Raw genomic sequence first — 129,378 nt, 5'->3', positions numbered from 1 at the left:
CCAGTCCTGGGCGCAGGGGGCGCTGCGGAGCTGTCAGCTGAAGTCAGCTTCTTATTCAGGTTGGATCTTTATTCACATAAGTGAATATTTATTAAACAATCATCTGCAAAGTTTATAATACAATCGTGAACTTTAACAACAGTTCTGTCTCCATAACCTCCATGTATTTAAAGGGGTAATTCTGAATAAATAACGTTTTCTATATGAAAACCACGTTGGCTCACCCAAATCCCACTTCTTTTATACTCATTGGGCCATCCTACTATATAGGAAAGTTCAATTTGGTCTGAGCCAAGTGATATAAATCATAAAATATGTCACCCTGACAGCCTTACCATTCAATGGGACATTCCAAATAAGAAGCCAAGCTATTCCCAGGGCCGTCTTTACCGCGGGGCAAAAGGGGCAGCTGCCCAGGGCCCAGTCATTGTTGGGAGGCCAAAGCAGCTGTAATTTAATCCCGCGGTGCCCGCCAGGGTTTTGTTTCAGCCACCAGCTTCCATCATTTGTAAATACAGAAGCACCGCCTCTATTTACAAGTGACAGCGCTCCTCTCCCCGTGGCCGATCAAACCCCTCCCTCCTCTATACATCGATCTCCTATAGAAGAGCAGAGGAGGGAGGGGCGGGGAATCTACACAGTGAGAAGCTCCTCCAGACTGGCAGCCTGCACAGACACACTGCGAGCACTCTGCAGATCCACTCTCTGAAATTTTCTAGGTGGTGGGAGAGGAACTGGGGGGAGCACACCGCTGCGTGCCGCCTCTTTTATCCTGATCACATCACATGACGTCCGATCAGGATAACACAACCGCTTTGCCGCCGTCATTTTCCTATACAGCGGGCGGGAAGTGGTTAAAGAGGAGCTGCAAGTCTGCTCACATAATTTGTAATGAAAACGTCTTTGCCATTCTGAAGCTTCCCTCCAACCACTTTGCATATTATTTTATATATACTGTGATTCTGTACTTGCCAAATATGCTGCAGAAATCTCCCTCCACTGAGTCTGGCTGCAGCCATTTTAACTGTGGGCAGCTGAAGCTACTGCCTGTTCACTTCCTGGATTTACACAGACACACAGAGACACACCTGCAGGTCTCTTATGACTCATCCCCCCTCCCTTCCTGGCAAACTCTCATAAGAGAGAGAGAGAGCTGTGCATGATGTCATGAGCCTAGGCTTATTACCAGACAAGAAACAGGAAGTGGGCTGTATAAGGTGTTTACTGGCAGAAAAAAAAATGTTTTACTATCCAAAAGTTAAAACAACAACAAGGGCAGAAGATTTAATAGATGGAAAGATGAAAAAAATGATTGAAGGTCCACTTTAACCTTTGACTGACAATTGTGCGGTCATGCAAAACTGTACACAAATTAAATTTATATCATTTTTTTCACACAAATAGAGCTTTATTTTGGTGGTATTTGATCACCTCTGGGGCTTTTATAAATGAAAAGAGGCTGAACAATTTGAAAAAAAAAACTATGTTTTTAACTTTCTGCTATAAAACATATCCAATAAAAAAAAAAAATCATAAATTTAGGCCAAAATGTATTCTGCTGCATGCTTTTGGTAGAAAAAAAAATATCCCAATAAGTGTATATTGATTATTTTGAGCAAAAGCGTCTACAAACTATGGGATATATACTGGAACTTTTATTTATTTTGATACTAGTAATGGCGGCGATCAGCAACTTTTAGCGGGACCGTGATATTTCGGCGGACAATCTGACACTAAGTGACACTTTGTTGGAACCAGTGACACTAATACAGTGATCAGTGCTAATAAGATACACTGACACTGTACTAATGACACTGGCTGGGAAGGGGTTAACATCCGGGGCGATCAAAGGGTTAAGTGTGTGCCTGACAATGCTTGGTGCAATCACTGTGTGCTGTTTTTTTGTTTTTTTTTTACTAAGGGATGTGCCGGTTTTTATTCCTGGCTTTGCATGTAAACCAAAAAACAGGCACATCCCCGTTGTCAGGACAGAGCTCTGTGTTGTTAACATTCACAGAGCTCTGTCCTGTCATCCTCTTCGCCAGACAGCAGGTCCTGGCCGGCAAACATTGGCCACGACCCACTGTTCAGCTTGTGCTGTGAACCAATCACAGCGCAGCCAGGACGACGCGTGCCCCCTACCCGGAAGAGCTGGAACGCGTATAGATACGTGATCCAGCGCAGGAAAGCCGCTCTGCTGCCATACTCCTACGTGAGGCAGTCGGCAAATGGTTAATTGAGTCAGATACACACTATAGAGGGATATGCTTTGTTCATATTTCATGTCTGAGGTTTACAACCACTTTAACCTCTTCTAGGGTTGCACCGATCCCACTTTTTTAAGACCGAGTACAAGTACCGATACTTTTTTCAAGTACTCACCAATAACGATTACCGATACTTTTTTTTATTGTCATATGACAGTAGCACTGATGGGCACTCATAGGTGGCACTGATATGCAGCACTGATAGGTGGCACTAATATGCTGGCACTGACTGATGGGCACTGATATGCTGGCTCTGATAGGTGGCACTGATATGCTGGCTCTGATCGGTGGCATTTACGGGCACTGATAGGTGGCATTTATGGGCACTGATCGTGATATTTATGGGCTCTGATAGGTGGCATTTATGGGCACTGATAGGTGGCACTTATGGGCAATGATAGGTGCAACTGATGGGCAGGCAGTGGCAATGAAATGATGAGAGAGACAATCAATAGCAGTCAAAGTTCAAACTTTCTCGAGTATACAAGTGCTGCGACGCCCATCTTGGTACACCCAAGGCAGCAGCGGACATCTTATTACACCCAGCCCATATAGTTAGTGAACTATATGGGCTGGGTGTAACAAGATGTCCGCTGCCGCCTTGTGACTGCTGGCTTACTGAGGCCGAGTGCAGGGTGTACCAAGATGGACGCCGCGCTGTTCAATCTCCGGGGCTCTCACTTTCGTTAACGAATGTGACAGCCCGGGTCACCGATTCTGGCAGCTGCGAGTGAGACCCACACACCCTGCCCCCCAGCCAGCTTACCCTCCGCTGCTGCCAGCCCAGGACTCAATCTCAACTGCCAGGACTCGCTCTCCACTCCGCCCACTGACTTCCGGGAGCTGCCTCTTCATAGAAAAAGTATCGGGTCAGGTATCGGGAGCATTTGCCCGAGTACAAGTCCTCGGGCAAATACTTGGTATCGGCACCGATACTAGTATCGTTGCAACCCTACTCTTGACGCCAGCCACACGTAAATATGCGGCCTCTCGGCGGGTGGGCCTTGGCAGGGAGCGGCCGCATATTTTGCGTGCATTAGTGCAAATACAGCTGCGCCGAGAGCGCACACCCTGCACGCTACCGTTATAGTTACCAGTGGCTAATGGAAAGCTTTCCAAATCATGTGACCACTGTGACAGCCAATCATCGCGGTCACATGATCAAAAACTCCGCCCCGCCTCCTAAACCCCTTAAAGGGCCAGGAGACGTCAGCTCCAAGGGGTTAACATTGACACCTGCTGTAGATCACAACTACAGTACGTTTTGAACGCGGTGTGGGAAATGTGCATGGAACATGGGTTTCCCGCACTGCCTTCTGGTGTGAACTGGGGCCTTAGGGCTCGTCCACACCAGTTGCAGTCCTGTGTGTTTTTAACGTACATCATAAACGCATGCACTGTGTTTTCCATGTATTCCAAGGGCCCTATGTATTTCACACCAGTGCAGTCTACAAAAGTAGAACATGCCTCATTTTTTTTCTGTATGGAACGCATCTGAAAAGTGGCAAAAGGCATCAAAACCGCACATGCAGAAATGCATCCAGAACCCAGAAATTGTGATGTGAACTGCCACTTAAAGGATAAGCACACTTCAATGGTAAAAATTGAATTTCTCTCCCTCACAGTCCTCCATAACATGGAGATGATTGCACTGTGTGCCACTGCCATTGGGAATCTCCCAGGCAACAGCCAGGAAACGAACATTTGTAAAAGGAAAGTTTAGCAATGGTGGTCCTCAATGTAATCTATCATGACAGATTCCCATAATAGCCCAACCCCGGGCTTACCTCCCCTATTAAGCCTGTCTACCCGCAGTTTTCTTTATTTAGTTTACCATTCATGTTTAGAAATCTTTAGACTGTTTTTTTGCTGTTCAGGGTCCTTTTCGAATCTTATTTTGGTAGTGGGCAGTCCTCAATGTTGATGTGAGCAATGATGCCAGAAAAGGTCTGCGATAATGCCCCCTCCCCCCCTTCCTTAGGAAGAAGGTCCATGACACCCTGCACTCACAGTAAAGCTCTCAGTTCTTTTGAGTTGAATTCAGGTGGGAGTCAATTGACCAGACTGAGGACATCTAGTGGTAGAATGACATTATTGCAGGGGACAATGCTCGGTTGGTGACAAGTACTGCAGCCTGAGCTGCATTTTTATTTCAAACACCTGCTGGGGGCCATTAAAAAAAAAAAAAAACACCCGGATTTGAGCTTTAAAGCTGAATTTCAGGATTTTGTAAGAAAAAAAAAATAAAAAAATAAAAAAATATCCTTGCAGTGAGGGCATTCTGAACATCTGCTTAAAGCGGAGTTCCGCCAGAAAAAAAAATAAATTAAACGTCAGCTGCTACAAATACTGCAGCTGCTGACTTTTAAAATAAGGACATATTATTTATAAATAAGGACACACACGAAGCCGACCCATCCCTCGACTCCAGGTGGAGGCGCCAGCATCTTCAGTAAGGGAATCAGGAAGTGAGGCCCTGCAGCTTCACAGCCTGGTTCCCTACTGCGCATGCGCATTCTGAAAGATCCCTGCTGTCTTCTGGGACCTGTGTGTCCCCCAGAACACAGCGGGGGGGACGGAGGAGGGGCCGGACGTGGTGCAGTTCACCGCGGATTCTGCGGCGCTCTTTCGCCAGGAGTGGGAACAAACACCTGGATTGGACAGGTATCTGCTTCGATTTTTGGGTGGAACTCCACTTTAAGTCTGGGGGGGGGGGGGGGGTAGAGGAATAATCTGTAATACTCACTTTGATCCTCACCCTGGCGCTCTCCTCCTCTGGTCGTGGATGGCACTCGCTGTCCACCTGTCCAGTGCAGGGCTATTGGCCCTTCATTGTACTTGATGACATCAGAGTGCATCCATTGGCCAGAACATGGTAGAGAAGAGGCACAGGGAGTCAGTTACAGAGTGGTGGAAGTCTGCTGAAGTAAGCAGTAAAACAGAAAATTGTACCAAATACTTACTGTAGTTTTCCTTTCCTGGCACCAATCCATGGCAGCGTACTGAACCACATGTATGCTGCCATGCTGGCGCCAGGAAATTAAGTGTTACAGCTTATTCCTCTATCCCTAAACCCAACAAGCATTCAATCCTTGCAGTCCCAGAGCTCAGCTTCAAAGGCAAAGTTCACCTTTGCCAAAACAACTGCCTATGCAGGTTAGGGGTGAATGTAGATAAAAACAAACTGTGCAGCTCCAAACAAAGATAAGTAATGCCCTTGCTATAGGTGTAGGCCATTTATGTACCTTCTCAAGCTTGACTATAAATCTCCCAGAGATGGCATCACCCTGTCCTGCCTCGTTACTAGGATGTTGCTAAGAGACTCCTAGCTCTTACTGCTCATCTCCACCATCACAGGAGGGCGCTCTTTCTCAAATCAAACTCCCTCACATGCGCTGTTTCTCCTCTGATGCAGTAGCTCTGAGCTCAGCGTTTGTGAGCCCCTTCCTGCGATGGTGGAGCAGAACCGTAAGAGCTGGGCATGTCTTAGCAATATTCTAGCCACAATGCAGAGCAGGATGGTGGGATGTTTGGCCTACACCTATAACAAAGCTGCAGTTTGTTCTGCATAGGCAGATTTCTGGTAAAGGTGAACTAACCCTTTAAAAATGGTACAAATTGGAACATTGAGATGCCAAAGATCAAGATCAGAGTATACAACCCACTATAAATGAAGATGATGCTGATATAAAGGGATTTCAATGAACAATGAGTGAAAGTGTAATACAAAGAGAAGAGGGAACTTTCTTTTTAATGCTTTTCATTTACAGCCGTGAAAAGCCGTAATAAAATATGCATAAAGTCAACCTGGAGAAAAGCAATAACGGGAAAGAATCTTCAATATCAATATTCCACTTTGATGGAAACAAATACAGAAAACCCAGAAGTTTTGAGAAATTAAATTGAAGTCCGACTGCAGATTTCTCAGTGTGGGTTTTCAGAGGGTGACAACAGTGGACCATGTTTGGGTAATGTGCATACGTGGTCACTCACAGACTCCAATGGAAGCCCATGCAGGAGCATCACTAGGAGACATGGGGGAGATTTACTAATACTGGAGAGGGCAAAATCTGGTGCAGCTGTGCATGGTAGCCGATCACTTCCTAACTTCAGCTTGTTCAGTTGAGCTTTGACAATAAAACCTCAAAGCTGATTGGTTTGTATGCAGAGCTGCGCCAGATTTTGCACGCTCGTTTTAGTAAACCTCCCCATGGACACAGCATCACCGGGTGTCTGAACTTGGTCCTTCATGGAAGGATCACCAGGTGTCTGAACGAGGCCCACCATAGAAGGATCACCAGGTGTCTGAACGAGGCCCTCCATGGAAGGATCACCAGGTGTCTGAACGAGGCCCTCCATGGAAGGATCACCAGGTGTCTGAACTAGGTCCTCCATGGAAGGATCACCAGGTGTCTGAACTAGGTCCTCCATGGAAGGATCACCAGGTGTCTGAACTAGGTCCTCCATGGAAGGATCACCAGATGTCTGAACTAGGTCCTCCATGGAAGGATCACCAGGTGTCTGAACTAGGTCCTCCATGGAAGGATCACCAGGTGTCTGAACTAGGTCCACCATGGAAGGATCACCAGGTGTCTGAACTAGGTCCTCCATGGAAGGATCACCAGGTGTCTGAACTAGGTCCTCCATGGAAGGATCACCAGGTGTCTGAACTAGGTCCTCCATGGAAGGATCACCAGGTGTCTGAACTAGGTCCTCCATGGAAGGATCACCAGGTGTCTGAACTAGGTCCTCCATGGAAGGATCACCAGGTGTCTGAACTAGGTCCTCCATAGAAGGATCACCAGGTGTCTGAACGAGGCCCACCATAGAAGGATCACCAGGTGTCTGAACGAGGCCCTCCATGGAAGGATCACCAGGTGTCTGAACGAGGCCCTCCATGGAAGGATCACCAGGTGTCTGAACGAGGTCCCCCATGGAAGGATCACCAGGGATTATTATAGGGAAAGCTGCAGACTTGAAAATAACGAAAATACCATGTTGAAGCTAATACCAAATTTTATGGTCAGGGTTACATATACTTTGAGCAAAAACAAGTCAAGCATTGACACAGCTCCTCCCCTTCCCTGCTATTGGCCGATAGATGTGACAGGTATGCTAACTGACCATAGTGAGGGTGGAATGGGGAGTGCCAGTGTGCAAAGTTGAGGTTTTAGGATGCTCACAAAGATTTGCAAAGACTTTCACATCAGCGGCCATCGTATACTGGGACCTCTAAACAGAGCAGTGCTGATGAGTCATAAAGGACACATCACATGGTTTACTTTATTTCAACTTTATTGAAAAGTCACAAAAGTAACATTTCATTTATTAATATTCCCCCCAGCAGGTTGTGATGTGTTGTAACGTGTGAACTGAACGAATAGCACACGGAGGCAAATCGCCTTCTCCAAGCCAAGGCTGCTCAACTCATATGGGGGGAGATTTACTAAAACTGGAGAGTACAAAATCTGTTGCAGCTCTGCATAGTAACCAATCAGCTTCCAGATTTTATTATCAAAGCTTAATTGAACAAGCTAAAGTTGGAAGCCGATTGGTTACTAGGCACAGCTGCACAACGCAGAGTGTTCCGGGTTTTAGTAGATCTCCCCCCATGATGTGAATGGTCCCTAAATGTACAGTTCTAGATGGGTGGGTTTGAAAATAAAAATAAGGAAAATCCCTGAAACAGAGAAGATATCATTTCATCTCTTCAGCAGCCTGTGTCTCTTATCTTCCCCTGATCCAGAGCTGAAGCCCCCATAAGGCCCTTTGGCATTTGACATTTCCGGGAGTGTCGGATGTCTGTGGTTCCATCCTCTGACCCCTACATGATGGCTGTGTCCTGTAGTGATGTAGAGGTCGGAGGATGAATGGTGGCATGTGAAGGAGGACATCTGCGACTGCTCATAAATGTTGAATGCTGAGAAAATTGGCAAAGCCACATTGCTGGAATGGAGGGAAGGTAGGAGACACGGGCTGCCAGAGGGGGGAATAGAATACCTCTTTATTGTAGGGATTTTCCATCTGGAATATTTTAAACCCAACAGGCCACCAAAGCACACAGGTCCTCCTATTTTCAACGTCCATCCAGCGTTTTGTCCCGAGCAATGACGGACTCATCGAATTTGATCATGAGAGTGGTCCCCTTGTGCCAGTGGGCGGTCACCTTAGCGGGAAAGCCGCTGCAGGTCAGCAGAGCCTCCACGATGCCAGCGGTGAAGGAAGCGCAGTTCAGAGTGCTGTTCTCCTTCGGGACGGAGATATAAGAGTTGATCAGAGGGTCCTTCTCTATAATGTAGTAGGTTTTGTCATCGTCGTTGGCTTGCTCCAGCTTGTCCGCTTCCTTCCCGAACAACGCCTTCCATGCCACCACCTTGATGAAGAGCAGAGCGCTGATCACCTTGGTCTCGCGTTTGCCGTTCTTCTCCCTCATCACCAGTGGGTCCAAGATCCGGCACCCCACTTGCTGGCCCAGCTCGGACAGCTTGGCTTGCAGCTCGGAAACCGAATAGACTCGGTTCTGGCAGTACTGCACCATCTCCGAAAACAGCAGAGCGAAGGCGCTGAGGCTGACTTCGGTCTTCGGCCGAGCCAGAGAGCGTTCCAGGATGGAAGATTTACCGCGGCTGAATCGGGAATCCATGATCTGAGGGGAGAAAACAGAATTAATCAACTGCAACTACTGACAAAACTTTTTTTTTTTCTTGAAACAGATGCTCCCCCCTCCCTTCGCCAACCTCGTTTAAATTTATTTTAATTAATCACATTTTAATTGTTTTCTTCAAACAGGCGCTCCCCCCCCCCACCTTCTTATACGAAACCAGCATCTTCATTCAATTTATATAGTCAGATAAATACATTTCATTTTTATGTTCATTTCCTTTCGGTCTTCCCATATGATACATTCCTCCTAGTACTGGGAAACAGGACCACTAATAAAACGTACCTGGTTTATAACAATCCCAAAAACAGCGATAAAATATAAGGCTCCTTTTTTTTTTTTTTTTTTTTTTCCTCTTCCCTTTTCTTATATATCATTTAATAATCTCAGATATTTAATTAACTTATTTGATATATTATCTGTTTGTATATATATATATATATATATATATATATATATATATATATATATATATATATATATATATATATATATATATATATATATATATATACACTGTTTCCCCGAAAATAAGACCTAGTGTGATTGTCGGTGATGGCTGCAATATAAGCTCTACCCCCCAAATAAGCCCTAGTTAAAGTCCTTGTAGGTCTTATTTTCAGGGTAGGGCTTATTTTCGGGGGAAACAGGGTAAATATCTAAATTCACACTGCTGCGACCCTCAAAGTTGTGCAATTTCCAGTGCGACTTTCATGCAACTTTGATGTTTTGTGACTTTGGCAGATCAGAACAATAGAGGGGGTTGATTTACTAAAACTGGAGAGTGAAAATCTGGCGCATCTCAGCATAGTAACCAATCGGCTTCTAACTTCAGTTTGTTTAACCCCTTGCTGACCGCATAAAGTGCCTTGAAAAAGTATCCATACCCCTTGAAATTTTCCACATCTTGTCATGTTACAACCAAAAACGTAAATGTATTTTATTGGGATTTTATGCGATAGACCAACACAAAGTGGCACATAATTGTGAAGTGGAAGAAAAATGATAAATGGTTTTCAAAAATTTTGACAGATAAATATGTAAAAAGTGTGGGGTACATTTGTATTCAGCCCCCCGGAGTCAATACTTTGTAGAACCTCCTTTCTCTGCAATTACAGCTGCAAGTCTTTTTGGGGATGTCTCTACCAGCTTTGCACATCTACAGAGTGACATTTTTGCCCATTCTTCTTTGTAAAATAGCTCAAGCTCTGTCAGATTGGATGAAGAGCGTCTGTGAGCAGCAATTTTCAAGTCTTGCCACAGATTCTCAATTGGATTTAGGTCTGGACTTTGACTGGGCCATTCTAACACATGAATATGCTTTGATCTAAACCATTCCATTGTAGCTCTGGCTGTATATTTAGGGTTTTTGTCCTGCTGGAAGGTAAACCTCCGCCCCAGTCTCAAGTCTTTTGCAGACTCTAATGCCCTATACACATGACCGGTTTTGTCGTCAGAATAAACTCCGAAGGTTTCCCAGACGGAACGGAATTCCGCTCAAGCGGTCTTGCATACACACGGTCAAACCAAAGTCCGACCGTCCAGAAGGAGGTGACGTACAACACGTACGACGGGACTAGATAAAGGAATAAAATGTTTACTCTAGCAAATGTCTACTGCCCAAATAAAAATCCGACTGCATTTTTAAAGCAGGTTCTGGTCAAGTTGATGGAATTCAAGGCTGGGGAAGTGGTTCTGGCGGTGCAATTTCAATTTCCACCTTCTTCTCCCCTGTGCATGGGACGTACTCAAGACTGGACTATATTATGACGGATCATAGATTACTGGATTTTGTGGAGGAAACCAGAATAGAAATTATCTCGCTATCTGATCATTCCCCAGTCTCAATGAGAATTAGGATTCCGGAGTTCCAAAGACAACCATTCTCCTGGAAGCTAAGTGAAAACTTATTAAAAGACAACAAAGTGTCAGAAATGGTACAGGAAGAAATTGATTTCTTCTTTAAGGTTAACGATACAGGGGAAATTCCTTCTCCAACTATTTGGGAGGCACACAAAGCGTATATTAGGGGGGTTCTCATCTCTATTGGGGCTGGGTAAAAAAAAAAAAAAGAGTAAAGAAAAAAGGGGAAAACTTATTGAAGAAATATATTTACTAGAACAAAATCATAAAAAATACAAGGGACAGCATCAGGAAAGCTTCCATCAGCTAGCCATTAAAAGGGAGGAGCTAAGGGATAGCATGGAGCAGGACTCGAGAAGGGCCTTAAATAAAATAACAAGAGATAGATACTTCTGGGGAAACAAATCAAGTAAGCACCTCGCGAGGTTACTGAAAAAGAAAAGAGACTTGAATTTCATCGAGAAAATACAAAATAAAAAAGGCGAGGTGGTATCTACAACCAAAGGGATAGCAGAAGAATTTAGGAAGTACTATGAAGCCCTGTATACTGTAGGACAAAATGGAACGTCGGTTCAGATAGAGGACAGGAAAGTGGAAGAGTTCTTGAATGAGGCAGGGGTGGCTGGGCTGTCTGAGGAGGATAGAGCTGTCTTGGACAGACCTATAACTGAAGATGAAATTCATGCCGCTCTAAAGGATTCACCAAAGGGAAAAAGTCCGGGCCCAGACGGGTTTACCACCCTCTACTTGAAACAATATAAAAATACATTGTACCGAGGCTCTGCCACTACTGGAATGAACTGGGTGCCAATGGTTTAATGGGGGGAGACGCCCTGTCTGCGACCATTACCCTGATACTAAAGGAAAGAAAGAAAGAATAACATGCTGTGCTCTAGTTATAGACCCATTGCGCTATTAAATGCTGACACCAAACTATAAGCCAAGGTTTTGGCGGGTAGGTTGAAGGATAAAATGACTACCCTGGTGCACCCAGACCAGGTAGGGTTTATTTCGGGAAGAGAGGGCAGGGACAACGGAGTGCGATCATTGCTCCTTCTGGAGGGCCCCCAGCTCTATTCCTGTCGATGGAAGCCGAAAAAGCGTTCGATAGGGTAGACTGGGGGCTCATGATAAAAACATTGGAAATAATGGGAGTTGGTCCAAGATTCATTGCATGGGTGAAAATTCTACATAATTATCCTTCGGCATCCGTGAAAGTAAATGGGGTTCTTTCTAGACCTTTTAAGATAGAGAAGAATGGTACCAGACAGGGGTGCCCATTGTCCCCCCTTCTATTTATATTGACTCTGGAACCCTTGTTGGCATATATTCGAAATAATCCAGATTGTAGAGGGGTGAAGATAGGATCAGAAGAACATAAGCTTGCGGCGTTTGCTGACGATGTTCTGTTCTATACTACTAACCCTAGGATTACAATCCCGAATTTGCTGCAGATTTTAAAAAAGGTATGGAGATATCTCAAACTTTAAGATAAACCTCAGCAAATCCGAAGTCCTAAATATTAATGTGGACAAATCGGAAGAAGAAAAACTCTCAAGGGAATTTCATTTTCCTTGGAGAAAGATTATAAAATACTTGGGAATTAAACTACCCTGTTTCCCCGAAAATAAGACCTACCCCCCAAATAAGCCCTACCCTGTTTCCCCGAACATAAGCCCTACCCTGAAAATAAGACCTACAAGGACTTTAACTAGGAATTATTTGGGGGGTAGGGCTTATATTGCAGCCATCACCGACAATCACGCTAGGTCTTATTTTCGGGGAAACAGGGTATCTAATTCGCTGAAGAAAATGTACCTAATCAACTACATCCCCCTGCTGGACGAAATTAGGCAAGAAACAAAAAACATGCCAATGCGTCCCCTCTCTTGGAAAATACTCTATAAATTCCAGATGCTTCTGATCCCACTCCCACCTTCATATATGAGAGCCCTTCGAGGCCTAATTGCGAGGTTTGTCTGGTGTGGCAAAAAGACACGAATCGCATACTCAGTCTTGACTAGGGGGAAAAAAACAAGGAGGACTAGCTCTTCCAGATTTTAATAAATATTACATCTCAGTAACACTATCACGGGTGATGGAATGGTCAAGGGAGGTCTCGGACAAGAGATGGGTTAATATTGAACATAGTATGAGTAGCACACGTTTAGGACACATTATATGGAACCCTCCAAAATATAGAACACTCAGCACAAAAACAGAGGTTTTAACGCTAAACACTCTCAAATTTTGGGATCACATTCACGTACAGAATAAATGGAGTTATAACTCTCCTTTGATTTACTTGAAGAATAATACATTTTTTGAACCGGGGATGAGGGAGGTGGGAGGGAATTGGATGAAGAATGGAAGCACTCAAATAAAAGATGTAATTAGAGAAGGTAAAATCCGCACGTATCTCGACTTGAAAGTCGAGACAGATCTTATGGTGATTGATTCATGGCGGTACATCCAGTTGTCGCTCTTTGTCGAGAAGCTTCCGAAACCGATTAGAGGTGAGGAAGAGTATAGGCCGCTTGAGCTGCTCTGTTATGCCCCATACACACGGTCGGATTTTCCGATGGAAAATGTCCGATCGGAGCGTGTTGTCAGAAATTCGGACCGTGTGTGGGCTCCATCGGACATTTTCCATCGGATTTTCCGACAAAGTTTGAGAGCAGGATATAAATTTTTCCGACAACAAAATCCGTTGTCGGAAATTCCGATCGTGTGTACACAAATCTGACGCACAAAGTGCCACGCATGCTCAGAATAAATAAAGAGATGAAAGCTATTGGCCACTGCCCCGTTTATAGTCCCGACGTACGTGTTTTACGTCACCGCGTTCAGAACGATCGGATTTTCCGACAACTTTGTGTGACCGTGTGTATGCAAGACAAGTTTGAGCCAACATCCGTCAGAAAAAATCCATGGATTTTGTTGTCAGAATGTCCAAACAAAGTCCGACCGTGTGTACGGGGCATAAGAGAGAAAAGGCGGAAAATACGATTTCCAAAATTTTGATCTCTACGGAGGAACTGGATGTACCTCCCTATATCAAGAAATGGGAAAGGGAATTAGGGACACAGTGTAGTAAACACAGACTAGGAAAAATTTTGAAAATGATACACGGTTCTTCAGCTGATATTAAGGAGGACAGAAATAAATTTCAAATGTTTGGCAAGGTGGTATGTGACACCAGACAAAATGAGCAAATTCCAAATGGATAAATCTGAGAAATGCTGGAGGGGGTGCACAAATATAGGAACGATGGCTCATATATGGTTGGAGTGTTCCATCATTAAGGCATACTGGAAGAAAATTATACAACTAATAAAAGAAATTACTAATAAAACCATATTGGACGATCCATGGATATGTTTATTTCATGGGACAGAGGAGCCAATTAAAGTGGAGTTCCACCCACTTTTACAACTCTTCAGCATCCCTCACTAAACTGTGCACTGTAAACAAATTGGATATTTTTTAAATTTTTTTTCTCAGCACCTACTCTATATCTGCTCCATTCATTTTTCACTTCCTCCTCCCTGGCCGCGGCCCATCGCATCATTTCCTGTTTGCAATGCCTTCTGGGAAGGGGCGGCAACTTCCTCTGACACTGCCGTTGCTATGGAAACCTGACCTGAAACCTATTACACTGCTTGTGCTGCACTGAGCATGTGCGAGATCTGCAAGGATGAGATCCAGGAAGAAATACAGTCTGGCTTCAGATGCCCACACTTAAGATGGCCACAGCCTGCTGTAAGTTTATAAAATAACTACTGCTATAAACTAACAAAACAGACCTTAGTTTACAGACTAACTTTACTAGAATACATTAAGCTTGTGTATTATAGGGGTATTTTTATTTAAAAAAGTATAATTTCGGCCGGAACACCACTTTAAGCAATATCAAACATCCATCGTCCCTATATTACTGGATGCTGCTAAGAGTCAGATTGCAAAGAAATGGTTAGATCCAGAGAGCCCTAAAACCCGGGATTGGCTTTTTTATGTAAATGAAATATATAATATAGAGTGTCTGGATGGCTCTGGACTCGAACCAGATGAGGGGGCTGTATGGCAAGATAAATGGGCAGGGTGGCGGAGCTTCAAGTGTTCGTGGAGCTACCTAGAGGAGATCACGGGTTGAGCCTAATGGCTTTTCGTTTGTACTACTGAATCACCTGCAGGATGGGGTTGGGAGGTGGGGAGGCTATTTAGTTTCAAGAGGGAATTTTGAGAAGTTCTTTTGTAAACCTTATTTTTTTGTATGGTTTCAGCTTTGTATTTGTACTATAAATAAAGAATTAAAAAAGAAAAAGGAAGTTCAATAGCCAGTAGCCAATAGCTTCCGTCTCGTACTTGCTTCAGAGCATGCGTCATTTTTGGTCCGTCGGACCAGCGTACAGACAGGCGGTTTTCCCGATAGGAATTGGTTCCGACAGAAATATTTAGAACATGTTCCATTTCTAGGTCCGTCAGAATTTTCGAAAAAAAAAAAAAAGTCAGATGAGGCATACACACAATCGGAATAGATGATGAAAAGATTCCGTCGGACTTTTTCTGTCGGACATTCCGCTCGTGTGTACGCGGCTTTACAGGTTTTCTTCTAAGATTGCCCTGTATTTGGCTCCATCCATCTTCCCATCAACTCTGACCAGCTTCCCTGTCCCTGCTGAAGAAAAGCATCCCCACAACATGATGCTGCCACCACCATGTTTCACAGTGGGGATGGTGTGTTCAGTGTGATGTGCAGTGTTTGTTTTCTGCCACACATAGCGTTTTGCTTTTAGGCCAAAAAGTTCAATTTTGGTCTCATCTGACCAGAGCACCTTCTTCCACATGTTTGCTGTGTCTCCCACATGGCTTCTCGCAAACTGCAAACTGGATTTCTTATGTCTTTCTTTCAACAATGGCTTTCTTCTTGTCACTCTTCCATAAAGGACAGATTTGTGGAGAACACGACTAATAGTTGTCCTGTGGACAGATTCTCCCACCTGAGCTGTGGATCTCTGTAGCTCCTCCAGAGTTACCATGGGCCTCTTGGCTCTTCTCTGATTAATGCTCTCCTTGCCCAGCCTGTCAGTTTAGGTGGACGGCCATATCTTGGTAGGTTTGGAGTTGTGCCATACTCTTTCCATTTTCGGATGATGGATTGAACAGTGATCTGTGAGATGTTCAAAGCTTGGGATATTTTTTATTTTTATAACCTAACCCTGCTGTTAATTGGTTGTAAACCATCGTTTTGTTTTTTTTTTTTTTGTTTTTTTTAAATAACAAACATATTATACTTCCCTCCACTGTGTAGCTTGTTTTGCACAGAGTGGCCCCGAACATCCTCTTCTGGGGTCCCCCAGCGGCTCCTCCCCGCATCAGAAAATTCCCTGGGAGAAGAGCTTTCCCTAGTCCAGAATGCCCGTCCATAGACACAGAATGCTGGACTCGGCCCTGCCCCCGCGTCATTGGATTTGATTGACAGCAGCGGGAACCAATGGCTGCACTGCTATCAATCTATCCAATCAAGAGCCGAGAACCCCGGGCAGAGAGGTAGAGCGCATCTCCGCCGTGGGAATTACGGGGCTCAGGTGTGTAAAACGGGGGGAGGGGGGTTTCTCAGCGACAGAAGTTTTTTCACCTTTATACATAGGATGCATGAAAGGTTTACAACCCCTTTAAACTTCTCCACAACTTTATCCCTGACCTGTCTGGTGTGTTCCTTGGCCTTCATGATGCTGTTTGTTCACTAAGGTTCTCTAACAAACCTCTGAGGGCTTCACAGAACAGCTGTATTTATACTGAGATTAAATTACACACAGGAGGGGCAGAGCGGGGGGAGCCGGACTCAGACCCCCTTTCACACAGAGGCATTTTTCAGGTGTTTTAGCACTAGAACTAGAGCCTGAAAACTGCCTCCCATGCCGCCCGAGTGCTATCAGAGCGGGGCGGGGCTCTTGCGGGACGTTAGAAATAATCCTGCAAGCAGCAATCTTTGGGGCGGTGCGGGATCGGTGTACACATCAATACTAAACCACCCCACACATTGCAATCAACGGGCAGCGCTGCCGAAGCATATGAAAAGCGCTTCAGAAGCTCCGCAATACGGGGGGTTTTGATCCCCTTCTTGGGCGTTAAAAGAGCAGCTAAAAACAAGCAGCACCACACACACCATACAATCTGATTGTACAATCTCCCACTGCATGAATGATGATAGGTGGAAAGGAGATTGTATTGTATGGTGTGTGTGTGGTAGATCTATAGGAGATTGTACAATCAGATTGTATGGTGTGTGTGATGGTAGATCTATAGGAGATTGCACAGTGTACAGTCAGCTGACATCCGATCAATACATGTGATTGGTTCTCGGAGTGATGAGAGGACAATAAACACAACTCCTCACTAGGAGATGAGGGGGGACGGGGCCCGGTCACCGCACACCGGACGATCTCCTCTCACTCACCACATCGCCTGCTGACCAGTCGGAAGCCGCCGTGTCTGTGTACACTGCTCCAGCCAATCAGCTGCAGGAGAGGTCACAGGCGATTAGACGCTGACGTCTGTTGCAGCGAGGAGACAGCTGTGATTGGTTGGTTAGCGACAGTCAGGTGGCAAGAGACAGCCTAATGGGAACTGCCATAACAAAGGAAGGGGAGTGAGACAAGAAGGGTATGATGAGAAGGGCGGAAGTAAAACATAGGAAGTGACGCTTAAGAAGGGCGGAAGTGGAGGGAGGGGGTCTGATAGTAAGGGCGAAAGTGGAAGCAGTGCTCTGATAGGAAGAGCGGAAGTGGAGGGAGGGGGGGGGGTCTGATAAGAAGGGCGGAAGTGAAAGGACGGCTCTGATAGGAAGGGCGGAAGTGGAAGGAGGGCTCTGACAGAAAGGGCGGAAGTGGAAGAAGGGGTTTGATAAAGAAGGGCAGAAGTAAAAGAATAGAAGTGTGCTGTAGAGACAGGGAGGGGCGCTGTACTGGTGTGTTTAGTTGATTTGCTTTATACTAAGAAGTAGGGAAACAGTTTTCTTTATATCTGTCCTTTTTGAGAGTTACATCCCGCCAAAAGAAATCTCTGAGAAAAAATAAAATAAAAACCGCTGGCAGTGCAAAATGAGCCCTTTCAGTGCTGGAAGCGACCGATTTACCCTTTCAGTGCTATAAAATCTGTGTTGGAAGTGTATGATAAACCCTTTAAAGTGGTTGTATAACTGCACAAAATAATTTAAAAAAACTTGTAAAGCAAAGGCATACTAACTGAGCTAGTATGCACCGCATAGCTCATTATGAAATACTTACCTTATAACGAGGCGTCGGCATCTGATCCTGGTCACCGCCGAGGGAGCTGATATTTTCCCTCTCGGTGTGTCTTCCGGGTTCGCGGCTCCGGCGCTGTGAGTGGCCGGAGCTGCGATAACATCACTCCTGCGCATGCACGCGGGAGTCTTCTTTCCGCAAAGATTCCGGAAGCATCCGCCGGGCATTCAGCACGCATGACGTCAGCAGCTCCATGCGAGGTGAATATATCCTAAACCGTGCAGGTTTAGGAGATAATCATTTTACCTACAGGTAGTCCTTATTATAGGCTTACCTGTAGGTAAAAATCACTAACAGGGGTATACGACCACTTTAATGGCTGGATAAAAGGGTTAATCAAGCATTTCAAACACGGATCTTCCAGCAATGAAACGGTACTTATGTAAGCCATCCCCTCTCCAGTTCCTTCAGGGTCCTTTCACACATTCGGTCCGATCGGCGGACTCCGCTTTGCTCAGCGGGGGGATCGCTCCACTGAGCAGGAGGATGAAAGGTCTGTCTCCGCTCACTGTGCTGACACGGACCTGTCAGAGCCCCGCTGTTCTCTATGGGGAGATCGCATATAAACGGACCGCCTGTCTGTTTTCATCCGATCTCACCCGCCAGACGGATGGAAAATAGGGTCACCATCCATCTGGATTTAGCAGACAGGATCGGATCGGATAGCAGCGGGTGTCAGCAGACATGTCACCACTGACATCCGCTGCTCCATAGGAGTGCATGGAGCGCCCCCCTGAAAAACTGACAGGCAGACCTAATCGGAAAGCCCATGTGAAAGGAGCCTTAAGCAGTGTGTGATGTTAGTAACTTGCTCTCGTCCAGGGCAGCCACCAGACATTTCGGGGCCCCTTTCACAGCCTTAATGAATGATCCATGATTCTTCTGTTTTACTTCATTGCAATTCCAATACGATGCATTTTAAAAGGTGAAGACCCTCATCCCCATAGTAGGACTAAATGTGGATTTTGACTTGAGCTATTTTATTGAGGGTTTTTAGTTTGCTAAAATGGTTTATTGAGGATTGTTAAAGTGGTTGTAAACCCTTTGCAATCACTTTTTACTACAAGCAAGCCTATAATTAGGCTTACCTGTAGCTATACTGGATATCTCCTAAACCTACACGGTTTAGGAGATATCCCCTGTATTTGCATGTGCCGACGTCATCGGCACACGCGCACTTAAGCAAAATGAAGCAATGCCGTTGCTTCAGTTAGACTGTGCCGTTACCGGCGGCTCCCGCACGCATGCGCTGGAGTGACGTCATTGCAGCTCCGGCCAATCACAGCGCCAGAGCCGCGATACCCGGAAGTAACCCCCGGGAGAGATGTCGGCCGCCGGAGCGGGGAACGAGGACCATTGTGGGGGCTTCGATCTCAGGTAAGTAATTCATAATGAGCTAGTATGCTATGCATACTAGCTCATTATGTCTTTGTCTTTTTGTCTTGCAGGTTTTTTTTTTTTTGAATTTTTTTTAGGGTTTACAACCACTTTAACAATATACTGTGGTGATTTTTGTAATGATTTTATTTGGCCACTAGATGGGGCAAATTTAATTCAGCATGGTAATTTTTGGGGATTTTTATATATATATATATATATATATATATATATATATATATATATATATACACACACACACAGTATACACCGATCAGCTATAACATTATGACCACTGACAGGTAAAAGGATTATCTCGTTACAATGGCATCTGAAAATTATTATTATTATACAGGATTTATATAGCGCCGACAGTTTACGCAGCGCTTTACAACATTAGGGCAGACAGTACAAGTACAATACAATTCAATACAGGAGGAATCAGAGGGCCCTGCTTGTTAGAGCTTACAATCTAGGAATTTGGTGGGATATATTAGGCAGCAAGTGAACATGTTGTCCATGAAGTTGATGTGGTGAAAGCAGAATAAGAATGGGCATCGCAGTTTGTTGTGTATGGGGCTGTGAAGCCCATGGTGATCCGTGTCCACAGCCAAAAGCTTCTACAATGGTCACATGAACATCAGAACTGGACTACAGAGCAATGGAAGAAGGTGGCCTGGTCTGATGAATCATGTTTTCTTTTATATCATGTGGAGGGCCGGGTGCGTGTGCATCACTTACCTGGGGAATCAAGAGATGGCACCAGGATGCAGTAAAATAATTCAAGTTGGCAGAGGCAGTGTGATGCTTTGGGTAATCTTCTGCTGGGAAACCATAGGTCCTGCCAGTCATGTGGATCAGTGGCGGCTGGTGCTCAAAATTTTTGGGGGGGCACAAACAAATGAAAAATGAAACTGTTAGCAATGCAGGACTGTAAATAGCCATTTATCAGGTGATTATGTGTCATTACTGCTAGATAAAACTGTGCCCATCAATTGCAGCCTCACCGTGCCAATCAATTGCAGCCTCACTGTGCCCATCAATTGCAGCCTCACCGTGCCCACCATATTTAGCCTCACTGTGCCAATCAATTGCAGCCTCACTGTGCCCGTCACAGCAGGCCAATCACATCCACATTTCAAGTAAAAGAAAATAAAACCACTAACATAAGGTGTCCTCATCAGAGCCCCCTTTTGCATTAGATGTCCCAATCAGATGTCCCCCTTTAGAGAAGGTGCCCTCCTTTACAGAAAGTGTCCTGATCAGAGTCCCCCTTTACATCAGGTGTCCCAGTCAGAGTCACCCTTTACAGCAGGTGCCCTCTTTACATCAGGTGTCCCAATCAGAGTCCCCCTTAACAACAGGTGTCCCCATCAGCATCCCCCTTTACATCAGGTGTCTCCATCAGCGTCCCCCTTTACAGCAGGTGTCCATGAGAGTCCCCCTTTACAGCAGGTGTCACCATCAGAGTCCCCCTTTACAGCAGATGTTCCCATCACAGTCCCCCTTCACATCAGATGTCCCCATCAGAGCCCCCATTTTAGCAGATGTCCTCCCTCATACTCACAGCTCTCACAGCAAGTCGCCTGTCATCCACCTTCGGACGGCTGGGATGAGTCAGAGAAACTGTAAGTGAAGGCACAGGACCCGCCAATCACTTACCACAGCAGGGAACAATGCTATAGAGGGAGTGTTCAGGCCGCAGAGCTCAGCACCCCGAGGACTTTCTAAAGGAAGCCAATAGAGCTTCCTGTTTGCAATCACGTGATTGCAAACACGTCATGCTTCCCATAGCAGCTGTGTGTCCGGCGCCCTGCCATTATTTTATTTTATTTTTTTCAGTAATTGCTGCACATCATGCTTCCTTGAAGGGCTATTCATTTTTATTTTATTTTTTTTTATTTTTATGATGAGTAGCATTGAGAGGGGCGGCGACCCGGTGCCCCCTATGGGCGGGCCGCCACTGATGTGGATGTTACTTTGGTGTCCATGCTGCAATGGGTCAAGACTGTTTTAGCAAAAGGGGGCCATACTCAATATTAGGTGGGTGGTCATAATGTTATGGCTGATTGGTGTATAAACAGTTTTAATGATTTTTCCAGTTAATGTATTTTTATATTTTTTTCAGTAAGGGGTCGTGAAAGTATATTTGAAGCTCTATTTTAATGTAGTTGTAAAGTCTCCACTATAAACTCTTATGGCAGGTTCTCTTATAGGGCAATAGTAATGGCAGTGTGTTTGTTTTTCAGCAATGTAATCTCTAAATGCCTTTTCCCAGCAGTGCTTCTGTGCAGTCACCTGGTTTTCTCAGGTCTTTCTCCCAAGCAGAGAGACTCAGGTGAGAGGGGCTCACATTCCTCTGCTGGTTTCGTTTCAGGAGGTTGCGCTCAAAAAACAAAACAGGTTGCACTTACTTGTTTGCAAAGTTATACAAGCATGGATCAGTATGTCTCCTGGACACGAAGTCGGTGTGGACTAAGATCCATGCTTGTATGCATTTCGCCCCTCCCTCTGGACGTCTTCAGAAGCTTCTGAAGACGCCCAGAGGGAGGGGCAAAACGCTTTGCAACTACTGTATAACAGCTTCAACTCTTCTGAGAAGGCTATCCACAAGGTTTAGGAGTGTGTCTATAGGAATGTTTGACCATTCTTCCAGAAGCCCATTTGTGAGGTCTGGCACTGATGTTGGACGAGAAGGCCTGGCTCGCAGTCTCCACTCGAATTCATCCCAAAGGTGTTCTATGGGGTTGAGGTCAGGACTCTGTGCAGGACAGTCAAGTTCCTCCACCCCAAACTCGCTCATCCATGTCTTTATGGACCTTGCTTTGCGTACTCGTCCAAATCATTTGGTGGAGGGGGGATTATGGTGTGGGGTTGTTTTTCAGGGGTTGGGCTTGGCCCCTTAGTTCCAGTGAAGGGAGCTCTTAAGGCGTCAGCATACAAGACATTTTGGACCATTTCATGCTCCCAACTTTGTGGGAACAGTTTGTGGATGGCCCCTTCCAACATGACTGAGCACCAGTGCACAAAGCAAGGTCCATAAAGACACGGATGAGCGAGTTTGGGGTGGAGGAACTTGACAGAGTCCTGACCTCAACCCAGCAGATTACCTTGGGGATGAATTAGAGCAACTGCGAGCCAGGCCTTCTCGTCCAACATTAGTGCCTGACCTCACAAATGAGCTTCTGGAAGAATGGTCAAACATTCCCATAGACACACTCCTAAACCTTGTGGACAGCCTTCCCAGAAGAGTTGAAGCTGTTATAGCTGCAAAGGGTGGGTCAATATTGAACCCTACGGACTAATGCCCCATACACACGGTCGGATTTTCCGATGGACAATGTCCAATCGGAGCGTGTTGTCGGAAATTCCGACCGTGTGTGGGCGCCATCGGACATTTTCCATCGGATTTTCCGACACACAAAGTTGGACAGCAGGAGATAAAATTTTCCGACAACAAAATCCGATCGCGTCAATTCCGACCGTGTGTGGCCTGTTCCGACGCACAAAGTGCCACGCATGCTCAGAAGAAATTCCGACACGGGACAGCTCGTTCTGGTAAACTTAGCGTTCGCAATGGATACAGCACTTTCGTCACGCTGCAATGTAAAAAATGGTTTAATACAGCGCACTCTCTTCTTCTTTATAATGTGACAAGAATTAAGTAGTTTTGCTGCTCATATTCACACACACTTCTCACAAAGTTTTATTTGTGTTTTTTTAGTGGGATTCCCTGAATATATTGTTATTAGTTGTCACATCTGACAGTTTTATATTTTTTATGTTTTTTTTTTTTTTTTTGATTTTAAGCCTTTTTTTTTCTTTAATGTTTGGATTTTTTCCAAGGCTGATCTTTGTTCAATGTTATTTTTATTTTTACTCCCGAATATTTTTGTGTGTGTTTTGTGTGTCAAGTTACCCCAACACCATTGATATCTTTTATTATTTAATCTCAAGGAGATTGTTTGTTGTTGGTGACCCTTGTTCATTTCACATTGTATATTTGAAATGTACCTGAATCCTCACAAACCAACTGTCCTTTTTGAAGTAAAACACATAGGAGAGTATAATTCAAAACAAAAATCCTTTATTAAGGGATCAGAACCAAACAAAGAGGAAGGCAACACTGGATCAACAGCAGAAATTAGTGAAGCCTGGGACCCCCACGGCAGACATCAATTCTTAAACATCAAAATTGGTGGCCTGAGGAGTCCATATGTAAGGGAGGGCAGTCTGGTCCGGGATTCACAGAGACTCAGGAAGCAGCAGATGACATGTGTGTCCGCAGGCTGTGGTACCACAAGAGGCTGCATCTTTTGGCCGACCAGACTGGATCCAGGGCAATCACTCTCTGGTCTTCCTTTCACACTTCCTTCCGGGCTGTGGCTGTGCAGTTGGAGATGTGGCAGGAGGAGGAGTAGGACCTGCAGGAGGAGGAGGAGGACCATCCCAAAGCTGTGTGTGAGGTGTAATTTGGCCCCTCACACCTTTCGCCAGAGCCTCAGATATGAGGGCCTCACACATGGCTTTTTGGCCCTCCTCCATCCTCTGCATTTTATATGCTATGAATGCAGCAATGTTCTCCTGCCTGGTGTGTGGTGCTCCCAGGACCTCTGTAGCCCTACAAAAAAATCTGATAGCCGCCTCCTCTAGGGCACTCCTCCTACTGCCACTTTCTCTTTCCAGGGGGGGTGGAGGGACCTGCAGATCAGCCAGCCGGCTCGGCCCGGCCACCTCCTGGCTGAGACTTCCCTGTGTATGAAAAAGGGACATAGTTGTAATGTTTTGCATCATCAATCACAATCCTTAATTAGTACTCCCAACTAACATATAGTTCACATCATTGATTGGACAAGCAGAAATATTTAGAGGAATGCTATACCTGGCTCAATCTGGGCTCCTCTACATGTGGCCTGGAAGGCCCAGGTTGGGCGTCAGAAGCCTCAGCCGGGGGGGAAGGAAGCGTGGAAGGAAGACTGGAGAGGGATGGCCTGGGTTCAGTCTGGCCTGCCAGAAAGTGCAGCCTGTCGTACTACAAAATCCTGGGGACATAGATGTCATCTGCTGCTCCGGATCTCTGTGAATCCAGGACTTTATTGCGCTCCCTTAGATATGTGCTCCTCAGGCCACCAATGAAAATCTTTAAAAAAGTGATGTCTGCCGTGGGGATCACCTGCTTCACAATTTCACACAATTGCTCCAGTGCTGCCTTCCTCTTTGTTTGGTTCTTGTAATGGGGGTGTTTAATCTCCCACAGACAGGGCAGCTCCCTTAGCATCTCTATGAAGACTGAAATGAAGTCCTTATCTTTCAGGACCATATCCATGTTCACTGCAAGACACAACACAAGACAAAGCCTAATGTCACACCAAACTCTCCTAATCTTGTTACAATATAGGCCTCAATCTATAGAAGCAGTATAGGCCCAAGTTTGTCTCTTACCTTCGTTCTTACGATCGCCGCGTCCAATGCTCCTTCCTCCGCTCACAGATCAAACGTAATACGCACGCGTGTTACGCTTTATATACACTGCGCATGCGTGTAACTCCGCCCGCCCCTGACTTTCTTTCTAGTGTATTCCCCGCCCCTTTTCGTTCGGCGCAGTGGGGGAAGAGCATGATGGCGGACATACAGCAGGTGCGGGCTAATTGTAGCAACGAGGAGGAGGAGGAGGAAAGGGCGGATCCAGGCACGTCCCGATCCAGAAGGAGACGTTTTAAGGCCACAAATATGTCGTTTGGGGAGATGTTGGAGATGGTCGACATCATGAGGAAGTCCGACTATGACGGAAAATATGGGCCTTACCCCAACCCGAACATCCGAAAGGCCAAGATCATGGCGAAAGTGGTCAGGAGTCTTGAGCGGAATTTCGGGGTACGAAGGTCTAAAGATCAGCTCAGGAAGCGGTGGTCGGACCTGAAGTTGAGAGAGCCAGAGCAGTACCGAAAGATCCGGAGAGTGCTGCAAAAAAGTAAGTAGTTGTGCTGTGTTCCTATTCTTTCTGTCTGTGATCGGGGAGATCATGGGGTGTAATCTCCAAATGCAAAACATCCAGCAACAAATCCGTGATGTTATTAAAAAAAAATAATAACATCATTGATGTTTTGGGGCGAATTTAAACCCCACAAAATCACCTGTTTTATCGTACCAAACTTTTTAAAATGTTTAGAAAAGCCAAATTTGGAGGATGCACACAGTGTGCCAACATGTGCTATCTGCCATCACGGGAGATCAATGGACGCGTTTTGGGGGTGCAACCCCTTCCTCAATTATAAAGTAGCGTTGAGGAAGGGCTTGCTCCCCCCAAACACGTCCCTTGATCCCCCCTGATGGCAGATAGCACATGTTGACATTCGTAAATTGGTGTGCATCTTCCAAATTTGGCTTTTCCAGGGGTGATTTCCCCCCATCTGAACGCTATATCAAACCCAGTTCCTAAATACTGATGTCTGATATAGCCTTCAGGTTTTACCTAATGTGAACTTTGTAAGTTCAAGTTTTTTGGCTTTCTTGTTGGTTTTACACAGGCCTGTTTTATCTGAAATGGATATTTTGATTTTTCATAATGCTACTGCAAACATTGTTATACAACAAACATGTTGGTTTGTTTTAAAAACCTTTGGGAAATGCACATGTGATTGTGCAGGTATAAAAAAGTGCCTTACTCAAGAATGTGTGGATTATTGTCTCAACACTACAACACTTTTGGGGTGATGTAATTGTTGTTTTATGCAAAAATGGGGGTTATTTCCTAAGGGCAAATCCTCTTTGCACTACAAGTGCAGGTTCAGTGCAGTTGCAAGTGCACTTGTAGTGAAATGTGTTTTTGCATTTAGGAAGTACCAGCCAACACTGTTTTTTATAAGGTTACCCAATCACGACATTTTCTGCACTCAACACATTTCTGTCAGGGTCAGCTAAAACAAACACAAGCAGTAAATGTCCACCAAGAATTTCTTTTGGTTGTTTTTTATTTGAAAAAGGTGTCACAGATTGTCTGGCATATTGATAGCCCCCCTACCCGCAAAGAACTCCAGGTAGCGTAACCGGACATCACGGGCATTCAGGGAGGGCAAGCCAGGACGGCCACTTTCAAGCGCCGTCAGTGTTGATGGATTAGGGATTCCGGCCTCAGGCCCAACTGAGCCAGCATAGTTGGCTGAATGTTTTCTTAAAAAATTATGGAGAACACAGCAGGCAAGTATTATATGGTTCAGTTTATACTCCGCCATATGGATGGGTGTCATAAATAATCGGAACCGGCTGGCCAGGATTCCAAATGTGTTCTCCACCACTCTTCGGGCTCTGGCCAGCCGGTAATTAAAAACCTTCTGTTCCGGGGTGAGGGTCCTCATCGGGAATGGCCGCATCAGGTGGTCCCCCAGCGCAAATGCTTCATCAGCAACGAACACAAATGGGAGACCTTCAACATTGTCCTCTGGAGGTGGCAAGTCCAAGCTGCCATTCTGGAGACGCCTGTAGAACTCCGTCTGGGCGATCACTCCACCATCGGACATCCGGCCATTCTTCCCCACGTCCACATACAAGAACTCGTAATTAGCCGACACCACCGCCAACATCACTATACTATTAAACCCCTTGTAATTATAATAGTACGACTCCGAGTTGGGTGGTGGGACGATGTGGACGTGTTTCCCATCAATTGCCCCTCCGCAGTTAGGAAAGTCCCACCGCTGGGCAAAGTGGGAGGCCACAGTCTGCCATTCCTGTGGCGTTGAAGGAAACAGTTGAGGAAAAAAAAATAAACCTTACTATTTTTTCACAGAAACATGGCAAGCAGATTAGACACAAACATTATGGGGCAACCTCCAGATAGCATTTACTAAGGGGAATTTAACAAGGCCAAAGTATAAGGTACACCTATCATATTCCCCCTCCCCCCCTCTCATGGGCCATTTCTAACATTATAGGGGGGGGGAACTCTTGGACAGGTAACCCTCTTCACTCCATTGAGAGATGAATGCCTAAATACAGGGTATTACTTGGAACAGCCCCTCCTTAGTTACACTATTGGCAGACCACTGGACAGGTAAGAAGTGTCATAATACAAAGATATAAATACACATTGTACACATTTGAGGACATTTGAACATTCTGCTATTACCTATCAAGATAATAATAGGATACAAAAACTTTAAACAGTACCATTGGAAAGTATACAGGCAGGCCCTTGCACTACATGCTTTGGGGAATTCATCCATAAATATGACCAGTAAAGAGATGGGTATAGTGTGTCTGGGTTTGGCAAAGTCAGCAGATAGATGATTGAGGATAGATAGAGAATTGGGATCAGCTGACTTAGCAGTTGGGGGGGGGGGGGGGGGGGGGTTAAAAAAATTTGGGGACACCACAAAAAAAAGCCTCTGGCACTTTGCCTGAATTTAAATCAAAAATAACATTTCCAAACATTTTAGGGGGTGTTTGGGGTAAAGCACTACTATGGAGCTGATAAAATACATTGTTAAGTGACTACATGAGGTGAATATAGGGCAGGAGACACCATGCTGGGGAGGTTATTGAAGGGCAAATATGTATGAAGGACATAAAATAATAATTACATAAAAATCCAGCATGCATGAGGACAAAGGGGACATTCACAGCATATTACAATCATGGTAATTAGAGAATGAGGGAAGAAATACAATATATTATCAAACATTAAATACAATAAAATGGGATATAAAAGGATAAAAATCTTACCTTCATATACTCCTTCTGCAGGACCAGGATGATGGCAGAACAGGTCTCTGGGATAATGATACCCAGAGCCTGGGGGGAGATGCCTGTCGAGAACTTCAAGTCCTGCAGACTTCTCCCTGTGGCCAAATACCGCAAGGTAGCGACCAACCTCTGCTCCGGAGTGATGGCTTGCCTCATGCAGGTATCCTGCCTGCTGATATAGGGGGTCAGCGAAGCCAACAAACGGTGAAATACGGGGTCCGTCATCCTGAGAAAGTTCCTGAAATCATCAGGATTATTCTCACGGATCTCACGGAGCAAAGGCATATGAGAGAACTGGTCACGCTGAAGCAACCAATTCTTGGTCCATGAACTACTCCCCACCCTGTTTATGGACTGGACTTGTGTCAAGGTCAGGACCCCAACACCAAGCCCCCGCACAGCACGAACTCTACGAGGAGTACGCATACGAAACATGGCTAGAAAACGGTCGGCTGCTCAGAACAAAGTAACAGAACGCACTGAAGAACAGCAAGGCCTGTGAAGAGCGACCTGAAAAACAGCAACGAGCAGGCAAGATCACACAGAAAACTCCGATACGAACTGACTGCACGCACTGAAGAGCAGATACAAACCCACAAGCACAAACTGAACGTCAGAAAACGATCTGAAAGCCACGAGTCTGAAAAAGCGCGAATCGTCTCTCACCAAACTTTTACTAACACGAGATTAGCAAAAGGAGCCCAAAGGGTGCCGCGCTTGGTTCTGAACCGGCCTTTTCTAGTCTCGTCGTACGTGGTGTACATCACCGCGTTGTTGGCGATCGGAAATTCCGACAACTTTGTGCGACCGTGTGTAGGCAAAACAAGTTTGAGCCAACATCCGTCTGAAAAAATCCTAGGATTTTGTTGTCGGAATGTCCGAACAAAGTCCGACCGTGTGTACGGGGCATAAGACTGGGTGTGTAAAGGCGGGCGGCCCAATACTTTTGGTAAAATAGTGTATTTGATGAGTGGGGGCACAAGAGAGGAGCACAGAGTGTGTTCACATACAGTACATGCTTTCACTTACTTGTTTCCATGTGAGTGCAATGTTTGAAGCTTTTTTTAAGCTAATAAATTCACCACAACGTTATTACACTATTGGAGCACTTTATTTCATTTTATGTGGAGAGTCTATGGACGTCTGGTTGATGATTGAAGATCGGTGGATGATTAACCCTGTGAGGATTGATGCTGTTTTTGCCGAGCATCAGAGTGCAAGGCACCTTCATCTGGTGAGTGCATATCCAGAGGGGAGTGGAATCACCGAGTCCACGTGGTGTGGTGGAAGAACCCAAGATTTAATTGTGGATAAGACTGTTTATAGACATCATGTCTCAGTTATGGACAATTTAATCACGAAATATGATTATATTCACGTTCACGCATTTTTATTTTTTAACACTGGGTGTTTTATGTTATGAGCTATTAGTGCCACTATTTACTTTTATATATATATATATATATATATATATATATATATATATATATATATATATATATATATATATGTATATGTATATATATATATATATATATATATATATATATATGGTGAATCTTTTTCATCAATTAGGAATCTGTGGCAAGACTTGAAAATTGCTGTTCACAGACGCTCTCCATTCAATCTGACAGAACTTGAGCTATTGTGCAAAGAAGAATGGGCAGAAATGTCCCTCTCTAGATGTGCAAAGCTGGTAGAGACATCCCCAAAAAGACTTGCAGCTGTAATTACAGTGAAAGGGGGTTCTACAAAGTATTGACTCAGGGGGGGCTGAATACAAATGTACCCCACACTTTTCACATACAGTAGAACCTTGGATTACGAGCATAATTCGTTCCAGGAGAATGCTTGTAATCCAAAGCACTCGCATATCAAAGCTAGTTTCCCCATAGAAGTCAATGGAAACGAAGATAATTCGTTCCGCATTGATTTCTATTGCATGCAATACCATATGTGGCCAGGGGTGGGGGGGGGGGCGTCGGAGAGCCTTGGAAATACTCGGGGACAGCTCGGCTGAACTTGGAAAGGCTCTGAAACACTCGGGGATGGAGTATTTCTGAGTGTTTCCGAGTATTTCCGAACGGCTCCGAACCATTACGAGTGTCACCGGCGCCCCCGCACCTCTGATCAAATGCGGTACTACACACCCCATTAGCTTGAATTCTGCTCATTTTGCGAGACAACACTCGCAAACTGAGTCAGAATTTAAAAAATAAAGTTGCTCGTCTTTCAAAACGCTCGTTAACCATGTTACTCGTTAACCAAGGTTCCACTGTATTTATTTGTAAAAAAATATTGAAAACCATTTACCATTTTCCTTCCACTTCACAATTATGTGCCACTTTGTGTTGGTCTATCATATTAAATCCCAATAAAATAAATTTACGTTTTCGGTTGTAACATGACAAAATGTGAAAAATTTCAAGGGGTGTGAATACTTTTTCAAGGCACTGTATATATGTTGTATGTAAATATATAAAAAAACATTGCACTTCCTCTTTAACTTGCAGGCAGGCACTCATGCTTGAAGAAATCTCAGATCATTTTTCTTTGTTCCTATTTTTTTTTTCTTAGAAGACTTTTATATGACACTGATTGCTTTCAGAGTCTCCTGCAGCCGGGCATGGTTTATAATTGCCATGACAGGAGAAATTGAGTTCTTAGGCGACTCTCCAAAGTAGAGCATCTTGTCCTTAGATGACCACGCTCCAGCTTTACAGCACGCAGTATAAAAGGAGAAGAGCAAATCATGCCAACATCTATAGAAAATAATGCCATGTCACACCTCTTTTCTAATGGTGGCCATACAGGCTTTGATGATTGGTTTCTTATCCGATCAATGTCTTCTGATAGGAATAACTGACCTATAGTCGACAACCCATTCTATCAGTTTGCCACATGCGGAGAAGTGGATTTCGATCAATATTTATTTATTTCAGGTACTTACAGTATATAGCGAAGTCAATTTACGCATCGCCTCACATACAGTATATACAGTATCTCACAAAAGTGAGTACACCCCTCACATTTTTGTAAATATTTTCTTCTATCTTTTCATGTGACAACACTGAAGAAATGACACTTTGCTACAATGTAAAGTAGTGAGTGTACAGCTTGTATAACAGTGTAAATTTGCTGCCCCCTCAAAATAACTCAACACACAGCTATTAATGTCTAAACCGCTGGTAACAAAAGTGAGTACACCCCTAAGTGAAAAGGTCCAAATTGGGCCCAATTAGCCTTTTTCCCTCCCCGGTGTCATGTGACTCATTAGTGTTACAAGGTCTCAGGTGTGAATGGGGAGCAGGTGTGTTAAATTTGGTGTTATCGCTCTCACTCTCTCATACTGGTCACTGGAAGTTCAACATGGCACCTCATGGCAAAGAACTCTCTGAGGATCTGAAAAAAAAGAATTGTTGCTCTACATAAAGATGGCCTAGGCTATAAGAAGATTGCCAAGACCCTGAAACTGAGCTGCAGCCAAGACCATACAGAGGTTTAAAAGGACAGGTTCCACTCAGAACAGGCCTCGCCATAGTCGACCAAAGAAGTTGAGTGCACAAGCTCAGCGTCATATCCAGGTTGTCTTTGGGAAATAGACGTATGAGTGCTGCCAGCATTGCTGCAGAGGTTGAAGGGGTGGGGGATCAGCCTGTCAGTGCTCAGACCACACGCCGCACACTGCATCAAATTGGTCTGCATGGCTGTCATCCCAGAAGGAAGCCTCTTCTAAAGATGATGCACAAGAAAGCCCGCAAACAGTTTGCTGAAAACAAGCAGACTAAGGACATGGATTACTGGAACCATATCCTGTGGTCTAAAAAGACTAAGATAAACTTATTTGGTTCAGATGGTGACAAGCGTGTGTGGGGGCAACCAGGTGAGGAGTACAAAGACAAGTGTGTCTTGCCTACAGTCAAGCATGGTGGTGGGAGTGTCATGGTCTGGACTGCATGAGTGCTGCCGGCACTGGGGAGCTACAGTTCATTGAGGGAACCATGAATGCCAACATGTACTGTGACATACTGAAGCAGACCCTGATCCCCTCCCTTTGGAGACTGGGCCGCAGGGCAGTATTCCAACATGATAATGACCCCAAACACACCTCCAAGACGACCACTGCCATGATAAAGAAGCTGAGGGTAAAGGTGATGGACTGGCCAAGCATGTCTCCCTACCTAAACCCTATTGAGCATCTGTGGGGCATCCTCAAACGGAAGGTGGAGGAGCACAAGGTCTCTAACATCCACCAGCTCTGTGATATCATCATGGAGGAGGGGAAGAGGACTCCAGTGACAACCTGTGAAGCTCTGGTGAACTCCATGCCCAAGAGGGTTAAGGCAGTGCTGGAAAATAATGGTGGCCACACAAAATATTGACACTTTGGGCCCAATTTGGACATTTTCACTTAGGGGTGTACTCACTTTTGTTGCCAGCGTTTAGACAATAATGGCTGTGTGTTGAGTTATTTTGAGGGGACAGCAAATTTACACTGTTATACAAGCTGTACACTCACTACTTTACATTGTAGCAAAGTGTCATTTCTTCAGTGTTGTCACATGAAAAGATAGAATAAAATATTTACAAAATGTGAGGGGTGTACTCACTTTTGTGAGATACTGTATATTGTACATTCATATCAGTCCCTGTCCTCAAGGAGCTTACAATCAAAAGTCCCTAACTCACATTCATACACACACTTAATAGAGCCAATTTAGACAAGAGCTAATTAACCTCCCAGCTCCATGTTTTTGGAGTGTGGGAGGAAACCCACGCAGGCACAGGCAGAACATGCCAACTCTAGGCAGGTAGTACCGTAGTCGAGATTTGAACCGGCGACTCTAAAGCCTCTGACACGCGATCGGATTTTCCGCAGACAAAACCTCAGACTTTTGTCCGAAGGCGTGTGCCTGGATTTTGTCTTGCATACAAACGGCAAGGAATTGACGGCCAACAAACACAAACGTAGTGACGTACTACGTGGTTTTTCAGCTCTTTAGCGTCACCCTTTGGGCTCCTTCTGCTAATTTCGTGTTAGTAGAAGTTTGGTGAGTGTTGATTCGCGCTTTTCATTTCGCGCTTTTCAGTTCGCGCTTTTCAGTTCGCGCTTTTCAGTTAGTTTCTGAACGGCCGTTCGTCAACCAGACATGTTGCGGAGTCAAAGGAGATAACGTGTTATTTATTACTGACCTTGGAGTTATTGCTTTGACCCAAGTACAGTCCAGGAACAGGAGGAGGAGGATTTCTTGGACCAAAAATTGGTTGCTTTATTAATCGTGACCAATTATGTCATATGCCTTTGCTGCGGGAGCTCCAGGAGAATAATCCGGATGATTTTCAGAATTATCTCCGGATGACGGACCCCTGCTTTCACCAACTCTTGGCATTGTTGACCCCCTATATTAAGAATATGCATGCGTTTGCAAATGCGTGCGGACTAAACCCCTGTTTTTAACGTATACTGTTAGACAGGTTCATTTGGTTGTCTGCGAGCTGGTTGGTAAGTAGGTTTGGGTTTTACCTGGGCATTCCCCAGGCTTTGTTGTTACCCCTATATTAAGAAGCAGGACACATGTATGAGGCTTTTGTCCGCTCTGCAGATAAGCCCGTTGTTTTCTATGGGGCGTTTGAATGGAAATGGACTGTCTGTTTCTGTCTGACTGTCATCCGATCCGATACACTGGACAGATGGGAATGAATCCCCATCCATCTGTTTTTAGCAGACCAGATAAGATGCCGGCGGGTGTCAGCAGACACATTTCCGCTGGCATCCGCCGCTCCACAGAGAACAATGGGTGGTCCCTTTCACACCAGTGGACCGATCGTCTGCACCTGTCCATTTTTCCAGTGGACCAAATCATTCCACTGGTGTGAAAGGGCTGCTAGGTGGAAGTGCTAACCACTTGCCATACAATAGTTAAGTTACTATTGATATTATTCCACCTTGGCTGATTGACTCAGCTTCATTGAATCTGATCTTAGACCCTTTCACACTGAGGCGCTTTTCAGGCGATTTCACGCTAAAAAAAGTGCCTGAAAAGCTCACGAAAACCTATTTTCACCTATTTTCACCACCCTGCCAGCATTGTGCTGGCAGGGTGGTGAAAAAACGCCCCTCTCCATTAAAATGAATGGAAAGCGCTTCAAAAGCGACTGAAAAGCTCTTCAAAAGCGCCTAAAAAGCTCTTCAAAAGTGCTCAGTGTTTTACTGGCAGTTTACAAGCGCCTCGGTGTGAAAGGGGCCTAACTTGAGTCTAAATTAATCTGAACAGGAAGTTATAGCTACTCGATTGTTTGCCAGTTTGATTGCTTTGGTAGATTTGTTCTTTGATTCAATAATAACATTGAAGTGTATGTGGACACCATTTGGTTGACTCACCCATATAGTGCATGGAGCACTGCTTTTTAAGCATATATACTGTACATACCTCCCAACATTTTAAGATGGGAATGAGGGACACCTACTAGCAAATGCATGTAGGCATAGGACACACCCCCTGCCACACCCCCTTAAAGGAGAATTAACCAAAAAAAGAAAAGGTTAAGTAAATCCACAAGGGCCACATTTTATATACAGCTTTATAGATCAGACCAAAATGAGGGACAAATGAGGAGGAAAGAGGGACAGAGGGACTTTGCTCCAAATCAGGATCAGTCCCTCCAAATCAGGCACAGTTAGAAGCTATGTAGTGTAAATAGCGCTATCCCCGAAGGAGTCGCTGGGTTTCGGGCCTATTCCCCGCACAGCCAGGCACAAGGAATTTTCCACACTTTCCCCGATGGCTCAATAAGTCTAGGCGTTTGGGTTTTTTGGTGTTTATTGTAGAAACCCTGAACTTGGATTTGGATTGGGGGTACATGGGATACCCAAACTGAAGAAAACTGTAAACTCCAAACAAGCAGTTGAGGACCTGCTAAGTCTCTGGCTGCTCTAATCCAAACTGTGAACTATGCTGCACAACATTGGGAGTAATAGTGAAGAAGCAACAAGGAATAAGAGTTTCCAAATGGTTCTGTTCAAGACACAGCACCTGACTGCACTTGAGCTACTGTCAGGGCTGGCTCAGCCCTTCCTTCTCTGAGCTGGCCGCTCAGCTGTCGGCTAATTGCCAGCTCTCATCTTTCTCCACAGTTAACCAGCTGTTGTGGATCTGCTCGTCAGTCCCGCCTACTTAAAGATCTCCAGTTCACTTCATTCCTGCCTTCGCCTTGGTCACATCACAAGAAACCATCTCCTGTGTTCCTGTTTAAAGACTGGCTTTGCTGACATCCCTTCTGGCTTCTTATCCTGCTTGCTGTTCCTCTACTTGGATCCCTGACTTCTGGCCTGGCTGATTACCCGATGTGGTTACTGAACTCTGGCTTGGCTGATTACCCGATCAGGTTACTGGATCGGGTAACTCCTATTTACCTTTTTATTTTTATTAATAAACAAGTGTGATTTTACTGTACTTCTGTCTCGGTCTGGTTCATGGTTTCTGACAGCTACACATGGTCCCAGACAAGTCAAGTATTGCACTTCGCTGTCCTCTCCTTCTCTTAGGTTGTGATGACCACTCTGTACTCACTCAGTCCCTTTTTTAAAGAGGAGCTTCAGGCTTGTTCAGAAAAAAATTAAAAGTCTTTTAATATTAGGGTACTTACCTGTCCAGGCATCCAGCGGTGTCCTCACCTGAGCAAATTCTTCAATCGGCTATTGAGTGCTGGCGCCTACATCTTGACTAAGGGAAACTGTCAGTGAGGGCTTTGGGGCTTCACAGCTGGATTCCTACTGCACATGCGTAAAGTGCTCTGCACTTTGTGAATAGGCCGCAGTCTTCTGGGACCTTTGATATGTCCCAGAAGGCAGAGGGGGAAGGAGGGGGCCGAACTTCTGGCTCAGTTTGCCGCGGCGAACTGACCAGGAAGTGGGAACAGGTACCTGTCAGAACCAGGTATCTGCCCCCCCCCCAACAGGTGCCAAATGTGGCAGCAGAGGAGGGGGAGGAGGCAAACAAGCAAAGCTTCCCCTTTTTGGTGGAGCTCCGCTTTAAGAACTCCCAAGATCCAGAGTGGTTGTTGTCTTGCCTTTCTGCTGGACTGGCTGCTTCTGGCTTGGCTAGGGGTCTATAGCTAAGCCTAGCTGGGTGAGTTCTTAGAGCTCTCCTTTTCCTCCTCTTCTCTCCATCTTCCCCTCTCTGCCCCCAGTGGCAAAGCCCCCAGCACAAGGGTCACCTCCAGATGGCTAGACCCTAGACTCTGCTCCCAGACTGCAGAATATTTATGGGCCACTTCCCCACCTTCTAGGTACACCTTCCCAGGGAATGGTGAAAGCTCCATAAATATTCAGACTTGAGCCTCTGTCCCCCCCACCCACTATGTTCTGGAAATTTTCAGTGAATTCCAGAAGACAGGGGGAGGTAACAGAGCCACAGCCTGTGAAGCAGTGTACAGCCTCCTAAACACAATCAAACCCTGCTATTCTGCCTACAGAGGAGCCAAATACATTTGCTCAACAATTAACAAACTATGAGGGTGCTACACATGTTATTGCATGCAATTTATGTGAGTTGTGACACCAGAGTGTACTTAAAGCCCCAGTCACATAAGGCGATTTGAAATTGCTGGCACTATCACTGCGATTCTGCCCACTAATCCAAATCGCTGTAAAACCTGCAACACACATTTGGGTGCCATTATCCTTGAAGTGGTTGTAAGCCCTTACATACACCCTGTGAATTTTTAAAGCTTGCTGAGGGTTCAGAGAAATATGGGTGGACAGCTGAAGTTATGTTCTGCAGAGCTTACCGAGGAGAGCTCTGAGAGCTGATTGGAGGAAGGAGACACACCCCCCTCCACACAGCACACGGGAACAGAGCTGAGGCTGTCAATCAGCTGGAGGTCCCTCCCCTGTCACCATTTTTCTCTTGGTGTCAGGAAAACTTGTCAGAAGTCACACATGCTGATAGCAAGGGAGGGAAGCAACAGACAGAAATGACCCTTAGAGCTCTGAATTGAGACACTGAATTGAAGTACACACTATAGAAGGATATGCTTTGTTTATATTTCATGTCTGAGGTTTACAACCATTTTCATTTTAAAGGGTCCCTAATTCTGCTTTGTGTTCTTCCAATGCACCCAAAGGTAACAGAGCGTGTATTCTGCCTTTACGGTGCACTGTGAGTCAGGTGCGCTTTTTTTGGCCATATATGTGCATTTGTGTGACATTGAAAATGGATTGCATGTTGTTAACATGGACTGTATGTTGTGTTAGGCAGCCCCATGGCACAAAAACGTTAATTTGAATATATTTTAAAATAGCCGCAAAGGATATAAATCCACCTTGTGTGCCCCAAATGCTTTTACAAACCCAGATATAGTTACATAGTTACATAGTTAGTAAGGTTGAATAAAGACACCAGTCCATCCAGAGTGAGTGTGGGTGCATGTCTACAATTGCCCTTATCCCTGTACATTGTGTCTCATTAAGATGCTCATCTATTATAGTATTATTTGTTTAAGGTAATACATCACACACTCACATCGGTCCCTACCTTCAAGGAGCCCACAATCCAAGGTCCTCAACTCACATTCATATACTAGGGCCAATTTTGGACAGAAGCCAATTAATCTACCAGTATGTCTTTAGAATGTGGGAGGAAACCCACGCAGGCACAGGGAGAATATGCAAGCTCAAGGCAGGTAGTGTCGTGGTTGGGATTCGAACCAGCGACGCTTTTTACTGCTAGGCGAGAGTGCTACCCATTACACCACTGTGCCAACCTTGCAAAATGGAATTGACATCATTACTGTGCCGTAGATAGCCTGTCCAGAGAGCAGAGCTGTGGGAGGGGCCCAGCAGGCTCCACCAACTATAGGCTGCCTGCAGAAAACTACAGGAGGGGCGGAAACAAGACCAGTCACTCTGCACAGGGAGAGAGAGCAGAGCTGTGGGAGGGACCCAGCAGGCTCCACCCACTACAGGCTGCCTGCAGAAAACTACAGGAGGGGGCGGAGACAAGACCAGTCACCCTGCACAAGGAAAGAGAGCAGCAGTCATTGGTCTTTATTACAGGAAGCTCCTGCACAGAGGTAAGGTTTCAGCACAGATCTGGGGGAAATACAGAAAGCACACCAAGATTCAAGGAAGAATACACATGATGAATGTATTTAGACAATATTTTCTCATCCTGGAGACCAGCTTTAAAATAAATGGGCTATCAACACAGGACAAACAGGTCTTAAATCATTTGTTTTAGCTCAGTGCGATGCATGGATCATTTGTATCTGTGCAACTTGGTGCGATTTATAGACGAGCGTTGAGGTTCATTGAAACACACCAAAAGTGGTGTTATTTTTGGGAAACAAGTTTAGGCTGATGTTATGTAACCGGTTTTAGTGGTAAAGCGATGTTCTTTAAATGCGAACTGTATACTGTATAAAATGATAATGAGGTGGGTGTACAGAGATGTGATTCCAGTCTGTCTTACCTCCCCCATCTCTGGCAATGCTGAGTTTATATAACAGTCAGATGGGGATAGCAGAGCTTCCTCTCACCTCCTCCTCCTACTGCTAACACAGAGACCAAGCCTTGTCTATGGTGACGAGAGGCGTGAAGAGCAGCGCAGACAGGTGACCTGTGTATGGAGCTGGTGGAGTCCACTATTCTACCAGACACACCGGAGAGAGAAGAGTACAATGGAGGAATTATCCGAAGGAAGGCAATGTTCCACCTACAACCAGGATCTCCAACACAAGGTATAATCTGTACATAGAGATCATAGACAGAGGAATATAAAGGTGTGACCATGCCAAGGTGTGTGCTGAAAACATGTGATGTCGGTCCTATCTATCTATCTATCTATCTATCTATCTATCTATCTATCTATCTATCTATCTATCTATCTATCTATCTATCTATCTATCATCTAACAATAAATCTAAATATAGACATCTATTGTTGATTAATCATCTATATATCCTCTATCCATTATCTATCATAATATTTATATAAATAGACATATATCATTGATTTATCATCTATTTAGCCTCTATTATCTATCTAGCTATTTTTCTATCCTTATATTTATCACTGATTGATCCATCTATCTAGATATCCCCATATCCAGCACTGATTTATTATCTATGTCTTTATTTCTTTCTTTGACATACAGTATATCATTTATGTATCATAGGTAGATACAGTTTATAGACAGACAGCTTATGGAAGGAAGAAAAAGAGAGAGAGAGAGAAAAGAGAGAGAAAAAGAAAGAAAGGAGAGAAAGAAAAAAGAAAGAGAGAAAAAGAGAGAGAGAAAGAAAGAAAGAAAGAAAGAAAGAAAGAAAGAAAGAAAGAAAGAAAGAAAGAAAGAAAGAAAGAAAGAAAAGACAGAAAGAGAGAGAGAGAGAAAAAGGAGAAAGAGAGAGAAAGAGAGAAATAAAAGAGAGAGAGGGAGAGAGAGAGAAAAAGCGAGAAAGAATGAAAGAGAGAGAGAGAAAGAAATAGAGAGAGACAAAGACAAAAGAAAGAGAGAGAGAAAGAGAGAAAGAAAAAGAGAGAGAAAAAAGAAAGTAAAAAAGGAGAGAAAGAAAGAAAGAAAGAAAGAAAGAAAGAAAGAGAGAGGGGGAGAGAACAAAAGAGTGAAAGAAAAGGAGAGAGAGGAAGAAAAAAAGAGTAAGAGAAGGAAAGAAAAAGAGAAAGAAAGAGAGAGAGAGAGAGAGAGAGAGAGAGAGAGAAATGAAGAAAGGAGAGAAAGAAAGAGAGTGTGAGAAAAAGAAAAAAAAAAGAAACAGAGAAAGAAAGAGAGAGAGAGAAAAATATATATCATTTATGTACCATAGATAGATAGATATATAGACGGACGGAGAAAGAAAGACATAGATAGATAGATAGATAGATAGATAGATAGATAGATAGATAGATAGAAAATAAAAAAACATTCCCATGATCTGTCTATCTAAAGAGACTTTACTTGGCAAAACTAACATTCACTTAGCTTAGTATATAGGGTGAACCAACATTCATTGTAATCATCCAATCAAGCACAAATAAAAATCCTGCCTTTCATGTTCCCTTGCACGTGTTTGGGTGAACACAGCGTCACCTTATGTACTTACCTATGCTGAGTGTACCTAGCAAATGAACCCCGCTGTGTGAATGAATATATATCTTGCCCAGCTTGTCATTAGACAAATATAAGAGATGCCATTTTCCTTATGAAAAATTCAGTGATGAAAAGTAAGAGGATCAGCTTGAAAGCCAGGCATGTAGCATTTTCATAAGGAGGTCAACCTATGTAGCCTTTGTATTTCTCTTGTGATAAGTTTATGTCACTATGTACCTGTGATCTTGCAGAAAATGATATAGGAGGCAGGCATCTCCTGCTATAGCCAAGTTAGGGGAGTGAATCTTCGACAGCATGGGCAGAGTAGAGAAGGGTTAGAATCTCTGTCTGGTCTTTATTGCTGCCTGTGAACCCCCCCCCCCCCCCCCCCCCCCGTTCCCATGATGAGACTTCCATGTAATTAGGACAGGAAGTGAGCAGAAACATCTCCAACTATGACACAGACAGCAAAGAAAACTACAACACTTCATGCAAAACTAAAAACATGATTGTGTTTCCGCCATAAAAGAATCCTAATGCATAGAAAACATGTTAAATGTACTTTAAAGCTGAACTCCGGGGCAGCTATAAAAGATGCAGATTAATACAGCTCTGTAGCTCTGTAATCATCACTACATTTTATATGTAATTTCTAAATACAAGCAGTATAAGTACCTAAATCTGGACTGGTATCAGCATTATAGCATTTTGCAGTCCCTTACAGCAGGAATGGGGTGTGAGAGAAAGAAGCAGCACAAAGAGCCAATCATAATATGTGCTAACAAAAAGTAAGCTGATAGGAAGAGAGAACTAAGTAATGAAGAGATGGGCTCATCAGTCTGCTGCTTCTCCTTTCACTGTCCTGTCACATGTTGGGGGCTCGTCCGGGATGACCTTGGCTGAATGATGTGACCAACAAACTGAGCACACATTGTAGCAGCAGAAAAAAGTACTGCAGGGAAAATCACTGAATTGATAGTGACTTTGGCAACAAAAGCTGTTTTGTTTTTCTAATTTTATCTTTTATTGGGGTTTTCATTTTTTTTCTTGTTACTTTAGGTTGGAGTTCTGCTTTAATGTAAGCAGTCCTTTACAATAATGTATTCCTATATGAATATCTTGGACAGCAGTGCTCTATTTCTCATTCTTGTTTCTTGGGTATTGGCTGTAAATTTTGCATTGCTGTTTGTTTTCTGCATCTCCCACCCACACCTACATCTGCTCTTAAGTGATCACTTTGCTGCCAATTAATCTAAGAATGTTTAGGAGGCTTTCATAGCACAATACGCAGTACTGCTCTAACACAACGCACAGTAGGCACAGCATATGAAGAAAATGAAGGGCCCATTTACATTTTTATGGTGTGTTATATGGCGTATCAATGTGCGTTTCATGAAGGCAGCCCATTGAAATGAATGTCCTGCTTACTTACCAGAATGTCCCAAAATCTGGAAGTGCCACAAAATTTTTAAAATGAACCATGGTGCATCACCATGCGTTGGAGCACGCTTCAGCACGTTCATTAGGGTGCTATTCAAAATGAAAGCCACTAAAAGGCAAAAATCTTTGCCGTCATCTTGGAAGATCTTTTGTCGGCACCCTCGTTTAACCACTTCAATACCGGGCATTTATACACCTTCCTGACCAGACCAATTTTCAGCTTTCAGCGCTGTCGCACTTTGAATGACAATTGCGCGGTCATGCTACACTGTACCCAAATAAAAATGTTTTCATTTTGTTCCCACAAATAGAGCTTTCTTTTGGTGGTATTTGATCACCTCTGGGATTTTTATTTTCTGCTAAACAAATAAAAAAAGACCGAAAATGTTGAAAAAAAAAATGTTTTTTCTTGTTTCAGTTACAAAACTTTGTAAATAAGTAAGTTTTCTCCTTCACTGATGGGCACTGATGGGGCTGCACTGACGGGCACTGTTAAGGCGGCACTGATGGGCACCGATGAGGTGGCACCAATGAGGTGGCACTGATGAGGTGGCATTAATGGGCACTGATGATGGCCACTAATATGCGGCACTGATGGGGCACTGATAGGCGGCACTGATGGGCACTGATAGGTGGCACTGATATGCTGCAAGGATGGGCTGATAGGCAGCATGAATGGGCACTGATAGGCGGCACGGATGGGCACGGATATGTGGCACGGATGGGCACTGATAGGCGGCACGGATGGGCAATGATAGGCGGCACGGATGGGCACTGATAGGTGGCACTGATGTACTATAATGTATTGTACTGATGGATGCCAATCAGTGCCAAACAATAATGCCTGCCAATCAGTGATGCCCATTGTGGGCACTGATTAGCATCCATTGTGGGCACTGATTGGCATCCATTGTGGGCACTGATTGGCATCCCTGGTGGTCTAGGGTGGCATACCTGGTAGTGAGCATCCCTGGTGGTCCCTGGTGGGCATCCTGGGGGGGGGACCCCACGCTGATAATCGATCAGCACAGACCCCCCCTGTCAGAGGAGCAGCCGATCCGCTCTCCTCTACTCGCATCTAACAGATGCGAGTGAGGAAAAACCGATCACTGTCTCTGCCTGTTTACATCGTGATCAGCCGTGATTGGACACGGCTGATCACGTGGTAAAGAGACTCCGTCAGAGACTCTTTACCTAGAATGGATTTGCAGACTGACACACCGCTACAACGATCGCCACGATGCGGGCGGCACGGATGGGCACGGATATGCGGCACGGATGGGCACTGATAGGCGGCACGGATGGGCAATGATAGGCGGCACGGATGGGCACTGATAGGTGGCACTGATGTACTATAATGTATTGTACTGATGGATGCCAATCAGTGCCAAACAATAATGCCTGCCAATCAGTGATGCCCATTGTGGGCACTGATTAGCATCCATTGTGGGCACTGATTGGCATCCATTGTGGGCACTGATTGGCATCCCTGGTGGTCTAGGGTGGCATACCTGGTAGTGGGCATCCCTGGTGGTCCCTGGTGGGCATCCTCGGGGGGGGACCCCACGCTGATAATCGATCAGCACAGACCCCCCCTGTCAGAGGAGCAGCCGATCCGCTCTCCTCTACTCGCATCTAACAGATGCGAGTGAGGAAAAACCGATCACCGTCTCTGCCTGTTTACATCGTGATCAGCCGTGATTGGACACGGCTGATCACGTGGTAAAGAGACTCCGTCAGAGACTCTTTACCTAGAATGGATTTGCAGACTGACACACCGCTACAACGATCGCCACGATGCGCGCCCCCCGGGGGCACGCGTCGGCTTAATAACCTGAAGACATCATATGACGTCCAGTCAGGATATTGAAACCACTTTGCCGCTGTCATTTTGCTATATGGCGGGCGACAAGTGGTTAAACACCAAAGTGTCAGCAGTAAAGTGTAAGGGTCCCTTTACAACTAAAGCCCCTTGCACATTTTAGTACGCCCGGGAGGGGTAGGTGCAGTGTCCAGCCCTCTGAAGGCAGCCTGGAAAAGTCTATGGCAGGCTGCAGCTGGATGGGGCTGAACACTATTCCGAGTTGTGCCCACATTTAGAGCCTTGTGGATTCAGGGACGAAGGTTCAGAATGTAGGTCTTCTGCATTCCAGACCTTCATAGTTACATATAGTTACATAGTCGGTAAGGTTGAAAAAAGACACCAGTCCATCCAGTTCAATCTGTTGTGCGTGCGTTTATGTCAATAGTAAATCCTATATCCCTGTATGTTGTGATCGTTAAGATACTCATCTTATTTTTTTTTTTAAACTATCGATGCTCTCTGCTGATACCACTGCTTGTGGAAGAGAATTCCACATTCTTACTGCTCTGAGAGTAAAGAACCCTCTATGTAGATTGCGGTTAAACCGCTTCTCTTCCAGTTTCAGTGGCCATGTGTTTTTTTAAACTCCCTTTCACTGAAATGTTTTTTTCCCTATGCTAGGGTCACCAGTACGGTATTTATACATCACTATCATATCCTCTCTCAAGTGTCTCTTCTCCAGAGAGAATAAGTTTAATGCTTGTAGCCTTTCAACATTGGTGAGATCCTCCAGTCCCTTTATTAGCTTTGTTGCCCTTCTCTGAACTCTTTCCAGTTCCTTCACATCCTTCTTGAGGACTGGTGTCCAGAACTGGACAGCATACTCAAGATGCGGATGGACCAGAGTCTTGTAGAGCGGGAGAATTATCGTTTTATTTCTGGAGTAAATCCCCCTTTTTTTTTCATCCAAAAAAAAAAACTTTTATGAAATGACTACTTCAGAAAACTAACAACTCAAACTGGATACAGCATACACAGTAAAAGTACATAACCATGTCAACATTACATCCATAATAAGTTCCAGTTGGTTTATCAACCAGCATTAATTCCAAGGAGCCTGTCCATGATCAGATCCACCAGGGCAATCAAGTCCTGGTACATCTAACCATGGGTCATACTTGCGCGGACACCCCCTATGCTGGTAAATAAGCCTTTCTATCTAAATTGTATTACCCACAGCAGCAACCCACTCTATAACCATGGGAGGGTTCTCCGATTTCCGATTTGAGGGGGGAGGAAGCGAGAGAGAGAGAGAGGGGGGAAGGGGAAGAGAGAGATAGGGGGTTAGAGAGAGAGGGGAGTGAGAGAGTAGAGGAAGAGATAGAGATTGGGAGGAAGAGATAGATGGGGAGAGATAGGGGGGTAAGAGAGAGAGAGGGGAGGAAAAGAGGGGGGAGAGTGGTGGGTGGAGAGAGGTGAGGGGAGAGAGAAGGGGAAGAGAGAAGGGGAAGAGAGAGAGGGCAGGAAGAGAGGGGGGAGAGTGGGGGGGGGGGGGAGAGAGGGGAGGAAGAGATAGAGGGAGAGAGATCAAATGGTTAATATCACATGTGATATTGTTTGTGATTTATATGATTAATATGTGTTAATGAGTATTGTCTTGTTTGTTGTTAGCGGTTGGAATATCTATCTATATTTAGACTGGGAGGAAGCGGTATATGACGAAAGCACTCAAGCAGAGTTTGGGACGTTTCCTTACACTACCAGCCGGCATATGAGAGGGGGTGGGGGGAGAAAGAGAGAGAGAGGGGTGGGGGAGGGAGAGAGAGGGGTGAGGGGGGAAGAGAGAGAGGGGGGGGGGGAGAGAGAGAGAAGGGGAAGAAAGAGAGAGAGGTGAAGAGAGAGAGAGATACATTTTAGGTTTAACTCTAGGCTGGTTGTTTGAGTCTCAGCCAGGTTTTTATTATTTTTGGTTAGTTTAATGTGTCTATGACTTGTGTTAACATGTATTGCATTATGGCAGCACATTCATTATGAGTAGAGGTGGGGGTGGGGGGAGAAAGAGAGAGAGAGAGAGGGGTGGGGTGAGAAAGAGTGAGTGGTGGGGGGGAGAAAGAGAAAGAGGGGGAAGAGAGAGAGGGGGGTGGGGGGAGAGAAGGAGGAGGACGAGAGAGAGAGGGGAGGAAGAGAGAGAGAGAGGGGAGGAAGAGGGGGAGGGGGCAGAAGAGAGAGAGGGGGTGTAGGGGAAGAGAGAGACAGGGGGTTAGAGAGAGAGGGGAGCGAGAGAGGAGTCGAAGAGATAGACATTGGGAGGAAGAGATAGAGGGGGGAGAGAGGGGGGAGGGGGGTAAGAGAGAGGGGGAGAGAGGGGAGGAAGAGAGAGGGGAGAGTGGGGGGGTGAGAAAGAGGGGAGGAGGGGGGGAGTGAGAGGGGGAGAGAGAGAGAAGGGGAGGAAAAGAGAGAGGAGGGTAGGGGAAGAGAGAGAGATCAAATGGTTAATATCACACGTGATATTGTGTGTGATTTATATGATTAATACGTGTTAATAAATCTTTGGAATATTTTAGAATTGTTATATATTGGCATTCCTATCAGTCGGCATATTTATTTATTTACATAACACATATAAATCACAAAAAAAATAAAAATAAAACAAAAATATAACAAAAAAAATATCAAATTAATAATATCACAAGCATCAACATATTTATTTATTTACATAACATATATAAATCACATAAAAAATATAAATAACAAAAAATATCATATAGTTAATATCACATGTGCTATTGTTTGTGATTTATATGTGTTACTAAATATTTGTAATTATTTAGAGTTGCTATATATTGGCATTCCTACCAGTCGGCATATTTATTAATTTACATATATGTATGTTAGAGAGAGAGAGAGAGAGAGAGAGAGAGAGAGAGAGAGAGAGAGAGAGAGAGAGAGAGAGGGGGGAGAGAGGGGGGGTGGTGGGGGAGAAAGAGAGAGAGGGGTTGGGGGGAGAGAGAGAGAGGTGGGTGGGGGGAGAGAGAGAAAGGGGGTGGGGGAGAGATAGATTGGTGGGGGGAGAAAGAGAAAGAGGGGAGGAGGAGAGGGGGGGGGAGAGACAGAGAGGGGAGGAAGAGAGAGAGGGGTAGGGGAAGAAAGAGAGAGATGGGGTAGGGAAAGAGAGAGACGGGGTTAGAGAGAGAGGGGAGAGAGAGAGGAGGGGAAGAGATAGAGATTGGGAGGAAGAGATAGAGGGGGGAGAGAGAGGGGGAGGGGGTAAGAAAGAGAGAGAAGGGGGGGAAGAGAGAGAAGAGAGAGAGGGGGGAGAGAGAGACAGAGAGGGGGAGGGGGAAGAGAGAGAGGGGGGAGGAAGAGAGAGAGAGAAGGGAAAGAAAGAGAGAGAGGTGAAGAGATAGAGAGAAATTTTAGGTTTAACTCTAGGCTGCTTGTTTGAGTCTCAGCCAGGTTTTTATTATTTTTGGTTAGTTTAATGTGTCTATGACTTGTTTTAACATGTATTGCATTATGGCAGCACATTCATTATGAGTAGGCTGCCAATGCACTGCAATAGATGAAAAAGTGCATTTCAAAATGCAGCACACCACACCGCATTGTGCACTGTATGCATTGTGGTGCGCTGCAGTGGGTCATGCTTTAGACTTACCTGGACTGAATGGCATTGCAATGCTCCTCAAGCAGAGAGGTGCTTTTGAATGCATTGTTGCCCAGTGTGTATTAGTGCATTCAATGTTACCACAATGTTATCACAATGTTACCACAATGCACAAGTGTGAATGGGCCTTTGGGGACCCATGTGGGAACTTACTGGGTCCCCTTTAACAGAGGTGCCTGATTGCATCAGCAACTGTGGTCACTATGTTGCTGAATCAATTGCTTATTATGATGTGTATGGCTGGCATAAAGATGGAACTCTGAATAATGGATGTGAGTGCACATTTGTGTTTAATATATTCTCACCATGCATCTGAGAAGAGCGTTTTAGAGCAAACCCAGATATCATTAAATATGGATATGCCCAGGACAGATCACCGGGGATTCAGATCGTGGCGCGGACCGACTTTCCGAGATGAGGAAGAGGGACACCTTATAGCAGAAAGTACCTCCCATTACACAGACCATGAAGAAATAATACACAGAAATGAAAAGCTAAATTTACAAATTATTATCCAAAAAAAGAATCAAAATCTCTGACAAATTCAAATTGGAATAGTTTTTGAATCAAATTCAAATAATTTTCAAATCGAATTTGAATTTCCAAAGAGGATAAAATTGAATATAAAATAAATTAAAAGAATATAATAGAATATAAAATAATAGAATAGAATAGAAAAAAATAGAATATAATAGAGTAAAACAGAACAGAATAAAAAAAATAAAAGAATAGAAAAAAAATAGAGTAAAACAGAACAATAGAAGAGAAATGAATATTCTGAAATTTGAATTTCAAATAATAGAATAAATTTGAATTTGAGGAGAATAGAAAAGAATAGAATAGAAAAAATAAGAATACAGTGAAACCTTGGATTGCGAGTAATGCGGTTAACGAGCGTTTCACAATACGAGATATTTAAAAAAAAAAATCCTGACTTGGTTTGCGAGCATTGTCTGGCAAGACGAGCAGGATTCAAGCCGCTGGGGTGTGCAGAACTGCACCTGGCCAGAGGTACGGGGGCACCAGTGACGATCAGAGACACGCGAGTGTTTCCGAGTGTCTCCGAAGTGTTTCCGTGTTTCTCCGAGTGTCTGGAGTGCCTCTGAGCGCCCCCGCACCTCTGGCCACATACAGTACTGCATACACTAGCAGTGACTATGGAACCAATTAACTGAATTTTCATTGATTCCTATTGGGAAACTCGCTTTGATATGTGAGTGCTTTGGATTACGCTCGTAATTCCAGGTACTACTTGTATAACCATTTTCCAAAATTTTAATAAATTAAATTTGAATTTGAATAGAATAGGAAATAATTTATTAGAATAGAATAGAAAATAAAAGAATAGAAGTGACTAGAATAGAAATGAATATAATAGAAAAAAACAATAGAATAGAATAGAAAGTATATAACCATCTTCCGGATTTCAAATTTAGAAAATAATAAATTTGAATTTGAATAGAATAGAAAAGAATATAATAAAAAATAAAATAATAGAATAGAAAATGATAGAATAGAATAGAAAAGAATAGAATAGAACAGTAAAAAATATAACAATATAACCGTTTTTCGAATTTTGAATTTTGAACAGAATACATTCGAAATGAATAGAAAAGAATAGAATAGAATAGAAAAGAAAAGAAAAGAAAAGATTAGAAAATAACACAGGGAGTACAAGGTGTCAGCAGGGCAGTGTACTGCGGGTCAGCAGGGCAGTGTACAGGGGGTAAGTAGGGAACTGTACAGTGGGTCAGCAGGGCAGTGTACAGGGGGTAAGTAGGGAACTGTACAGTGGGTCAGCAGGGTAGTGTACTGGGGGTCAGCAGGGCAGTGTACAGGGGGTCAGAGTAGGGCAGTGTACAGTGGGTAAGTAGGGAAGTGTATAGTGGGTCAGCAGGGCAGTGTACAGTAGATCAGCAGGGAAGTATACAGTGGGTCAGCAGGGCAGTATACCGTGGGTCACCAGGGCAGTGTAAGGGGGGTCAGCAGGGCAGTGTACAGGGAGTCAGCAGGGTAGTGTGCAGGGGACCAGCAGGGCAGTGTACAGGGGGCCAGCAGGGCAGTGTACAGGGGGTCAATAGGGCACAGGGGGGTCAGTAGAGCAGTGTACAGTTATTCAGCAGAGCAGTGTACAGTGGGTCAGTAGGGCAGTGTACAGTGGGTCAGCGGGGCAGTGTACAGTGGGACAGTAGGGCAGTGTACAGTGGGCCAGCATGGCAGTGTACAGTGGGTCAGCAGGGCAGTGTACAGTGGGTTGTAGGGCAGTGTACAGTGGGTCAGCAGAGCAGTGTACAGTGGGTCAGCAGGGCAGAGTACAGTGGGTCAGCAGAGCAGTGTACAGTGGGTAAGCAGAGCAGTGTACAGTGGGTCAGCAGAGCAGAGTACAGTGGGTCAGTAGAGCAGTGTACAGTGGGTCAGCAGGGCAGTGTACAGTGGGCCAGCATGGCCGTGTACAGTGGGTCAGCGGGGCAGTGTACAGTGGGTCAGCAGAACAGTGTACAGTGGGTCAGTAGGACAGTGTACAGTGGGTCAGCAGAGCAGTGTACAGTGGGTCAGTAGCGCAGAGTACAGTGGGTCAGCAGAGCAGTGTACAGTGGGTCAGCAGAGCAGTATACAGTGGGTCAGCAGAGCAGAGTACAGTGGGTCAGTAGAGCAGTGTACAGTGGGTCAGTAGAGCAGTGTACAGTGGGTCAGCAGGGCAGTGTACAGTGGGTCAGTAGGGCAGTGTACAGTGGGTCAGCAGGACAGTGTACAGTGGGTCAGTAGGGCAGTGTACAGTGGGTCAGCAGAGCAGTGTACAGTGGGTCAGTAGGGCAGAGTACAGTGGGTCAGCAGGGCAGTGTACAGTGGGTCAGCAGAGCAGAGTACAGTGGGTCAGTAGACCAGTGTACAGTGGATCAGTAGAGCAGTGTACAGTGGGTCAGCAGGGCAGTGTACAGTGGGTCAGCAGGGCAGTGTACCATGGGTCAGTAGGGCAGTGTACAGTGGGTCAGCAGGGCAGTGTACAGTGGGTCAGTAGGGCAGTGTACAGTGAGTCAGCAGGGCAGTGAACAGTGGGTCAGTAGGGCAGTGTACAGTGGGTCAGCAGAGCAGTGTACAGTGGGTCAGTAGGGCAGTGTACAGTTGGTCAGCAGGGCAGTGTACAGTGGGTCAGCACGGCAGTGTACAGTGGGTCAGTAGGGCAGTGTACAGTGGGCCAGCATGGCAGTGTACAGTGGGACAACAGGGCAGTGTACAGTGGGTCAGCAGAGCAGTGTACAGTCAGTCAGTAGGGCAGAGTACAGTGGGTCAGCAGAGCAGTGTACAATGGGTCAGCAGAGCAGTATACAGTGGATCAGTAGGGCAGTGTACAGTGGGTCAGTAGAGCAGTGTACAGTAGGTCAGCAGGGCAGTGTACAGTGGGTCAGCAGGGCAGTGTACAGTGGGTCAGCAGAGCAGAGTACAGTGGGTCAGTAGAGCAGTGTACAGTGGGTCAGTAGGGCAGTGTACAGTATGTCAGCAGGGCAGTGTACAGTGGGTCAGTAGGGCAGTGTACAGTGGGTCAGCAGAGCAGTGTACAGTGGGTCAGCAGAGCAGTGTACAGTGGGTCAGTAGGGCAGTGTACTGTGGGTCAGTAGGGCAGTGTACAGTGGGTCAGCAGAGCAGTATACAGTGGATCAGTAGGGCAGTGTACAGTGGGTCAGCAGAGCAGTGTACAGTGGGTCAGTAGGGCAGTGTACAGTGGGTCAGTAGGGCAGTGTACAGTGGGTCAGTAGGGCAGTGTACAATGGGCCAGCAGGGCAGTGTACAGTGGGTCAGCAGGGCAGTGTACAATGGGCCAGCAGGGCAGTGTACAGTGGGTCAGCAGGGCAGTGTACAGTGGGTCAGCAGAGCAGTGTACAGTGGGTCAGCAGAGCAGTGTACAGTGGGTCAGCAGGGCAGTGTACAGTGAGTCAGCAGGGCATTGTACAGTGGGCCAGCATGGCAGTGTACAGTGGGTCAGCAGAGCAGTGTACAGTGGGTCAGTAGGGCAGTGTACAGTGGGTCAGTAGGGCAGTGTACAATGGGTCAGCAGAGCAGTATACAGTGGATCAGTAGGGCAGTGTACAGTGGGTCAGTAGAGCAGTGTACAGTGGGTCAGCAGGGCAGTGTACAGTGGGTCAGTAGGGCAGTGTACAATGGGCCAGCAGGGCAGTGTACAGTGGGTCAGCAGGGCAGTGTACAGTGGGTCAGCAGAGCAGTGTACAGTGGGTCAGCAGAGCAGTGTACAGTGGGTCAACAGGGCAGTGTACAGTGAGTCAGCAGGGCATTGTACAGTGGGCCAGCATGGCAGTGTACAGTGGGACAACAGGGCAGTGTACAGTGGGTCAGTAGGGCAGTGTACAATAGGTCAGCAGAGCAGTATACAGTGGATCAGTAGGGCAGTGTACAGTGGGTCAGTAGAGCAGTGTACAGTGGGTCAGCAGGGCAGTGTACAGTGGGTCAGCAGGGCAGTGTACAGTGGGTCAGCAGAGCAGAGTACAGTGGGTCAGTAGAGCAGTGTACAGTGGGTCAGTAGGGCAGTGTACAGTATGTCAGCAGGGCAGTGTACAGTGGGTCAGTAGGGCAGTGTACAGTGGGCCAGCAGGGCAGTGTACAGTGGGTCAGTAGGGCAGTGTACAGTGGGTCAGCAGGGCAGTGTACGTTGGGTCAGTAGGGCAGTGTACAGTGAGTCAGCAGGGCAGTGTACAGTGGGTCAGCAGGGCAGTGTACAGAGGGCCAGCAGGGCAGTGTACAGTGGGTCAGTAGGGCCGTGTCAGCAGGATCTACCAGTCCTACTAAAGTTTTGCCTTTAGTAATACTTTGAAATGGTTGTAAACCTCAGACATGAAATATGAACAAAACATATTCCTCTGTACAGTGGGTCAGTAGGGCAGTGTACAGTGGGTCAGCAGGGCAGTGTACAGTGGGTCAGTAGGGCAGTGTACAATGGGCCAGCTGGGCAGTGTACAATGGGTCAGCAGGGCAGTGTACAGTGGGTCAGCAGAGCAGTGTACAGTGGGTCAGCAGAGCAGTGTACAGTGGGTCAACATGGCAGTGTACAGTGAGTCAGCAGGGCATTGTACAGTGGGCCAGCATGGCAGTGTACAGTGGGACAACAGGGCAGTGTACAGTGGGTCAGTAGGGCAGTGTACAGTGGGTCAGCAGGGCAGTGTACAGTGGGTCAGCAGGGCAGTGTACAGTGGGTCAGCAGAGCAGAGTACAGTGGGTCAGTAGAGCAGTGTACAGTGGGTCAGTAGGGCAGTGTAGAGTATGTCAGCAGGGCAGTGTACAGTGGGTCAGTAGGGCAATGTACAGTGGGCCAGTAGAGCAGTGTACAGTGGGTCAGTAGGGCAGTGTACAGTATGTCAGCAGGGCAGTGTACAGTGGGTCAGTAGGGCAGTGTACAGTGGGCCAGCAGGGCAGTGTACAGTGGGTCAGTAGGGCAGTGTACAGTGGGTCAGCAGGGCAGTGTACGTTGGGTCAGTAGGGCAGTGTACAGTGAGTCAGCAGGGCAGTGTACAGTGGGTCAGCAAGGCAGTGTACAGTGGGTCAGTAGGGCCGTGTCAGCAGGATCTACCAGTCCTACTAAAGTTTTGCCTTTAGTAATACTTTGAAATGGTTGTAAACCTTAGACATGAAATATGAACAAAGCATATTCCTCTGTAGTGTGTACTTGTCTCAACCCAGAGCACTGAGTGTTATTTATGTGCGTCTCATTCCTCTGCTATCTGGATGAGTCACTTCTGACAAGTTTTTTCTGATACCAAGATGTAAAAAGGTGACAGGGGAGGGAACTATAGCCTGTGATTGAAAGCCTCAGCTCTGTTCCTGTGTTATGTGTGGAGAAGGGGTGTGCCCCCCCCCCCAATCCTCAGACAAGCGTTATAAATTCTGGACTTTGAATGGATGTAGAGAGAAGAGAAAACGGCAGTTAAACAGGTACAACTTATGTAGGAGGGTTTGTTTCATCTCTGTGTATCACGTGAGGATAGTCACATCACATGGCATATGTAGGGGTTTACAACCAGTCTAATCATTGTGTTTTTAATGACCATCAACTTCTATGCTTTTCTGTAGACTATCCTGGTGGGAGACAGTTCTGTTGGGAAGACATCACTGCTTGTACAGTTTGACCAAGGCAAATTTCTCCCGGGGTCCTTCACTGCTACCGTGGGCATTGGATTTACGGTAAGAGTAAAGCTGGTCACAGATGTCCCAGTTGTTTGTATTGTGCTTTACATAGTAATGGACGATTGTAAATATGTATATACCATACCCAGTGCCGGGACAAGGTCATTCAGCACCCAAGGCAAAGATGCCAAACTGCACCCCCCCCCTCCCATATTTATGATGTGCAAGCTTAGGGAATCCTACACCCAGCAGTCACTCCTGTATGTCTGTGTACACCAGTGCCGAATTCTGCATACACTGCACTGGCAGGAAGGAGGGAGGGAAGAGAGAACACAGCCCGCGCTGCCTCCCGGCTCTCTCCTCCTCTGTTCACTGCTCCCCTCATTGGGCTGACAGGAGTAGTGCTGCCACTGTTACTACTCCTGTCAGCCTTGTAATAGAAGGAAGGCGCCCTTATTCATACAGTAAACCATTGCACCCAGGACAGCTTCTCCGCCTGCCCACCCCTTGTCCCAGCCCTGACCATACCTGTGAGATCTCCCTAGAAGCCAAAAATCACTCTCGTAGATGCCGCTACTGCAGTGATTGCCACTAGCATCCGGGTCCTGTGCCAAGCGGCTTCCCTTCTGCATTGTGAACGCAGGAGGTTGCTCACTTGGCACGCTCGCTATTATTCAGGGAATACTTTCCATTCTCCCCAAAAGTCCCCTATGTGATTTAATATTGTTGTGGCGGGTTCTTGATAATGAGACATCACGCCCCCTGATGTCTCACCTGCCCTCCATTGAAGCTAATAAAGCACAGGTCACGCTCCTTGGCTTCTTACCCAGCCACAGCAGCCAGGCAAAGTGACAGGCGGACCTGGAGGTGATGTAATGTACACTATATTGCCAAAAGTACTAGGACACGTGCCTTTGCACGGGTTGACGTCAGGACTCTGTGCAGGCCAGTCAAGTTCCTCCACCCCAAACTCACTTATCCATGTCTTTATGGACCTTTCTTTGCGCACTGGTGCGCAGTCATGTTGCAACAGGAAGGGGCCTTACTTTAATGGCATCCCAGTCTTAGTCCGTAGGGTTCAATATTGAGTTGGCCCACCCTTTGCAGATATAACAGCTTCAACTCTTCTGGGAAGGCTGTCCACAAGGTTTAGGAGTGTGTCTATGAGAATGTTTGATCATTCTTCCAGAAGAGCATTTGTGAGGTCAGGCACTGATGTGGACAAGAAGGCCTGGCTTGCAGTCTCTGCTCTAATTCATCACAAAGGTGTTCTATCGGGATGAGGTCAGGACTCTGTGCAGGCCAGTCAAGTTCCTCCACCCCAAACTGGCTCATCTATGTCTTTATGGACCTTGCTTTGTGCACTGTTGAGCAGTCATGTTAGAACAGGAAGGGGCCATCCCCAAACTGTTCCCACAAAGTTGGGAGCATGAAATTGTCCAAAATGTCTTGGTATGCTGACGCCTTAAGAGTTCCCTTCACTGGAACTAAGATTGAGTAGTCCATCAAATCTGCCCATTTATATATTTATTTGTTTACTTTTGTTTGTTTGTTTGTTTATTTTTTTAAATGTTTTATGTTCATTCTTTTATTTTTAGTTTGTTTATTATTTTTTAAATTTGTTATTCATTTTATTTGTTAACTTTTTTGTCTGAGTAGAGATCTATGTTTATCCCAAGCGTGTTTAAAACCATTTACTGTTGACCGTCTCACTACCTCTGTAAGAAATGTATTCCAAGCTACCCTTTCAGTAAAATAATACTTTCTAGAATTCGTTTTGAACTTTGCTCCAGTTAGTTTGAGGTCATGTCCCTGTGTTCTTGATTTTGGTTTCACAAAACTGCCCTCCTGAACCTTATTCACTCTCTCATGTATTTAGAGTTTCAATCATGTCTCCTCTTTCCCTTTTTTTCCTCCAGATTGTACATATTCATTTATTTTGTTTTGGATTAGGCTCCATTCACACTTGTGCGACTTATCATGCAAAGTTACATGACAAGTCATTCCCCGTGTTTTCCAATGATAAGCATTCATATATGTGCGACTTAAAGTTGTAGCAACTTCAAAGTAGCTCATGCACAACTTTGGTCCAACTTTCATGCAACTGGAGGTCCATTAACTTCAATGTTAACCCTCAGAAGTTGCATGAATGTTATACTATGCAACTTGTGTGCAACAATTGTCCATTATCACACTGGTCAAAGCCAAAGTCGTATCCAAGTTGCACCCATCCAAAGTTATGTCAAAGTTGCACCAAAGTTGCACTCCAAAGTCGGTGCAACTTTGGCGTTGTACAAGTGTGAATGGAGCCTAATTCATTAAAGAGGAGGTCCAGCCGGGGCGAAAAAAAAAATAAAAGTCAGCAGCTACAAATACTGTAGCTGCTGACTTTTAATAATAGGGCACTTACCTGTCCAGGGAGCCGGTGATGTCGGCACCCCAGCCGATCTTCGGATTGACTCCCGGGTGCTGCCGCCACCATTCCTGGTAAGGGAATCCAGCAGTGAAGCCTACTGCGCATGCGCGAAGTGCATTCTAATTGGCCTGACGGCAGGGGAAGGAGGAGGGGAGGCAAACTTCCGGGAGATCGGGCCGCGGACCGTCTCCCGGAAGTGGGGAAAAGGGGACCTGTCAAAAACAGGTTCCCCGTGCCCCCTTGAAAGGTGGCGCCGGAGGGGGGAGGAAGCATGTTAGCAGAAGATCCACTTTTGGGTGGAACTCCGCTTTAAGTAAATCATTTTGTTTCGTCATATTCATTATGTTAGAATTATTTGTTTTCAGAATTAATTTTATATATTCAGATTTGTTTTGTATATTCGTTGTTCCGAATCGATTCTTATTTTCAGGAGTTATTTCGGAAGATTGGCTATATTCCTTTTAACGTGTTCATTTGTTATTTTGAGCGATTACTTATGCACTCTGAGTCATCCCTGCTAGTCCAACCCACAAGAGAGAAATGGAATGAGCTGATTGGACGATATAGACTGGAGTAGCATGCATCCGCAAGTAACGTATGGAACTCAATGAATTTCGGATTCATTTATTATGTTATGATTCTGAGATTCTAATGGATTCATCTCCATCCAACCCAAACACAACACGTAGGAATCATCATCCTATTTCACGTTTAAACCCCTTTCACACTGGGGCGCTTTTCAGGTGTTTTTGCTCCAGAAATAGCACCTGTAAAGCGCCTCTCAAGCCACCCCAGTGTGAAATCTTGAGTGCTTTCACACTGGGGCGGTGCGCTTGCAGGACGGGAAAAAAAATCCTGCAAGCAGCATCTTTGGGGCGGTGTGGGAGCGGTGTATGCAGCGCTCCTCTATCGCCCCTGCCCATTGAAATGAATGGGCAGCGCTATCGAAGCGCTTGCAAAGCGCCCCGGCAGCACCGCAACATAGGCTTTAAAAACCCTTTCCTCAGCTGCTAGCGGGGATTAAAAAACCCTGCTAGCAGCTGAAAAGCGGCGCTAAAACCGCGGTTTAAGCGCTGCTAAAACTAGCAGCACTTTACCGCTACCGCCCACAACGCGCCAGTGTAAAAGGGCTCTTATACCTTACTGTATTTATTGCAATATATTTCCAATTTATGTAGTGCATGTTTTATAATAATGAAAAAGGTCAATGCAAAAATAATTGATTATGCAAGAGTCAAAAACTACCGCGCCGCTCTCATCCAAACACAGCAAATGGATCCAAATCAATTTGGATTGTTTGTTATGTTGTTATGTTATTTTGGATTCTTCAAACACTTTCAAAAACTATTGCATCATGTCATCCGAATGAAAAAAATGAAGACAAATTCATTTGTTGCTTTTGTTAGAATTTATTTTGGATTAGTTGAAATTCGTTACCACTATAATTCAGAGATTCGGATCCATCTGAATCTCCGAATAATGCATATTTTGTCTGAATTTTTACTCATAACTAAATAAATCGCACATGTTTATCAGAGAATGGCCGCTGGTCCCCGTCCCCTCCACCTGGCCACAGATGGGAGAGCAGACCCCGGAAACATGAAAGGGGGGTGGGGTGGGGCAAAAAGGGTGCAAGCGATCAGATTAAAGTGATACTAAAGTCTTGTTTTTTTTGTGATTAAAAATAACAAACATGTTATACTTACCTGCTCTGTGTAATGGTTTTGCACAGAGCAGCCCCGATCCTCTTCTTCTGGGGTCCCTTACCTCCCTCCTGCCCCCACCGCAAGCAGCTTGCTATGGGGGCACCCGAGCCGAGGCTCCGTGTCTGAATGGACTCAGCCCCACCCCCTCTCTCTCCTCATTGGCCCAATGACTTTGATTGACAGCAGCAGGAGCCAATGGTGCTCCGCTGCTGTCTCGGCCAATCAGGAGGGAGAGTCCCATGCAGCCAAGTCTTTTGTGGGCGGCTGCTGCACACAGAAGGTTTTTTTATCTTAGTGAATAGAATGCATTAAGATAAAAAAAACCTTCTGACTTTACACTTACTTTAAAGCCTTTCTAATAGAATTTTCTTGGTGAATTATTTTAAAGATCTATAGCCTGAGTTATCCCGCTGAGAGGCTGTCAAAGCTGACAGCCAATCATAGGTGCCGGAGGCATTTTCCATTTTGCAGCCGCACGTATACTAAACCCTTTCCCTCCTACGACCGGTGTTCTATAAGATTACCGCTACCCATCAGATTGTGTAACGGAAGTGACCTTGTTGACCAAAAAATACTTACCGCGCATGCGCTATGCGTTCCAACATGCGTTCCAGAGCGCTATGCGTTCCAAACACTTCATGATCTGACGGGTAGCGGTAATCTGATAGAACACCCATGCGGACATCTTACTACACCCAGCTACATCTTGAATTGCAGAGTAATTTTAGCAATAAAGTGAGCGTATATAAATAAATATAGTATATTGACATCTGTGATGCTGGTTTGATGTTACATTTTGAAGGAAGCTGGACGCCAGCAGTAGGAAGGTGGTGGAGGTCATGTTGGTACACCCCGCGCTAAACCTTTAGGCTTTAAAAATGTAATATTCAAACAGCATCACAGACGTCAATACTGTATACTATATTTATTTATATATGCTCCCTTTATTGTTAAAATTACTCTGAAATTCAAGATGTAGCTGGGTGTAGTAGGATGTCCGCTGCCACTGTTGTCAAACAATCTAATGGGCTCTGTTGGTAGTGAAGTGGAGAAGTGTGTGGAACGCATAGTGCGCCGCGGAATGCATGGTGGAATAGCGCATTAAGTATTTTTGGATGGATCCCCCCATGCACACATAGTCCTCTCTGTGGGTAGATCCCCTCCATGCACACATAGTCCTCTCTGTGGGTAGATCCCCTCCATGCACACATAGTCCTCTCTGTGGGTAGATCCCCTCCATGCACACATAGACCTCTCTGTAGGTAGATCCCCTCCATGCATACATAGTCCTCTCTGTAGGCAGATCCCCTCCATGCACACATAGTCCTCTCTGTGGGTAGATCCCCTCCATGCACACATAGACCTCTCTGTAGGTAGATCCCCTCCATGCACAAAGAGTCCTCTCTGTAGGCAGATCCCCTCCATGCACACATAGTCCTTTCTGTAGGTAGATCCCCGTCCATGTCTTCTCTGTAGGTAGATCCCCTCCATGCACAAAGTGTCCTCTCTGTAGGTAGATCCCCTCCATGCACACATAGTCCTTTCTGTAGGTAGATCCCCGTCCATGTCTTCTCTGTAGGTAGATCCCCTCCATGCACAAAGAGTCCTCTCTGTAGGTAGATCCCCTCCATGTCCTCTCTGTAGGCAGATCCCCTCCATGCACACATAGACCTCTCTGTAGGTAGATCCCCTCCATGTCCTCTCTGTAGGTAGATCCCCTCCGTGTCCTCTCTGTAGGCAGATCCCCTCCATGTCCTCTCTGTAGGCAGATCCCCTCCATGCATACATAGTCCTCTCTGTAGGTAGATCCCCTCCATGTCCTCTCTGTAGGCAGATCCCCTCCATGCACACATAGTCCTCTCTGTAGGTAGATCCCCTCCATGTCCTCTCTGTAGGTAGATCCCCTCCATGTCCTCTCTGTAGGCAGATCCCCTCCATGTCCTCTCTGTAGGCAGATCCCCTCCATGCACACATAGACCTCTCTGTAGGTAGATCCCCTCCATGCACACATAGACCTCTCTGTAGGTAGATCCCCTCCATGCACACATAGACCTCTCTGTAGGTAGATCCCCTCCATGTCCTCTCTGTAGGTAGATCCCCTCCATGCATACATAGTCCTCTCTGTAGGTAGATCCCCTCCATGCACACATAGTCCTCTCTGTAGGTAGATCCCCTCCATGCACAAAGAGTCCTCTCTTTAGGTAGATCCCCTCCATGCATACATAGTCCTCTCTGTAGGTAGATCCCCTCCATGCACACATAGTCCTCTCTGTAGGTAGATCCCCTCCATGCACAAAGAGTCCTCTCTGTAGGTAGATCCCCTCCATGCACACATAGTCCTCTCTGTAGGTAGATCCCCTCCATGCACACATAGTCCTCTCTGTAGGTAGATCCCCTCCATGCACAAAGAGTCCTCTCTGTAGGTAGATCCCCTCCATGCATACATAGTCCTCTCTGTAGGTAGATCCCCTCCATGCACACATAGTCCTCTCTGTAGGTAGATCCCCTCCATGCACAAAGAGTCCTCTCTTTAGGTAGATCCCCTCCATGCATACATAGTCCTCTCTGTAGGTAGATCCCCTCCATGCACACATAGTCCTCTCTGTAGGTAGATCCCCTCCATGCACAAAGAGTCCTCTCTGTAGGTAGATCCCCTCCATGCACACATAGTCCTCTCTGTAGGTAGATCCCCTCCATGCACACATAGTCCTCTCTGTAGGTAGATCCCCTCCATGCACAAAGAGTCCTCTCTGTAGGTAGATCCCCTCCATGCACACATAGTCCTCTCTGTAGGTAGATCCCCTCCATGCACACATAGACCTCTCTGTAGGTAGATCCCCTCCATGCACACATAGACCTCTCTGTAGGTAGATCCCCTCCATGCACACATAGACCTCTCTGTAGGTAGATCCCCCTCCATGTCCTCTCTGTAGGTAGATCCCCCTCCATGCACACATAGTCCTCTCTGTAGGTAGAAGGTGATCTCCATAGAGTTCTGTACAATCACTATCACCTGTGTGCTGCACAGACCATGACAGGTGGGCGGGGCCGCCTCGCCCAGCTTATGTTGGTGGGCGGGGTCGCCTACCAAGTAAAGCGTTCAGTGGGCGGGCTTCGCCACGCTGGGAGGCTTCAAGCCACGCCTCTCCGGCTCGGACAGCTCTCACGCCCAGTTCCTGGATCGGATCGTCCGCTCAGCATGTCCGGGGCTGTGAATGGATCGGTGCGAGGCAGATCGGTGAACGGATTGTCCCGGGTCCACGATGGCTTCTGCGACAAGAGCTTCAAGGTGCTGTGGGGGGGGAGGGGGTGGTCTGGTAGTCTCGGTTATGTTGGGAACAGGTGCATTCCAATGGCGATTCCCAGACACCTTCAACCGGCTTTATATCGGTGTATAGTGCATGGGCTGCCATACATTGTACAATCCCTTCTAAGGAACCATACACTGTGCATTCTGATTGTACAATCCCTTCTAAGGAACCATACAAACTGATTGTACAATCCCCTCGAAGGAACCATGCATTCTGATTGTACAATCCCCTCTAAGGAACCGTACGATCTGATTGTACAACCCCTTCTAAGGAACCGTACACCGTGCAATCTGATTGTATAACGTCACGTGACAAACCCAAATAATTCATTCAAATAGTATCCAGTCGGGCATGCCTTTGTAGTGCATAGATCTGAAGGAGATTGTACAATCAGATTGCAGTGTAGGGTCAGCCAATGGAATGATTGGCAAGATGCTTTGACCCGTTCAGTTGCAATTCTAAAATTCCATGAAAATTGCCAATGTGTGGCCAGTGTGAGCGATTGTATAGACTGGGGTCAGCTGTCGTCACACTTCCCAAATACTGTCTGTGCATGTCCATGTGATCACATCGGTAGAGACCCGGCCACTAAAAAAAAAAAAAAAAAAAATAACTAAAAACAAAGAAAAATCATGTCTCTTTACTATTATTATTATGATTTTATTTTTTTTTTTTTTCTTTCCCAATGTGCGATTCGATCAAAACGATGGAATCCGCAAACAATCAAATAGCCCAAAATTCCCTTACAATCAATATATACTTGATTTTTGATTGGGCTCAATTAAACTCAGTTGATCGTCCAGGGTGAAAAAAGGATTGTGTCGGCGGCAGCACTGCCATACTTTGTTCATGAATTCCGAACCAAAAAACGGAAAATTCAGGATGCACTTGGCTGAAAACCGAAATGGACAGTGTTGTAAAAAGATAAATATAAAAAAAATAAACATTAAAAAAAAAATGAAATAAATAAAAAAAAAAAAAAAAATTTTTTTATACATACATACATACATACATACAGTGGGGACGGAAAGTATTCAGACCCCCTTACATTTTTCACTCTTTGTTATATTGCAGCCATTTGCTAAAATCATTTAAGTTCATTTTTTTCCTCATTAATGTACACACAGCACCCCATATTGACAGAAAAACACAGAATTGTTGATATTTTTGCAGATTTATTAAAAAAGAAAAACTGAAATATTACATGGTCCTAAGTATTCAGACCCTTTGCTCAGTATTTAGTAGAAGCTCCTTTTGATCTAATACAGCCACGAGTCTTTTTGGGAAAGATGCAACAAGTTTTTCACACCTGGATTTGGGGATCCTCTGCCATTCCTCCTTGCAGATCCTCTCCAGTTCTGTCAGGTTGGATGGTAAACGTTGGTGGACAGCCATTTTTAGGTCTCTCCAGAGATGCTCAATTGGATTTAAGTCAGGGCTCTGGCTGAGCCATTCAAGAACAGTCACAGAGTTGTTGTGAAGCCACTCCTTCATTATTTTAGCTGTGTGCTTAGGGTCATTGTCTTGTTGGAAGGTAAACCTTCGGCCCAGTCTGAGGTCCTGAGCATTCTGGAGGTTTTCGTCCAGGATATCCCTGTACTTGGCCGCATTCGTCTTTCCCTTTATTGCAACCAGTCGTCCTGTCCCTGCATCTGAAAAACACCCCCACCGCATGATGCTGCCACCACCATGCTTCACTGTTGGGACTGTATTGGACAGGTGATGAGCAGTGCCTGGTTTTCTCCACACATACCGCTTAGAATTAAGGCCAAAAAGTTCTATCTTGGTCTCATCAGACCAGAGAATCTTATTTCTCACCATCTTGGAGTCCTTCAGGTGTTTTTTAGCAAACTCCATGCGGGCTTTCATGTATCTTGCACTGAGGAGAGACTTCCGTCGGGCCACACTGCCATAAAGCCCCAACTGGTGGAGGGCTGCAGTGATGGTTGACTTTCTACAACTTTCTCCCATCTCCTGACTGCATCTCTGGAGCTCAGCCACAGTGATCTTTGGGTTATTCTTTACCTCTCTCACCAAGGCTCTTCTCCCCCGATAGCTCAGTTTGGCCGGATGCCCAGCTCTAGGAAGGGTTCTGGTCGTCCCAAACGTCTTCCATTTAAGGATTATGGAGGCCACTGTGCTCTTAGGAACCTTAAGTGCAGCAGAAATGTTTTAGTAACCTTGGCCAGATCTGTGCCTTGCCACAATTCTGTCTCTGAGCTCTTCAGACAGTTCCTTTGAACTCATGATTCCCATTTGCTCTGACATGCACTGTGAGCTGTAAGGTTTTATATAGACAGGTGTGTGGCTTTCCTAATCAAGTCCAATCAGTATAATCAAACACAGCTGGACTCAAATGAAGGTGTAGAACCATCTCAAGGATGATCAGAAGAAATGGACAGCACCTGAGTTAAATATGAGTGTCACAGCAAAGGGTCTGAATACTTAGGACCATGTGATATTTCAGTTTTTCTTTTTTAATAAATCTGCAAAAATGTCAACAATTCTGTGAGGAATGAGGGAAAAAAAATGAACTCAAATGATTTTAGCAAATGGCTGCAATATAACAAAGAGTGAAAAATGTAAGGGGGTCTGAATACTTTCCATCCCCCACGCAAACAGCCCTATTTTTGGAGGATGATCTATCAGTGCATCTTTACTTGGGATCAAATCTTAGCACAAAATACAATAATACATTTAATGTACATATAATCTTATAGGATGTGAAATGAATAGTCCGGTGACGGGGTTTCTTTAAATTATGTGGACAGCTTGGTGTGGCGATCCGAAGGACATGTGATGAGTTTCAGTTACTGGTGTTCTCTCAGCAGACGACAATCACATGGCCTGCTGACAGTAACTGTCATCTCCATGGTTACTGTATGAGTGAGTGAATAGATTTGTATAGTATACCATGCTGGGGCAATGATAATAATGACAATTATCAATTGATAATGTTAGCTATGACGAAACGCGTCTGTGGAGGTACGTGCTGACGTCACCACGCTGTCTCATTGAGGACGGGAGCTTTTTGTATTGCAGCCGGCTGGCTCATATTCGCATGCTAGAATTTTATCATTGTTTGTTTGTAAGTGTATTTTTTATATATATTAAATCAGTGTTGATGGTATTACTCTATGGTGTGTTGTATCCTCTCTTGGGCCATTACCTATTGACACCCACGGCCTGACGGATCGCTCGGTTCCACGCTGAGAGTTGTCATTTCGTCCATCATTCAAGTGTTTGGGTCCAGCTGAGGTTTTGCCTTCTTAAAGGAGACATCTGCCTTGTTTGTTCTGGCATCTGAGAGGCTCGTAACGTCTACATTTCATCTTGCAAAACTACTAGCCCCGGCTGGGGTAATGGCCACCTGCTTATTTGGCTTACAATCTGGTAAGCATGTATTCCACATGGTGATGGTACACTTTTTTTGTGATTTACCCACTGGTGAACACCTAACCTATTCCCAGCTGGTATATAGAGAGAGACACACTATATTATAATATTCTCTCTCTATCGCTCTATCTCTGGATCAAATACATCTCACCGCTTCACCCGTCGTCCTGAGTCTGCCTTGTCCAAGTCCTGAACCAGGTGCAGATATTACGGCCATCTTGGGACTAAGTCCAAGTCACAGAATATAGAGGGTAACCTTCATTCTATAATTGGCGTGTCCATGAAGTGAAGGACACCATGTATCGTTACTATTTTCCAGCTGGGTTGTTTTCCCAAGTCTCGCGGTTCTTGTGGGATCTCCAGCGATGTCTGGTGGATGGACAGACCGTTCCCTCACATCACAGGGCGTGATGGCGTTGTTCTGACGCGTTTCACTCGTGACACGAGTTTCATCAGAGCATGCGCAGACGTCTGTCCCACGTCCTTTAAGTATCATCTGTGAAATCCAGCAATTGGAATCACCAGCGGTTTGCGCAGGCGTCCACTTCCAATTTACTCAGCCATCCACACAGAAGGACAAAAAATACAAAGGAAGGGCATCCCTGGAGTGCAAGTGTGCCACAATCGATCACTAGAAAATTAATTAATCAAAACATAACCAAAAAAAACAATAAACAAAACAATACCAAAACAAGAAAACTAAGAGGAAGAAACATTCAGGCAAAACCAAACCTGGACATACGCACACCATGAAAATAATAATAAATGTAAAAAAGACACAAATAAATAGAACCAAACATAGGAACAATAAACACCCAATGTCTCAGCTGGGGGGTAAAGCGGAACTAGCAAGGTACTAGGGTATCATTTTTAAGTACCTCCAGCTTATATATTTCTCAATGCTGGAGGGTATGTCGCACACCTTGATATACAGTGCAGGAAGCAGACAATGTTGGCCACAATTACCACTATAGGTTGGCCACCATGGCAATTGCATGCAACCAAACGGAGAACCACTGTCTTGAGGTTAATTTGAGCAAGGCAGATCATTCCACCAAGAGATCTGGAATATATAAATTGTTCACAGTGGTCCTGCCTCAACAGATATACGTCAATTAGCTTCTTGCTTCACTACAGTCGGTATGGAAATACCCCGTTATGGAGAAAGAAAAATGGAGGGGGGGGGGGTGGAAGAGAAAAGGGAGAGGAGATATAAAAAGCAAAGAAATCAGAGGGTAGGAGAATACAGGAAGTCTTCAGGTTCAAGAAATACTGACAAATTACATTCAGTTTTGAGCCCCAAGGGCTGCATTCTATTTAAGTTGTAAATCCACATTTTATCTTTCTGGTAGAGAATTCTGTCAAAATCTCCTCTTCGTGATGGTAAATTAAGTTTGGAGATTCCTATTAAAAAGAAGGCCCTTAGGTTCACCGTTGTGGAATTTAATTAAATGAAGAGCAAGAGGATGCTCATCGTCCTTTTTAAGGATACTTTGAATGTGTTTTGCCAGCTCTGACTTTGAGTGGTCTTTTTGTCTTGCCCACATAGGCTTTGCCACATGGGCACGTTAGCATGTAGACAACCCGCATAGTGGAACAATTTATAAAGTTATTAATTTTTAAAAATTCTTTTTACCGCCAGAGCTGGCGAACACATCAGTCCTATCCACAAATTTACAGACCATACATCTGCCACAGGGGTACATGCCTCTCAAAGGTGGCAGGTCGGCCAACCAATTAGATTTAATTGATCTCTGATCTTCAGAGTGGACGAGATTATCTTTAAGATTGGGGGATCTCCTCGCAGTTAGCGGTGGTCGGTCACCTACAATCTGCCCCAGCAGTGGTGCCCCTGACAATTAAATGCCAGTGTTGACCAAGGATACTCTTTACCTGATCCCACTGAGCTCCGTATTTAGTTATTATCCTACCTGGCGCTTGTTGTTGCGTAAGTACTTTCTTGCTTTTAGTTTTATCCAGGAGATCCTTTCTATCTGCCTGAATTGCTCTCTTTTTGGCCTTTCTAATGCATTTGTGCGAATAGCCTCTCTCTGAACCTACCATAGAGTTCTACTATTACTTTGCTTTTTATCAACATGATTGAACTTGGATCCAATATAGAGAACTAACAGGGATTTGTTGTCTGTGAGGCCTGTATGTCTGATTGTGGTGGCCACCTGTGTCCTTAAGACAATTATGTATTACACGGGGCAGCGTTGGTGAGCTGGTTGCTAGGATGCATACATGGGAGCAATGTTACTGAGCTGGTTGCTAGGATGCATACACGGGAGTAGTGTTACTGAGCTGGTCACTAGGATGCGTACATGGAAGCAGTGTTACTGAGCTACATGGGGCAGCATTGGTGAGCTGGTTGCTAGGATGCGTATACGGGAGCAGTGTTACTGAGCTGGTTGCCAGGATGTATTACACGGGGCAACATTGGTGAGCTGGTTGCTAGGATGCATACATGGGAGCAATGTTACTGAGCTGGTTGCTAGGATGCATACATGGGAGCAATGTTACTGAGCTGGTTGCTAGGATGCATACACGGGAGTAGTGTTACTGAGCTGGTCACTAGGATGCGTACATGGAAGCAGTATTATTGAGATGCACGGGGCAGCATTGGTGAGCTGGTTGCTAGAATGCGTATACGGGAGCAGTGTTACTGAGCTGGTTGCCAGGATGTATTACACAGGGCAACGTTGGTGAGCTGGTTGCTAGGATGCATACATGGGAGCAATTTTACTGTGCTGGTTGCTAGGATACTGGCTGCTGAGCTTCAGATTGTCATTGGCAGCCACCTGCACCATAACCAATGAAGCTGTGGGAGCCAGCTGCCATTAACGAGCAGCATCATTGTTTTTGAGGTGGAATGCCAAGGTTACAGGGATGCTTGGCTTTTGAAAGTAGGGTGTGCAGGCAATGACACTGTCTGCCTCAGTCAGCAATTACCCTAGGCATGCTCTTTTTTATTTCCCAAAAGCTAATTTTTTCCTGCAATTCATTTAAAAAAAAAATGCGACACGTGGTTATTTAAGGTTCAAGACTGTCTTTGAATCGGACAAATCTGCTCACAAACATTCAGGGAATGTGACCATTTTACATGTTGGGCCTCCTTCATACACCAGGTTAGGGATGTACACCACCAGTAATTGGCGTATGTCTTCAGCAGGGATCGAAGGTGTTTGCGATCAGCCGCATTTAGGAAGCCTGAACAAAGCAATGGCCGTTCGCATTGAACCACGCGTTGAGCAGTCACAAGGTATTTCAAAAAACAGCCTGCTACCAGGGCTGCACATTGGTCTCTTAGACCCCATTCACACTTGTGCAACTTGTCCTGCGACTTGGGACTGCAAAGTCACATGACAAGTCCCATGATTTCCAATGAGTACCGTTCATATCTGTGCGACTTCAAAGTAGTCCCTGCACTACTTTGGTCCGACTTTGATGTTGGTGTGCCGATGACATTTCTTCACCTTTTTGAGGTCAGCGAGGTATTTGGTAGCGAATAGACTCTGCTGATGTTGGTGCCCATGGTGAGCAAAACTGCTGAAGGTCTAATGACCCCAAAATGCATTGCTGGGAGAAATGCCACTTTGGGAGATGAGCAATTGCTTTACTGCACCTAATAAGCTTCTCTAATGCGCAGGTAGTCTGATGAAATGCACCAGTCATTAGAGGTGGCATTGCTGGCTACCTCCTGAAAATACAAGATGTCTGGCTGTCTCTGGGTCTGTAGCTTTGTTGGAAGTCCTCTGTAAAGACTCTGGTTCTCGGTATGGAAGAGCATGACTTTCTCCCAGTCTCTTTGAAGGCCAGTTCCACCTTTTGGTAACCATGTTTCATGTTGCGTGTAGGGTTTACCATGACACATGGTAACATTCACCACCTCCTCCACCCCTTACCTGAGTTGTGGGTTGTTTTTCCCCCCCTTAGGCTCTGATTCTGGTGCAACTGCACATGTGGATCTGCCTGTAAAGCCACGTCATTAATTCACAGGGATCTATGAACGGAGAGACATGATATGAATCCCATATCCACTGCAGTAGGGGGGGCTCCTAATTCTAGAAGTACAAGAGTGATGATGTCACCCTACTATAGTCCATTGATACTTCCTCCCTCCAGCTCCATAGCTGAAGGCCTGTACCTGGGGCTGTGGGAAAAATCTGCAGGAGCCTGTGAATTGCACCCTTGACCCGCTTATTTTGATTGTAATGCTCTGTGGGGCCCAATGCAAAATATGTTATAAATGCAGATTATTGTGGGTGCATTCATTACATTTTTGCGAAACGTGGAATTTGCCATTTCAACCAAATGTGCTGAGAAAAACATGCCATTGCTGACTTCCTTCTGAAAATGCTAGAGGTTAGACTGTCTTCAACATTTTATAATTGTGACCTGAAACAAGCATGAGGCAGGGTGAATTAGCGTTGACTACTGGCCACAATAATGTAGTGGTTGTAGGAGGAAACTCAGAGTGCAGTAGAAGACCTGGAGGTTGATTCTCCCAGAGTGTCAGTTTCTGAGCAGACTTCAAATGATGATTTCTTGGTATCAGAGTGGTCTCCTCCTCTGGGTCTCCTCCTCTGGGTCTCCTCCTCTGGGTCTCCTCCTCCTCTGGGTCTCCTCCTCCTCTGGGTCTCCTCCTCTTCTGGGTCTCCTCCTCTTCTGGGTCTCCTCCTCTTCTGGGTCTCCTCCTCTTCTGGGTCTCCTCCTCTTCTGGGTCTCCTCCTCTTCTGGGTCTCCTCCTCTTCTGGGTCTCCTCCTCTTCTGGGTCTCCTCCTCTTCTGGGTCTCCTCAACCTCATGCATACTGGGCATTTGCCAAGCTCTTCTGAACTACTTTTTCTCCTGGCAGGAGAAAAGCAGAGTTAAAAACGTGCCTAAGCCCTGGTTCACACTGCTACGACTTGTCATAAGTTGAGTTCTAAGTCGCATGACAAGTTGTGCCCCATTAACTGTAATGGAACCGTTCTAATCAGTGCATCTCAAGAGGTTCCTACACTTGTTTTGGTGTGACTTCAGCAGGACTTGCATTGACTCCTGTTAAAGAAGTTGTATGCAAGCCGCAGTGAAGTCGCGCTGGAATGTCGGATTCAAAATCGCGCTACCTGCCACAGCAGTGTGAACCGGGGCTAAAGTTGCGTTTTGCTAATGCGTTTAGGCACTCATTCATTTAGCTAGAATGAATAATTCTGGCCATTGAAATGAGTGAACGCTGTGGCGCTTAAGTACGTTAATGCAGGTTCAGACTTTTTTTTTTTATGCTGCAGCACTCCTCTCCTAAACGTTCAAATCATCTTTTTTTTTCTGCCTCTAAACGCCTAAATGTGAGGGGACACACAGGCTAAAATGGAGGGCCGTTTAGAGGCAGTTAAAAAATGAAAAACAAGAACAAGCGCCCTTAAAACTAATTATTGACACCCAGTGTGCATGAGCCCTCCTTCTTGGGACTTCTCTTGCTCTTGGGACTGCCCTTGCTCTTGCTCTTCTTGCTCTTGGGGCTCTCCTTTACATCACATGTTGTTTATTATTATTATTATTATTATTATTATTATTATTATTATTATATTTTTTTTTATCAATGTTTATTCAATTTTGTCAACATACAAAAAGGTGAAAAGTATATGTCATACATCAACAGGTATCGTAGACTGTGGTATAGATAATAACAGCTAACAAAATCGTACATTTACCTTACAGTTATATCACATTTGTATGGTTTGTAAGAAGTATAAATAGGACAGGAGGTGCTGTCTCCCCCACCAGTCACCCCCTTGGGAGCTCACTGTGACTTGGTGGTGGTACAGCCCCTGCAAGCCCATACTTCTGTTTCTTCCAATATTTTATTCAAGTTTTCAATTAAACCTACAAACAAAAACCAAGGAAAAGGAAATGCAATTGTCTTTGCAAGTAAGAAGAATTTTTGTACATAAATAAGGCTCTACAGGTCAATTATAGAACTGTTATATCTTATGTACTATACAGCTTACATATTGCATTGTACATCTGTTTGGGTCGAAACAAGCTTTCAACCCATTAACAGGGCTCTCGCGCGGACCCCAAACCCCTATATGGCGCTGGAGTCCACGCGATGCCAGCCACGTCTTAATAAAAGAAAAAAGAGAGAGAGAAGAAGAAACAAAATAAGGGAGAAACAGTGATAGAGAAATACATGAGAAGAGAAAGGAAAAGAGGCGAGAAGAAGGGAGGGGTAAGAGGTAGGGAAGTGGGGTGGATGCACTCCTTTTACGTAGCAAATATTTCAATTACCAGGTGTCCTACGTAGTTGTAAGATACCTGATCCAGGGTTCCCATATTTTATTGAACCCAGTGATCTTATCCTTCAAAATTGCTGAAAGGCATTCGTTTATCATTATCCATGAGAGTTTAGCTTTTAGTAAGTAAATTTGCCGCTACAAATATAAATGTGATAAGTCTACGCAGTGGTTTTGATGCCCCCTCCACTGGGTGGATGCACTTGCGTGAGGGAATAAATGAGATTGTACGTACGTATCTAAAACCTCCTCACTTTAGGACATGTCCACCAAGTGTGGTACATGGTACCCATCTGTATTACATCCTCTAAAGCACCGGGGGACGCCCCTGGGACGAAGGTTGCTATCCTCTCTGGGACCATGTACCATCGCATCAATACTTTATTAATACCTCTTTGATAGAGGCAAACTATAAACAATTTAGATGCGTTCTGTATTATTTTGCTCCATTCCTCCATTGCTAAATTTGTGTAAATATCTTGCTCCCATTTTGTGCATATAAAATAATTTTTGGGGAGTCGAGGTCAAGATATTATATATCTGTGATATATGACCAGTGTGCTTATCGAAAGTCCTACAGAGGTTTTCCATTGAGGTGAATGTGGTAAGATCGGAGGTGCGGTTCAGTGTCGCCAAGAAGTGTGCTATCTGACTATAGCGGAAAATTTCCGAATTTGGAATGTTATATTTTTCCTGTAATGCCCTGTACACACGGTCGGACATTGATCGGACAGTCCGACAACAAAATTTTTTCCGACGGATGTTGGCTCAAACTTGTCTTGCATACACACGGTCACACAAAGTTGTCGGAAAATCGGATCGTTCTGAACGCGGTGATGTAAAACACGTACGTCGGGACTATAAATGGGGCAGTAGCCAATAGCTTTCATCTCTTTATTTATTCTGAGCATGCGTGGCACTTTGTGCGTCGGATTTGTGTACACACGATCGGAATTTCCGACAACGGATTTTGTTGTCGGAAAATTTTATAGCCTGCTCTCAAACTTTGTGTGTCGGAAAATCCGATGGAAAATGTGTGATGGAGCCCACACACGGTCGTAATTTCCGACAACAAGATCCTAGCACACATTTTCCGTCGGAAAATCCGACCGCGTGTACGGGGCATAAGGCTGAATTCGATAAAGCACCTCTATGATCACAAAAATCCGCTATGCGCAGCAAACCTTTGTTAGTCCACCATGAGAAATTTTGGGGATGGAGACCCGGGGTGAACAAAGGATTTCTAAACAGTGGGGCTAAGGGGGTGTGCTGGGACTTAAACTTATGGGTAGCTACCAGCCAATCCCACAAATCTAGGGAGAACGACAAGCTCGGGCACAATATAACCGGCCTGTCTTTCACCTTCATCCACATGAAGTGGCTGATCTCGCTATCGGGGTATAGAGAGGACTCAATCGACATCCAGAGCGGTCTAGGCTGTCGCGTGTGGAATTGGATTAATTGGGACATTTGTGCTGCTTGAAAATATTTAAGTAAATCGGGCATTCCTAGGCCCCCTCTCAATTTCGGTGAATATAATTTTCGTCTGTTCACCCTAGGTCTCCTGTGTCCCCATATATAATCTAACAACCTTGTCTGGAATTTCTGTAAATCTTTTTCTTATTATCGCTATCGGAAGAGTCCTGAACAGATGTAGCACTTTTGGTAAAACGGTCATTTTAACTGAGCACAGCCTACCAAACCATGACGGGGGGGGGGGGGGGGGTTAGTCGACCATTTTTTGAGATCCTCTAGTATTTTCCTAAATGGTGGGGGGTAATTATGTTTGTACAGCTTTGTAAGGGTGGAAGTCAGGAGGATGCCTAAGTACGGCAAGGTCTCCTTCTGCCATTTAAATGGAAAAGATTGTTGCAGGGCTTGAACTATATGTGTTTGTAAGGAGACACTAAGTGCCTGAGATTTAGAGTGATTTACTTTGAGGCCCGAAAATTCCGTGAAGTGTCTCAGTACTACCTGTAGACTGGGCAAGGAGGTGACCGGGGAGGAAAGGAGTAGCAGGATATCATCCGCGAACATTGCGCATTTGTGTTCGCGATCGCCACACCTCACTCCCAATATATCCTGATGTTCGCAAATTTTGATGGCCAACGGCTCTAAAGCCAGAATAAAAAATAGGGGAGATAGGGGGCAGCCCTGTCTGGTCCCTCTGAGTATATTTATGCTTTGTGATTGGTAGCCCTTAAAGTGGTGTTCCGGCCGAAATTATACTTTTTAAATAAAAATACCCCTATAATACACAAGCCAAATGTATTCTAGTAAAGTTAGTCTGTAAACTAAGGTCTGTTAGTTTATAGCAGTAGTTTGTTATTTTATAAACTTACAGCAGGCCGTGGCCATCTTAAGTGTGGGCATCTGGAGCCAGACTGTATTTCTTCCTGGATCTCATCCTTGCAGATCTCGCACATGCTCAGTGCAGCACAAGCCGTGTAATAGGTTTTAGGTCAGGTTTCCATAGCAACGGCAGCGTCAGAGGAAGTTGCCGCCCCTTCCCAGAAGGCATTGCAAACAGGAAATGACGCAATGGGCCACGGCCAGGGAGGAGGAAGTGAAAAATGAATACAGCAGATATACAGTAGGTACTGAGAAAAAAAATTAAAAAATATCCAATTTGTTTACAGTGCACAGTTTAATGGGAGATGCTGAAGAGTTGTAAAAGTGGGTGGAACTCCACTTTTAACTATAGGATTTGCCGTGGGATCGCTATAGATTATTTTGAGTGTGGTCAGGAAGTGCGATCTAAACCCATACTTTCCTAAAATAAAAAAAAAGGTAGTCCCAGGATAGTGAATCAAATGCTTTGTGTAGGTCTAATGAGACCAGTCACATGTTAATTTTTACTGACAGGGTGGTTTTAATGCTTTGTTTTCCATTTGAAGTCTGTTTCTCAACTTTATTGCACTATGTTCCTTTTTATAGAATACAATATATTAAGTGTACTCTGGGTTAGCTTGTCTCAAGTATCCCCTTGCCAAGTGCATTTATTGTGTGTACTTTTTAATATCATGTAGAAATGGTCTTCTGTTTTTTTTTTTGTGTTGCTGTTTGGCAACTGTTCTTGGGAATTTACTTTGAGAAAAGTTCTTCTAGATACACACAGCCCAGATTGGGAAACTCCTATTTCCTAATGACGTGTACTGCTAAAGTACAGTTGGGACTTGTCCAGCTCATTCCTTTTTTGCAAACATTTTGTTTACTGTCCTTTTTTATTTATGTATTTATTTTTTCCCCCCTTTTATACATTTTCTGGTATTCTGCTTCTAGGTGTTTCAAGTGAGTTGAATATGGGGCAGCACAGACATTCTAGTTGTGTTTTTTTTTTTTTTTTTTTTTTTTATAACTAAGCTACTAATTGGATTCAGTTGACATATAGGGCCTGAAATAAAACAACCTGATTGGCTGTTATGGGTGACAAATTACTCCCATTTCAGAAACGTGAGCCAGTCATTTAGACTGATGCTTCCAATTGCCGTGTTAATGACTTTAGTACCAGCCTGTCATTGCCAGGTTATTTTTTTTTTTTTAATTTTCACGGCTGTGATCATTTGAACAACAAATACTCGGTCATATAACCATGCACTGTACGTAAATGGATTTGTGAATTTTATGTAATTTTTTTTTTTTTTTTTTTTGATGCCTTCAGAGCTTTCTTTTGATGGTATTTAAAGTGGTTGTAAAGGATCATCTTGTAAAACAACACACTCAGTTCAAAATGGAAATAAAAGGCAAAACATTTGTGTATAGATCTAAAAAAGAAAAAAAATTATAAATACAATTTTTTTTTTCCTTTTTCTTATAAATGATCACATCCCCTCTGTACTCAGTGGCATAAGAGCTGGGGGGGAAGAGTAGCAGCAGCCCACTAATCCTTAGTGAAAGGCTGTGTGTGTGTGGGGGGGGGGGGGGGGTGTCAGGACAAGCCTGATCATTGGAGGAGAGCAGGTGGATTTTCCAGCATAGCTGTAGAACTGACCACACTGTGCTCTCCTGCCTAGTGTGGTCAGTTTTTAAATAGGAAAGCAGGGGGACTGGCAGGAACACCAGGGATTTCACATAAAGGAATCTATACAAAGAGAACAGGATACTTTCTCATACAAGTACATGGTACAGCAGGCACATATCAGGAATATGAAATGCTGGGGTAACAAACACTTTAACTACTGTGTTTCCTATAAAAGAAGAAAGAACAAAACTATGGGAAAAGCTTCCCTTACTAAAACATGGCAAAAAATAAGACAGCACAGTACAAAAATCCCCAAAACACTATTTTTGGAGAATACATCTTATTTTTTGCCAACATTTTTTTTTTTTTTTTTTTTTTAAATGAAAATATACGCTAGTATTGAGGAGGTTAAAACAAGGAGATTGGTAATGGTGCAATAGATACATAAATACACAAGTCATGCACAGATTGAGGGTATGAAGGGGTGAATCTACAGGTCAGATACAGTGGGAGGATGAAGATGAAGGGGTTAATCTGCACATGCGTAACAAAGGGAGGTGAAGGGCTAATCGTTACAGAGGCAGGATGGAGATCAGATGGACAGGAGAGGAGGGGGGGTGAAAGGGTTAAAGAAAAAAAAGAAAAACTTCCAGTCATTGACGGCCCCTCATTAGCAGATTTGAGCACTGAGATATATATATATATATATATATATATATATATATATATATATATATATATATATATATATATATATATATATATATATAAAATTTTATGCAGCTATACTGGTAATGGCTGTGATCAGCGACTTCTAGTGGGATTGCGGTGGTGTGGCGGGCAATCTGGCGCTGGTTGGGAGGGACACTAATACAGTGATCAGTACTGTCACTGTACTAATGACTCTGGCTTGGAAGGGGTTAACATCAAGGGGCAGTCAAAGGAGTACCTGTGTGCCTAACCATGTGTAATATATGCTGCTTTGCAGGGAGAAGAAACAGCCAGTTCGCTGCTCTTTGTACAGAGCCCTGTGTTTGTAAACCCAGAGTTCTGTGCTGTGATAGGACACAGCCAATCCGCAGGTCTCAGCCATAAATCATTGGCCGGAACCTGCTGACAAAATCCCACTGTGTCCACCTGCAGCATGGGTTAGCAAGGGGCGTGCGTGACCAAAACCCAGAAGCAGGCTTCGCACCGCTTTTACGTTGCTAAGCCTACAGCTGCTGCCCCGTGGTGGTAATTCTACCTTCACAGGTCGCTGAACGTGGTTAATCCTTTGCAGATCCATTAATTTATAAAGCCTCATTGATGGATCACTATTTTTCTCTCCTTCATCTCTTGTAAGAGAAAGAGGAGGGTTCTCCAATGTAAACAGCCGTGTGTTTACAATTGTGATAACTGTGATTGGTCATCGGTGATCACATGGTACAGATGCTCGGAGCACACTGTTCCCGGGATTCAAGCCATCAAATGACTGCTTAGTCCACAGCCATAAATGGGCGCTTCAAAGGTGCCGATGCCGAGTAGTTTTGCTTTTTATTTATTTATTTTATTTTTTTTGTAAGGTCTTGTTCATACCACAACCCCCATATTTGCTTTGCGTTAATGCAAATGCGTTTCTGTGGGCTTTTAAATACTTTGTGCCACATTTCACATTCTTGCAACGCAAACCATTTACCACCTTTTTTTTGTGATTTATTTATTTTTTTCCATTTTCACGGCTTCCAGAGTCTAATTGGTAGCTGGCCCGCAGGGCTCGTTATTGGTAGCTGGCCCGCAGGGCTCGTTATTGGTAGCTGGCCCGCAGGGCTCGTTATTGGTAGCTGGCCCGCAGGGCTCGTTATTGGTAGCTGGCCCGCAGGGCTCGTTATTGGTAGCTGGCCCGCAGGGCTCGTTATTGGTAGCTGGCCCGCAGGGCTCGTTATTGGTAGCTGGCCCGCAGGGCTCGTGATTGGTAGCTGGCCCGCAGGGCTCGTTATTGGTAGCTGGCCCGCAGGGCTCGTTATTGGTAGCTGGCCCGCAGGGCTCGTTATTGGTAGCTGGCCCGCAGGGCTCGTTATTGGTAGCTGGCCCGCAGGGCTCGTTATTGGTAGCTGGCCCGCAGGGCTCGTTATTGGTAGCTGGCCCGCAGGGCTCGTTATTGGTAGCTGGCCCGCAGGGCTCGTTATTGGTAGCTGGCCCGCAGGGCTCGTTATTGGTAGCTGGCCCGCAGGGCTCGTTATTGGTAGCTGGCCCGCAGGGCTCGTTATTGGTAGCTGGCCCGCAGGGCTCGTTATTGGTAGCTGGCCCGCAGGGCTCGTTATTGGTAGCTGGCCCGCAGGGCTCGTTATTGGTAGCTGGCCCGCAGGGCTCGTTATTGGTAGCTGGCCCGCAGGGCTCGTTATTGGTAGCTGGCCCGCAGGGCTCGTTGTTGTTGGTAGGCGGCCCGAAGGGCCTGTTGTTGGTAGCCGGCATGAAGGGCCCGTTGTCGTAGGTAGCCGGCCCGAGGGGCCCGTTGTCGGTAGCCGACCCGAGGGGCCCGTTGTCGGTAGCCGAGCTCAGGCTGTGGCATAGAAGCCCCCCCGACAAAGTGTCATTGCGCATTCACGATATGACTGGGCTGAACTGGAGAGCGTTCGCGGCCTATCAAAGAGCGCCCACTGCTTCCAGTGGTCAGCACAGGTGGGCAGCACAGTGGTGTAGTGGATAGCACTTTCACCTAGCAGCAATGGGGTCGCTGGTTCAAATCCTGACCACGACACCATCTGCCTGGAGTTTGCATGTTCTCCCTGTGCCTGCGTGGGTTTTCTCCCACACTCCAAAGACATGCTGGTAGGTTAATTAGACCCTGTCTAAAAATAAAAAATAAAAATTGGCCAAAATATGTGTATGTGTTTGTGTGTTGGGACCCTATGGGGTAAAGGCCCGCTCTATACCGCAGATGGACACCAGCGGCAAGCGCCCTGAGGCGATTCAGTTCGCATAGGTAGTGCTATACAAGTCACTCATTCATTCATTCATTCATTCATTCATTTATTCATTCAAGAAGAACAGGGCTAAAGACTGCAAGAATAAAGGTAAGTAGAGGATGTTTTTTATTTTATTTGTTTTTGGTTGGTATTGAGGGGCTTCCACGCACCCCCAGAATATTTTGTCCATTTCAACATGGGAGCACGCAACTTTAAGGCCTGACATGTTGGGTGTCAATTTACTCGGCCCCTCTAGGAACGGGGGTGGAGACGCTGGAATTCAGCTTTAAATGCTTGCCTCCTGCACTACATACTCCTTCTCGTCACTCCCCCCACCGCTCCTTCTTCCTAGCAGAGAAGTGAAATACCCATTACAGGGCATGAGACTCCTCCCTGATTGGCCAATAACCAGTCACTGGTGCCCTCATATGGGGAGGAAGACCAGAGACGTGGAAGCTCCAACCAAGCCAACGTGGCCGTCCTAAAGGGCTCTTGTCTTCACTCCATGAATGAATAGAACGATGGCTGAATGAAGGATGAATAAGGGGCAATTAATTGATCTTGTTGCTTTGCCCATCATGAGCCAACCACAGGTAAATTGCTTTACCTGTTATACCGATGACCACAAGGGGGAGCATTTACAAACTAGTGTATGACCTAATAACCAAAATATGGAGCAGCAAGTAAGTTAAAAAAAAAAAAGAAAAAAAAAAATCTTGTCAAAAGGTTATCTTTAGGGGAAAATCTTGCTTTATTTATGTAGAGCTTTACGTACTATTCATTTTTATAAGTCCTTGCCCTCAAGGAGCTTACAATCTAAAGTCCCCATCTTGAATGCATGCCAGTGTAGACGGGAGCCAATTAAGCTACCAGTATGACTTTGGAGCGTGGGAATAAAGCGGAGCACCCGGAGCAAATTCCATGCAGAAAGTGTCCTGGTCTGTATTCAAACCAGGGACCCCAGAGCTGCAAGGCTGATGTGCAAACCATTGAACGAATGAAATACCCACTAGCTACCCAAGACCTCATTTATTTTTTTTTTTTTATTTTTTTTTTTAGAAAATTACTTGGAAATATATATATATATATATATATATATATATATATATATATATATATATATATATATATATATATATATATATATATATATATATATATATATATATATATATATATATATTACAGCGCTTGATTGGATCTCTGATCCACGATGAGGGAAATCCGGACGTTTTCCCTCCAGTGGCCATTGATTGTGTACACCGGAAGGTTCACAGCAGATCAGGGCGTGATATTAGGAAACTTTAGTACCGGAGTGTATATAAAACCAAACTCCACATGGTATGATACTGTCTCTGCATCTGGTTTAATAAAAGTAGTGCACTTACAGAAAATGGTAAAGTTCAGGTTGAGAACGTATCCCAATCCAAACGAACTCCCAACGGCGACCGCGCATGCGCAGCAGCGTATGTACGCGCAGCAGCGTATGTAGCATAGAATCCAGCAAAGTCCCCTCCCGTTGCTTCAAAAAAGCTAGCCACTAGGATTGCTTTTACAGGACAACTGACTGCCGGTGTCTTGCTGAATATGTTCCCTCGGCGGATAAGTTCCCCCCCCCCTGTACTGCGCAGGCGCAGCGCCTGCGCAGTACGAACTACTAACAGCTGCCGGAGATAGCCGAAGCTCAAAATCCACAATCGGCTGTACACGGCGCCTGCGCCCTGGGTCCAGGTTCCTTCCCTACCATCCAAGTGGACCTAGAGGGGGAATCTAAAAGAGCCGAGCGCAGCGAGGCCGTGCCCGAAGTGTGGCGAGCGGAGCGAGCCCACGAGGGGCCCTCTTACAGGCGCCATGTACAGCTGATTTGGACCTATTCCCCTTCGGTTATTTCCGCCGGTTCCTACTGCGCAGGCGCAGCGCCTGCGCAGTAGAGGGGGTCCTTATCCGCCGAACGGAACTTATTCGGCAGAACACCGGCTCTTAAAAAAATTTAAAAAAGGTAACGGGAAATATAACTACTTGAAGTAGAGTACGTCGCTGGTCTACAAGCAGTTAAGTAGAGGACCTAAAGAATAAAATGGTGGGTGCTGCAATTTTTTTTTTTTTTTTTTAGATCACATGGCATCTGCGTAGCGGTTTTTCACACTGTAAAAAAAAAAAAAAAAAAAAAAAAGATACAGGGAGCATGGTTGTAGCCTCAATCATAACTGCTATATATGTCTATACGTGGCGGAATTGAAGCGGTTAAAATATGTAGTTAAAAATACTGTAGCATCTTTTTAGGAAGCCTGTACCCAAGTAATCATATGATTCTCGGCTTATCAAGATACTTGAAACACTATTTGGAAAAGGAAACTGTAGCTTTTGTCAGTTTGTTTGTGAGGAAGTGTGTTTTGAGATAACGCAGACAGCGAGCTGAGTACAGAGACCGACTGGCCCAATCGGCTCGCAGCTTCAGCAACTTTTTCCAAAAATATCTAAAATAAAGCTCAAAGAAACCTCCAAATCCTAATGAGTGATCTGTTGGTCACTTTCACACCCAGTATTTTCAGTATATGAACACTCCCATAGCAGACAGTTGGTTTAATAACTGCCACATCCGGCAATAAGAGTCATGGAATTTCTGTACAGAAGCGGAACTAAACCCATCCATTTAATAGGTACTCTACATTCCAGGGCATGTGTCGGGAATGTAACTGTCCCATTGGCTGCTGGTTATAAATCACATTCTCTGATCTCTATGTATGAGCTCTGCACAGTACCACTTCTCTTGTCCTGTATTCTGGTGACAGTTGTAATAGTATTCTGAACCCTGCACAGTAGTTCTTCCTTGTTCTGTATGCTGGTTGTATGTCTCTCGCTATCTGTTCTATAGGAATAGACACAGCACCACTTCTCATTTTCTGTATTCTGGCAGCAATTCTAAGTATCTGTCCTAATTCTGTCTGAACTCCAGAGATATTTTTATGTTCCTTTTTCTGTGTATATATAGATTTACAGTTCCATTTCTCTTGTACTGTATGCTGCCTATAATTCTCAGTATCTGTTCTGTAGGAATAGCCCCTGCATAGTAGTACTTCTTCTTTCTGTTCTGTATGCTGGCTGTAATTCTCTGGGTCTGTATTTCATCGGTATAGATCAGGGATATGCAATTAGCGGACCTCCCAGCTGTTGCAGAACTACAAGTCCCATGAGGCATCGCAAGACTCTAAAGGGGTGAGACCTTGCGCCAATAACAATATTCTAAACTAAACCTTTTTTGTGCAAAAAAAAAAAAAAAAAAAAAGCTGCTCCTCCAAAAACAATGTACTAAACACTGTGCCGTTAAACAAAATGGTTAATAGGGGGCGCTATGTGATATTAATGAAATTCCAGTGGTGCAGTGGGTAGTACTCTCGCAGTAAAAAGGGTCGCTGGTTCGAATCCCAACCACGACACTACCTGCCTGGAGTTTGCATGTTCTCCCTGTGCCTGCGTGGGTTTCCTCTGGGTACTCCGGTTTCCTCCCACACTCCAAAGACATGCTGGTAGGTTAATTGGATCCTGTCTAAATTGTCCCTAGTATATATGAATGTGAGTTAGACCTTAGATTGTAAGCTCCTTGAGGGTAGGGACTGATGTAAATGTACAATGTATATGTAAAGCGCTGCGTAAATTGACGGCGCTATACAAGTACCTTTTTTTTTTTTTTTTCTTTTTTCTTTTTTCACCTGGTAGTCTGGCCAGTAACACACCTCCTCCTGTATGAGAGCGCCCCCAATCTGGATGAGGGACCACACTGGGCACCTTTTGGACATAAGCATTCAGTCTGGGCGGGAGGGAAGTGTAAGCTTTACTATCAGATTTATATACACTAGCAAATTGAAAGTTGAACTCCCAGTTAACACTTTTAAAAGTAATTACAGCAAACCATTTTGTTCCTTTTGGAATAAAGGTTTTACATAAAAGCTGATCCTGATTGCCTCTGTTGAGCTTACTGGCCAGATCAACAGGTGAAAAAAAAAAAATGAGGCTAAAGAAAACTAATGCAGCCATCACAACTGAAAAGCTGCAAAATAAATATATAAAAATAAAGTGTGCGTGTATATATAAAATATATGTGTGTATTAAACCCAAAGGCCCCTTTCACACTTATACGACTTCAAAGTCGCGTGATTTTACAGCGATTTCGCGGCCGCGATTTTGCCGCTATTTGGGAGCAGTACTACTTTGCCACATTTTTGGCATTAACAAATGAAAACATACAGTAGTTGGTATGAATCATAAGGGGGAACTGCACGCCAAGTTTTAAATAAAAAAACTGGCGTGGGTTCCCCCCCAGGGGCATACCAGGCCCTTAGGTCTGGTATGGATTGTAAGGGGAACCCCCTACGCCGAAAAATCGGCGTGGGGGTCCCCCCAAAATCCATACCAGACCCTTATCCGAGCATGCAGCCCGGCCGGTCAGGAATGGGGGTGGGGACGAGCGAGCGCCCCCCCCCTCCTTAACCGTACCAGGCCGCATGCCCTCAACATGGGGGGGTGGGTGCCTTGAGGGAGGGGGGCGCGCTGCGCCCCCCCCACCCCAAAGCACCTTGTCCCCATGTTGATGAGGACAAGGGCCTCTTCCCGACAACCCTGGCCGTTGGTTGTCGGGGTCTGCGGGCGGGGGCTTATCGGAATCCGGGAGCCCCCTTTAATAAGGGAGCCCCCAGATCCTGGACCCCCACCCTATGTGAATGAGTATGGGGTACATGGTACCCCTACCCATTCACCTAGGGAAAAAAGTGTCAATAAAAAACACAGTACACAGGTTTTTAAAGTAATTTATTAGGCAGCTCCAGGGTCTTCTTCCGACTTCGAGGGTCTCTCCGGCGTCTTCTGCCGGCTCCACCGCTATCTTCTGCCGCTCTTTTGCCAGCGGTGGCCCGGACTTCTGGATCGTCTTCTTCCCTCTTCTCTTCCAGAGATGTTGGCACGACGCTCTCTCCAGCTGCAATGGTCTCTGAACGCTCCGCAATGGACTTATATAGGGGGTGACCCCGCCCCCTTATGCCGCCACAGTCCCTGGGCATGCTGGGACTGTGACGTTTTAGGAGACGTGGTCACCGGGTGATGACCATGCCCCCTTATGACGGCACAGTCCCAGTATGCCCTGGGACAGTGACCTCATAAGGGGGCGGGGTCACTGCCTATATAAGTCCATTGCGGAGCGTTCAGAGACCATTCCAGCTGGAGAGAGCGTCGTGTCAACATCTCTGGAAGAAAAGAAAAAGGCAGAAGTCCGGGCCACCGCTAGCAATTAAGCTGCAGAAGATCAGGACACCGGGAGGAGACGCCGGAGAGACCCCCGAAGTTGGAAGAAGACCCCGGAGCTGCCTAATAAATTACTTTAAAAACCTGTGTACTGTGTTTTTTATTGACACTTTTTTCCCTAGGTGAATGGGTAGGGGTACCATGTACCCCATACTCATTCACATAGGGTGGGGGGCTGGGATCTGGGGGGCCCCCTTATTAAAGGGGGCTCCCGGATTCCGATAAGCCCCCCGCCCGCAGACCCCGACAACCAACGGCCAGGATTGTCGGGAAGAGGCCCTTGTCCTCATCAACGTGGGAACAAGGTGCTTTGGGGTGGGGGGGGGCGCATCGCGCCCCCCTCCCCCAAGGCACCCACCCCCCCCCCCCATGTTGAGGGCATACGGCCTGGTACGGTCCAGGAGGCGGGGGGCCGCTCGCTTGTCCCCACCCCCATTTCCTGACCAGCCGGGCTGCGTGCTCGGATAAGGGTCTGGTATGGATTTTGGGGGTTCCCCTTAGATCCATACCAGACCTAAGGGCCTGGTATGCCCCTGGGGGGGGAACCCATGCCGGTTTTTTCATTTAAAACTTGGCGTGGCGTTGCCCCTCAGGATTCATACTAGACAGCTGTCAGCACTGCCTGTCGCTCATCGCGAAAGGAAAAGAAGTTTTCCTTTCCCGATCAGCGAGCCAGGCTTGTGCTTACAAAGTCGTACTGAAATCGTGTCTATATTATTCAGGCACGATTTGCATGCTACTTCAGGCTTTAACATTGAGGTCTATGGAGTACAACTCGCATAGAAGCTGGACCAAAGTAGTGCAGGGACTACTTTCAAGTCGGCATGACTTAAAGTCGTGCCAATATGAATGGTAGTCATTGAAAATCATGGAGAATGACTTGTCATACGATTTTGCAGTACAAACTCGTGGGACAAGTCGTATAAGTGTGAAAGGGGCCAAAAGCATATATACATATATCTATATCTATTTGGGTTTAATACTGAGAGCGATTTTTATGTTAATTGACATGTGACCCCTTATTTCTGTACATGTAGGTTATTTCCCTTTTTTTTTATATCTTATTTTTTCGGGGGGGGGGGGGGGGCTAAGGAGTCTATTTACTTCCTGGAAAAGCTCACATGTGGCACGTAACCGCGTCCACACCTCCACCATCACCCCTCTCAATTTAGTGTTCTGCACCTGAACAGTTAGCCATGTGCATGTTTGGTCTCTGGTCTCTGTACACACCCGCCCTTCTGCGTGTTTGTAGAGTATTTGTATGCGCAAATGTGCATTTTTTTTATGTAATGTGTTGTCATGCTTCATGGTTTTGTTTTTTTTTTGTGTTGATCAGTGACAAGCGAGATCTGCTGTGACATCAATAGGCGTCCTCTTCCTTGTATTCGCTTCCTGCTTGTTCTGTGTAGTTGTCTTATCTAAGCAGTCATATCCACTATGCCATGATTTTTGGTAGCCGGTTGATGGAAGAGGAGGCGGGAAGGGTTGTTAGTCTCATTCTGTATAAGCCTTATGGGCCATCCGGCACTTATAGGGATCCTTTTCATTGCTGGGATTTTAGAGCAATGTCCTTGCCCTTACCAGCCATATTGGTTCTTCAGTATCAAGCATGGTGTGGCCTGCTCTCTCTCTCTACCCCCAACCTAAGTTCACACCTATGCAGGTTGCGATCGATGCATTTTTGACGTACTTTTTTTTTGGTAGGTGTCATGTTTTCACGCAGGAGAAACCAGCAAAAACGCAGAAGAAGCACATCAAAAATGCAAGCAGTGTGTGTGTTGGGGGGTTTGTGTATTTTGTGGGTTTTATGCGTTTCCATTGAAGTCTATGGATCCAAAAATGCAACCTGCTGTGGGCAAAAAAGTCTAACCCCTTCCATAATAATAATATGGAAAAAAAGCGCACAGATATGAATGTGAGCCAAAGAAAATCGTGTTAAATGGACTGTACATCTCTGCAAAACTGAAAATGCATAGGTGGGAACCTGGCCTCATTCGCAGCCTAGTTAGTGTAGATGTTGCTAGGAGGAGACTTGTTGTTTTGCATTAAAACGTGCCTAAAATGTACCCATTAGTCTGCAGGCTAAAAAAAACACACTATAGCTCACCGAGAAGAAGAACCTGCGTCTTTTTTTTTTTTTTTTTTTTCCAAATTGCATGGAAGTGTGTGGCATAGGTGTGACTTGGTCCTATAGAGAACTCTTCAGGCTAGGGTTGTGGGGACAGGGTGCTTTGTTAGGGTGACCTCCTTGGTTAAGTACCCCCTTTATGTTGAGGGCATGGGGTCTGGAATGGTTTTGGAGGGAAGGGGGGCACACACTCATTCCTCCCCTAGCTAGTCGGGCTGCATTCTTGGATAAGGGTCTGGTATGGGTTTTGGGGGAACCCCACCCTTTTTCTTTTTTGCATAAGACATAGTTCACCTTTTAACAAAAAAAAACTGCCTATGCAGATAAGGGGTGTATGCAGATAAAAACAAAAACAAACTATGCACCTTTTGACCAAGGTTGCCCATGCTATAGGTGTAGGCAATTCATGCACCTTTTTGAAGACTGACTGGAATACTCCCAGGGCGTTGCTAAGTGAGGCCTAGTCATTATTGCTCACCCCCTCCATCAAAGGAGTGAGCTTTCAAATGCTGCGCTCAGCTACTGCATTGGGAGGAGAAGGAGCATTTGAGGGGATTTGAATCTGAGAAAAAGCTTACTTCTGTGATGGCGGTAAGTAGTATCAACTAGGCCTCACCTAATGCCCTTGCTATAGGTGTAAGCCGTTTACATACCTCATGAAGCCTGATTGGAATACTCCCTGGGCGTTGCTAAGTGAGGCCTAGTTGCTACTGCTCACCATCACAGAAGTGAGCTTTTTCTCCGATTCAAACCCCCCTCACCTGCTCCTCCTCCCCATGCAGTAGCTGAGCCCAGGGTTTGAAAGCTCACTCCTGTAATGGTGGAGGTGAGCAGTAATAATGACTAGACCTCGCTTGGCAATGTCCTGGGAGTATTCCAGTCAGGTTTTAAGAGGTACATACATGGCCTACACCTATAGCAAGGGCATTATTCAACTTTAGTCAGAGCTGCACAGTTTATTATCTGCTTAGGCAGTTATTTGGTAAAGGTGAACTATGCCTTTAAAGCTCATAGCAGAGCAGGTGCCAGCTCGGCCAACCACTAATTTATTCCGCCATTCGCACAGGAGTCTCTATAGACTCTACACAATCCAGTGGTTATCCTCCTATTTCCACCACATAGTTGAAGGTTTATAGCCTATAGCAGGGGTCCCCTAACTTTATAAACAAAGGACCAGTTTACTGTCCTTCGAACTTTAAGGGGGTGCACTGTGGCCAATGAGAGAAGAAAATGTCCTGATGTTAGTGGGAGTAAACAATGCCAAAGGACTGGTATCAGTGGGAGGAATAGTGCCCCCCCCATTGTTGGTGTCAGTGGGAGGAACAGTGCCCCCCCCCCCCCATTGTTGGTGTCAGTTGGAGGAACAGTGCCCCCCCCCCATTGTTGGTGTCAGTGGGAGGAACAGTGCCCCCCCCCCCCCATTGTTGGTGTCAGCTGGAGGAACAGTGCCCCCCCCCCCATTTTTGGTGTCAGTGGGAGGAATAGTGCCCCCCATTGTTGGTGTCAAGAACTATGCAATAATGGGGGGAATAATGCCCCAAGGGCCTGATGATAAAAGCAAGCAAAGGGCCGCATTTTGGAGACCACTGGCCTATAGTGTTAGAATTATTTCTCAGATGGTCAAATGTCGTTTAACTCTTCTAGTTGAATGTTCCTAAGGCTATTTTCTCCTAGGATCAAAAGGTAGAGATGTTACATAAGCCTGTTGAAAGACCATGCATCTTGCATTTATTACAGGTATTCTTGACTGTTGCGCAGGTGCTGAGACATTTGCAAATTTATACATAGACTCCTTAGTGGCTAGTTGTATAGACATTTCAAGGGGATAAAGTAGCAAATTGGAGCCGGAGAAGCGCACACATTGCCCGTTGCCCCCTTTAGGCTGCCTGCTATAAAGCTGCAAGATGACTTTGATTTTGGTATTCAGCGTTGCTTTTAAATGGCAATATATCATAAAATCAAAGGTGAAAAAAATGCATGTTCTAACATAAGAACAGCCAGTGGGGGGCGATGTTCTGTGGTACGGTTCTCACCTGCACACATTCCCAGGTATATAGATTGTCTTTGTGCATTTTCATCCAGCTGTGTCCTCCCGCCTGCACTCTGTGTTCGTGTGTTGGAGGAGCAGACGGGCTGTGTGGGGACGTGGCAGGTGTGAGGTGTGAACTTTCAGGTACGTGTTTTGCATTTGGGAGGGGTAGGGAAACGCTGTATGTGTTTGTGTGCATTTGGGGATGTGGTCTGCTGCTTTTCTATGTACATGACTCAGTACAGGTTTAGCTGTGTAATGATCCCAGGGCTGATAACGCTGCATAAATGGACAAAGCTGGTTAAGTCAGCACTGCATGAACATAAACCTATAACGTTAACCTAACCTCCTAAGAGCAGGAAGGGATAAGCGATTGGGCTTTGGAAATATTAACATGATAGCTGTTGTGATGGGTGGATTGGGTATAAAATAAATATATGAAACGTGTGGCATGCGTTTGTATTCAGCCCCCTTCACTTTGATACCCCTAACTAAAATCTGGTGGAACCAAATGCCTTCAGAAGTCACCTAATTAGTAAATAGAGTCCACCTGTGTGTAATTTAGTCTCAGTATAAATACAGCTGTTCTGTGAAGCCCTCAGAGGTTTGTTAGAGCAGTGGTTCTCAACCTCAGTCTTCAAGTTCCCCCCCCAACAGGCAAAAGTTTTGGGAATTTCTCTTAGCTAGAATAGCTGTCCAAAATACCAAGCCACTGACTCCGGTTTAAAACACCAGTGCAAGATAAAGGAAAACCTGCAAACATGGCCTGTTTGGGGGTACTTGAGGACTGAGGTTGAGAACCACTGTGTTAGAGAACCTTAGTGAACAAACAGCTTTATGAAGGCCAAGGAATACACCAGACGGGTCAGGGATAAAGTTGTGGAGAAGTTTAAAGCAGGGTTGGGTTATAAAATAAAAAAAAAAAAAAAAAAAAAAAAAATATCCCAAGATTTGAACATCTCACAGAGCTCTGTTCAATCCATCATCTAAGAATGGAAAGAGTATGGCACAACTGCAAACCTACCAAGACATGGCCTTCCACCTAAACTGCAGGCCAGACAAGGAGAACATTCATCAGAGAAGCAGCCAAGAGGCCCATGGTAACTCTGGAGGAGCTGTAAAGATCCACAGCTCAGATGGGATAATCTGTCCACAGGATAACCATTAGTCATGCACTCTACAAATCTGGCCTTTACGGAAGAGTAGCAAGCAAAAAGCCAAAAAAACCTGTTTGCAGATTGCAAGAACCTATTAGGGGACACAGCAAACATGTGGAAGAAGGTGCCCTGGTCAGATGAGACCAAAATTGATATTTTTAGCCTAAAAGCAAAATGCTATGTGTGGTGGAAAACTAACACTGCACATCACCCTGAACACACCATCACGACCGTGAAACATGGTGATGGTGGTGGCAGCATCATGTTAAGATGCTTTTTTTCAGCTGGGACAGGGAAGCTGGTCAGAGTTGATGGGAAGATGGAAGGAGCCAAATGCAGGGCAATCTTATGCCGCGTACACACGAGCGGACTTTACGACTGACTTTCTAAATGAACGGACTTGCCTACACACAATCAACCAAAGTCCGTCGAATTCGTACGTGATGACGTACGACCGGACTAAAACAAGGAAGTTCATAGCCAGTAGGCAATAGCTGCCCTAGCGTGGCTTTTTGTCTGTCGAACTAGCATACAGATGAGCGGACTTTTCGACCGGACTCGAGTCCGTCGGATAGATTTGAAACATGTTTCAAATCTAAGTCCATCCAACTTGAGAAAACAAAGTCCGCTGGAGCCCGCACACGATCGCATTGTCCGACGAAATCTGGTACGCCGGGCAAAGTCTGCCGTAAAGTCCGCTCGTGTGTACGCGCAATTAGAAGAAAACCTTTTAGTCTGCAAAAGACTTGAGACTGGGGCGGGGGTTCACCTTCCAGCAGGACAACGACCCTAAACATACAGCCAGAGCTACAATGGAATTGTTTAGATCAAAGCATATTCATGTGTTAGAATGGCCCAGTCAAAGTCCAGACCTAAATCCAATTGGGAATCTGTGGCAAGACTTGAAAATTGCTGTTCAGACGCTCTCCATCCAATCTGACCGAGCTTGAGCTATTTTTGCAAAGAAGAATGGGTGAAAATGTCGCTCTCTAGATGTGCAAAGCTGGTAGAGACATCACCAAAAAGGCTTGCAGCGAAAGGTGGTTCTACAAAGTAGTGACTCGGGGTGGGGGGGCTGAATACAAATGCACGCCACGCTTTTCACATATTTGTAAAAAAAATTGAAAACCATTTATCATTTTCCTTCCACTCCACAATTATGTGCCTCTTTGTGTTGGTCTATCACATAAAATCCATTTAATGTTTTTGGTTGTAACATGGCAAAATGTGAAAAATCTCAAGGGGTATGTATACTTTTTTTTTTTTAAGGCGCTGTACTTCTGCCAAAAATGTGTCCACTGTATGCAGCTGGAACTGAAGCATTTGACACACCTTTTGATTTTCAGGAGAAAGTAATAGGTGAACTCCTCCTATGCCACCTCCAAGGCAAATGTTTTCTGCGCTTCTCGTTTTCTTGCTGTGTTCATGTCAGTAAATTCTTCCACATCAAAAATTATAATGACGCAACTTTGAAACACTTGAAAGAACAGGGAGTTTACTTGGGGGTAGAGCGTGGGATTAGAATCTTGGCTCCAGGGTGTAACTATTCCTCTTCAGCACGGTACAGCTAAGCAGCCTGAAGAAAAGTCAGCTCCCATGGGTCAAAGGGAATGTTGCCTACTAAGCACCTGTATTACCTTGGTGTAAATTAGTTTGTCTATGTCCCTATGTCCACAATACTTAATATTGTTACTGCAGTACTGTTCTTTTGCCACAAGATGTCCTCAGTCCTCTGGGCTGACACCCGAAAGGATGAGTACATATTGTGAGTACAAGGGGTCATGGACCTGCCCCCTGAGGTGGCCCTGCTCTATTCTCTGCATTACTGAGGAACACCCAGCCCATAGAACAGGTGAAAAGTATCCTGTGCGCCACATGAGGGGTCTGAATACTCAGAGGAAGGTAAACATGAGATTTAAAAAAAAAAAAGGAAAAAACACAAAATACAGCTTGGGGGACGTCCAGGACAGGGGAGGGAAGTGACTGGGGGTAGGGGGGTTGTGGGAGTGAACATCCAGGATTTAGGCTTTAAAAAGTTGGGTGGACACATCCGTTTAGTTTGGGAGGCTGTCAGGTATAGGAAAATTGTTTTGCGTTAGTAGATGGTCAACCAACAACCTTGATTTTCATGGTCTTGCCTACTCCTTTCTATTGTAGTAGGGTGTCTAAATATAACTGTGCATATAATAGGCACCAGAGGTAGACCCAATTCACCCAGTATTTAGTATTGGACCTGGTCCAACACTTCCCACCCTCTTCCTCTGCAATACAGTACTTGTGCTAAGGGGTGTGGTTGTTACTCAGCTCTGCTAGTACAGAGCACTGCAGTGTTAGGACAGGAAACAGGATTTATCTGGAAAAAAAAATCTAATATTAACCTACAAGACTATCCAGAGGTAAAAGGATGCGAGACTTCAGAGTGGACAATTTCATTCAGCATGGGCCATGGCAGAGGTATATATTTACTTCTCGGAAGGATAATCTTTTTGTTGGGGGTTTCATATTTGTAACTGGGTTACTGCCTTACGTATATATGGCATTGTATTGAGGTGGTTATACCGGGGTCATGGTTGGGGCTACAGCCATGATCCTGATACCGTTTTCTTCAGCTGGCAATTCCCTGTCAGATAAATATGATCCTAGTGGCTATAGAGCCACTGGATCACTTTTACAGGTGGCAGAAGAGGTTAACCCATCCTGCCGCCTTTACCGGGCTCTCCCGTCCCATAGGGGAGCCCGATACTGATGGGACTGCCTCGGTCTTGGTCACCGAGAAGAGTGGTAGGAAGGAAGTTCCTGACCCTCTTCTGTGATGTCAGAACCCGGAAGCGACGAGCATATCGTTGCTTACGGTTTTGGTTCTTTGATGCTTTGGAGGCCAGGGGAGACATCTGGTGTCTAATAGGCTCCAGATGTCTCCATAAAGAGGACCTGTCATGCTTATTGCTATCACAGGGGATGTTGTAGCAATAACGATTGGGGGGGGGGGGGGGGGGGGAGAGAATCAGACCGTGTAAAAACTTGCACGCATATGTAAATGGCAATCGAGGTTTCGCCGCAAATGTCAGAGCGAAAGCAAAAATTCTAGTGCCAGACCTCCTGTGTAACGCTGAACTTGTAACTCGTAAAGGCTTTTAAAGCGTCACCTATGGATAGTTTAATGTACTGTAGCTTGTCTCCATTCCATAGGCGTGCGCTATTTTAATGCATGACATGTTTGGCATCTATTTACTCGGCATAAGATCTTTTTTATTCTACCAAAAAATTAGGTATTTTGTTTTGTGTTCACTAAAATTAAAGTGTAATATTTTTTTTTTTTGCCCGATTTTAAATCGCATTTTAAAAACCACTGCGCAAATATCGGGTGATGTAAAAAATTGCAACACCCACCATTTTATTCTCTAAGGTATCTGCTTAAAAACCTATGTTTGGGAGTTCTCAGTAATTTTTTTTTTTTTTTAGCAAAAAATGTGTATTTTTACATGTATGAGAGAAATGTCAAAGTTGAATAATTTTATGCCTTCTGTGGCATGATGTTAATGCCACGTGACTTCTGCTTGTCTCACAGGTGATGCTGCTGGGAGATTCTGGTGTTGGAAAGACCTGTTTTCTCATCCAATTTAAAGATGGCGCGTTTCTATCTGGCACCTTCCTGGCCACTGTGGGAATCGATTTTCGGGTGAGAGTTCCCTCTCTGCTCTTTTGCCCTTCGGCATCCTTTTTTAAGATCTTCAGATCTTTCCTTTTCTTCAAGCCCTGGGCACTTCTTTCTTCTGTCAGTCCTGTGACATTCTGTATCTCAACTGCAGCTGTCACTCTTTTTGGAAGTTCTGCTTTCACCTGCACTGAACGCCTCCACTACGACTTATCTCCTTTTTATCTTGATGCTTTTTGAGTCTCTACTTGTTGTTTTATTTAAACCTGAATTCTGCCTTTCATCGCTCTTGTCTGTCTTAAAGCGGACCTTCAGTCATTTTTTCAACTTTCCATCTGTTATATTTTCTGCACTTGTTGTTTTAACTTTCTGCCAGTAAATACCTTTTATACAGCCCCCTTCCTGTTTCTTGTCTGGAAAAAAGCCTAGGCTTATGACATCATGCACAGCTCTCACTCTTGTGCCAGAAAGGGAAGGGGGTGAGTCATAAGAGGGCCAATGAGAGCTGCAGAGCTGGAGGTGTGCCTCTGTGTAAATCCAGAAAGTGAACAGGCAGCAGCTTCAGCTGCCCACAGTTTAAATGGTTGCAGCCAGACTCAGTGGAAGGAGATTTCTGCAGCATATTTGGCAAGTACAGAATCACAGTATATATAAAATAATATGCAAAGTGGTTGGAGGGAAGCTTCAGATGGGCAAAGATGGTTTTTATTACAAGTTATGTGAGAAGACTGCAGTTCCTCTTTAGGATGGTCATATATTAAGTCAATACTAGCAAGGCTGCAACCAAGGTATGAAGCACTTAGTCTTTGGGCAATGAAGAGGTTAAAGCATTCCAGGTATAGTATTGTTGCATAGTTACATTGGTCCAAGGTGGGCCGGTAACTAACTATGCGTATACCATACTTGCGGGATCCCTCTGGAACAGTACGTGAACCTTTTTACCCTATAGCAGGGATCTCCAAACTTTATAAACGAAGGGCCAGTTTGTTCTCCTTTAAACTCCTATGGGGGCTGGATTGTGGCCAGTGGGAGAAGAATATGTCCTGACATCAGTGGGCATAAACCACGCCCCATCGTTGGTGCCAATGGGATGAATGGGGCCTGAAGGGCAAGGTAAAAGCAAGCACAAGGACACAGTTTGGACACCACTGCCCTAGAGAAATCCTTAAAATTTTTATGTCTCTGGGAAACCCCTGCTTTGGTGGTGGTAAGTGGGGGGAAAATGCCCCCCTTATGGGTTGTCCAGAATGACACCTTGCTGCCATGCCACTGGCTCTAAGTGCCATTGGGTCTGGAACATTGCAGGCACCATCAGATATGAGGTCACCGCTTAAAGAACCCCTAGCCACCCCTTGAGGAACTCTTGGGTTCCACGGAACGCTGTTTGAGAATGGCTTCTCTAGAAGCTGGTAATCGCTATAGACACCACAACTCCAGTGATCTCCACTAGCTTTCAGGGTCACATGCTGAGCAGCTGCCTTGCAGCATTGTAAACACAGGAGGTTGGCCACTTGGCTTGGGTGCCAATCAGAGAATGCTTTACACTTTCCCAATGAATGCAAAGCATTCTTTGACCAAGGTGGGGCGGTGGGATCTTACTGTGTGCTTAATCCAATCAGTGAACGCTTTGCATTTATTCTCTGAATGCCAAGTGGTTCAACTGCTGTGTTCAGTAACTAGCAAACCAGCCGCTCAGGACAGGGGTCCAACAAGCTAGTGGAAATCACTGGAGTAGCGGTGTCTAAAATGATTTCTATCTCCTGCAGGGATCTCCAAACTACGGCCCTCCAGCTGTTGCGCAACTAAAAGTCCCATGAGGCATTGTAAAACTCTGACATTCACAGACTAGGCATGATGGGAATTGTAGTTCCTGAACAACTGGAGGGCCATAGTTTGGAGACCCCTGCTCTGGACCCCTGGACCATTCCGAAGACTGCAGGAAAAAGGATATGCCTACATCTAAGGGGGCTTCAAGGAGTAGCTGGAAAGCTGGCCTTTACCTTTTTTGTACTTTTATTTTCATTTTTTTTATTCAGGAGATGTACGAGGATGGGTTAACCCAAAATTATATTGTCTTTTTGGGAATATTTATGTAGGTTTTTGTTTTTGTTTTTTTGTTTTTTTTTTGGATTAGCTTCACCCCCACCCCACTTTTGCGGTTAATGGATGAGAGATTTAAAGGGGTTGTAAAGGTTCGCGTTTTTTCACCTTTAAAGTGGTGTTCCGGACGAAATTATACTTTTTAAATAAATATACCCCTATAATACACAAGCTTAATGTATTCTAGTAAAGTTAGTCTATAAACTAAGATCTGTTTTGTTAGTTTATAGCAGTAGTTTGTTATTTTATAAACTTACAGCAGGCCGTGGCCATCTTAAGTGTGGGCATCTGAAGCCAGACTGTATTTCTTCCTGGATTTCATCCTTGCAGATCATGCACATGCTCAGTGCAGCACAAGCAGTGTAATAGGTTTCAGGTCAGGTTTCCATAGCAACGGCAGTTTTTAGAGGAAGTTGCCGCCCCTTCCCAGAAGGCATTGCAAACTGGAAATGATGCGATGGGCCGCGGCCAGGGAGGAGGAAGTGAAAAATGAATACAGCAGATATATAGTAGGTGCTGAGAAAAAAAAATATCCAATTTGTTTACAGTGCACAGTTTAGTGAGGGATGCTGAAGAGTTGTAAAAGTGGGTGGAACTCCACTTTAATGCATCCTATGCATTAAGGTGAAAAAACATCCGACAATACTGCCCCCCCCCCCCCCCCCCCCCCCCGTTTTACTTACCTGAGCCCGTTCACCTGCTACGCTCGCCCCCCGATGTCCCCTTCACCGCTCAGCCTGGCCGTTGATTAGCTAGAGTGGATGGATTGAAAGCAGCGCAGCCATTGGCTCGCGCTGCTGTCAATCACATCCAATGGCGCGGCGTGCCGGTGGGCGGGGCTGAGTGATACATTGAGTGGCTATAGCCGCCGGCTGTATCACGGGAGCGCGCCCGCAAGAACTGACCACCATGCTAGAGAGCTCGCATGAAGGTGGTTAGTTCTTGCAGGGGGGGCTGAGACAGCCGCCGAGGGACCCCAGAAGACCAGGTTCAGGGCCACTCTGTGCAAAACGAGCTGCACAGTGGAGGCAAGTATATATTTTTTTTTTTTTTTGTTTTTTTAATTGCCTGTACAACCCCTTTAAGACCCCTTTCACACTGCTTTTAACGCTAAAAATAACTCCTGTAAAGTGCCTGAAAAGTGCCTCTCATGCCTCCCAAGTGTGAAAGCCCGAGTGCTTTCACATTGGGCAGTGCGCTTGCGGGACGGGAAGAAAATTTCTGCAAGCAGCATCTTTGACGCGCTGTATACAGCGCTCCTACACCTCCCCTGCCCATTGACATGAATCGGCAGTGCTCCTGAATCACCGCAACACGGGCGCTTTTAACCCTTTCTCTTGCGATTTATAGCAGTTGCTAGCGATAATCACTGTCTTCTTCCGGTGGGGACAGCTTCCCCCCGCTGGGAGAAGACAATTGCTGATTCCCCTGTCAACACTGTGTTGATGGGGAAATCGTGGAAATTTCTGTCCTGCAACCCGTGGTTGCATGACAAGAATTCACACTATGTATGGCTGGCCTTACTTTGTGGAAGCCTCCTCGCCAGAGCAAGTGGTCTTGTTGTGAAGTTTGTTTTTTTTTTTTTTGTTTTTTTTTTCATCTGACTACACATGCAAGTGTATCTTGGACACTCTCTCACTGAGTTTTGGTCTGGCGCTCTATTATTTCTAAGGTTTTTATTGCTGTCTGTGTCCCCGCTGGGTAGATTCACCATCTCTATCTATCATGATGGCCATTGTTGATTAAATAGGAAGTGTTGGGAAATCCATCCAGTTGTCACTTGAACAAGGGGGGAGGGCAAATCATCCAATGGGGACACCTGTTCTGGTAACGGCCCTCTAAAAAAGGACAGGAATCTAGGGAAATCTCCCCAACGGAACAGAGAACGCATAAAATACTGACCGGTTTTAAACCTTCCCTACTTTATCCAAAAGGAAAACAAGTAGTTTTGACTATACGGAGCCCTTCAGTTATTCCCCCTTCCTAATATTTTGTTTCTGGACCCGACGTTGATCCTTGTAGGGTGACTTTCCAGATCAAACATTTAGTATAAACTCCCTGGTGTGTGAAAAAAATAAAGCATTTAACCAAATAACCTCTGTTTTCTGTGCAGAACAAATTCGTCACAGTGGATGGACAGAATGTTAACTTGCAGGTAAGTGGCCCTTTTTAAATGATTAAATAACTCTGCTGGGGATTATATGCATCTAGACTGATCACAAGAGCCTCGCAAATAGGCATATCAACCAAATGTACCGTATTTATTGGCGTATAACACACACTTCACCCTAAAAATAGGGGGAAAATCGCGGGTGTGTTATACGCCGACTGCGTACCTCGGAGGGGAAGGAGCGGGACGAGTGCCGCCGGAAATCACCAAGCCGTCATCTCCTCTCCACTCGGCTCTAACTTGGCTTTCGCTCGGCTCGCACGTCACACACACAGTCCCGCCTCCGCCACCGGCATTGGACCTGTGGTCTGTCTATCACAGGAGCTGGTCCAATGCTGATGGCGGAGGTGGGACTGTGTGTGTGACTGCCGACTGAGAGCCGAGTAAAGATGATGGCTCGGGGATTTCCTGCAAGGAGAGATGGTCAGCTGCATTGATGGGGGAGATGGGCGCAGATTAGGCTGCGGATGGGCGCAGATTAGGCTGCGGATGGGCGCAGATTAGGCTGCGGATGGGCGCAGATTAGGCTGCGGATGGGCACAGATTAGGCTGCGAATGGGCACAGATTAGGCTGCACTGAAGCTGTGGATGGGCACAGATTGGGCTGCGGATGGGCACAGATTAGGCTGCACTGAAGCTGTGGATGGGCGCAGACCAGGCTGCATTGATGCTCGCTGACCATTATTTTGCTTCAAAGTGGTTTATTTAAAAAAAAAAAAAATTTTATTTTTTTTTTCTGAAACTTCCCACTTAAATTGGGGTGCGTTATATGCCGATAAATCTAGTAATTTTAGTGCAGCAAATAACCCTTGGAAAAAATGCTTGCCAAACAGTACAATGCTTGCAGTGCCAGAAACAAACTACTGTCTCTAACTTTCACAAAAGTTGGGCTATACATGGCTTGAATTTAGGTAGATTCTTGCTAGATTGGCCAAATTGCCCTGTTGGTACCAACCAGGTTCAACAGAAATCTATTTAAAAAAAAAAAATTAGTCGGGTGGAAAACTATCAGCTGAACAGTGGCTGCATCCAATCAGACGCAGTCATTCTCTGGGTCATCACGCTGCTGTTGGTGCTGTGGCTGCCTGAAAACAATAGCCGGCAGTGGAGGTTCCTTTCTCCACACTGTTTAGCATGGATGGGAGAACTGATTGATTTTGTGGGCTGAACAGTGAAAAAATCTTACTGGGTATGGCTAGCCTAAGTGTTGTGGTTGTACAGCTGACCATACTGTTATATTGTGACACACTATATTACCAAAAGCATTGGGATGTCTGCCTTCACACGCACATGAACTTTAATGGCATCCCAGCCTTGGCCAGTAGGGTTCAATATTGAGTTGGCCCACCCTTTGCCGCTATAACAGCTTCAACTCTTCTGGAAAGGCTGTCCACAAGGTTTAGGAGGGTGTCTATGGGAATGTTTGACCATTCTTCCAGAAGTATATTTGTGAGGTCAGGTACTGATGTTGAATGAGAAGGGCTGGATCACAGTCTCCACTGTAATTCATCCCAATGGTGTTCTATCAGGTTGAGGTCAGGACTCTGTGAAGGCCAGTTAAGTTTCTCCACCCCAAACTCGCTCATTCATGTCTTTATGGACCTTGCTTTGTGCACTGGTGCGCAGTCACATTGAAACAGGAAGGGGCCATCCCCAAACTGTTCCCACAAAGTTGGGAGCATGAAATTGTCCAAAATGTCTTGGTATGCTGACGCCTTAACAGTTCCCTTCAATGGAACTAAAGGGCCAATCCCAACCCCTGAAAAACAACCCCACACCATAATCCCCCCTCCACCAAATGATTTGGACCAGTGCACAAAGCAAGGTCCATAAAAACATGCAACAAATCCACGCTGCTCACAGGATGGCTGCACACCAAACTGAGATCCAAATGCCTTTGTTCACACGAAGAACATGAGAAGCACTACATGTACAAGCAGGGGAGACACAGCTTGCCTGTTTCGCACGCGAATTGTGCTTTATCAAAGACATGGATGAGCGAGTTTGGGGTGGAGGAACTTGACTGGCCTTCACAGAATCCTGACCTCAACACCTTTGGGATGAATTAGAGTGGAGACTGCGAGCCAGGCCTTCTCCTCCAAAATCGGTGCCTGACTTCACAAATGCGCTTCTGGAAGAATGGTCAAACATTCCCATAGACACACTCCTAAACCTTGTGGACAGCCTTCCCAGAAGAGCTGAAGCTGTTATAGCTGCAAAGGGTGGGCCAACTCAATATTGAACCCTACGGACTAAGACTGGGATGCTATTAAAGTTCATGTGCGTGTAAAGGCAGACGTCCCAATACTTTTAACAATATAGTGTACTTTAGACCAATGTTTCTCAACTCTAGTCCTCAAGTACCCTCAACAGGTCATGTTTTCAGGATTTCCCTCCTATGAAACGGCTGTGGTAATTACTAAGGCAGTAAAAACTGATCAAATCACCTGTGCAAAATAATGGAAAGCCTGAAAGACATTAGTTGTCTGATCTGGCCATTGTTGTAAGTCTTGTACCTTATGGCTTGAATACCACCCCTAAAGTGAAAAGTTGACTGTTGCCCAATTTAATACTGTTCTAAATGGCACTGCTGGTTCTTAAAGAGTTACTCCAGTTTTGTTGAGAAAAAAAATTCCCCTCTGGGTGATCTATGTACATTGCAGGGATTGCAACAAACTTTGTTGCAGATTCCTACCTTTTTGCGGTTCTAAAGATTTGGCTGTCTGTGTCCATGTGCTGAGTGAATCTGTATGGGAATGATTTTATCATTATCAGTTGCTGCACCTGCAGGGCTCTGAGGAAAGTTTCAGGGTCTGCATCCCCTTAGATGTGTGTTTTTTTTTTTTTTTTTGTTTTTTTTTCCCCCCATTGGGAGTATCTCACCAAAAATAACATTTTTGTTGCAGGGGATGCAAAAAAATCTTGACTTGTATCTTAGTGCAGACTTCTGGGAAAATCAATCAGCCAATCACACAAGCAGGAAATTATGTTTCTGGGGGACGTTCTGTACACATTCTGTGTACAGAACTCCTCCAGGTAGCCATATTGAATTTTTACACAAAATTGCAGAGCTGCAGATTGGAAAGGAAAGGCAATTTTTAGTAACATTCAATGAAAATGACTTGTCGTAATTAAAAAATAGCAATTTTTTTTTTTTTTTCCCCATGAAAGGGGGGAGTTGCCCTTTAAACACAAACATTTGTTCATATGTTTATCATGTACTTATACAGCACAATATAAGTGCTCTAGTGGTTGTATCGTACCTGCCTTGTGACTGCTCTCTTTTGCTTACACTTTTAATTGGGGTTTACGTCCGTGTGATACAGAATCAGAATGTATATTTACTACTTCATGTCTTCCATACTGCAGATTTGGGACACAGCGGGTCAGGAGCGTTTTCGAAGTGTCACACATGCCTATTACAGGGATGCACAGGGTAAGTCTGATAATTAAAGTTGAACTCTGGGAAGACATTATAAAACATCTGTACTTATTTAAAAAAATAAAGTAAAATAATTAAATGTATAGTTAAAGTGGACCTTTCAATAAAGCTGGGCATACATTATACAATTTTTGTTTTTTGATTTTCTTTAGATTACCTTCAATCATGTAGTGCAGCCCTCAAATTTTCCACTCGCATTTTGCGGAAAATGATGGCTGGCGAGCGTGGGCTGCCTGGGAGTGGAGGGGGGGGGGGGGGCGTCGGCGAGCACCGCTGACAGGCGGGGTTGAATGGGAGTCGTTCTCCCATCGAGCGCTGAGGGGAAGAGAGGAGAGCAGGAGGCCGGATTATCAGAGAGTGGGGAATATTGTTGTAACGGGTTTATTATTATTATACAGGATTTGTATAGCGCCAACATTTTACGCAGTGTTTTACAATATAAAAGGGAGACAGTACAGTTATAATACAATAAGATACAAGAGGATTAAGAGGGCCCTGCTCAGAAGAGCTTACAATCTAATAGGGTGGGGCAGGTGCTACAAAAGGTTGTAACTGTGGGGAATGAGCTGATGGAAGTGGTAAAAGATTAGTTAGAGACGTTGGGCTTTCCTGAAGAGATGAGTTTTCAGGGATTGCCTGAAGGTAGCAAGAGTAGGGGATAGCCGGACAGGTGGAGGTAGTGAGTTCCAGAGGATGGGAGAGGCTCCTGGAGGCGAGAGAGCTTGAGAGTAGGAGGTCTTGAGAAGAGCGGAGAGGACGATTTTGGTGATATTTGGAGACAAGATTGGTAACGTAGCTCGGGGCAGAGTTGTGAATGGCTTTGTAAGTTGTGGTTAGTATTTTGAATTTAATTCGCTGGGTGATTGGGAGCCAGTGTAGGGATTGGAGGAGAGGGGTGGTGGTCAGTGTAGGGATTGGAGGAGAGGGGTGGTGGTCAGTGTAGGGATTGGAGGAGAGGGGTGGTGGTCAGTGTAGGGATTGGAGGGGAGGCGTGGCAGACACTGAGCGGTTGGTAAGGTGGATAAGTCTGGCAGCAGCATTCATGATAGACTGAAGAGGGGATAGCCTATGGAGAGGTAGGCCAATGAGAAGGGAGTTGCAATGGTCAAGGCGAGAGATAACAAGGGAGTGAATGAGGCTCTTGGTGGTTTCATTTTGTTAAAAAGGGGCGAATTTTAGCGATGTTACGGAGGTGAATTCTACAAACTTTTGACAACGATTGGATTTGGGGCTGAAATGACAAGTCAGAGTCTAGGATTACACCGAGTACCCTGGCATGAGGGGAGGGACTGATGGTTGCATTGTTGATTTTGATGGAAAAGTCATGGAGGGGGGCACGCGGGGAATATTAATAGCTCAGTTTTAGAGAGATTTCGTTTAAGGAAGTGGTGCGACATCCATGCTGATATGTCAGTTAGTAAGTTAGTAATGCGAGAGGAGACTGAAGGAGTGAGGTGAGGAGTAGACAGATAGATTTGGGCGTCGTTGGCGTATAAGTGGTATTGGAAGCCGTGGGCGGTTATCAAGTGACCAAGGGAGGAGGTGTAGATAGAGAAGAGAAGAGGTCCAAGAACAGAGCCTTGGGGGACCCCCACAGAAAGGGGCAATGGAGAGGAGGAGACAGAGTTGTAGGTGACACTGAAGGAGCGCTGTGATAGCTAGGCAGAGAACCAGGATAGAGCAGAATCTCGGAGGCCAAGGGAATGTAGTTTATTGAGAAGGAGCGGGTGGTCAACAGTATCAAAGGCTGCAGAGAGGTCAAGTAGTAGGAGTATGGAGTACTGGCTGTTGGTTTTAGCAGTTAGTAAATCGTTAGCGAGGCTTTTATTTGCTTTGCCGTGCATTTGCCTCGGTCGCCGTCACATACAGCCCCACCTCCTGGCCCGGGCACTTTAATAGATCATCCGTCCAATGCCGGGACATGTGACGTATATCCAAGTACCCGGGCCAGGATGGGGGCTGTATGTGACGGCGAATGGGGGAAACGCACGGCAATGCAAATGAAAGCTGTTACAGCAATGTTCCCCACTCTCTAATGATCCAGCTGGCAATCCTCTTCCTCTCCTCTCTTCCCCTGCAGGGGGAGGCTGCCTTGTTGGGCGCAGGGGGAGGCTGCCTTGTTGGGCGCAGGGGGAGGCTGCCTTGTTGGACGCTAATAAAGTTGGTGTTAAAATTTTATTTTTGTAACTTAATTCTGCAAAAAAAAATTTAACCACTTCTGGACCGTAGTGCGCCGATATACGTCTTAAGTTTGAAGAGGAATATTGTTGGCAGCAGGAGAGGGCCCCCCCCCCCCCCCGCTGCGCTCCGGGGCCTTCCGCCGCTTACCGGAGCCGTCGGCAGTGCCGGAGGCGATCGGATGTTCATCCATGCTGGGTATGGAGACGAGTGAGGGGAAGATGGGCCCCCACCCATCTCATACCATTGCTGGACAGAAGCAACGTCAAATCGTCAACTCCGCCCAAAGCTCATAAAGGGCCATTTAAAAAAAAAAAAAAAAAAATTTTGACCCCCAGATCTCATATTTAAGAGGTCCTGTCATGCTTTTTTTTTTTTTTTTTCTAATAGGAAAAAAAGTGACACACAATTTTTTTTTTTTTTTTTTTTTCTTTTTTTAAAGAACATTGTAAAAATAAAAGGTAAAATAAACAAGAAAAAAAACAAAATTTTTAAACGTGCCCCGTCCCGCCGAGCTCGCGTGCAGAAGTGAATGCATACGTGAGTAGCGCCCGCATATGAAAACCGTGTTCAAACCACACATGTGAGGTATCGTCGCAATAATTCTAGCCCTAGACCTTCTCTGTAACTCACAACATGCAACCTGTAGAATTTTTTTTTAACATCGTCTATGGAGTTTTTTAAGGGTAAAAGTTTGTTGCCATTCCACGAGCGGGCGCAATTTTGAAGCGTGACATGTTTGGTATCATTTTACTCGGCAGAACAATCTAATTGCAATATAAAAAAATTGAGATCATTTTACTGTTGTCTTGTCTTATTTGTAAATTCAAAAAAGTGTGTTTTTTCCAAAAAATGTGCGCTTGTAAGACCGCTGCGCAAATACGGTGTGACAGAGTATTGCAACGGCCACCATTTTATTCTCTTGGGTGTTAGAAAAAAAATATATATAATCTTTGGGGGTTCTAAGTAATTTTCTAGGAAAAAAAAACAGTTTTTAACTTGTAAATAACAAATCTCAAAGAGGCTCGGTCCTTAAGTGGTTAAGTGTCATTTCATGAGATAATTTGAGGGCGTGTTTAGGGGCGGAATTGTGGGCGGGGCAGGGTAGGGGTTTGTTGGGGCAACTGGTGGCGAGTAACCCTAAGGGCGCTTTCACACTGTGTCATGGGGGGGGGGGGGCGGCGTTAAAGCACCACTATTTTTAGCGGTGCTTTACCATCATTTTAGCGGGCAAAGCTCCAGCGGCGCTGCCCATTGATTTCAATAGGCAGGGGCACTTTCTAAAGAGCTGCAAAAGATGCTGCTTGCAGGACTCCTTGTTTTTGTTTTTGTTTTGACGTCCCGCTAGCGCACCGCCCCAGTGTGAAAGCACTCGGGCTCTTGCACTGGAGTGACAGGATAGGTCCTTTCTAGGCGCTATTTTTAGCGCTATAGCGCCTGTAAAGCGCCTCAGTGCGAAAGTGGCCTTAAGGCCTGGCTAGTAGCTCAGGACTTGAAATTTTGAGCCCTGATGTAATGCAAGGGCCTTCCTGATGGGATATGAATTGAACGTGTTTTAGGTTTGACCTCATGTTAAATGACTTTGGTAAACCTAAGAAAATTGTTTACTGTATGGCCAGCCTAACTTTACAAGCCTCCATGATGTCCTATGTGTGATGTCCTAGTCACCTGTTTTACATGATCCTTCCCGGAGGTGAGGTGTAGAGTTCAGATTGTCTGATCATGTCATCGAGGCTTGCAAACATGCCAGCAACACTTAAAGGATAACTTCTTTTACTTTTAAAAATGATACGCTATTCAACTATATCCATGTATAAAAGTATCATTATAAGTCTCAGTATGGTCCCTTGTGCTGATAACCTATTTCTCTTCCCATAGCTTTACTCCTATTATATGACATTACCAGCAGGACGTCATTTGAGAACATCCGTGTAAGTGACAAATCGCCGTTTAGCTCTAGAGATTCTAAGTGTCTCATTTCTATGGCATGGTGCTGGAGCAACATACAGTATATAGCTGTTAAATGACCACCATACTCTGCATATCTCCCTCGTTACTCCATAAGTGCACCTTTACACTATGCCTGTTCTATGCAGGCTCAACAAAAGGGCACTTGAAATCAGTGGCAGCATTCAGCATTTTTCAGTTTCAAATAATTTTTTTAAATTTTTTTTACCCACTACCACTTCTGGTCTGAGCGCCGTGGCGATCCCAGCAGGTTGTTCATGCCTAATCTAAGGGCTAAAAGCATTTCAATTTTTTTGTTGTGGTTAAATAGATCCGGCAGTAAAGGTCTGCTTAATATATCAGGCGTCCCTCCTTCATAATAAATGGCAGCATGAAAGTTAAAAAAAATAAAAAAAATAGTAGGGTAAAATGTTAGCAAATATACAGTTCTTGCACCACCCCTGACTTCTGTACGGCAGCATGTGATGTCCTGATCCTTCCAGCAAGATCCTGGGAAATGCCGAGTACCCCAATTCTTGATGCTTCAGCACAGTTGCAGGAGCAACCAGCCACCTCTTGTGAAATTTTAGACCCCTTTCACACTTGTGCGACTTGTCCTGCGACTTGGGACTGCAAAGTCGCAAGACAAGTCGTACCCCCATGATTTCCAATGAGTACCGTCGGTGCGACTTCAAAGTAGTTCCTGTACTACTTTGGTCCAACTTTGATACGAGTTGAGGTCCATAAAGCTCAAGTTTACACAGGCGGCACAGTGGTGTAGTGGGTAGCACTCTCGCCTAGCAGTAAGAAGGGTCGCTGGTTCGAATCTCAACCACGACACTACCTGCCTGGAGTTTGCATTGTTCTCCCTGTGTGGGTTTCCTCCGGGTACTCCGGTTTCCTCCCACACACGAAAGACATGCTGGTAGGTTAATTGGTTTCTGTCCAAAAAAAAAATTGGCCTAATATATGAATGTGAGTTTGGGACCTTGGATTGTGGGCTCCTTGAGGGTAGGGACCGATGTGAGTGTGGAGTGCTGTGTAAATTGACGGCGCTATATGTGTAGTACCTTAAATTAAAAAATAGGGATAATTGTGGACACACACCCACACTCACTCAGGTTGAACTGGATGGACTGGTGTCTTTATTCAACCTTACTAACTATCTAACTGGCATTCCCTGAAATCGCGCGACTTTCGAGTGGCGGCAGCGTGAAAGGGGCCTTAAGGGTATTCGGCCTCACAGGCACTGTGGGTAGAAATTTTATTTTTCAATTCATGCTGCTATTTATGACGGTGGAGAGGGTTCTTGTTTGAAGCGGACCTTGCTTTTTACTGCAAGTTCTGCTTTTGCTGTGAAATATTTCATTTTCAAATTTCCAGCCAGCAGATGGTGCTTTTAGGCTTTTTTTTTTAACATGGGTGCCAGTTTACTCTTCGCTACTGTTTAAAGAGATCAGTAGCTAAAGTTTAGATTTGCACATGCAGAGCTGTGACTCCTCCCTACCTGTTCGGTTCAGATGGCTGTGTAGAAACCTGCATTGTCACACCGAATCCTTTAGTGCACTGACTGTTAAATGTGTATTAGTAAAATTGATTGTTATTGTGAAGAAATAGCTTTTTCTCTGTGTCCATGTACACAGTATGGGAGTGTCTTTAGAATATCAACAACTGCTACACCTGCAGGGCTCTGGGGAAAGTGGCAGGGTCTGCATCCCTTTAGACATGACTCCCCTTTGGGGATATCCCACCAAAAATTACATTTTTGTTGCAGGGGATGCCAAAAATCTGACTTGTATCTTAGTGCAGATACATGGGAAAATCAGTCAGCCAATCACATAAGCAGGAAATTACATTTCCTGGGGGGGCGTTCTGTACACATTCTGTGTACAGAACGCTTCCGGGTGGCCATATTGCATTTTACAGAACCTTACAGCACTGCAGATTGAAAAGTAAAGGTAATTTTTTTTTTTTTTTTTTTTTTTTTTTATAACCCTCAATTAGAATATGACTTGTTGCAGTTGTATGTTACATATGTGTATATGTGTGTAATATATATACCAATAAAATACATGTACGTTTTTTTCAAGGCTGTGTGTGTGTGTGTGTGTGTGTGTGTGTGTATGTATGTACATATGTATAGAGAGATGAAAAAACGTACATGTATTTTTTGTGATGGACCAACACAAAGTGGCACTTTAATTGTGAAGTGGAAGGAAAATGAGAAATGGTTTTCAATTTTTTTTACAAATATGTGAAAAGTATGGTGTACATTTGTATGGCGCCCCCCTGAGTCAATACTTTGTAGAACCGCCTTTCACTGCAATTACAGCTGCAAGTCTTTTTGGGGATGTCTCTACCAGGTTTGCACAGCTACAGAGTGACATTTTTGCCCATTCTTCTTTGCAAAATAGCTCAAGTTCTGTCAGATTGGATGGAGAGCGTCTGTGAACAGCAATTTTCAAGTCTTACCACAGATTCCCAATTGGATTTAGGTCTGAACTTTGACTGGGTCATTCTAACACATGAATATGCTTTGATCTAAACCATTCCATTGTAGCTCTGGCTGTATGTTGAGGGGGGTTGTCCTGCTGGAAGGTGAACCTCCACCCCAGTCTCAAGTCTTTTGCAGACTCTAATGCCCTGTAGACACGGTCGGACATTGATCGGACATTCCGACAACAAAATTCATGGATTTGTTTCCGACGGATGTTGGCTGAAACTTGTCTTGCATACACACGGTCACACAAAGTTGTCAGAAAATCCGATCGTTCTGAACGCGGTGATGTAAAACACGTACGTTGGGACTATAAACGGGGGAAATAGCCAATGGCTTTCGTCTCTTAATTCTGAGCATGCTTGGCACTTTGTCTGTCGGATTTGTCTACACACGATCAGAACTTAAAGGATCGGATTTTGTTGTCGAAAAATTTTATAGCATGCTCTCAAACTTTGTGTGTCGGAAATTCTGATGGAAAAAGTCTGATGGAGCCCACACACGGTCGGAATTTCCGACAACAAGCTCCGATCGCACATATTCCATCGGAAATTCCGACCGTGTGTACAGGGCATAACAGGTTTTCTTCTAAGATTGTCCTGTATTTGGCTCCATCCATCTTCCCATCAACTCTGACCAGCTTCCCTGTCCCTGCTGAAGAAAAGCATCCCCCCAACATAATGCTGCCACCACCATGTTTCACGGTGGGGATGGTGTGTTCAGGGTGATGTGCAGTGTTAGTTTTCCGCCACACTTTATCCATGACCTGTCTGGTGGGTTCCTTGGCCTTCAGGAGGCTGTTTGTTCATTAAGGTTCTCTAACAAAGCTATGAGTTTCGCAGAACAGCTGTATTTATGCTGAGATTAAAATACACACAGGTGGACTCTATTTACTAATTAGGTGACTTCTGAAGGCAATCAGTTCCACTAGATTTTAGTTAGGGGTATCAGAGTAAAGGGGGCTGAATACAAATGCACACCACACTTTTCACATATTTATTTGTAAAAAAAAATTGAAAACCATTTATCGTTTTCTTTCCACTTCACAATTACGTGCCACTTTGTGTTGGTCTATCACATAAATTCCCAATAAAATTTCCATTTTTTTTGGTTGCAACATGACAAAATGTGGAAGATTTCAAGGGGTATCGATGCTTTTTCAAGGCACTGTATTCTACATAATTTTATTTTATTTTTATTTTTTTTTACCCTTTAACAAAGTAAGTTTACTAACTGCAAGATAATTTGGATTAATAGGAGTGGGCTGGAAACAATTATAGCTTAGATATGCTTTAACACTTTGGAAATGTCTCACTTCTGTGTCCCCTGCTATGTGCTGTGGCTCCATCCTCCAACCCATACATCCCTATAGGATACAATAGAGGATGGAACCTCAGGGGACGTGGTCATCATACACTGCTGGAAGTAACATGTCTGTTTTCGCAACCAGAGAACCCACACGAGCACATGCACAGGGTCACTTTAATTGGCTTGTACCCAGTTATTTCACTGTGGTATGGATGTAAGACTGTAAGCTCTTCAGCAATGGGGACCATTGTGAATAGTTCATTAACTCTTTAGTAAGTGTCGGTGCTTCACCCAAGCTTGTAACTCATTCACTCTGTATATATCTCCTGTACCCAAGTCTTCTCTCCCAATTGTTTACACTTTGTTCCTAGCACAGCCATCTCCTCCACCCCTCTCCTTCCTGACATTGTTCATTATAGGAGGGGAGCGTGACGAGCGTCTGAGGAGTAGTTGTGTAGAAGAGAAGACGTAGCTTGGAGTTGTAGAATGGGGATCTGTATGACTCACGTCCTACAATGGACAGCATAGGCCCAATATAGGACACTTTGGTCTAGCGATACAACTCAAAATCCATAAAAACACAATGCAAAGATCTGCAAAACTCATAAACCCATATCTTAGTCGCAAAAGAAAACCTAAATGTTTAAATTAGGGAAATGTACCATTTTGAAGGGGAAACCTTTACTGTTTTTCACCTTAATGCATTAAGGTGAAAAACTTTTTTCAATGCAGCAGCGCCCCCAAGCCCCCCTTATACTTGAGGCCCGAAATCTGCGCGACGAGAGAGCACACCACCTCCGGCTCGTGTCTCATGTCCTGATTAGATAGATTAATAGCAGCGCAGCCATTGGTCAATCAAATGTAATGATGCAGGGGGGAGGGGCCGAGTCATACATTTAACGGCTATGGATGCCGAATGCTGGAATCAGGAGCGCGCCCGCAAGGTAAGCGCCTCGGGGAAGCGCCTCTCCTAGGGGGTTATCTGATGCAGGGAGGAGCCGCAGAGGGACCCCTGAAGAGCAGGTTCGGGGCCACTCTGTGCAATACGAGCTGCACAGTGGAGGTAAGTTATGATATGATGTTGGGTTTTTTTTTTTTTTTTTTTTTTTTTTTAAATAACAAACCATTACAATCACTTTAAGAAAACAAATTAAGGTACCATAATTTTTGTAATAATTGCAGCAACATGTCTCAAAGTTGGGACAGGGCTGTGTAGCATCCCCTCTTTTAACATTGCGTTTAACCGTATAAATGGCATATATGGCAGCAAGGTGGCACTGCCGGACACTTGCAGGTAGGGGGCGCACATGCATGCCGCCGCTGGCCTGCCCGGCTGTGATTATGCACAGCGGGAGCTGGTCTGCGGGTACCGTGGACTCTGTCAGACGGCACTCGCCCATCATCCAGCACAGAGGCAGAATGGTGATCTATGTAAACCAGGCAGATTTACGTTCTGACAGCAGGGAAGGCATGGGTCCTTTGTCTCTGCAAAGCGGGGGGCTAGGTTCCTCTAGCTAGTGAAAGCATCTCCCACACTGTACAAAAACACTGGCTAAGCACACGGTGAACCCTTTGATAGTAGTGGTGCGACGGATCGTCACCGATCCGTGATCCGAACGGGTCAACCTGTTCGGTTCGGCACACCACGCGATCCGCGGAGCGCTTCACTGCCTCGGCCATAGAAAAGGCAGCGGCTTCGGCCTAGCTCCGGAGCGGTGGCCATCTTAATACACCCAGCTGCGGCCGCTGTCTCGTCAGGAAGTGATGTTTCGTCGCCGCCATCTTGCTACACCCCACACTCCTGCACAGTAATGATAGAGTGAGAAGGGGGCAAGCGGACATCTTGTTACACCCATCGGAGTTTTAGATTTTGCAGTTATTTTCAACACAAAACTGAGCTTGTATGCTTAAATACAGTATTTGTAAATCCGACAGACTGTTTAGATGTTAAATTTTAAAAGCAGCAGCAAACCTGCCCAATGCCAACCATCTTTGACAGAGTACAGGTGGAACAGAATCTCTGAGGTTTGTATTACTATGTCCCCATTAGGGAGATTTCCCCCACTTTGTCTAAATAGGAGATGATAGCAAAGGTTATAACTTCTGCTAGATTATTACTGCCTATGGCTCCCCTTCCTAATGACAACCCCCCCCCCCCCCCATTTCTTGCCCTGCCTGCTGTCCTACGAACAGGAAGTGAGGTGTAAACTCCCCAGTTGGGTCACAGATGGCAATAAAGACTTTAAAGCAGAGCTCCACCCTAAAGGGAAAGCTCCGCTTATTTGCCTCCTCCCCCCTCCGCTGCCACATTTTGCACCTTTTTTGGAGGGGGGGGAACCTGATTTTGACAGGTACCCGCACCCACTTCTGGGTGACTTTGCCTCAGTGAAGTCAGCTGGAAGTTTGGCTCCTCCTTCCCCTGCTGCTGGGCCATTCACAAAGCCCAGCTCGCTTCGCATGCGCAGTAGGGAACCAGGGCCGGTGCAACCACCAGGCGGACAACGCAGCCGCCTAGGGCGCACGGCTGCGTAGGGCGCAGCCACAGTCCCTATTTTTCAGAGAACTACACCTCTAAGTGCAGACTGTATAAATCTTTTATGAAAAAAATAAAAGGATGCCAAGTGACAATTCACATAAGGTAGATAATATGCTCATCAGAAAAGTATAAGTCTGGGACGCTGCGCATGATTACCCCCTGATGAGCCACCAGGGGCCGCTCTGCAGAGTGTTTAGAAAAGCTGGCCAGATGCTTTGAAGATGGAGCTCGAGTGCACACATGGCCTGCAGCGTCAGGGAGATTATGTCACCGGAGTCGGAGCGACGCGTTAAAATGCTTTTTAAATGTAATGGGTAATGATATCATCGTGGTAATACTCCTTGAAGGTTTTTTTTTTTTTTTTTTTTTTTGGGGGGGGAGGTACAAATAGCTGGTCTTTCCTAAGGTGCAAAATACTCTAGCACCAGCCCTGTAGGGAACCGGCAAGGCTTCACTGCTGGTCTCCCTTACTTGAAATTGCGTCGACAGCCGATTGAAAAATCAGCTCGGGTGAGGACAAAGCTGGATTTGTGGACAGTTAAGTGTCCTAATAAGTCAGCAGCTACAGTATACATTTTTTCTGACTAAGCCGGAGCAGTGTTAATTTCGTCGACTAAAATATTTTCGTCTAAATTTAATACTATTTTAGTCATCTGAATTGTTTTAGTATTATTTTGGTAGACTTAAATACAACTAAAACGAAAATGACATTTTAGTCAAAACTAAATTTTATATTATTATTATTATTATTTTTCAGGATTTATCACAATGGCTAAATCTGTGTCTGTAGTGCATGCTCAAACTTTAATACCATAAATAATAAACATGTTATTAGATTTTTACTCCAGGAGTATATAATGTTTGGCAGTTCTAAAGAAATACTGCATTCAAATTTAACTAAACCCATTTGATTTTAGTCGACTAAAATGTACTGGAGATTTTAGTTGACTAAAATACAACTGAAACAATTCGGATGACTAAAATATGACTAAAACTAAAATGGCATTTTAATCAAAAGACTATCGCTAAAACTAAATCGAAATTTAATTTAACACTGGCCTGGAGATCCGCTTTAAGCTGAGCAGCAGGCTTTAATTTTTAAATCTATTCTTCAAAAGCCTAAAAAGGATAAAAAAATTCTGTTTGTGTTCACCAGATGCCTTTACAAACCCATATATTGCTATGTGATAATAGCAGTGATATCGCTGGGCTGTAGGGCAATGTTTCTCAAATCCAGTCCTCAAGGCGCCCCAACAGGTCATGTTTTCAGGATTTCCCTCAGATGAAAAGGCTGTGGTAATTACTAATGCCCCGTACACACGATCAGAAATTCCGCCAGCAAAAGTCGGACGTGAGCTTTTGGTCAGAAAATGCGATCGTGTGTATGCTCCATCAGAGTTTTGTTGGCAGAATTCCAGCCAGCAAAAGATTGAGAGCATGTTCTCTTTTTTTTCGGTCAGAAAAAGTTCCTATCCGAAAATGCGTTTGTATGCAATTCGGATGCGCAAAAAATCACGCATGCTCGGAAACAATTCGACACATGCTCAGAAGCATTGAACTTCATTTTCTCGGTTCGTCGTAGTGTTGTACGTCACTGCGTTCTTGGCGGTCGAAAGTTCAGAGAACATTTCTGTGACTGTGTGTATGCAAGGCAAGCTTGAGCGGAATTCCGTCGGAAAAGCCATCCAAGTTATTTCTGACGGAGTTTCTGATCGTGTGTACGCGGCATTAGGCAGTGAAACTGATCAAAACGCCTGTGCAAAATAATGGACAGCCTGAAAACATGTTGGGGCATCTTGAGGACTGTAGTTGAGAATCATTGCTGTTGAAAACAGAGCTGGGGGAGGGTCCCAGCAGGCTCCACCCACTACAGGCTGCCTGCAGAAAACTACAGGAGGGGGCGGAGACCAGACCAGTCACCCTGCACAAGGAGAGGGAGCAGCAGTGACCGGTCTTTATTACAGGGGCAAAGTTACTGCACAGATCTGGAAGAAATGCACTAAGAATACTCTTGTATTTAGACAATATTTGCTGATCCTCAAGGTCTTTACATTTCCAAGGTCAATCCATTTTAAAAAGGTCATCGGCATTTGGGTTTTATCTTTTTAAATTGAGTAAAAAAAAATGCTATTTATGCCTTTTTTTTTTTTTTTTTTTTTTTTTTTTTTTTTTTTTCACATCTTTTGTATGATGATTTTTTTTTTTTTTCTCTGACATTGTCAGGCTTGGCTTGCAGAGGTGCACGAATTTTCTCAAAAGGATGTGGTCATCATGCTGCTCGGCAACAAGGTATTTGTAACTTCCTGAACTTCTACGATTCTCCGAATTGAGACACCCACTAGATGGTTTCGCACACGGCGTGCAGATTATCTGTATGGGGCATGGGGTGCAATACATTGTATGTGCAGATGACGCCACCAAACAGTTGCTGCAACTGCATGAATACAGATGTCCTGCTGTACCCAGCTGCAGAAATGGAACTCTTTTGAGTTAATATTTAGTATACAGTATATGTAGACTAGAATTTGCCCAACAATTGTATTCCTTATTTTTATCATTTTCATTCTTTCAACTTTCTGATTGTTTAAAAAAATTCTTATTTGCACACAAAAAAAAAAACAAAAAAACATTTCATTTGGGATTCAGTCTTTAGTTGTTCAAATGTTTTACTTTCCCGTTCCCTCTCATTTAGTATTGCATGGCTTGTCTTTTTTTTAAATTGATTAAAAAAAAAAAAATCTTTAAAAGAAAAACGAATGCAGCCACCACATCGAAGGACTGGTAATCTGCAATATTTACATTTCTTGTTTTTGGGTTTAAAATATGCTTAAAAAAAAAAAAAAGCCGTTACCTCCATTATAATGCAGTTTATGTCTTTTTGTACCAAGCGCTGGAACCATACCTTTGTATATATTTTTTGTGATCCGTTCGTGACCTTTTTATTTGATTATTTGATTTTTTTTTTTTTGGTTCCAGCGCTTGGTACAAAAGACATAAACTGCATTATAGTTGAGGTAACTGCTTTTTTTTTTTTTATGTCTTTTATACCAAGCGCTGGAACCATACCTTTTTGTATATATTTTTTGTGATCTGTTTCGTGACCTTTTTATTTGATTTAAAAAAAAAAAAAAAATCAAATAAAAAGGTCACGAAATGATCACAAAAAATATATACAAAGGTATGGTTCCAGCGCTTGGTACAAAAGACATAAACTGCATTATAATGGAGGTAACTGCTTGCTTTTTTTTTTTTTGTTAAATAAATAAATATTGCAGATTACCAGTCCTTCGATGTGGTGGCTGCATTCGTTTTTTCTTTTTGAAGATATTTTTTTTTTTTTTTTTTTTTTTTTTTTCCTTTTTTGGGCTGGTGATTCTGGCAATAATTTACTTCCTCTCCAAAGGTGAATAATTTGTCTACCTAAAGCCGGCCATAGAGGGCTCAAATCAACCCATCGATCTATGGGCAGACATGGTGTACTGATCCATCAACTGACTACAGTACAACCAGCCTGTCAGATATTTTTGTATGCGATTACCACCGCCAGCAGTCACCATTGTGTTCTGCCAACAGGAAAGGCTCCCCACCGATAGAAAACAATAGCGTGGCAGGAGGGATTCCTCCATCAATACGGACAGGGAAATCGATTTTCTATTTTTCTGCCCCATGGTGGAAGGAAAGAAAATTGTATAATCTGTGGGCTACTTCAATCATTTTACATTTTTTTTTTTTTTTTTTTTTTTTGAGGACATAAGACTTTTTTATTTGGTACATTGTTTTATTAAATACCCTACTCATGTGTTTGTGGTGTTTTTGTTTTTTTTTTTGTTAGTTTTGTTTGTTTTGTGTTGTTTGTTTGTGTTTGTGTTTTATTTTTTTTTGTTTTTGTTTTGTGTGTGTTTTTTTTTTTTTTTTTTTTGTTTTGTTTTGTTTTATAGGTTAACAAAAAGCATTTACAAGTTATTTTACACATTACCTTAGATTTTTTTAACTTTCACTGGATTTATAAAAAAATTACTTTTTATTTTTATACACACTAATGTGTAATGCTTTCTTCTAACACTATGCCTTTTTTCTCTGTGCACAGTCAGAGCTGCAGTCAGCAGGTTTGTAACCAAACCCCATATAATCACTATGATTGGCTCTTGCAGTATCACATGATCAGGAACCATTTGGATTGGTACCTGATCATTAGTGTGAGACCAGCAGCACAACTCGTCTTCAGCAGGGAAGTTATTTTAACATGCTCATAACAAGATTGTCTGAGAATGTGAAAGCCCACCTCCAAGAAAATTAATTAATTATCACCCCCTGCAGGGGTTTTTCTGCCACTAGATGCCCTCAGTCATTTAGTTTGAATGACACCTGGTGTGATTTACAGTGGTTGTAAGCCTTTACATTATACCTAGTGAGGTGACTGGCCTCAGGTGATACCAAGAGATGAATCAAATCCTCCTACATAAGTCGCACCTGTCCATTTGCAGTCCTCTCTTCTCTATTTAAAGTGCAGAATTTATATAGCTTGCATGAGCTTTCAGACAGGGGACGCAAAGCTGAAGTTACAGACTGCAGAGCTCAGTGAGGAGAGTTCTGAGAGCAGATTAGAGGAAGTGGACACACCCCTTTTTACACAGCACACAGGAACAGGACTGAGGCTGTCGATCACAGGCTGTGTGCTAGAGCTCCCTCCCCTGTCACCTTTTTATTTCTCTTGGTGTAAGGAAAATTTGTCAGAAGTTGCAGATGAGAGGCATTAGGCAACAGAGAAATGACACTTATAGTATCTCACAAAAGTGAGTACATCCCTCAAGTTTTTGTAAATATTTTATTCTATCTTTTCATGTGACAACACTGAAGAAATGACACTTTGCTACAATGTAAAGTAGTGAGTATACAGCTTGTATAACAGTGTCAATTTGCTGTCCCCCAAAATAATTCAACACACAGCCATTAATGTCTAAACCGCTGGCAACAAAAGTGAGTACACCCCTAAGTGAAAATGTCCAAATTGGGCCAAAAGTGTCAATATTTTGTGTGGCCACCATTATTTTCCAGCACTGCCTTAACCCTCTTGGAGTTCACCAGAGCTTCACAGGTTGCCACTGGAGTCCTCTTCCACTCCTCCATGACGACATCACAGAGCTGGTGGATGTTAGAGACCTTGCGCTCCTCCACCTTCTGTTTGAGGATGCCCCACAGATGCTCAATAGGGTTTAGGTCTGGAGACATGCTTGGCCAGTCCATCACCTTTACCCTCAGCTTCTTTAGCAAGGCAGTGGTCGTCTTGGAGGTGTGTTCTGTTGGAATACTGCCCTGCGGCCCAGTCTCTGAAGGGAGGGGATCATGCTCTGCTTCAGTATGTCACAGTACATGTTGGCATTCATGGTTCCCTCAATGAACTGTAGCTCCCCAGTGCCGGCAGCACTCATGCAGCCCCAGACCATGACACTCCCACCACCATGCTTGACTGTAGACAAGACACACTTGTCTTTGTACTCCTCACCTGGTTGCCACCACACACGCTTGACACCATCTGAACAAAATACGTTTATCTTGGTCTCATCAGACCACAGGACATGGTTCCAGTAATCCATGTCCTTAGCCTGCTTGTCTTCAGCAAACTGTTTGCAGACTTTCTTGTGCATCATCTTTAGAAGAGGCTTCCTTCTGGGATGACAGCCATGCAGATCAATTTGATGCAGTGTGTGGCGTATGATCTGAGCACTGACAGGCTGACCCCCCACCCCTTCACCTTCTGCAGCAATGCTGGCAGCACTCATATGTCTATTTCCCAAAGACAACCTCTGGATATGACGCTGAACACGTGCACTCAACTTCTTTGGTCGACCATGGCGAGGCCTGTTCTGAGTGGAACCTGTCCTCTTAAACCGCTGTATGGTCTTGGCCATCGGGCTGCAGCTCAGTTTCAGGGTCTTGTCAATCTTATAGCCTAGGCCAGTGATGGCGAACCTTGGCACCCCAGCTGTTTTGGAACTACATTTCCCGTGATGCTACACTAAGCTGCAGAGTGCATGAGAATCATGGGAAATGTAGTTCAAAAACAACTGGGGTGCCAAGGTTCGCCATCACTGGCCTAGGCCATCTTTATGTAGAGTAACAATTCTTTTTTTTTTCGGGTTCCTCAGAGTTCTTTGCCATGAGGTGCCATGTTGAACTTCCAGTGACCAGTATGAGAGAGTGAGAGCGATAACACCAAATGTAACACACCTGCTCCCCATTCACACCTGAGACCTTGTAACACTAACGAGTCACATGACACCGGGGAGGGAAAATGGCTAATTGGGCCCAATTTGGACATTTTCTCTTAGGGGTGTACTCCCTTTTGTTGCCAGCGGTTTAGACATTAATGGCTGTGTGTTGAGTTATTTTGAAGGGACAGAAAATTTACACTGTTATACAAGCTGTACACTCACTACTTTACATTGTAGCAAAGTGTCATTTCTTCAGTGTTGTCACATGAAAATATATAATAAAATATTTTCAAAAATGTGAGGGGTGTACTCACTTTTGTGAGATACTGTGTGTGTGTGTGTATATATGTGTGTGTGTATATATATGTGTGTATATGTATATGTATATGTATATGTATATATATATATATATATATATATATATATATATATATATATATATATATATATATATATATAAATATATATATGTTTCTGTGTTGTAAAAATTGAGACGAAGATGAATATCATTTCAGAACTTTTAGGTGGAGGGAAGTAAAAATAAACTAAAATATGGTTGCATAAGTGTGCACACCCTTACACTAATACTTTTGTTGAAGCACCTTTTTGATTTTATTACAGCACTCAGTCTTTTTGGGTATGCGTATCGGCATGGCACATCTTAACTTGGCAATGTGCCCCCCCCCCCCCCTCTTCTTTGCAATAACCAGGGGCGTACCTAAGGCATTTGGCACCCCCCTCCCCGACAAAATTGCAGCACAAGAAAGCTTGTCACTCAAAAACGAGCAGGAGCTTCTTTTGAGCTACAGTGTCACGTGTTGTGATTTGCCGCGACTGCAGTGCGATATATTGTACGGCGATTGGGGTACCATTAAGAAGGTTGGGGTATTATAGTGGCAGGTCTGGGAAGTATAAGGTATTATGTTGGCAGGCTAGGGCTGTATAGGGTATTATGGTGGCAGGCTAGGGCTGTATACAGTGACATTGTGCTCAGTCTCTTACAGCATGCCTGGAGATGTAGACACCCGCGGCTCCTGTGTTCTCGCCTCTTTCTCCTCCTTCAGCTGCAGGCTCAGCCAGTGAAATGAGTCTTTTGGGAGGAGGCGGCCTCACCTTCAGGTCCGCCCACAAACTCCAGCTGCCTGATATTGAAGATCCCCGAGGGACAGCCTGCCTGATTGGATGACTGGGGAGACAGGCAGCCGCCTTTCCCCGCACCGCTGGGCCCCCTGCCGACCTGATGGACTTCTGATGATTACAAAGCTGGGAAACTGCAGGGGCGCCCGCTCACTAAGACGGCCCTGCTGCGATCTCCTCCCCGGATCATCCCACACTGCACATCCCTGGGCTAACCCCCCCCCCCCCCCCCCAATGTGCAGCACCCGGGGCGGACTGCCCAACCCACCCCCGGTATTCAACTGGCAAAAACACTCCAAATCTGTCATTTCGAGGGCATTTCCTATGCACAGCCCTCTTCAGATCACACCACAGATTTTCAATCGGATTCAGGTCTGGGCTCTGGCTGGGTCATTCCAAAACTTTAATCTTCTTCTGATGAAGCCATTCCTTTGTTGATTTGGATGTACGCTTTGGGTCGTTGTCATGCTGAAAGATGAAGTTCCTCTTCATATTCAGCTTTCTAGCAGAAGCCTGAAGGTTTTGTGCCAATATTGACTGGTATTTGGAACTGTTCATAATTCCCTCTACCTTGACTAAGGCCCCTGTTCCAGCTGAAGAAAAACGGCCCCAAAGCATGATGCTGCCACCACCATGCTTCACGGTGCGTATGGTGTTCTTTTGGTGATGTGCAATGTTTTTGCGCCAAACTTATCTTTTGGAATTATGGCCAAAAAGTTCAACCTTGGTTTCATCAGACCATAACACATTTTCCCACGTGCTTTTGGGAAACTTCAGATGTGTTTTTGCAAAATTTAGCTGGACTTGGATGTTTTTCTTAAAGTCTTCTGTTTTGCCACTCCACCCCATAGCCCAGACATATGAAGAATATGGGAGATTGTTGTCACATGTACCACACAGCCAGTACTTGCCAGATATTCCTGCAGCTCCTCTAATGTTGCTGTAGGCCTCTTGGCAGCTTCCCTGACCAGTTTTCTTCTCGTCTTTTCATTAATTTTGGAGGGACGTTCAGTTCTTGGTAATGTCACTGCTGTGCCAAATTTTCTCCACTTGATGATGACTGTCTTCACGGTGTTCCATAATGCCTAATTCTTTTGTGCCCTTCTCCTGGCTGATACTTTTTAACAATGAGATCCATCTGATGCTTTGGAAGCTCTCTGCGGGCCATGGCTTTTGCTGTAGGATGCAACTAAGAAAAAGTCAGGAAAGACCTACTAGAACAGCTGAACTTTATTTGGGGTTAATCAGAGGCACTTTAAATGATGGCAGGTGTGTACTGACTCCTATTTAACATCAGTTTAAATGTGATTGCTTAATTCTGAACACAGCTACATCCCCAGTTATAAGAGGGTGTGCACATTTATGCAACCACATTATTTTAGTTTTTCATTTTTAAATCCCATCAAGGTGTTAGCTGACAGTATCCTTCAGTCTCTCTGTAATACTACAAGCTTTTGTAACCTTGTTTCCAGAGTGACATGACCGATAGAAGAAATATCAGAACAGAAGAAGGAGAATCCCTGGCAAAGGTTAGACATTTTGTTCAGGACAGTATACCGGTAATATTTACTAATGATTCCTGTGACCTAATCTAAAATGTTCTTTTTTTTTTTTTTTTTTTTCCTTCTTTAAATCTGCAGGAATATGGAATTCCCTTCATGGAGACTAGCGCTAAGACTGGTATAAATGTGGAACTGGCTTTTATGGCAGTAGCAAGGTAAGTACTTTGTTACTGCCAAATGATGACCGATCTAATTATTTAGGATCCCTCAACCCAAAACTCATGGGTGATCTCTGGCAAGATCCTGGCACCTGTTCTCCTTGCATGAACATGACAGGTGGATTTGGGGGGGGGGGGGGGGGGGGGGGAGCCATGCAGAGGTCTCACTGCTGGCAGTCCTGGGTTCAGGGTTCACATATTAATATACTTTTGCTGCAGACATTTTAAACGTTTTCATTTTCTGAGGCATGTGGCACCCTGATTTTTGTCACTACCACCTGTAGACCAAGGTTTTGTGTGTGCGTTTTCCTTTTCCTCTGTTTTGCATAGTTAAGAAATGGGAATATCTGTGTGTGTGTGTGTGTGTGTGTATATATATATATATATATATATATATATATATATATATATATATATATATATATATATATATATACATACATACATACATACATACATACATACATACATACATACATACATACATACATACATACATACATACACACTTATACACTTTATTGGCATATTAGTTGTTAGAACAGTGGAAGATGTTAAAGGCAAGCTATTTACTGGCCCAAGACTTCCATTCTTTTACCCATAAAAGCTTTATTAGGAAGATGCAATGTCCAGACTTTTTTTTTTTTTTTTTTTTTTTTTTCCAATATGTTAATTGTACACATGAATGGAAAAACATACGCTCTTTTGGCAAAAGTATTGGGACACCTGCCTTTACACACACATGAACTTTAATGGCATCCCAGTCTTAGTCTGTAGGGTTCAATATTGAGTTGGCCCACTCTTTGCAGCTGCAACAGCTTTAACTCTTCTGGGAAGGCTGTCCACAAGGTTTAGGAGTGTCTCTATGGGAATGTTTGACCATTCTTTCAGAAGCGCATTTGTGAGGTCAGGCGCTGATGTGTCCGAGAAGGCCTGGCTCGTAGTCTCCGCTCTAATTCATCCCAAAGGTGTTCTATCGGGTTGAGGTCAGGACTCTGTGCAGGCCAGTCAAGTTCCTCCACCCCAAACTCGTTCATGTCCTTTGTGGAACTTGCTTTGTGCACTGGTCCAAACCAAGTGGAGTGGGGATCTATGGTGTGGTGGTGTTTTTCAAGGGTTGGGCTTGTCCACTTCGTTCCAGTGAAGGGAAATCCTTCAGATGTCAGCATACCAAGACCTTTTGGACCATTTCATGCTCCCAACTTTGTGGGAACAGTTTGGGGACGGCCCCTTCCTGTTTCAACATGACTGCGCACCAGTGCACAAAGCAAGGTCCATAAAGACATAGATGAGGGAGTGGTGACCTTGTAGACAGCCTTCCTAGAAGAAATGAAGCGGTTATAGCTGCAAAGGGTGGGCCAGCTCAATATTGAACCCTATGGACTGGATGACTGGGGCGCCATTGAAGTTCATGTGCATGTAAAGGCAGGCATCCCAATACTTTTAGCAATATAGTGTAGGAGAAATTGCACTTTGGAACACAGAGGCAGAAGACCATGTGAGCAATAAGTAATAAACAAAATGAATCTCAACAATTGGGTATGCCCGAGGTAGGAAACTAATAAGACATCTATCCTGAACACGAATTGACCATCAAATAAAAGAAAATACTGAAAAATATGGATAAAGCAGCAGTTTCATCATTGTCACTCATTGCGATAGGCACGATCTAAACATGCAGAGTATTAAATAAGGGGGAGGGGTGGAGACAAAAAAAAAAGGGAAAGAACAAAAGGACAACTGGGAAGGGGAAGGAAGACCCGACTCGTCTGAGCCATTGACTCAACATAGGGCTGCAAATTGGAATCTACACCCCCATATTCTCCTCCTCGCAGTAGAAAGGGTGAAGTTAGGATGGAACTGAATCGCCCATAATAAGGCAAGTATTACACTTCTGCACTGCCAGATAAAAACTTCAATTTCTATCTAGGAATGAATTCAGTGTTTCATATGACACCTCTGCTGATGCTGGATTTGTTAACTGTAATCCTGGTGCTGGGGGAACACCACAGCTTCTCCGGGGTAAATGTGCACCATGGTGCTCTGCACCCTGCCAACGCAATTCTATCCTGGAGGTGGTTCTTTGGCAGAATGTCACCTCCTAGAACCCTTTAGTCCCTGGTCACTTACAGTGGCCCTAGAGAACTTTCTCAGGTCTTGCCCCTCCCTTTGCCCCTTTACCCCTTTAAGGACCTGACCTACTTCTTGCATGCTGCTGATCATCTTATGGCATCCATTGGTGTCACATTGGTGGCCGTGCAGTGCCGAGATCCATTAGGTTACAGGCCTGCCCGCCAGGCACCCAAGGAGGACAGAGAAAAACTCAACTCCAAAGCTAACTTAAGGGGAATTGCATGAACCTACCCAACCTGCTCAGTTGCAATGTTTTGTGGTTATTAGCCATTTAGTGATTTATCTATTGCTATTTGAATACCTCTCCTTTCTATGCTTAAACTTCCTGCCAGCTGTGCTGTTGGCATTAATACTGTGCAACGTTACACTGTGTAACGTTGCACAGTATTAATGCCAACAGCACAGCTGTCTTCGAACTGATCTTCTATCCCCCGCATCGCTGGACCCTGGGACAGGTAAGTGTCCGATTAATAAGTCAGCAGCTGCAGTATTTGTGGCTGCTGACTTTTATTTATTTTTTTAAAAATGGGAACTCCTCTTTAAGGAAAGTTTTCCTGCACAGTATTTATAATTAAGTAATTTTTAACAATGATATTTTTAAGATACAGATTCAATCTATTATGACCGCAGTCTAAAAATATGAAATGTATTCACCAAACATGTAATCATACAAAATGGTTATATATATTGGTTGAGATAAACAAACGTTACATAAAACATTAAATACCGATTTGCGTTACATAAAATCTTGAATGTCAGTAGACACACCTGCTAAATTGGAATGTAGTACCTTTGATGTGATACAACAGTGATAAACTTCCCTGTAGAATCAATAACCTTGTAAAATGACAATTAGACAGGACGTCTATATTTCACAAATTCAACCGTTACTATACTGCAGGCAAGTAAGTGGTTAACAGCGTGAAATAAAATTGGATGTTTGTTATGTCAAAAAATGGAAACTATTCAAAATGAAAAATATATATTGAAAATTGAATCTTTAGAGAAAAATCTACAAGGCGGTTATTGATTCGGGAGAAAAATTATCAATTGTAAAATATTCAATAAATCAAACTTTAGGAGAACACAAATGAATATAAGATAAAATCAACATGACATAATTACCCATTCCAAAACTGCTACTGGTCTGAATTGCTGGTTACCAGAGTTTTTAGAATGGCTGCCGTGGCTTTCAAAATGGATACTTTTAAAGAGGAATTACTTCTTGTGACCTCCGAGTTCCAAAGCATAAGGTGTTCAGGAATCTTCATGAATGTACAAGTGTTGAGTAGATGAATGGTGTATGTGTCTGTGTGTATGATTGATGGTAATTAGGTGTTTCTGAATGTTCATGAGTCTCTCTTCATGGCATCTTTCTTGCTTCTAAATACTATCTCAGACAATAAGATCATAAAAGCCCAAAAGGTATGGCTTCTTTTCTATTGGTTAGGAAAAAATATAATGATTTACCTTGGTGAATTTCAGGTAATATCACCTTCAACCACTAGGCATGTCTGAAGGGTGGGGGGGGGCGCCAGAGAGCCTCAGAAACGGCTGGAAAGACTCTGTTGCCGAGGTCAGCCGAGCTGTCCTCGGGGCCTTTCCGTGCATTTCGATTGGCGCCGCTCGGCTCTGGCGCCCCCCCCCCCCACCTCAGGCCAAACGCGGTACTTCACACGCTTTGGCCTGCATCTTGCTTGTTTTGCGAGACAACGCTCGCAAACCGAGTTACGATTTTTAAAAATGCAGTGCTCATATTGCGAAACGCTCGTTAACCGCGTTACTCACAATCCGAGGTTCCGCTGTATACCTTTTTAAATACACTCAGTATAATTTTGATTAATTATCACACAAAATGTGCTAAAATAATTTATAAAATATAAAGTTTGTAAATAAATTCAATGAAAGTGTTCTGTTTGAGTATAAAATACTCAAATTCTCAAATTCATGTATATACAAATAAATCTAATAAACCAAGTGCAAATCACAAAGTACTGAAAAAAAAAAATCCAGTGCAGAGAAAATAAATAAATAATATAAAGTGCTCCGTGTAAGTATAAAATACTCAAGTTCATACTGTATTTTTTATGTATGTGTGTGTGTGTATGTATGTATGTATGTATGTGTGTGTGTGTGTATATGTGTATATGTGTATATGTGTGTGTATATATATATATATGTGTGTATATATATATATATATATATATAATTATCTATATGGATAAATGTATAATTCTGGTATATCCGCTGAATATTTGTTTATCTAAAGACACATACTATGTGTAGATTTTTATACAGTATTATAATCACGATTCAAATGTCTTTCATAATACTGATTGGCATCTTAAACAATTGTACTTATAATTTGTCCTACATCACAACCGTCATATTTTTACCTATAACAGAATTATTTTAAACTTAATACTGACTGCACACATTTGGAGTGAACTGTGGACAGACTCATGGATATTTAGAGAGAGTTTAGCTATCTACACAGCTCCTAAAATCTAACACAATGAGTTGTTTAGTCAGGAGTGATTTCTATGTGATAACAGTCTAGTCAAGTATTTGTGTGATTTTTTTCTATGGCTGTTTGTTGGTTTTATTTACCCACCAAGATAGGTACACATCATCTTTGTTTTGTGAGGTGGGACCTTATTGTTCCCGCAGTTCTGTTTCAACATAAAGTTTGTAGAATCTACAAATATTTGATCCATTGATGACTTGGAAAACATCTGAACTCACAAAGACCTATTAGTTAATCTGTCTTGTCTATTTGAATTTTAACATCTCCATCAGAATATTATAAAATATATTATTTCTTCTTCATAATTACAACAGGTTGAAAGGCCAAATTCGAACCTAGATCTTCTCCTTTTATCATCAGTACTTGACCTCACAAGTGCCCATTTGGAAGAATAGGTATATATTCCCGCAGATGCACTCCAAAATAAGGTGGAAAGCCATCCCTGAACAGTGGAGACTGTATAGGAGTAATGATCAAGTGTACAGAGACATATGCCTTATAGCAATGGACTCCAAACTGGGGCCCAGGGGCCAAATGCTGCTCTCTGCTAGCCTTTATCCGGCCCTTGGGGCAATGTTTTTCTCAAAAATATGAGACCCTATTCCTCCCACTGACATGAATGATGGGGCACTATTCCTCCAACTGACACAAATTAATGGGCATTATTTCTCCTACTGACATCGGCGATGGGGTACTATTCCTCACACTGACATCAATGATGGGTGACTATTGCTCCTACTGATATGAACGTCCTAAAGTCTGAAGAACAGTAAACTGGCCCTTTTTGTTTAGAAAGTTTGGTGACCCCTGCCTTATAGTGTAAGTGTATGTGGAGAAACTCTAGTGAAAGTTCTAAAGTTCTAATTATTTCCCATCTGGGTTCTGCACAGGGAGCTGAAACACAGATCCGGTGAACAGAATGAGCCAAAATTCCAAATCCATCAGTACATCGAATCACAGAAGAAGAAAAGCAACTGTTGTGGGTTGTTCTGATTGTTTGGGACATTGTTGAAGCTTGTCATCCTTGGGGAAAAGCCATGTTGGAGTTGTTTCTGTTCCCAGGAGCAGGATCCACCTTCAGTCATAGGTGGAAGAAACTGATTATTTCAAACTGCCAATGCTTGGCGGATGTCACAGTGGTGGCCCCACCACGTGGATTTTACTCAGGACTAATAAGGACCTCCTTACCAGTTATTGTTATGATTTAAGTTGGAAAAAATGTAATGTATTTTATGTGATGTAGGATCCATATGTTAAAAGGATTAGTCTATGCATCACTGACATTTCAGCTCTGGAGAAGAAGGCTTACTCTCCTACAGTCTTTTTATCTTATCTTTCAGGGACCCCAGCTTTACTTCTGATTTCCTGGCTCCACCAATCTGTTGCTGCCATTATCAGTATTGCTCTCCCTGTTTTATTTTTTTTTATTGATTTCATATATTTCTGCCCATCAACTTTCACTCATAACTGAAGTAAGTGTTGAATCGATTGATTCCTTTACCTGTTTCTTGTACCAGCTGATTTGGATGAAAGTTTGGGTGTTTGTAAAGTAGTAAGTATTGGATCAACTTATCTGAGGTCACTGCTCTTAGAAAAAAATCTCTCAGCTGAGTTGGAAATATTGTGCACATCATCCCATACAGATTGGTGGGATGGAAATATGCACATGGTGAAATATTTTAACAATATGGTCACTGGCTAATGGTCAAGTTAACTTATCGGGTGCTATTAGGACCTGTTTCATGGGGCTTGCGTTCGTACCAGAACTGCTTCTCTCCCTATACAAGTCAATGAGTAAGTAAAGAAGCTTGACAGTCTACCACACTGCCTTTTAATTTTAATCGATTGGGCCTTGCAAACAATAAAAATTGCCCATTGGGCAGACGTATTAAGGATTGCTATAGGTTCCCTGCAGTGCCACTTACACCATCTCGCGGTAGGTCCCAGCAGTGTCATCCCTTTCCTCTCCTTCCAGTTCTTGAAAGCTTTTTGCTGGAGAGTTGGTGACTTCACATTACCAAGCAACAAATAGAAAACATTAGTAATTGAAGGCTTGCACATGAATGCCGGTCCTCCAATGTGTGCCAGTGTTTATTGGTGACCTGCAAACATGTCATTAACTGCAGTGAAATGCTGCCAAGTTTTACGAGAATGAGATGGAGGCCAAGATTACCAATAACACCGCCTAGGTCATGCCAAGGAGTTGGGTCTGAAAGTGCCTAAAGACGGGTGCGGAGTTCAAATTTTTATTCACTTTTTTGTAGCATTTATGTATGGATGTGACGAGGCCCTTTTTTTTTTTTTTTTTTTTTTTTTTTTTTCTTTTTTGTGCCCTGTCCTCAAAGTAAGCCTGTCACAAGAGAAACATGGAAGATGCCTATCCTATTAATAATGCTATCTCCTTGGCTGTCAAGCAAAACCCTCTTGCTTGTGAGCCATGACCTGGAACAAGTATGCAGATCAGGGCTTATGACTTCTGTATTTGGCATTCTTGTATCTGGTCTTTAACTGTTGGGTTGGCATAACAGCCAGACACCCAGCTTTTTCAGAAACTAGAAATGGCAGCCCCCCTCCTGGTTCCTTTACAACCGGTTCACTTTAAGATTCTAGACATTTGTAAAGTTTTACTACTTTTAGATTTTCAATGTGGCATCTTCCAAATTTGCCAGAATGTCTCATAATACTCCGACTATAAAGGAAAACCTTCAAGAGAACTTCTGGCGTTCCTTAAAACACAAACTCTGGTCAGGTTCCCTTTCGAAAGTGAAGGTATAAAGCGGGGATGTGCGAATAGAGGACCTCCCAGCTGTTGCAAAACTACAAGTCCCATGAGACTACAAGTCCCATGAGACTACAAGTCCCATGATGCATAGCAAGACTCTGACAGCCACAATCATGACACCCAGGGGCAGAGGCATGATGGGACTTGTAGTTTTGCAACAAGTGGAGGTCCGCTAATTGCATACCCCTGGTATAAAGGGACAATTTATCTATGAGGAATAGGAAAATTAGGTCCAAAATATTGGAAAATGGTTACATAGATGAGACTGGAGGTGTATTAATGCCGCTTTCTAGAAGACCATCCTTAAGCGAGTTTGTGGATGGGGTGGTTTGAATTCAATGTTCTCAGTTAAACTGGTTTCTGCAACCCCAAATCACAAATGGTAAAGATCGCCATGCGTGCCTTGAATTTTGAGTGATTTCTGAGGAATCGGGCCAATTTTCGAGGTGTGGGTGGCCCTGTCAACTAAAAAATTGACTGAGCCAGATGGAAGATTATTTGCTGAACATTGACTGCATCCCATCAGATTCAGTCACCATGTGGGTATTCTGACAGCTGCCTGAATACAATATCTGGCAGGGAAGTTTCCTCCATACATGTTTGGTGTGGATGGAGGAATCCATTTATTTTTCTCCTATTCAGCCTGCGGCTGCCATACTGCGCTTGCAGGGCTGTGAAACAACCTGTGCCAAAAAAATAAATAAATAACTGGACAAAGTTTTTTTTATTTAAGTACTGTGTGTGTGCATGGTTTTATATATATATGTGTGTGTGTGTGTGTGTGGTATCCCACATTGCCCTTTTCTAATATACCCTCCAATTTTGTATAATGTTGATATGCTGCACAACTGTGCTTTGTTTACATTTGAAGTGATACTTTCTGTACTTTTCTGGTTTCACCCCTCACATCTGAGTTATTGGAGATGTTCCTACACTGAGCGATCTTCCAAGAACTATTCTAACCTTGTATTGCACACACATTCTATAATGTGTGGGAAGCTAATATAAGTAGAGTAAAAAAAAAAAACAAATTTTTGACATGTCTGAAAAAATTATTTGAAAACAAGATGAGCAGTGATCTGTAGTAAGCTCCTGATGACCAATCAGATTTTAGTATGGGGCAATCGGAACCCGATTGCCATGAGTTTATAGCCTCTGCTCTTTGCCTTATTAAATAAAAGCCACAGGATGTGTTTTCATTGATGTTTGTTGCTTTATTTTCAATAAAAAGGACATTTAAAAAAAAAATAAAAAAAAATAAAAAAAACCTGATTTGCTTGAAATTTCTTAATAACGACAATGGGCACTAAGATCTGGTAATTCAAATGCTAGATTTTCAGATGAGTGAAGATATGTATTTTTAATAGTTGTAGGACCTTCCTCTCACTTCTATCCCAGTGACTTGCAAAGGATCTAATCCTTCTGTGATCTTTCTGACAAGAAGGCGCCATTCAGACCTGTGCGTTTGATGTACGCCAAACCGTATGTTACTGCATTGCATGGTACTCTGTATCAAGACGTTCATTCAAGGGGTAACTCCACTTTAGTGGGGAAAATGGCAAATAAAAAAAAAAAATTAATATAGCGAATAAAATTGCGACACAATTCCTATTGTAATTGGGTGCTCTAAAAACCTTTCCTTTTCAATCTGCACTGCTGTAATTTTCTGTAAAATGCAATATGGCTAACTGGAGGCGTTCTGTACACAGAATGTTTACAAAACGCCCCCCTGATATGTAATTTCCTGCTTTGCTTGTGATTTGGCCTACAGATTTTACTAGAAATCTGCACTAAGATATAAAAAGTCAGATTTTGAGCAAGATGCACTCAAAGGGAGATCACGTCTTAAAGAGGAAGTAAACTCAGTTTTTGTTATTGCCCCCAAAGTAAATTCATAATGTGCTAGTGTGTATCGCATACTAGCACATTATGTTAAACTTGCCTGCAAACAAAGCCTTTGTTGTCCCTGCTAGAGGCCACATCCATCTTCACTCGTCTTCCCTCCGGGTCCACGGACTCCGGCTGTGTGACAGGCCGGAGCTGCGTGACGTCACTCCCGTGCATGTGCACGGGAGCCACCGGTCACAGCACATGCTTCTGAAGAAACGGCACAGGCGGCCATCCCTTCAGAGTGCATGCGCTGATGACGTAATTGGCATAGTATACAGTGAATATCTCCCAAACGACGCACGTTTAGGAGATATTTACAGTACCAAATGGGTACCTATAGGTACAAACTATGCATGATGGTTTTACTTCCTCTTTAGGGGATGCAGACCCGGCAGCTTTCCTCATTAGAGTCCTGCAGGTGCAGCAGCTGATTGATAATTATAAAACCACTCTCATACAGATTCATTGTGCACATTGAGACAAACAGCTATTTCTTCAAAATAACAAAAGAAGGGTGTCAGAGTTGGCAGCCCTTTCATGCAGGGAACCGTACTTGATCCTCCACCATGACGGGGTCCTGTTACGACCTGTTCCATCCTTTTTGCAAAAAGTTGTCGGCCTTTCATTTAAATCAGGACATTATTTTGCCTTCTTTTTTTTTCTCCCAGCCTCGTTCGGCGGAAGAGAGATGACTGCATTCTTTGAACGTTGTCCAGGCAGTCAAGGTTTATTTGTCTAGATCGGCGGAGATCCGAGGATAGGACTCCTTTTTTGTTTTACCAAAGGGACCCAAGAAGGGGCAGGCAGCTCCCAAAGCTTCCATTGCTAATTGGGTCCGTCAATTGGTCATTCAGGCCTATGGTCTGAAACTTAAAACTCCTCACTTTAGGGTGAGAGCTCATTCTACCAGGGGTGTAGGAACCTCCTGGGCTTTTCGCCATCAGGTATCCGTGGCTCAGATTTGTAAGGCTGCTACCTGGTCTTCAGTGCATAAGTTCACAAAATTTTATCAAGTGGATGTTCGAGCAGCCGCGGATTTGGCTTTCAGCCACAGTGTACTGCAAGGCTGCCGTATAAGGTCTGATGGCTATTGTTTGGCAGGGTGTCTCCCTCCCCTCAAGGCTATTGCTCTGGAACATCCCAGCAGGTAATGAATATTAGCCCAACTCCGTGTCCC

At 44.5% G+C, this 129,378-nt stretch overlaps 2 protein-coding genes across 5 annotated transcripts; one reads left to right on the top strand and one right to left on the bottom strand.

Moving 5' to 3' along the window:
- Window positions 1-7,544: 7,544 nt before the first annotated feature.
- Window positions 7,545-17,436, bottom strand: LOC141113502 (trafficking protein particle complex subunit 5-like). The gene is made up of 2 exons (XM_073606655.1): window positions 17,252-17,436; window positions 7,545-8,913 (listed from the first exon to the last, which is right to left on the bottom strand). The coding sequence occupies exon 2, from the start codon at window positions 8,908-8,910 to the stop codon at window positions 8,344-8,346; it is 567 nt and encodes a 188-aa protein (XP_073462756.1). The 5' UTR covers window positions 8,911-8,913; window positions 17,252-17,436; the 3' UTR covers window positions 7,545-8,343.
- A 21,214-nt stretch (window positions 17,437-38,650) lies between these two features.
- On the top strand, window positions 38,651-127,760 carry RAB37 (RAB37, member RAS oncogene family). 4 transcript variants are annotated; one of them, XM_073606654.1, is made up of 10 exons: window positions 38,651-38,957; window positions 53,290-53,400; window positions 91,536-91,646; window positions 95,836-95,877; window positions 99,262-99,328; window positions 103,391-103,443; window positions 112,024-112,089; window positions 118,622-118,678; window positions 118,790-118,866; window positions 124,420-127,760. In XM_073606654.1, the coding sequence occupies exons 1-10, from the start codon at window positions 38,898-38,900 to the stop codon at window positions 124,520-124,522; spliced, it is 747 nt and encodes a 248-aa protein (XP_073462755.1). In that variant the 5' UTR covers window positions 38,651-38,897; the 3' UTR covers window positions 124,523-127,760. The 4 variants fall into 4 exon arrangements, with proteins under 4 accessions (XP_073462755.1, XP_073462753.1, XP_073462751.1 ...); XM_073606652.1 differs by lacking the exon at window positions 91,536-91,646 and having other exon boundaries at window positions 38,653-38,957; window positions 124,420-127,759; XM_073606650.1 differs by lacking the exons at window positions 38,651-38,957; window positions 53,290-53,400 and adding an exon at window positions 60,596-60,754 and having other exon boundaries at window positions 124,420-127,757.
- Window positions 127,761-129,378: the final 1,618 nt, after the last annotated feature.

Source organism: Aquarana catesbeiana, linkage group LG12 (assembly GCF_042186555.1).
Source record: "Aquarana catesbeiana isolate 2022-GZ linkage group LG12, ASM4218655v1, whole genome shotgun sequence".
NCBI lineage: Eukaryota > Metazoa > Chordata > Amphibia > Anura > Ranidae > Aquarana > Aquarana catesbeiana.
Note: the sequence above shows the minus strand (reverse complement) of the source record. Positions and strands in the feature narration are given on the sequence as shown.

Bases quoted from the DNA above. Each gene is read 5' to 3' on its own strand.
- LOC141113502 (XM_073606655.1), bottom strand. From the start codon at position 8,910: ATGGATTCCCGATTCAGCCGCGGTAAATCTTCCATCCTGGAACGCTCT.
- RAB37 (XM_073606654.1), top strand. From the start codon at position 38,898: ATGGAGGAATTATCCGAAGGAAGGCAATGTTCCACCTACAACCAGGAT. The intron at 91,647-95,835 runs GTGAGAGTTCCC...TTTTCTGTGCAG, and splicing joins CTGTGGGAATCGATTTTCGG to AACAAATTCGTCACAGTGGA. The intron at 118,867-124,419 runs GTAAGTACTTTG...GGTTCTGCACAG, and splicing joins GCTTTTATGGCAGTAGCAAG to GGAGCTGAAACACAGATCCG.